We start from the raw sequence: 144,179 nt of genomic DNA, 5'->3' as shown, positions 1-144,179 counted from the left end.
GCCTGCTTCTCCTCTGGCCTGCCTCAACTTAAATAATGCAAGGCTAGTTTATTGTCTTGTCTTAAATATCCAGTGAAAGTGCCCACATGGAGATTTGAATTTGTTCGCATGTAAGATTCGAACTGTTTTAAGTGCTCTTTACTTGATCCGTTGTCATAAAACCGGCATTTCACTGTGGCTGCTGCTGGCTACTGGAGCAATGGTTGAGAGTCCTGAGTCATATAATTCTCATGGGGTGCTGGCAGCAGACCCCCTCCTCCCATTAATTTAGGGCATTGGGGTGAAGGGTGGATCAGATTCAGAACTTTCCAGGTTGTTGCTTTCCAGTCCTTCTGGTGTTGATACCAGATTGCAGAGGGCCCTTTGACACTTTGCCTTGTGGAGGGAGGGACTGGGTGTGTGCATGGGACCCTCAAGATTTCAAGATTTCAGGGGCATTGGGGGAAGGAGAGAGATGGGGAAGTGGCTTCCCTCTTTCTCCCCTGCAGCTTCCCTTGACGCTTTTCCTTACTGCCAGTAGTGTGAGTGAACCAGCTGACGGGGACAGGACAGTTTGTGTGGGCTAGTCCTCCTCTGTGGCCAGACCCCATCTTTCCTCTCCCTGCCAGCCAATTCTATTTGCTGTGCAGAAAGTAAGGTCCCAGGAAAACAGAGTGGGGCAACATACTTATGTGGCTCTCCTGCCCCATTTGGACCCTGGAAAGTTCATGAGTCCTTGGTCAGCACCTTACCACCAACCATCATCTTCCTGGTCATGTTAGATTATCCAGTTTGGCTTCAGAGGTGTCACCCATAAACTACCTTCTTAACTGTCTCCATTAATCTTTTTTTCTCCCAGTGTCTGGCAAAGTGACAGATTACTTTTCAGGGAAAAGGGAGCTAAGCAAGGGTGAAGACTTGAGGCCTTTAAAACCATGCCTGTTGTGGAGAGAAGCTTTCCTCCTTCTTTCGCAACTCTAGAATCTGGGTCACATTAGCAGACGGTTCAGGACTGCTAAAAAGAACACAATTAATCTGTGTAACTCACTGCCACAAGAAGTGGTGTTGGCTTTTAAAAAAGACTGGGCAAATTCATTGAGAATATCAGTGGCTACCAGTCATGATAGCTGTGCGCAGCCTCCAGGTTCAGAGGTAGTCTGTCTGTCTTAGGTGCTTGGGAGGTACATGTGGGAGAGTTGTTGGCCACAGATCCTGTATATGGGCACCTTAATTTTTGGTTGGGGGGGGGGGAAAGAGGAGAGAACGTCACAGGGCAAGCTGTGCAAGAGATGGCCTTTTCTGTTGTGACACTCTGCCTGCCGCACTGAACCTCCTGCTAGGTGGCTGGGCTGCAGTTTCCCTTCTGGGGCAGCACAGATTAGGAATCGCTTTCATAACGTATTGCAGGAGGGAAAGACTGACGGTGGCTTCCTTGGTGAAGGCTACCTAGAAAACTCATGGTGAGGGCAAGATATGAACCAGAGAGGTTTTACCTTATAGTTCAACTTCGTAACTACTGCCTTCCCTTTGTCTCTCGATGCTTGGAGAATCCAGTGAGAGCCCCACCACTACCCAGCATATTTGCCGACGTACATATTTGTTTTCAATACACCGTTACCCAATCAAAGGCTTGTTATCTTAAAATGCAACACATTTTTCCCACCATGAAACCTAGTAGAAACAGCCGTTTTGGTGTGCTCAACAGAGATCCAGTGCTTTTTTTTCTTATACGCCCAGAGGGTATGTCAGCCCGCTGGGTTGACCAGTAACACTGGTTTTTCTGCTTTGAGCTATTGAGGAATGAGCTGGGCTCCCCCCATCAGTCGGCTCAGCAAAATGAACCAGAGCTTCAAAATGTGTGTTAAAAGTAGTACCATCTGCTTGTTGGGAATCTTGAAACCTTTATTTGAAAAAGAAGCAGAGACCTCTCCAAGATTAGAACATCAGAGTAGCATCAGAGGGTCTCCAAGTAGCATCAGAGGGTCCCACTGTCTTTGTCCTGAGGTAGGCCCCCCCCCCGAGCTTCTGGCTGCTACTCTCCCACACCTTATTAACATCTTTTTTTGCTGTAGGCCTAGGAAGGGTGACAGATCACCCGGCAGCAGAGGGAGCAACCTTTGGGCTAAATATCTGTGGCAGGGTTGGGACCCATGCTCACTTCTGTTCTAAAAACCGAGTCCTAAACTTTCCCCTGGTGGGAGTGGTTGAGGAAGACTGACCCAGCCCTCTCCGAGACTAAATAGGCTCACAAATAACAGGGCACATGTTTTTCAGCCGGAGAGATTCTCCTTGCAGTCCTTGGCTTCATCTCCAGGTCCAGCAGGAAAAGACTCCAGTCTGAAGCCCTGGAGCAAGTCTGTGTTGATGCTATTCATCCAGGTGGACCAAAGGTCTTACTTGGGATCAGACAGCTTCTTCGTGGTACTTCCATGGGGAGTTTTTCTTTCATTGGAGCATGTGAAGAGCAAAAGGAGGTTCTCTCTGTAAGGCCTGGCAAGCTGCCCGTTCTATTGCGGCTTATCTCTCAGCATCTTTGTTTATGGGTACATTTCAGAAATCAGGTTTTGACCTTCATAAAGCTTTAAGCGGCCTTGGACCTGAGTAACTGGAAGTGAATTCACTTCACACAGACCTCCACAGTGTTCCCAAAGCCTCCGGGAGGTGTTTAATTTTATTGCGTTCAATTGTCTTCCATTTAATTGCATATCTGTCCCACCTTTCCTCCACAAAGAGCATGTGGATAAACAGTAACCTTACTTTATCCTCTCAACAGCCCTGCGAGGTAGCTTGGATGGCAGGGTTGGACAGGGAGCTTTGTGGCCATGGGGAGACTGGAACACAGGACCCCTCACTTTGAGTCCAGAACTCTAAGCCAGTGGTTCTCAAACTTTTTCAACTGGCAGCTCCCTTGACCTACTGGACCACTGGCCATGGCTCCCCATTAGGGCTACAATCCTGTATGTTGTACAGGATTCTATGGCTCTCTTGACTGGTTTCTATGGCTCACCAGGGAGCCACAGCTCACAGTTTGGGAACCACTACTCTAACCACTACACCCTCCCATTTATCTAGTTCCAAATCTGGGGTGGGTAGATGTATGTGAGATAAACTCCAGACAAAACCAGTTTTATTTTCCCAGAACTCTAGAGATTCCTATGGAGTAACTTTAAAAAGTGTGGCATGCTGTTTTGTTATCCTGCGGCTTGCGTTTCAGTGGTATTTATTGCAGACTGTAAACCACCTTAAACTTTGCATTGAAAGGCTCAGTAGAAGGGTTGGGAAAAGATTAAATGGCTTTGTGGCTTTCAGTATCAATCCTGTGAAATGTGGTTTTACAAAGATTCTGCTCTCCTCTTTTGTTACCAAAAAATTTAAGTTTAAACCAGTTTCATGAGAGTGCAACTGCCTGTCTGCTCTGGTTAGCCATGGTTAGCTAGCCATGGTTAGCCATTCGTCTGGTTAGCCATGGCGTGGGAAGCAGGAAGCTGCACTCGATGGGCACTTGGACTAAGCCAGGACGGCTGTTAACGTCAGGGAGAAGCCTAGCCTAGGACTAGCTTCCCTGGCAGCCTAGTTTTCTGTGTGCAGGGAATTTCATGTGTTTTTATGAAGGGGGTATCACACCTGCAGCCTGGTGCTGCAGAGTCCAGGCCCTGTTTTGCCACCTTGGTGAGAACTAGGCCTGCGACCTACTTTCTCCCCATAATCCCTTTTCTCCTGCCTGGCTTAATATGGATCTTTAGGGGGAAGCCTCAGCGTGCCATAGTAACAAGTCTTGGCTTTGTCATTCAGGGCATCCTGTTTTTGTTTATTAGCTTGGCAGAGTCAGGCAGACCCCTTTCATCGCAGTCCCATGTTGCTTTGGTGCAGTGCCCATGCGCCGGACTCTATTTATAACGGGCTCCAAAGCTCCCTGGACACTCTTCTCTTGCAGAGTCCGGGCTAAGGGGAGGAGGGAATCCTCTGTTGGAACTTGGTTCCCCAGGGCAACAGAGAAGAGAAGCCCCAGTGGCACTTGGACGACAGGATCTCCTGACACGACGTCACTGGGGTGTGTGTTGGATTCATGGGAGATAACGGTTGCTGGCAGGAAGTCCAGCAGAACTTCCACCTTGGCGATTCCAGGTCTGTTGGAGGTCTCTGGTTTTTTTTTTTCCTCCAGTCCTCCCCGTCCAACACTTGTTGCTGTGTCTTTTGCCGCTTGGACTTTCTTGATCACATGCGTTTGTTCCTTAACAAGAGAGGATGCATTCTTTTGGAAAGGCTCCATTCTGATGGGAGCTTCACTTTGTACTTGGGGCACATGGCGTTGTCTGTAGATGCGGGGAATTTGGAGGCTTAAAGCATCTCCTTGAAACCAGAAATCATGGGAAACGGCCTCTTTGCCAGCTGCTGTCAATCTTTTGCTGACCTGCTTTTTTGGGTGCAGGGAGAGGATTCGTCGGGAGAGAGGTCTCCTCTCTTGTCGACATCTTCCGCCGTGGCGCATGACAGCCCTCCCCAGACCCCAGCCAAGATGGGTGTCTCTGAAGCTCTCTGGCTTCTTTATCCAGATATTATCCCCAGTAGTGCACAGCTTGAATACCCGCAGGGTCGAGAAGAAGTTGACCGAGACTTTTCCGGTGGGAATAGGGGTGAGAAAACAAGCAAGTCCTCTCCAGACAGCTGCCAGCTGCTGTCCGTCGCCGGTCTGCTGCGGCCAGCCCTGGGGTCTTGTGCCGCGGCTGTCCTTCTGGCCGACCTTGAGGAGGAGTCGACACCGCCTCTGAACTATTCTCAGCCCCGTCGGGCCTGCCTGGTTTGTGTGACGCCAAAGATTCTGGGCTCAGGCTTTGAAGTGACAGAGCAGGCAGAGATCCCAGGGTCCAATGATAGAGGAGACACAGGAAGTGAATTTCCTGCCAGTTCTTCCCAATGCCAAAAAGGCTTGATGCCGGGCAAAGCAGCAAATCCAGGACCTGCTTTGGAAGATCGCAGGGTTGTCGCTTGTGACAGCCAAGCCAGTTCCGCGTTTGGATTTGGCAACCGAGACGGCAGCAAGTTACCGAACGAGCCCGAATGTGGCCCACCAGGGAAAAGAAGCCAGATTGTTGAGGAAATATCTCTGTATGACGAAGATAAAGGAGCTTGTGGCTTATCGCTGGACCCCAGCACTGGCACAGGTGGAGAGCTCAGGCTTGAACGTCAAAGGGAAGCAGAGCTGAGACTACAGCAGCAGCAAAGGAAGAGAGTCTCTGCCTTGGGTGTTCAGTGGGTGATTTGTATGGCTATGCAGCTGGCCATTGGTTGGTTGGCAACCTTCAGTCTCGAAAGACCGTGGTATAAGCCTACAGCACTTGGTATTCCCAGGCGGTCTCCCATCTAAGTACTAACCAGACCTGACCCTGCTTAGCTTCCCAGATCATGGTATCAGCCTACAGCACCTGGTATTCCCAAGCGGTCTCCCATCCAAGTACTGACCAGGCCTGACCCTGCTTAGCTTCCCAGATCATGGTATCAGCCTACAGCACTCGGTATTCCCAGGCGGTCTCCCATCCAAGTACTAACCAGACCTGACCCTGCTTAGCTTCTGAGATCAGACAAGATCTGATACAGCTATGTATAGCTGGCCATTGAGTAGTAGAACAAGGTGGTAGCGTTCCTGGCATGGTGGCATGTACCACTTCAGGTGGCAGAATCACAATGTTGTTTGAAGATCTGCTTGTAACTGGGATTACTAGCATAGCAGTCTGTGCTGGAACTCCCCCCCCCTTCCTGTGGAAGTTGCTTCTTGCAAGGATTTTTTTGATGTATGGATGAGTGTCTCTGTACCCCTATAGCATGATGTGGTACAGTCCACTCAGCCACCTCATCTGCTTCAAGTGTGGAGCAGGCCCTGGTGCTTTCACACGCTGTTCCCAGGGGTTCGGGGGAGAAACATGCAGAAAATGTATAATAGCTTTTAAAACAAAGAAATCTTACGCCACGAAAACCTGAATTCTGCTTCCCCCCCCACCCCAACGTCATGTCAAAGCATCTTGAGTTAAACAGAAGTCACAACTCAGCAGCAAGATTGACTGTCTAAATCCTGACCCCAGTGCAAGTGCAAATTGGTCTGGTCGGTGGAGGCCAATCTCTCCATCATCCGCAGCCCCAAATTCAGGTCGCCTGGGCTTGGCGCCAGCGATTCATATCATCCCTGGCACCGTCCCCTTCTAGCCACCACGCCCAGGGAGTCCTTGTTGCTCCACGAGGAGCAATTTGCCTCTGAAACAGGTGGGTAGGGTAGTCTTGTAGTAGACATGGCGCGCAGCCCTGCCAGCCTGAGAAGCTGGGCTAGGGCAGTTATTTTCAACGGGTGTGCCGCAGCAGGTCTATAGGTGTGCTGTGGTAGTTTGGAGCACAGCAGTTGAAAACAGCTGAAGAACTCATCCTGGTTCTGTGGTTCTGTTTCTTGGGCATCTATCCGTCTGTAGTAGCGAATTGTCTGTCCCTCTTTCTCTTCCGGCAGAGGAAGAGAAACGGTTTGTTACTACAGACAGTTGTCACAGAACCCAGATGAGTTTCCCGGAAGTGACAAGAGGTGAAGACCGCAGAAGTTCACATGCCATGAGAAGAAAAGAGCTGGTCTAGGGCAGCCGTTTCCCCAATTATTGATGGAGGCAATTGGGAAGCACCTGATCTCCCTATGTGCCCTGTCTGGCTGGTTCTTTGTTGGGTCCCTGCTGTTTCTTACCCCATGTGGGAGGTCACAAAATAATCAGCCTTCTGCATTCTGGGGCAGCCCTACCCCAGTTGTACCCCATATCTAGCCCTCAAGACCGCAGGGGAATCGTTGGCAGCATGTGGGGAAAGCACCCAACAGGAAACCTCTGGTTTCCAAGTGGGTGGCTGACTGAGGGCCAATGTGGTGTAGTGGTTGGCTCGTTGAGCTGGGCCCGAGACGTTACACAGAGGTACGCATGAGCAATGATCTACATACTGTGTTCAGCATCCATACGAGAGTCAACACGATGTGTACTCCACTTTTTTGAGGAGTTTCCAGGTTCCATGTTGATTTATGAATGCAGGTACAGTAGTTTATACAAATGTATGTGCCTATGCTCAATATAATGCTCAAATGGTCCTAGACCAGCAGTTTTTAACCGGTGTGCCGCAAAAGATCTGCAGGGTTGTTGCGGGAGTTTGGAGCACATTGGTTGAAAATCGTTGAAAAAACTCTTCCCGGCTCTATGGCTCGCTTCCTAGGGCAAATGTCTGTAGTAATGAATTGTCTACCCCTCTTCCTCTGCTGGCACCCTAAAACAGAGCCACAGAACCCAGAAGTGACATCACAAGAAGCAAAGACCATAGAGATCAGTGTGCCATGAGAGGGAAAATCACTGCTCCTAGACAGATAGCACTTCCTTGCCTTGAACGAGGGCATTCTCAGCCCAAGGCAGAGGCCTAACCTAGTGAGTCACAGAATACACTCAGTCCTCTTCGGGAACAGAATCATAGGCATGCAGCATTGGTCTTCATGATTGTTGGACTGTATGAAGCCTCTGGATTGGCCAGGGGGAAGTATTATGAACCTGGCATAGTCAGACGAGTAGTATCTTTAGCCTGCCACACTTCTGATTACTGCCCCCCACCCCGCTGCTATGATAGCTGCAACCCAGATATATTTCTCAAAGGAGGTTCCAGGCCCAGTGGGACAGAATGGGTGATGTCTTTGAGGGAGTAGGAGATGCATTCCACCAAGGTGGAAGCATTCCTAGAAATATGTGTCACTCGGGGGACGTGTCCATAGTTTTGAAGTGCCTGCTGTGCATGCAGAAGGTTCCAGGTTCAGCCCCATGAAGCTTCCCAGGTAGGGTTGGGAAGGACCCTGTCCAAAACCCTGGAAAGCTTCTACCAGTTGGGGACATGACATGGGTGGTTCAATCTAAAAGAAACCTCCTTCTGCCTGTTCAGGACCAAGAGACTGTGAATGTAGCCTTAAGGATCCCAAGGGAGAACCATAGATATGAACTAGACCCAAACTTTGCAGTGCCATGGCCCACCTTGTCCTCTGCGGTGGGTGATGCTGAAGGCCTATGCTAACCTGGCAACCCACTCTTCAGGCCTTTGCGGATCTCAGAATGGCCCTCGGAATCCACCTCCGGTTTTCAGAAGCAAACCCATCTTGTGACCCACCATTGGGTTGTGACTCACACTTTGGGAAGCTCTGGACTAGATGCACAGGCCGTCTGAAAATGAAATACGGTCTGAACTTTGAGTGGTATTGTTCTATCCCAGCATTTCTCCCCCGCCGTCCCACTTTGCAGAGTCCACCTATTTAAGTACCACCAGAAGTTACTAGTGGTGACATCATCACCAGTTATTTCTGGGACGAGAAGCCAGATAAGACGTGACAAACACCAGGAAGAGGCTTGGGGTGGACAGGAGGGCTTTTTAAAGCATGTGCTCTAGAGCTCTGCACTCCAAGCCAAGCCTCCTACCAATGCCTGTGCCATCTCGCTGGTCTTGCTGCCAGGTAGCAAATCTCTGGGGTCCCACAAATACCACTGGTGGTGCCCATACCACTGGTTGAGAAATGCTGCTCTATCCCTTACCTCTGTGGTGTAGCATCTGGTATGCATGCTTACCAGTGCTATTTAATTTTTGTGTCATCCACGTTCATGGTGCCTTTTCAAAGAATGAGTGGTCAGGTCCTTGCCCCAAAATGTTTTCAGTCCATAGTTTGCTGCTGGGAAGATGGCAGAGTTGCTGAGTGGGGCCAGAGCTAAGTGCGAAGGAGAAGAGTGGTTCGTTCTGTTGCATATTCTTGGCTTGGTTATAGTCAAATGCTGGGACTAAGGGGTGGAACTTGAATGAACAAGTTCTGTCTTGGCTCAGAAGGGCTACTAATGATGCCTGTCATGTATGATTCTAGTTTTTTTTTCCTTTTTCTGAATGGGTAGAGCACTCGCTCTGCGTTCCAGAAGTCCAAGGTTCAGTCCCCAGGATCTCAGGTTACCGGCCCTGGAATGACCTGGACAACAATGGGGTAGCTGAGTCTGACTCAGTATGAGTCAGCTTTATAGGTTCAAGGTAGTCTTTCAGCCCCAGGACCACACAGGTCCTCTACATGCACACAAAGGACCCCAGCCCTGTTGTATGCACTGAAAACTGGTGGATCTTCCTGTTGCAGCACGATAGGACTGACTTACTATGTATATATATATATACTTGGGCTGTTCTTCGACAGTGTGCATCAGAGTACTGTTTGTTTTTAGTTCTGAAAACATATCAGTCACTGGTAATTCTAGTGTTTGCCTGGAGCTTGCTCCGTGCACCCCGCTCTCCTGCCTTGATCTCCTACGCATACTTCCAGGCAATATGGGTTAATGTTTAATGCGGCAAGTTACCCTGCAAGTCCTATTGCTTTGCAGCACCATTTTGGGAGAGCATGTTTTTTGTGTGTGTGGGAAAGGGTAAAACCTGGCGCTTGGATAACAAGTCATAGGACTTTGGACCCTTGACCGTCTATCCATGAAGCTTAATTTTCCAAGAGGAAAATGTACACATGTGCAGAAATATAGGAGGGGAGCCATACCTGGCCACTGTCACCTGTGCCAAGCCGAGAAGCATGGGCGGTGATTCCCAAACTGTGCACCGTGTTGAACTCACATGGGTGCCATGGGAAGTTCTCAGCGGCCACTTCATCCCGGCTCTCCCAAGTGCAGCCATCTTGGATCATGCAAAATCTTGTGCAATCCAAGATGGCAGCAACCAGGAGAGCCAGGAAGAAGAGCTGCCATGTAAGAAGGGTGCCATGACCATGGTAAGCTTGGGATGCGCTGGGTGGGCATGAAAATCTTGGATGCTGGTCAGTGTAACTGTGATTAGTGGATGTTTAAAAGATGGAGGGACATTTGGCCAAAGCCCTGGTTTGCCTGCTAGCGCATCGTTTTTATTGAAAATATTTATATTTCACTTTATAAGTGTAAGAGGTGCACAGTGGCTTATTGGGGATTGTTGAAAAGAATTGCACTAATGCTAGTACCCAGAAGAGAGAATCTCATGGGACCAGCTTTATTTGTGGTGCCTTGTCCTTCCCCAGTGCTGCCCTCTGGCCACTGCCTTTCAATCTCCAACCTTCACCCTCCCCCACTATTCCCCCACAGCAGTATGCAAAGCTTGCCACTGTTTCCTTCCGCTGACCTGCCGGTGGGGAACGGAGCAGAAGAAAGTATGGAAGAGTAGAGTTGTGGGCAAGAACAGGGACATTCTTGCCCACCACTCTGTTCCTCCACACTTCCTGTTCCACGGACCTTCTCTTTTCCAAGATAGGGCAACTGTGATAGGGTGGTAGCAGATGCTGGCAGAGGGTACGCAGGACTCTGCCAACTGAGGCAGCCACATCTCCACACCTCATAAGTGAACTGGTCCTGGGGAGGTCTTTCAACATGATTCATTTGTGATGACTGATGCATGAGCAGCGGACCAGTAACATTGATGGACTGACTTGTAAAGCTAATTTCTTTGCACACAACCCAAAATTCATGTGTATACATGTATACTTTGTCTCGGTGTTGGTGCTTGACTCTTTTTGTCTCCCTGAGTATTGATGCACCTTGCATCTTGGATTCAGTTGATGCATCTTAAGTGGCAAGATTTGGACTGTATTGGTGGGTGGGTGTGGTACTTTCCCCAAGTACTTGGGGTACATTCCCCACTCCATGCACACACGCAGGAGCTCTCTTCACGTAATGTGTTGGCACACCTGGGAGGGAAAGGGTGGTATGTGAAATGTCATGTTTACCATATTCAGGGAGGTCTTCCCACGGAGCAGCAGTCACAAAAAAAGGTGATATATGCACCCCCTGAGATGGAGTGGTCCGGAATTGCATTCAGCAGAATGCATCAAATTGTAGCATTGAGAAATCTCACACCCGGTGGATACCCCCTGTAGGGAACTATAAGTGGGGCTGGACCCATGGCAGCAGCATCAGCCAGAAAGGGGCTTGGCTATCGCAAGCCCTCAGGGGCTTAATTTGAATCCAGAGGCCTAAGGTTCTCAGCCTTGAATGAGCAGATCTAGAATTCTCAAGTATTCCAAGGTGTGAGGACACAAAGTGGAACAAGAATTTTCCTGCTGGGGCCAGCTTTCTGCTCCAAATGCCAGGGTTCCACTTAAGAGCAGCTGTAGTGGATAGTGTTATAAACAGTGCACTAAACCAGATAATTTAAAATGTAGGCAGAAAATAGCAATGGACAGCAAACAGACTGGTGACATTCTTACTGTAGTTAAAATAGCGCAGAATTGCAGGTTCGTTTCATGATAGACGTCCGTTACCATCTGTCTCCCTCCTGCTTTTTCATCTATGCTTTCTCAAAAGTGCAGCACCTGTCTGCCTGACTAATCTTTTAAACATAAGATAATCCTATCAGGCTTCTGTTCACACCACTCTTGGAAAGAGACTCTGAATTGCTGCTTCTAGATCTGGCATGCAACCATCCTGATTGCAAGGGTGGTATCTGGTTTCCCCTGTGAAATTGCGATTTTGATGTGCATAATGAAGAAGGCCCCTCATAGAATGGTATGGACTAGATCGGCCATTTTCAACCACTGTGCCGTGGCACACTGGTGTGCCGCGAATGGTCCCCAGGTGTGCCGCAGGAGTTTGGTGGAGGGTCATTTATTAATAGGACCATTGGGGATATGAGCCCCCCACCACAACCAGCAAGGTGTGCCTTGTCAATTGTCCAAAAACTGATGGTGTGCCTTGACAATTTTAGTACCTTGTCAGTGTGCCATGAGACAAAAAAGGTTGAAAATCACTGGACTAGATACTGCTTGAGGGCTGGGAGGCAGGAGAGAAACTTCTTAGCAGGATACAACAGTAAAAATGGTCATAAGGACTAGAAACTTGAGTGGGGAAATATACAAATAAAACTCTGAACTCCATAAAAGAGCCCTGCAGAGTAAGACCAAAGTCCTCCTTGTAAGGTATACAATCCTGGTTCTCCCAGTTGCCAATCAGATTCTCTTGGGAGGTATATAAGCTGTAGCTGTCCAGTAACTTGTATTCCCTGTAGGGTAGTATGTAACCATCATGACAAGGAGCTATTGATCAATTTGTCCTCCGTAGGTTTGTCTCATACCCATTTAAACCCCCAACTGTCCTTCCTAAATCTCCCACCAGTCAATCGAATTGGCCAACTCCAGTTTCTAGTGTGGGGGAGGCAGAGAAACTTGGAGCAGACCATGTGTCATGTCCTCAGTCACCAGTCCTGGTCCCCCTTCTTTGTCTCTCTCTCCTCTTGCCTCACCTTGCCTTAAATTCCATGCTCACCTGAGGCTCTGCCCCCCTCTGGCTACAGTGGCTGACTGGGGTCATAGCCTCCCTTTGATTCCTCCAACGCTTGGCTGCTAGAGTTGTCTCCCCACCGCTCCTGGCTTCACTGCGGGAAGCCACAGCCCCCCCACGTCTCTACACCAATGCAGCTTTATTTTTGTACAGCAGGGGTGTCCAAAGTTTTTGGCAGGAGCGCCATCATCTCTCTGACACTGTGTTGGGGGCCAGGGAAAAAAATTTTTTTGAATAAATTTACATAAGTTTACATAAAAGAATATATTAAAGATGGCACTTATGTGAATGAATGGAGGTCTTGCAATAGCTCAAGGCCTATAAAAGGCCTTGCACAAAGCAAGGCCGGCCTTTCCTTTGCTGCTGCTACTGCATCACAGACGTGAAACAACAAGCAGTGGAGGGAAACCTCATCCACAGCTCACGTCAAACAGTCGCCCTCACGTTGAGAGCAGTTGCGTCGGGCCAGTGTGGGCTCCAACAAATCTCCAGAGGGCCAGAGGCTCTCTGGAGACTGTTGACTCCCTAAGGGCCGCATTGAGAGGCCTCGAGGGCCGCAAGTGGCCCCAGGGTCGGGGTTTGGGCACCCCTGTTGTAGAGCATCATGTATATGGATGGTGTGTTGATACTGGTGATAGTGACGGTGATAAACCGACACCACTTAAACAGTGCCCTGCAAATGGTTTGCGCTGATGTATACAACATAGCAAGCTTTATTATAGACATATTTGCAGTTCTGCTCCTGGGAATGGGCCCTGGCTTGATGGCTGAGCTCATGCTTTGAATACAGAAGATCCACAGGTTCAGGATTATACCCTGCTAGATAGATCAGCAGGCTGGTTCGTTACAAAGTGGAATCTTAATGTTTCTGTTGATCGTATTTTAGCGTTCGAAGGCTGATTGACGCTTTCAAACCATAGCACGCTGCATAAGAGCATCAGTTTGGTACAGCAAGGTTTTGGATGTGGGGAAATGAAGCATTGGTGCAGCTGCCAGGCATTCAGCGGGCAGGTTTAAATAAACTCTCTGGACTGGCTGGAGGACGTAAGAAGGATCCTGCTGGATTAGCCCAAGGGGCCAGCCATCCTATTTTCTAGGTTGTGCTGCCAGGCGGAGCATGGAGGTTTAATCTTTAGCATGTCCAGTTAAAGGGTGTCAAACCACAAGGAAACAGGAAAGTCCTTTGCCAGGGGCCTTGGAGAGCTGCGTCTAGTTAGTGCAGACAGGACTGGCCTAGACAGACTCCTGGCCTGACTTGGAGAAGGTGGTTTTGTACATTCACTTGAGTGTTCTTCATATATGGTTTGTGTCCTTCCACTGCCTGCATGTAGGTGGTGCGAGTGTTGTGTAGGGGGTTTGGTTTGAATCTGCTCCAGGGTTGCTTAAGGAACACAAAGGACTTCAAGAGGGCACATTTGAACGAGAGGCAGAGGCCATTAATAGAGGGACCTCTTGGTTTTACACGTTTCGTTCAGACATTTTTGGAAGAACGCACTTGTTGAATACCAAAAACCAATTTACGCTTGCACATTTTTGGAATAATGCAGTTTAAAAATTTTAATTTATGCATTTTGGAGATATGTGCTGCTTTTCAAAAACATCGCCTAGGTGTAAAATGAGAGGTGCCACTAACAGTAAATGGAAGCTGTCCTGGGTTCAGTCTAATCCATTCACACCCAAATGCTATGAGCAAGGCTAACAGCAGTCTGCATAGATGGCTTGCTGCCCGTTGGGTCATTGGCATGTGAAATTGCTTGTGCTGGATAGGGGTAGGTGGAGGCTTTTGCAGTGAATAGCAGGCTCAGTTGGTTTCTTCTCTTCTGCCCCCAGAACCTTCCAGCACAAGTATGGGGCCTTGTTCATATTTCTTGCCCTTTGATCTTGCTCTGTTGCAATTCTGACTGTGTCTTCTGTAGGGAAGAGGCTGCCGGTCTTCATCCAGGCCTTACTGGCTTGCAGTTTTGTTACCCCCCCCCCTTCTCCATTTGAGCGCTGGGAAGTGTGCTGTGAGAGTTGGTAGCTGGCCTGAGGTTGGCCAGTCACCTTTGTGGCTGGCTGGGAATTTGGATCCAGGTCTTTCTGCTCAGAATCTCTAACCATATGCACCACATTCCGCAAAAGGCCCCTTTCCCATCCTTCTCAAAAGCGTCAAGATAAAACTCCCTTGTACTGAGTCAGATCCTCGCTCCATCTAGCTCTGTAGTGTCAGCACTGACTGGCAGCAGCTCTCCAGGGTTTCAGACAGGGCAAAGATCTCTCCCAGAGCTCGCCAGAGTTGCTGTCAGGAACCTCCTGCATGTCGCTCCACTCTGCAAAGCTCCCTTGGCAACCTGCCACAAGCGCATAGCACATGGCACACGGGAGCAGTACTGTGAAGCAGGTAGGCCAAGAAGGCAATCAACCGCCTTCTGTGTACTTCACACATCTCGGTGCCGCCTCAGGGCCATGTCGCTGGGTCCACACCCACTGTGTGTGCTTTTAATTAAAAGCAAACTGCTCTCTTGCTCTCTCTTTTTGCCTGTCTCTCCTTCCATTGGCTGCTTCCTTTCCTTTGAGATGAGCCCCCCCTCCAGCAGAGAAGAGGGCGAGGTGGGGGGGGGAGAAGACGACACACCTATTTCTGGTAAACAGTCTGAAAAAAAGAGAACTTAATTTTGGAGTTGTCACTTTACCTGGTGCAATTCTGGAACTGCTATCTGAGCCCAGCTGATGTCGCAGATACCTGAAGGAGAGACTCAGCAAGCTGAACCCTTTTCCACTTGACCCAAGCTGGACAGGCTTAACTAGAGAGAGCAGTCTCTTTCTCCTTTGGCCTGTTCTTGTGCTGGGTGCGTTGATGTTGAGAGGTAGCGTAGCGAGGCTGGTAGAGTGTTGGATTAGGCACGTTCATGTCCCTACCAGGCCATCAAGCTCCCTGGGTGACTTCGAAGAGGCAGTAGGACCAAGAGGGCAGTAGCTCTCTCGGCCGAACCTCCCTCGCAGGGTGGTTGTGAGGTTAAAATGGGGCAGGAAGAGCATCTTAATGTTGCTGTGAGCAAAGAAAGGGCAGAATTGAACCTGGGATCTTCTACTTGCGGTGCATACACTCCACCACTGACCTGGGGCCACTTTGCTCCCTTGCAGAAATATGTAGCACAAATGTGTGTGCTTTGGGGGGGGAGGGGGCACATATTCATAAATGTAGTCTGCTAATATTTTTAAGTGTGTATTGTGCAGGTTTATTAATCTGGACTAAGGTTTGTGTTTAAATTTGGGCAACAGCTTTTAGACAGTCCTGCCTTGGCATCCACAAGGGTTCCGTTCAAGGGATCCCCTGCGGTTTCTGAAATCCACGGATAATGAAATCCATGGAGTGGCACTTACAGGACCTCTGGATGCAAATGGAGTTGCCCTCCAGCCACATCCAGAGGTGTTCTGATTTGTGGGCAGGCCACACACAGCCTCCCCACATCTCAGTCTCCAGGGCATGACAGGAACACGCTTCCTGCAATGTCCAAGAGGTCAGGTCAGTCCTGCGTCATGGGTTCAGAACCCACAGTTATTCAGAACCACAGGCAAAGAAGTCCTCAGATAAGCAGGCACAACCTGTATATCACTGGCCATATAGCACCATTTGTGTCAATAGTACACCCTAAAAAATGAGATGGTAGGTCTCTGCCTCGAGGAGCTTACACTCTTTATAGTGACACAAGGGAGGCAACAGAGGAAGGGTAGGAAAACAGAGGTGGGTGAAGTGGAGGCAGTGTGTGGTTGTGACAGTGCCTAGGCTTGGCTGCAGTAGAATATGGGGACTAACTAAGGCATGTTAGTGGTGTCATGGAAAAAGCGCATTTTGAGGTGTGATTTCTTAGGAGATCAGGGAGGAAGAAGGTGTTGGAAAGATTTGAGGAGTTTTGGGGTACAGGAGAGCTCTGGACAGCAGAAGATGGGGGGAGCAGGAGGTGTGAAGATCATGGGATAGGAAAGCTGAGCCTTTTAGACTAAACATCGGCTCTGATTTTTTTTGTTCCGGCCAGAAGAACCCCCGTCCAGCATCACTCTGATGAACGGAGACGGCCTGCACGAGGACCACAAGGAAGAGCCACGACAGAATGGCCTTGAGGAACCAGACCATGCGGAGGACGGGAATGACCAGGAGGTCATTGTCATCCAGGACACAGGCTTCACGGTCAAGATCCACGCGCCTACAGTAGAGCCCTTCCCTTTGCAAGTGAGTGTCTCTAGAATAGCCCCTGGTCACACCTATCCACTGTTCAGAGATTCCACCCTCCCCCCCCCAATGCTCAAGGCTTGCTGTTCTTGTTTGCCCTCTGAGTTGTACGTTCAATTGGCAAATAATTTCTGAGGGCAAGGTATCCTCTGCAGTGGTGGTGGTCATTTTGAAGCCATCCTGAAGCTGTTGTATGGCCTCCAGAGTGCCTTGTCACAGCTACCACCCCAGAATGCTTTGGAGCCCCAATCCCTTAACAATTTGCCTCTAAATTCTCACTAACAACATAGAGGTCTTGCTATCTGCTTCCTGTGCAACTGTAACTATAGGGTTCGCTTTTATCCAAGGGGAAAGCAGGAACGTATGCCCTGCGGTTAAGGGGGATCACCTGCATTGAAAGGACCAAGATTGGGCATCTGTCTGGCTGGAGGTGTCCCAGGAGGCAGCCATTCTCCTCCTGGCTGGCGGCCCCTCCAATAAGTCCGCAGAGCCACTGCAACAGGGCCCACAGCCCACGGAGGCTGAGCGTGGTGAAGCAGCCATAGCTGGGGTCGAGGCTTTGGAAGAGAGAGGCTATGTGGGTAGAGTACAAGGAGGATGAGAGGCACCAAGGGGGAGAAGGGGAGCAGGATCCTGTGACACACCTTATCACACCAGGGAGAGAGGAAGGGGCGGGTCCAGAGGGGCCTGGCAAATCCTTTATAAGGCAGGAGGAAGCCAGGGATGAAGGTTAGTGATGGCGAAGAAGCTGGCTGGCTTGTGAGTCGACAAGGAGCCTTGAGCAGGGAGACGGATAAGGGTGAAGCGACCCCCTTCCTCCATAGTCTGCCTATATATCTGGACCTGCAAAAAGAGGAGCCACCCCATTTGCCTGCAGCCATGACCTCTCGTGAACCTTATTGAGCCTGACACCCCTGGAGTGGCAAGTGCCCCTCCTGTGGTCGGACAGAGAGTAAGGAGAAGAGGGAGGAGAGCATAAGAACAGCCCCACTGGATCAGGCCATAGGCCCATCTAGTCCAGCTTCCTGTATCGCGCAGCGGCCCACCAAATGCCCCAGGGAGCACACCAGATAACAAGAGACCTGCAAGGCTTCCTGGGAATTGTAGTTAAGAACATAAGAGCCCCGCTGGATCAGGCCAAAGGCCCATCTAGTCCAGCTTCCTGTATCTCACAGCGGCCCACCAAATGCCCCAGGGAGCACACCAGATAACAAGAGACCTCATCCTGGTGCCCTCCCTTGCATCTGGCATTCTGACGTAACCCATTTCTAAAAACAGGAGGTTGCACATACACATCATGGGTTGTAACCCGTAATGGATTTTTCCTCCAGAAACTTGTCCAATCCCCTTTTAAAGGCATCCAGGCCAGATGCCGTCACCACATCCTGTGGCAAGGAGTTCCACAGACTGACCACACGCTGAGTAAAGAAACATTTTCTTTTGTCTGTCCTAACCCTCCCAACACTCCATTTTAGTGAATGTCCCCCAGTTCTGGTGTTATGTGAGACTGTAAAGAGCATCTCTCTATCCACTCTGTCCACCCCCTGCATAATTTTGTATGTCTCAATCATGTCCCCCCTCAGGCGCCTCTTTTGTAGGCTGAAGAGGCCCAAACGCCGTAGCCTTTCCTCATAAGGAAGGTGCCCCTGCCCCGTAATCATCTTAGTCGCTCTCTTTTGCACCTTTCCATTTCCACTATGCCTTTTTTGAGATCAGTGACCTAGATTGTCTCTAGAGACCCTGTAGTTCTCCATTTTCCCCTCTGCTCCCCATTTCCTTTTCCCCTTTCCTTAAAAAGCAGCACACCGAGGCGGAGAGCAGGTGGGGGGTGTTTGTGCACTGCTGGAGGAAGGCAACAGAAGAGGCTGGGTGGGAGAGGGATCCAGTGCACCACTGCAGGCATCCGAATGTCTTGGCCCACCTCTGCTTTCAAACCCTGATCCAGATGGTTGGTTGGTTGGCAACCTTCAGTCTCGAAAGACTGCAGTATAAGCCTACAGCACCTGGTATTCCCAGGCGGTCTCCCATCCAAGTACTAATCAGGCCTGACCCTGCTTAGCTTCTGAGATCAGACGAGATCGGGCATGTTGAGGATCCAGATGGCACTTTGTACATTTGTGTTGAAGCAAATGTAGTCATTAAGTTGGAGGGTACCACAATACCAGGATCTTATATGGGGCTGTATCCTGCAGTTCTGCATGGACAATATTTTGTAGGGGCCGAAAAGCAGGGAAGATGCCAGTCACTGTGTTTTTAATGAATAAATAAAAGCTCCACTAAATATCCCAAACCCTGTGTGTCATGAATATGTACAGTTTAGGCCTAGTAACATGTAAAGCCTGAACCAAGCTAAAACAGTAACACAGAAATGGCTGCAGTCCTAGCTGCTAGGAATTTACAACTCAATGGAAGGTGATCATGTAGCACCTAGGCAGCCAGAAAGACACCCATCAAGGATGGAATGCAGCTGTAGATTTCCAGGGGGGAGGGAATTGCTGAGAGGGCGAGCTTCCAGCCTCACTTCCGGAAGACAGGGCTTTTGGTCTGGTCTCTTGGTGAGAGAGGTAGTGGGTGCACATCCTGCCCCACCAGGACCATGTTTGCCATAGGTAACTGGCCTGAGGATCTACAAAAGAAGCTGACCCAGGTGAGGGTTAGAGAATAATAGAGTTAGCCAGTTAGCTTTGTTGTTTTGTGCTGATATGTTTCCTAGAAGTTTTTATGCCTCTAGCATTTGCTGCCTTTGTAACTTTTTGTAACCCTATGTACTTAATAAAGTAAAAATCCTTTTACCATGTTGGTTCATTGTCTGTTGGGGACAAAGGTTCAGAATCCTGCCTAGCCGTTCAGCAAGCTACCAGAAATCCTCATTGTGGACTAGTAACCTGAGGACTGAGACTTTAAGTAAAGAAAGTGATCAGTGCCTACAAGGGATATAGTTAAGCCTAGAGGGTCTCAGTTTCCCTGGACTGAGGCACTGGCTCTTACAGGGTGGTGGCAGTACTACCGAACAGGGATCTTTGAGGGCTCTAGGGTTCAGAACCAACAACTCTGAGCACCCAAAACCCTGAAGGGAGTGAGATCAAGTGTACGACAGTGTGCCAAGAAAAACTGACAACACCTGCTTAAAGCTTGTGACATATTCCGCCTCCATAATTGACCAGGAAAAGGCAGGGCCATTGCAGCTTGCCTGAAGGCTCACTGGAAGTCCCTCAGAGTCTTAGCTATGTGTGTTCTTACCTAGTCAAGTTTCTAGACCTTAACACTGTGAACGGTATGGGCACTGCATGATAGACCTTGGGAGTGTGCCCCAAGAACAATCAAAGGCAGGACTTTAGTCTGTTGTAATGCTTTGTGTCTTTCTCCTTGATGAAATGGGGATAAGTTATGTGAATGAAAAAGGTTTGAGGAAGCCACACAGAGCACTGAAACCTCCCTCTCTGTGACCCTTTAGAAATCTTAAGCTGCTTAACCCATAGCTTTCTAGGACTTAGTCGGGCACCATCCTGACTCATCTAGCCCACAAGGGCTAGAAACTTTCTCTGGAGTGTCTAGGATTCTTTGGGTTCCTCTCCAAATACCGTCTGTTGGTGTGTGCTCAGAATACACAGGTGGGCAAAACAACAAGTAACATGCCGGAAAATGGGTTTTTCCATGAGCATCTGTTACAGCTATATCTCTTGCACCTGTGTTGGTGTAAATTAGGGGTGCTCAATAGGTGGATCGCGATCTACCGGTAGATCGCGAGGCAAAATGAGTAGATCGCGGAGTGCCGACCCACCCCCCCTTCAGGTGCCTCTGGGAGGAAACGCCGGGAGTAAGGCCCATTGTACTCAATGGGGCTTACTCCCAGGCAAGTGTGGCTAGGATTGCAGCCTCACAGCCTAATCCTAGGCATGTCTACTCAGGAGTAAGTCCTGTTATACTCAGTGGGGCTCAAGGTACACCAACATACATTGTACACATAAATGTTATATGTTATGATGGTGCGAACATTGTAAAAAAAAAACTCTGGTAGATCTCCGGGCCTTGCTGGGTTTCAAAGTAGCTCTCGAGCCAAAAAAGTGTGAGCACCCCTGGTGTAAATCATCCATAAGAGCAGCGTGTTTGGTGGGTGAACACTGCCTGATATTATACACCACAGAGAGGAGGAGGTCAGTAAATAAGCTCCATGGGAAACTGAGGCATGTAGAGGGAAGAGAATCTTTTTGTCTTAAATGCTTCTGCTGCTAGTACTAGCCTGAAATAGGCTTACGTTTGAAAGCGTCCTGCCTTTTTACAGCTGCTTATTGTAACTTATTTCGGCTCTGGGGAGCTTAAGCTGATCAGTCTGGATGGCCTTGTGTGGCACGAGCAATTGAGAGTTCCTAGCAGGAGTGTTGCTTTAAATTGGGACGGAGGGCACGGTTCGGCGTCATTTGACAGTATGCGCAAATGCCAGTGTGGCCTGGAACCCTTGTAGAGCTGCTGCCAGTCGCTGTGGACAAGACAGTGTTGAAGTGACCAGGGTCTGAAGAGAGATGGCAGCTTCCTGTATTGGAGCCCAAGCACATAACTGTACGGTGTACCCCTCAGTATCCGTGGATCGGGCATCCATGGAGTTGACTGACTGTGGATACCAGGGGAAAGCCATTTTGGTTTGCTCGTGAACCACCCGCAAGTGTCTCTGCCAGATGTTCTGTGGCCTGTGGAGGCCTCTCTAGAGCCTCAGAACACCTGGATGTGACCAGGCACTTCCCAATGTCCAGAGAACCTGAGGGACCTCCTGCTTATCCCCCTATCCATGGGTTCCAAGAGCAGATTCCTGACGGATACTGAGGTCCAGCCTGTACTTTTTTCACTTTTGCTGGTTAATGTGGCTTCTAATTAGTTTGGAGTTGGGGTTTTTACAAAATTGGTATAATGGCATTATATCAGACGGAGCTGCCTTCCTGAAGCTTTTAATTTGAAAAGTGCTTTGTAAATATTTGATGAATGAAAATGTTGGCTTCCCAAGCCCACTTCCAAAAGAATAGTCCCTCCCTGTAGCCTTCTCTTGATGCACTTGTTGGCTAAGCCACAAGCCTTGTCCCTGGGGTGCTAGCTCTTCACCGGCGGGGAGTTGTTTTCTTGGAAGGTTGACCAGCATTGCACAGTTGGATCCCATCGTGGCCTACTTCTGGAGGTGATGTCAAAGTGAAGGAGTTAAAATTGCTGTGTTTCCTCTGCCTCCTCCTGCAAGGTCTCTCCCCAAGAGATGGTCCAGGAGATCCACCAAGTTCTGATGGACCGCGAGGACACCTGCCACCGAACCTGCTTCTCCTTGCAGCTGGACGGGAATGTCCTGGATAACTTTGCTGAGCTGAAAACCATTGAAGGGCTACAAGAAGGTTCCGTCTTAAAAGTAGTTGAAGGTAAAGCTTCAGGCATGATGCCAACCTTGCATGCAACAGGTAGCAGCTTCAGTGCCTGGTGTCTATGGGTAAGACTGGACATAACCCCGGAGGGCACCTGCCAGTCAGCATAGACAATTGAGCTGGTCCAGCTTGATGAAAGACAGTTGCCTCTCCGTCAAGAGTGCCCGTAGCTCAATGGTAGAGATTTGCTTGAAGAAGGTCCCAGGTTCACTCCCTGGCCTATCTAGGTTAAGGGATCTCAAGCAGCAGGGCTAGAAAGAGCCGCTGGGCCTGAGCTGGTGCCCATCGGCCTAGGCTAGATGAATTGGTGTTCTGATTGGATTAATAAGAGAGCTGTGGGTCTGGTGAAGGCTGATAGCTCTGTGGTTGCTTGCAGAAGGTTCCAGTTTCCATCTCCGCTGGAGATGTCCTTTCTTGAAAATCCTGGAGATCCCCTGACAGTCTGAGTAGGCGGCACAGGCCAAAAGTCTGATTCAGCAAGCATCAGCGAGCATGTGTGGCAAACGTGCGGATGGGGGGGGTGCAAGTATGCCCAGTTGCTTCTCTTGCGCCAAGTTGCCCCTGTGCTACTTATAAATGATGGATGTATTTTTTGATCTCTTCTTCCCTCTTCTCCTCTCCCCCCCCCCCCCCAGAGCCTTACACGGTCCGGGAAGCCAGGATACACGTTCGGCACATCCGAGACCTTCTGAAGAGCCTCGATCCCTCGGACGCCTTCAACGGTGTAGACTGCAACTCATTGTCGTTCCTCAGTGTCTTCAATGATGGGGATCTTGGAGGTAGGGCCCTGCACCTGGGGATGTGTGTGTTTGGGAATGGGGCTGCAACGGCGTGGCAGAGCACCTGCGTAGCCTGCAAGTTCCAGGTTCTATCTCTGACTGTGTCTCCAGGGAGTGCTGGGGAAGATCCCTGCTTAAAATCTTGAAGATTCTCTGCTGTCAATGTTGAGCTTGATTGTCCAGGCACCTGCCTGTGTAAACCAAAGGGCTCCATCCGTGGCTCTGAAAGTGTATAGGATGCGGAGATCTAGGCAGTGCATGGTTAATGTGCGCATTTGGTTGCCACAGGCCATTGGAATGGTCGTAGCTGTAAATTCTCAGAGGGGTTGGCCTTAGGGGTAGGTGGTTCTCTTGCGCCAAGAGAACTGAGCTGTTCAGTTCATAGAGGGCTAGAGCTGTTACCCAATTACATCTTAGTTAATTGTGTTAGTTTGGGGCCAGTTGAATTGATCCTGCATGGGGGGGGGGGAGGAAATTATCATTTTATGGGCATGAGGAAGGCAAGTGTTGTAGAAGGTGTCTTTGAAGAGGTACTTCTCCCCGTCACATGGTATAGAATGCCTCTTCCAAGATGTTACTCTTTATGGACAGTACTTATAAGCACATATATATATATTTTTTAAGCTGCCTATCTGATTAGGGCACTTTCATTCATGAAAATGCCTTTTTGTCCAATTTTAAACGCAAGAGGCCTGCCAGGTTCAGAATGTCAATGATCTCTGAATGTCAGGTGCTGGGGGTGAGCAACAGTGGGGGGGGGGGGGATTGGCTGTCATTCCTGGTTTGCAAGCTTCCCCAAAGGCACCTGGCTGTCCACTGTTGAAGACAGAAGGCTGGTCTAGTCAGAGCTTGGACTTGGTCTAACAAACCAATTATTCTGCTTTTTTTATACATGGAAGCACTTTTATGACAAAAGCGCAAGCTGCTGTCAGTTTGTGTATTCGGGTGGCACCCATTCCTCCCCACCCCCGGCAAACTTTGCCATGCAGGATTCTTCCGTACTTACTGATGGTTGCTGGGTACCCTTTTATCCTACTTTGGATATGCTGCCCCCACCCTGCATGTGCCAGTCCTCATCCTTTTTTTTCCTTTTGATCTGCCCTACCCCAAGACAAGCTAAGCAGGGTCAGGCCTGGTTAGTACTTGGATGGGAGACCGCCTGGGAATACCGGGTGCTGTAGGCTTATATCATAGTCTTTCGAGACTGAAGGTTGCCAACCATCTCCCTATACTGAACACTATCTCCTGATCTTGTCTGATCTCAGAAGCTAAGCAGGGTCAGGCCTGGTTAGTATTTGGATAGGAGACCGCCTGGGAATACCGGGTGCTGTAGGCTTATATCATAGTCTTTTGAGACTGAAGGTTGCCAACCATCTCCCTATACTGAACACTATCTCCTGATCTTGTCTGATCTCGGAAGCTAAGCAGGGTCAGGCCTGGTTAGTATTTGGATGGGAGACCGCCTGGGAATACCGGGTGCTGTAGGCTTATATCATAGTCTTTCGAGACTGGAGGTTGCCAACCATCTCCCTATACTGAACACTATCTCCTGATCTTGTCTGATCTCGGAAGCTAAGCAGGGTCAGGCCTGGTTAGTATTTGGATGGGAGACCGCCTGGGAATACCGGGTGCTGTAGGCTTATATCATAGTCTTTTGAGACTGAAGGTTGCCAACCATCTCCCTATACTGAACACTATCTCCTGATCTTGTCTGATCTCGGAAGCTAAGCAGGGTCAGGCCTGGTTAGTATTTGGATGGGAGACCGCCTGGGAATACCGGGTGCTGTAGGCTTATATCATAGTCTTTCGAGACTGGAGGTTGCCAACCATCTCCCTATACTGAACACTATCTCCTGATCTTGTCTGATCTCGGAAGCTAAGCAGGGTCAGGCCTGGTTAGTATTTGGATGGGAGACCGCCTGGGAATACCGGGTGCTGTAGGCTTATATCATAGTCTTTCGAGACTGGAGGTTGCCAACCATCTCCCTATACTGAACACTATCTCCTGATCTTGTCTGATCTCGGAAGCTAAGCAGGGTCAGGCCTGGTTAGTATTTGGATGGGAGACCGCCTGGGAATACCGGGTGCTGTAGGCTTATATCATAGTCTTTCGAGACTGGAGGTTGCCAACCACCCCAAGACAGGGATGAAATGTGGCATGATACCAGTAAGGCCGAACATACTTTTAGGTTGCAAATGAATTCCCTAACAAGGAAGGCCAAGTTCTGTGACCCAGTGAAGTTTTGTAAAGATAATTTGCATACATGAGCTCAGTTTGGCATAATTCCAATTTCTGTAACCCATGCAGAGTACGATGAACGGGGCAGTCGCAAAACCTCAGTCTGCAGTACTAGAAGTGCAGTGTGTACGCTGCTTTCTCTACCCCTGGGCCAGCGCTATAGAATACATTCTTACATTTATTAGGCAGGAAATGGGAGCTGATTGGCCCAGAATGCTCTACTTCAGTCGGCTAGAATAGATGTCAATAGGCTGCTTTCTTTGTTACTCTGTGGCAAAGAGCACTATAAAAAATCAGTGCTCTAGGAAGCATCGTTACAAGAGGTAATATTATATTGTAGTCCTCATCTCCCTGAGATGCTAGTTTTCCAAGTGCAAGGATTGATTTGTTTTATGGAGCAATATCCTGTCATTTGAGCTTCCGCTTGCAGTATGAAGTAGCAGGCCAGGCACAACTTTACAACTTATGTGTAAAGTGTACAGACCCCAGTTTGGACTGCTAGCTTATCTGTTATTCGTGCTGATCCCTATTTTGTCCCCCATGTTTTCTTCTAGACAGTGGCAAACGGAAGAAGAAAGGTATTGAAATGGAGCAGATCGACTGTACCCCTCCGGAACATATCCTGCCAGGTGGCAAGGAGAGGCCCCTCTGCCCCCTTCAGCCCCAGAACAAAGATTGGAAGGTAGAGTCACAGTACGGTGTAGTGAGGAAGGTGCCAGCCCGTCTCATCTAGTCCAACTGTCTGCCCTTAAACTGGGCTGTCTTCCCTTGGTAGACTGTCCTGTGACTCTCCGGGCCTCTGCACACAGAGCAAAAGAGGCCCACAGCAGAGCGTGTGTGATCAACAGCATTGTGTAACCCAGTTGTTGCAACGCATTCCAGTAAGACTGCAGGTGAAAGGACAAATGTCTGAATCCTCTCACATATTTTAAGAAAACTCCTTGCAAGGGGAGCCTGTCCTGGCCTCTCTGTAAAACACCATGCATGTCGCTGGGGCTTCATTAAAAGCCAGCATATCAGGAGGAGGGGAAGAGATTTTCTAGGGTAACTTGCTCCCTGACATGCTAGTTTTCTAGAATGCAAGGATTTTTCATAAATGTGGAAGCATTTGACCGCAGTCTCCCACCTGCAATCTGAAGTACAGGGGGAAAATGGCATAACACAATCTTATGCGTAGATTGTAATGAAATATTTATCACTTTCCAACAACACCACCAAAAGCTCACAAAGTTATCAACGCAGCAAGCAAAATGGAAAGATGGTTCCCTATTGCTAAAAGGGCTCACAGTCTGAGCAGACCTGCTGGGCCGCATCCTGTGTCGGCCGGGATGGGCAGAAAGTGAAGTGGGGTCAGTCCGGATTGCTGGATGATGTTCCGTAGATCTGTATGGGTGTCCAACTCCCACTTCTTTTAACAATGAAAGCAGCAGTCAGTAGCATCTCTGAGCCATAGATATGTCTGCAAATTAGATGTAGCTATGTCCCTGTATATCCAGGTTGCCCCTTGAGTGCAGTAGGGAATTGGCTCTGCCTCTGAGCTGCAGTTTTTCGGCTGGTTGATGGGCAATAGAAAAAGACTTTGTGCCTGATCCAGAGAAAAGAACCCCCCCCCCCAATTCAGTGCTTCTCACCCCAGATTGACCTGGGGAGAGAATTTCTATTGTGCAATAATGGAAATGAGCTACTCCTTCTGCATGAGCCTCTTGAACCCTCCCAGCTTCCAGATCTCCCCCCACCCCAGCCCTTGCCTCCTTTCCCTAGAAAAAAACTCTTAATTTTGTTCTGGGGTGATAAGATCCATCACTGCCTCCTCCGATGCATCCTCGGCATCACCTGGCAGGACAAAGTGCCAAACAACACAGTCCTGGAACGTGCTGGAATCCCTAGCACGTATGCACTGCTGAAACAGAGACGCCTGCGTTGGCTCTGTCATGTCGTGAGAATGGATGATGGCCGGATCTCAGAGGATCTCCTCTATGGAGAACTCATGCAGGGAAAGCGCCCTACAGGTAGACCACAGCTGCGATACAAGGACATCTGCAAGAGGGATCTGAAGGCCTTAGGAGTGGACCTCAACAGGTGGGAAACCCTGGCCTCTGAGCGGCCCGCTTGGAGGCAGGCTGTGCAGCATGGCCTTTCCCAGTTTGAAGAGACACTTGGCCAACAGACTGAGGCAAAGAGGCAAAGAAGGAAGGCCCATAGCCAGGGAGACAGACCAGGGACAGACTGCACTTGCTCCCAGTGCGGAAGGGATTGTCACTCCCGGATTGGCCTTTTCAGCCACACTAGACGCTGTTCCAGAACCACCATTCAGAGCGCGATGCCAGAGTCTTTCAAGACTGAAGGTTGCGAACATGATAAGATCCAAACTCTGCTATGAGATCTGCTAGCGTACCACAAGGACATATATGTGGGTTAATTAGGCAAAGGTTCCCATGAGCAAAGGCGGGTACCTGCTGTAGGTAAAGCACCAAGGTCAATTAAAACACGCTGCATCCAGTGATATGTTTAGCTCTGTATGTAGTGTGGCCCAAAGGGAGTGTGGTGGTTTTCTTAAGGCTGTACATAATGCTTCCTTGTGGAGAGGTTAATTCTGTCTTGTCTCCTCTCAATCCTTCAGCCTCTGCAGTGCCTAAAAGTATTGACCATGAGCGGATGGAACCCTCCGCCTGGCAATCGCAAGATGCATGGCGACCTCATGTACCTTTACGTCATCACAGTGGAGGACCGGCATGTCAGCATCACCGCATCCACCCGAGGATTTTACCTCAATCAGTAAGTGGCTTTATGTAGCTGCATTTATACTCTACCTTTGCGAGATCCCAAGGATACTTACCAACATATCAAGCAAAGCTTTTAACAATAATCCACATTGAATGATTCGTCCTGAGTTTCCCTCCAGCATCATTCCAACTATCCAAGCTGATCCGTCTTGCTTGGCTTCCTGTAAAACTATAGAGCCACGTGTGCTCCCCTAAGCCCAACTTAGAGCTGCCTCCCCGATTGCTTCCTTGTCCCAGAGGCACACAAAAGCTTCCAAGGGGTTGCTGGTCTGTACAAGCAGAAAACCCTCAAGAGCTCTCTGGAAACTAAGCAGATTCGTGAGGCTCTTGTCCCTGTGGTATTTGGTTGTTGCTCTTACAGCCAACATGCTAAAGGAAGGAATCCCTGATTCACCCAACTTGCACCTGGTTCACACACTCATGTTGGTTATGACATGCATGTGTGAGTAAACTCGTAGGAGTCAAACCACTGATGGAACCACGGAGTTAATTTTTTCTGGTTCAGGAACCAATTTGAGTGAATTTCCTGAAGGATACCATCAAACTTCTTTTTTTTTTTTGCTGGTATTGTCACTCTCCAAGATGAAAACAAGCGATGTATTCACTTGAGAAAAATACTTGTTCCTAAAACATTTGTGTTAGTTTTTCTTAAGGTGTTTACAAAAGCATACTGAATTACTAAAAATAAGTAAACTTAAAACATTCCTCTTGCAATAGCGGACAGAGTGCCAATGTTTGAGTCACTTAGTTTTTCAACCAGTCCTGGCTTTTCATATTAAAGGATTCGGTTCCCATTCACCTAATTGGTTTTTGGCTTCAAGTTATGTTGCGTTCTTTAGAGAGAACATTCATATTAGAAGTGGGCACATTCTTTTGGCTGACCTTGGAAGCCTTCCAGAATTGGTGGGGGCGGCGGACAACTCTGCCCCTTCCTCTTAGGGAAGGGAGGAGCTTTACCTGTGGGATCACATTGAGCTTTAGAGGTGCTCCAATCATCTCTGACATCCAGTGTGGCCTTTAGGGGACAAGCCTCATTCCTGCTTCCCCTGGTTCTCAAGCAGAGTAGAAGTGTAGGGGACTTTGAGCAAAAATAAGGTTTGAAAAACTGCCTGATCCACTGTGCTTTTAAAAGGTGCGTTGTGCTGTTTTTTTTGTTGCTCTTTGCTGAAGCAGAGTCTAAACTGATTTGGTTTCATTGATATAAAATTTTGTGCATTACAAAATTCAATAGCCTATAAGCCTCCATGGGGCTATGCAAAGGGAGGATGTGACTTGGCACTTTTCAAAGAGTGAAAAGACAGGCTTCTGCCACAAGAAATTGATGCCTAGATCAATCCTTGTCAACATTTTTCTTATGGCACAGAGACTTCTGTGGTCTTCTGTATGGTCTTAACCTCTTGTGATGTCACTTCTGGGAGACTGTTCCGGGCTCTGCAGCTCTGTTTCTAAGGCAACTGCTGATAGAGGGACAGACAATTCATTGCTACAGAAAGTTGCCCTAGAAACAGAGCCACAGGGCCCAGAAGAGGGTTTCCGCTATTTTCAACCACCATTCTCCAGCGCCACACCTACAGACCTTTCGTGGCACACCAGTTCAAAATCACTGCCCTATCCTCAACATAACCATTCTGATGGCTTCTTCCTCGTTGCAGGTCCACAGCCTACAACTTCAACCCCAAGCCTGCCAGCCCCAGCTTCCTCAGCCATTCTCTAGTGGAGCTTCTCAACCAGATCAGTCCCACTTTCAAGAGGAACTTTGCTGCTTTGCAGAAAAAACGGTAGCTCATATTATCTTCCTTCATTTTTCTTCTTTTGCCTGGATTTGTCTTTAAATATGTGTTTATTTTTTAGGGTGTTTTCTCCTCTTCCTTCAACAGACTTTTAAAAAAAATTGCTACTGGTTCTGGTGTTGTGTGAGAAGGAAAAGAATATCCCTCTAATGCTAACCCTATCCATCCCCTATTGCATTTTTGGAACTCCATGCTGCTGATATTTATTTATTTAAAAGATTTATATATTATTTTTCTGGTACTCAACATAGAAATAAAAACATGCAAAAATAAAGCATCAGAATAAAACCATTAACACAGCTAAAAAAGTTAAAGTTAAGCCGTCTTAAGTAGTCAACCACTGATGTTCTTAAATGTTAAGTTTTTGTTTAGTGTTAGAGGTACCTTGGTGATGTTGACATTTTGTTAGCCATTTTTTTTAGTTTCTCTGAAATAGAAAGCCTGATGAAAAGGCTTCAGATAAAAAAAAAAAGAGCGAACACAATGCCATCAAAAGTGAATGGTAAAAGTCACAGTGTACCTCTTTGGTCTTTTTTTTTTTTTTAAACTCTACAACAGTGTCCAGAGGCACCCGCTGGAACGGATATCCACTCCCTTCCAAGTGTACAGCTGGACGGCGCCACTAGCCGAGCACGTCATGGACTGCGTGAGAGCAGAAGATGCGTATACCTCAAGGCTTGGCTACGAAGAGCACATCCCAGGACAGGTAGTGAAGAGTTGGACTGAAGGAGGGTGATCTGGGTTGGGTTCTACGCTGAACATTTGCACTCGGTTTTACTCACGCTAAAAAAAAAATTAGAAATCAATCAAATTGTGTTAAAATATCTGCAATTAAGGGAGGTCTGCAGGGTAGGGAACCAGGAAAATAATCAGGATAGTTACACTCTCAGTAATGGATTAGAAACATGCACATTTTTATTTGGGAGAGAGACTGGCTGTTGCTTTTCCTGAGTTGGGTGGTAGTTCTGAGTTCTGGGGGTTGGGGGGGCGGAAGGAGGAGCTGACGGAAACCCAATCTTACTTGGAGAAAGAGCAGCAAGTAGAGGCATCAGTTGCAATGCTGGTTTCCACTCTGGTACCCTGAAATCTAGAGCAGAATCCAGCAGAAGCAGGTTCTGTAAGCATCGCCTACGGCTGAGATGGTATGTATGTGCTAGCTTTTGGCCTCGCCTGAAATAAAACCCCAAAGGCCTTGCATCCCAGAGGAGCCCATTGCTGACACTATGCCCCTCTCTCCCACCCCGTTTCAGCTGGTCACTGGTGCCTATTGCTGACAAACTGGTATGCCATTTTCATTCCTCCAGTGTCCACTGCAGTTTGTGTAGCATTGTGCAGTGGTGGGGGTACGCTGACGAGGGACCCCACAACCCGGGAGCCAGCCTTGTGTTTAGCAGTCCTTCTGCTCCAGGAAGATATTTTGCCGATTTTTATACAGCTCTCATACTAAAAGTATTTGCCGGGGCTTGTCCTTGTCTTTTCCATCAATGCTCACCCCATCTCGACTTCCATTCAGACCAGAGACTGGAACGAAGAATTGCAAACTACGAGAGAACTGCCCCGCAAAAATCTGCCCGAGAGGCTGCTGAGAGAACGAGCCATTTTTAAGGTAACGAGTCGTTGCAGAGGAGGCACAACGAAAGAAAGGGCTTGTTCTGAATGGTGGAAAAAGACTGCTCAAGATTCTAGTCCTCACCACAGAAAAGAAAAAACCTAAGTGCAGCCTCAGCCTGCTAGTAACTAGAAATTGGAGAAGTAAAGAGGGGGGGCAATTTGGAGAGGGCTTCCAGGGAACTCTGGGTAGTACATCATTCACAGCAGTGCAACAGGAGCATGGGAAATGTGCCAAGTTAGCAACAGGAAGCCATTATTATCTGCTCTGTGAATGGGCCTCTGTGAGCTGTGGGCTCTTACATTCCCCTTTCCTCCTCTTTTGTGCACAGAAGGGGAGAGGGGGAAATTTTATTTCAAAGCAGAAGTAAACCATGGTTCTGTATTGCAGTTCTGAATTTGGAACTGTGGTTTACCTTGGACCACAACTATTAAAAATCAAACCAGGATTAAACCATTCCCTTCATGCCTTTTGAGCTCCATCCTCCAGTCAGGCTCCTGGAGGCTGATAAGAATGTAAGAGCCCAGCTGGATCAGGACAAAAGCCCTTTAATTTTCCCCAGTGGTCAACCAGATCCTACACAGGAAAGCACAGAGCAGGGCAGGAAGGCAGCAGTCCTCCCCAGCCATCAGGCATTCAGTGGTACGTTGCTTCTGAACATGGAAGTTCCACACAGCCACAGAAGCTAATCCACTATTTTGCCTCAGCCCCTTTTGAAGCCTTCCAAGCTAGTGGCTGTTAGGAATATTTATATACCGCTTTGCAACAGGAGTAGTTCACAAAGCAGATTACATAGTAAAATCAATAAATGGTTCTCTGTTCCTGGTGGGCTCACAATCTGGGGAAAAAATGACACAGAAGAGACACCATACTGGGGCAGAAAGGGACAGTTGCTCTCTCCCTATTAAATATAAGAGGATACCACTTTGAAAGTTGCCTCTTTGCCCAGTTAGCAAGGCTGTCACCATACCTTGTGGCAGCGGTTTCCGTGAATTAATGGGTGTGTGCTGGTGTTCCAGGTTCACAGTGATTTCACCGCGGCTGCTACGAGAGGCGCTATGGCGGTCATCGATGGAAACGTGATGGCCATCAACCCCAGCGAGGAGACAAAGATGCAGATGTTTATCTGGAATAACATCTTCTTTAGCTTGGGCTTTGACGTCCGCGACCACTATAAGGACTTCGGGGGGGATGTGGCTGCCTACGTGGCCCCAACCAATGACCTCAACGGGGTCCGGACATACAACGCGGTTGACGTTGAAGGGCTCTACACGTTGGGTACGGTGGTGGTGGACTACAGGGGGTACCGAGTGACGGCCCAGTCCATCATCCCGGGCATCTTGGAGCGGGAGCAAGAACAGAGTGTCATCTACGGCTCGATAGACTTTGGCAAGACGATTGTCTCCCACCCCAAGTACCTGGAGCTGCTGGAGAAGACCAGCCGGCCCTTGAAGATCCAAAAACACAAGGTGTTGAACGATAAAAATGAGGAGGTGGAGCTGTGCTCCTCTGTGGAGTGCAAAGGCATAATTGGCAATGACGGGCGCCACTACATCCTTGACTTGCTCCGGACCTTCCCTCCTGATCTGAACTTTTTGCCTGTGGAGGGAGAAGAGTTGTTGGAGGAATGTCAGAAAATGGGGCTTCCCAAAGAGCACCGGCATAAGCTGTGTTGTCTCCGGCAAGAGCTGGTTGATGCTTTTGTGGAGCACAGGTGGGTTCCTTCAGGTGTCAGTCGATTTGAATGCAAAGACCAGGTTCCGCCACAGCAGCTGTTGTTTTGAGTCTTGCACACTCCCCTTTCTTATGGGAGAAGGAAGAAAGTGAACACTTCTGTTCCCACTTCGATACAAACCACACTTTCCTGTTTCATTTGGAAACTGTGGTTTGTACAAATCACAGTTAACAAGCCAAGATCTCCAAGCAGGGCCAAAGCGCAGTTGCTGATTGTGACCATCTATCCTGCCACAAAGGATGCCCATGGACTCTCTGGTCCCCAGAAGGCTTTCTGAATTCTCCTGCGGGTCTTCTGGGGTCTCAGAAAGTCTTCTGGGGTTTGGGGCGGTTGTGGGCAGCCTCTCCAGCCCTCAGTAAGCCTTGAAAAGGCCTGGAAAGACTTGTTTTAAAAAGGAAAATGGGCGACGAGGGGAGGGTTGCATTGCCACCACCCTATGTGGTGCCCAGGGGCTGTTGCACTCCTAACCTCCCCAAGTACGCCACTGGTCCCATATCACCTGAGAGGTATCTCCTCCATGACTTCCTTCAAATCCCAGCTTTCCTGTGCCTTTTTGCTCTCTGCAGCTTAGTCCCTGCACCTGCTATAACCCAGCTGAAGTACCTGTAACTGAGAAGAAAAATCACATTTATTCTCCTTTTACGCCTGCCTCTGCTTCCCTGTTTGACTTTGGCTTCCTTTGTGTCCCTGTCTAGATTGTAAGACCCTTGGGGCAGGGATCTTTCTTGTTGTGCTTTGTAATGAGTGGTGCTGTGTAACTAATAGCAGTGAGATAGATGTGCTCATTAACACTTCTCATGCCATTTTTTTTTTAAAGCGAACATCTAATGCTGTAGCTGTACTCTGTGTGGGTAATATTGGTGAGATCCTGGAAGGCAAAAGCGTGACTTGATAAGACTTCAGGTGGCCAGAGGCCAGGGTTTCAGCGCCCTGTTGTTGGGCTGGGAAATGAACTTGTACAAAGGAGGTTATGAATGGAACTTAGGCAGCTTGCAGAATTTGTATTCCCTTAGAGCAGGGGTGTCCAAAGTTTTTGGCAGGAGGGCCACATAATCTCTCTGACACTGTGTCGGGGGCCGGGGAAATAAATAATTAATCTACATTTAAAATTTGAATAAATTTACATAAGTTTACATAAATGAATATATTGAAGATGAACTTATATAAATGAATCAAGGTCTTGCAATAGCTCAATGCCTATAAGAGGCCTTGCAAAAAGCAAGGCTGACCTTTCCTTAGCTGCCGCTGCTGCATCACAGATGTGAAAGAGCAAGCAGTGGAGGGAGCTCTCATCCCACAGCTCACACGAGAGGTCAAACAGTCGCCCTCACACTGAGAGAAGTTGCGTTGGGCCAGTGTGGGCTTCAACAAATCTCCGGAGGGCCAGAGGCTCATTGGAGACTGGGGGCTCCCTGAGGGCCGCATTGAGAGGCCTTGAGGGCCGCAAGTGGCCCCCGGGCCGGGGTTTGGGCACCCCTGCCTTAGAGGAAGCAGTGTTTCTCAGACTGTGGGTTGGGGCCCAGTAGTTGAGTTGTGAGCCAATTTCAGGTGGGTTGCGTAGTGTCAGCTGTGTAATGGAACATGCTGTAGCATTAATGGAACATGTAATGTAGCATGCTTTGTAATGGAACCTTTGGCTGATCGTGGCTTAGGTTTGAAGTCTAAATTGATGGTGTCACTTCCAGCCGTGACATCACTTCCATCTTAGTGACATCACTTCCGGTGGGTCCTGACAGATAGTTCTTCTAAAAAAAGTGGGTCCCTGTGCTGGAAAGTCGGAGAACCACTGACTTAGAACAGATCTGCAGAGCCCACAGCCCTGAAGTTCAAGATGTGTCAAAATCTCAAACTCATTGGGGGTGGGCAGGCTGGTGTTGTATAGCTCTCCTGGACTTCTGCCTCCACACCACCTCATTTTGAGTAAATTATGCAAAGTGAGCAGCCTGCAAATATCCCAGAGCATAGTCTGGAGGCACCTGGAGGAGGGGCAGCAGCTTAGTGGTGTAGATGGAGCATGTGATTTCACCTGCCAGGTCCTGGGTTTGGTCCCTGGCATTTTGCATCAAAAAGAAGCTTTGGTACCAGGGTTGTGGACGACCTGGGAGAGCTGCTACCAGGTCAGGTGAGGGTTAAGAAACCGAGCTTAAAATTGGGACTTTCATGGTTCAAACCTTGTGAATTGATCAGGTGGCCTTAAGCAAGCTTCCTGTATCTCACAGTGTGCTGCTGCTGCGGTCTCTGGGAGCGCTTGGGACAACACAATGCCTGTACCCTCTTCCCACATCTTTGCATCTGCCATTCAGGGATAGGCTACCTCTAAAACCCAGAGGTTACGTACAGTCAAGCTGACTTGAAACTTCTGATGGATATTCCTCCATAAATCTGCCCACTCCCCTTTTAAAGGCGTCTAGGCGAGGAGTTCCACAAGGAGTCCCACAGCTTAATTACTCACTGGTAAATAAATGTTTTCTTGCCATCGGTTCTAAATTCATCAGATTGCCTATGGCCACCTGTTCCCTTGCAACTTTTCCCATCTGCATTTTGCATAGTGCATAGAGGGGAGGCTAAGAGGGAGTGGCCTACCTTGTGGTGTTGATATTGGCAACCTTCAGTCCCGAAAGACTCTGGTATCGCGCTCTGAAAGGTGGTTCTGGAACAGCGTCTAGTGTGGCTGAAAAGGCTGATTTGGGAGTGACAATCCCTTCCACACTGGGAGCAAGTGCAGTCTATCCCAGGTCTGTCTCCCTGGCTGTGGGCCTTCCTTCTTTGCCTCTTAGCCTCAGACTGTTGGCCAAGTGTCTCTTCAAACTGGGAAAGGCCATGCTGCACAGCCTGCCTCCAAGTGGGCCGCTCAGACGCCAGGGTTTCCCACCTGTTGAGGTCCACTCCTAGGGCCTTCAGATCCCTCTTGCAGATGTCCTTGTATCGCAGCTGTGGTCTACCTGTAGGGCGCTTTCCTTGCACGAGTTCTCCATAGAAGAGGTCCTTCGAGATCCGGCCATCATCCATTCTCACAACATGACTGAGCCAATGCAGGCATCTCTGTTTCAGCAGTGCATTCATGCTGAAACAGAGACCTTGTGGTGACATAACCCTTAAATGGCTTACACGGTTTTTGTAACCATGTCATGCATGGTTTTGCATTCTGCTGATTCTGTTTTTTCTCTCTGCCAGGTATCTCATGTTCATGAAATTAGCTGCCTTGCAGTTGATGCAGCAGAAGGCCAGCAAGCAGGGGAGCCCAGCCCCTCTGGGAAACGGCAACAGTGGCAGCCCCACTTCGTCCTTTCCAGAGAACGGGGTGGAGGACAGTGAGACGTTCCCCTTGGAAGACGCCAAGCTGGAGGACGGCCCCTTAGAAGACAACGTCACTGGGTTGGACCAGGTTAAGGAGCTCACAGAGACCATTGCTTCAGATGATGGAGCAGGTATGCTGCCTTCTGGTTTGGAGGAGACAGCTTCCCTCTGCTTGCCTGATCACCTCAAGTGCCCTTTTCTGCTCCTTTTCTAGTTGTGCAACTACCTGTTGAGGTGGGACAACACACCTGTGTTTCAGGTCTGGCCATAGTTTTACGAGGGCATGAATGATATTGACGGTCCTTTGTATGTTCAGTTTACGGCTTGAAGAGTGAACACAGCTGGTACTGGTCAGCCTTCCCAAAATCAATCTGTTCATGCATCCTCCCTCTTTTTTCCCTTGCCCAGTGGATCCCAAAAGCAGAGAGGTAATTCAGAACGCCTGCAAAGCCGTCGGCTCCATCAGCAACACGTCCTTTGATATTCGCTTTAACCCGGACATCTTCTCACCAGGTAGGGGCACACTTCAAGTGGAAGGATCACTTCCCCTCCACCTTCTTCAGCAGGTACTGGTGTCCCGCAAGGAACTTGCCTAAGGTCAAGAGCGGAGCCTTCCACCTAGTAGCCCTCCTCTTTCCCAAAATGGTCAACTAGATTCTCTGGGAAAGCTCACAAGTAGGGATAAAGGCAATAGCCCTTCCCTGTTTGTCCTGATGGTACTTGCAGCTATATTTTGGTTCTACAGAGAGGTTTCATTCCTACCTCTTATGGCTAAGAACGGAGGAAGAGTCCTGCGTGATGAGGTCAAAGGGCACATACAGTCCACCTTCCCGTTTCCTACAGTGGTAAATTAGATGCCTACAAGTAGTCCACAAGCAAGACGTAAAACCCTTCCCTGCTGTTACCACCAGCCCCCTACCCCGCTTAATGTTTCCCCTCTCAAGTAGCTGATGTTCTGTGAAGTCTGTTCTTGAATCTCCCCTACCTAATTTCCATCCTTTCTCAGTTAGTATGGAAGCAGGATATATATTTCCCCCACAATAATTTTTGTTTACCGCAATGAATTAACTGTAGATAATGCTTAGAGCGGTGCTTCCCAACCTAGCAGTCCCAGCCCCCAGGGCATGTATTCCCAACCTTCTTTTGGGATTCTACCCACTTAAGGAGGACCGTGACCCAACCTGGAACCATAGGTGGCATTAGTGCAGAACTTCCAGGTTTAGCTTCCACCACCGAACGCGTAAATAGTTTTATTACTTACATGCTTTTGGTGGCAGTAACAGTGGCATTGAGACCTGGAAGTGCTGTTCTAACAGCACCGCAGTTCCTGGTCAGGTCACTACCCTCCTTAAGGGGATAGCATCCCAAAAGAAATTTGGGAACCACTGGCTTAGAGGCAAATGCAGCAGTCTTGCTTTTCCGGCAGCCCAGATACTAAAACTCAGCAAATAGAGCACTGATGTTGAAACGTCTCCCTCCATCCTCTTCCAGTTGTTGGATCTTCATGTTTTGTGTCCTAGGTGTGCGCTTTCCCGAGTCTAGCAAAGAGCAGATCCAGGACCAGAAGCGGTTACTGAAGGATGCAGCAGCTTTTCTCGTGTCTTACCAAATTCCAGGCTTGGTGAGCAAATTTGGGCAGGATGGGAGACTGTGAGGGGGCCTATAGGATGGGGCTGGGGGCAGGTAGCTTTGGTCAGAATGAATCTGCTCCATGTTGGCAACACTCAGTGCGTGCCAAGCCATCAGAAATGCAATGGCCTGTCTTCCCTTTTTCAAAAAAATTGAATGTTGAGTGTGTATTTTTATATATGAAAACTAATATGTATAGTTTTATGTTTGATTGCATGAAAATGTGTCGCATTTACCTTCCTGCCTTTCTGCCAAGATACTTGAGATGGTTTTGCAATTTAAGATGCTAGGTAACGGTTTAACAGATGATATAGAAGGGGGGGAGAGGAGAGGAGAGCAAATTAGTGCAGTTGGCTCTTTGCATCTATACTTCTTTGCTTTCCACTTTTATTAAAAATATTTTAGATAGCACCACCAATGTATATGGTGTTCTACACAGATTGAAGACAGATCCTACCCTGAGGAGTTTGCAATCTAGATAGTAGCTCAAGGGAGACTAAGGAAGGGGGGGTAAATGGAGCTGGGGTAAATAGAGGAAGAATATGCAGTTGTTTCAGTTACTTGTATATAGGGTCCCTTCCATATCTATGGGGGATACATTCCCAGGGCCCCCATGAATTCAGAAAACACAGATAAGAGGGAATCCTATACAGAGAAGTACAGTCCTTCTCCACTTTCAGCCTCATGCCCATTAACTTTTTCTTCTTTAGTGCAGCGCCAAGCAAGTATTTTTCTCCCTTTTGCAGAATGCTAGAAGGGAACACGACAAGCAAGGTAGGCAGCCTGAGTGCTAGAGGGAGTAAGCGAATACTTCCTGTTGTTGAATGTTGAGTGTTCAGGTTGCCTGCCTTCTTGTCGCATCCCCTTCTAGCATTCTGTAAAAGGGAGAAACATGCTTTCTTGGCACCACGGTACGCTAAGATCATAGGTGTGCAGAAAACGGTGGGTAACTGACTCCGCAGTTACAGGGGGATTCCTATACCTGAGTGCAGTTACATTAGGGATGAGAGGAGGCATCCTGCAGGGAATCTGTGAAGCTGTGCATGGCAGAAGGGGCATCAAGGGAGAAAGGGCAGAGACTGTGAGAGAGCAGGAAATAGTTGGATGGTGGAGCTGGAGGAAAGAGTGTTGGGGGGAGAGGTCAGTGGCTGTTGGTGACAACCAGAGCCAATGGAAATTGCTTGGCTGACTCACTTGCCCTTCAGAAGCAGCACCGTGATGGGACAGCAGCTGGTGACAAAACATCTAGGCCACCCTTCTGCCAAGAGTGAACGTCCAAGGCAGCTTACAGGAGTTCCAATCAAAACAATTGAAATAAGATCCACTACAAAATCAATAACTCATCACCACGGGCCCAAGCCATTTTAACACCACTGCAGAAGCCCTGGCTGGAAAGTCAAATGCAGGATCAAATATAGAAAATAGGTTTGGGAAGGTTCTTGGAATCCATAGTATATGGCTGGACTCTGCTGTCATGGGAAGGCAAGGGAGGAATGAACACTGTTTGGAACAGCCCTGAAAATTGGAGTTGATTTGTAATATACCAGAGTGGATATTTTAACCAGATTGTTGGCTCAAGTGTGCTTTTAAATAGAATTTCCTATGCTTTTCTTTAAGGAATTATCAGAGTGCATGTCCAGAATCTGTATTTTGGTTAATATCGGTATTCAGGCTATCCTGGTGCTTCATTGAATTCCAGTTCAACCTAGTCTGTTAATATTTTTCTCTTTAAAGCTTCTCCTCAAAGATGGCAACAGTCCAGGTTTCCTTGATACTGAATCTTGATCTCTCCTTAGATCGCAAGCAGCGGTTAAAGCCTGTTTCTCTCTTGCAATACCTTGATCTCTAACTCCAGGGCTGTTCAAAGCCTAGGCTGTGTCTCCAACTGTTTTATGATGTCACTTTATTAGTTCTTTGGGCAAATAATGTAGATAAAAATTGCACAGGCGCATTCATTACATAACCAGGATTGCTAAATGACTGAGTCGGCTTCTCCCCCCTTGCAGGTCAAAGACTGTCTGGACCACACCATGCTGCCAATGGATGGTGGCACCTTGACAGAAGCCATGCACCAGCGGGGCATCAACATGCGCTACCTGGGCAAAGTGGTCGACTTCATCACCAAGACCCCTGCCCGAACTCAGCTCGATCACATCTATGTAAGTGAGCCTTGGGGATGGCGTAGCGGTCCGGGAGTTGGACTTGAACCTGAAAGATCCAGCCTCAAATCCCTGCTCAGCAATGAAGTTTCCTGGGTGACCTTGGCCCAGTCACTCCCTCTCACCTACCTCACAGGTTATTGAAGCCAAAAGGAGGGAAGGAACTGCCACCCTGATCTCCTTGGCGGGATGGTGGTACAAAAAGGCGAAGAATGAAACTAATATTAAAAAGGCACTTTAAAAAACCAACCCCGACCCCCAAATATTGATACTCTGTTTTGGAGATAATTTTTTCCCTGGCAGAGTTCCAAGTTGCCTTTCTCAAGCTTGATGTGTGAGCACCTTTGTTAGGACTCCTTTCAGACATTTGCTCTCCACTAAGAGGGAGCATGTGGCCACTTACAGCGGGAAAGCATTGACTCCAATGCGCTTCGAGGCCCAGTCTGCCACTCTTAGTGTTTGTTTACAGCACTTGTAAACAAGGGTGGGGCAGGGCTTCCATGTGCAAAGCTTGGAGGTGTAAACCAGTGGATTCTGTACCTGGGGGCGGCGTCTTCAGGTATCAAACACCTGAGTAGGACTTGGAGGCAGCTATTGGAGACGTCTGGGATTTCTGTAACGGTTTCCAGAAGGGAAACCAGGTTGGTCTGTAGCAGCAAAAATTTAATAAGCTACAAGGCTTCTATCTTGCTTGGTTTTTCATGTAAATGAGCATCTCACCCTTAAGATTTGGAGCAGGTAACAATGACGCTGAAGACGTCTTGTTGAAAGCAAAATAAAACTCAGGCATCCAAAAATATGAGTTGGGATCACAGACAGCTCCCTTACAGCCCCTCCTATGCATGTCTAGTCTGAAGGAAGTCCATCTGCATTCAGTGGGACCTACTCCCAGGCAAGTGTGTGTAGGATTCTACCTTATATTCAGTTAGACCCTTGGTCTGTCTAGCCCAGCGATTTGTTAATCAGAATGCCGCGGCTCATTGGTGTGCCGTGAAAGGTCCACATGGGAGTTTGGAGCATAGCAATTGAAAAGAGCTGGAAAGCACTTCCAGGTTCTGTGGCTCCATTTCTAGGGCAACTGTCCATAGTAATGTATGATCTATCCCCCTTCCTCCTTCGGCTCTGGCAGAGGAAGAGAACAGACCATTCGTTACTACAGACAGTTGTCCTAAAAATGGAGCCACAGAACCTGGAAGAGACTCCCAGAAGTGACATCACGCAAGAGATGAAAACCATAGAGGCCATTAGAAGAAAAATCACTGGTGTTTAGATCAAAATGTAATGTTCTGCTCTTACAATGGGCCCAAGGTGGCAGACCTCAAAATGGTTAAGCTAGTGGTTCCCAAACTTTTTCAGCTGGCAGCAACCTTGAACTACTGGGCCATTGGCTGCGGCTCCAAATTAGGGATACAATTGTCTAGGGCAGTGGGTTTTTCACTAGGATTCCACAGCTCCCCTGGCTGGTTTCTGCAGCTCTCGGCTCACAGTTTGGGAACCACTGGGTTAAACGGACTGCAGGAGTCCGCTAGGAAAACAAAACACACAGCAGCAGAAAAACCACAATCCTCTTTGCAGAAATCAGCAACAGTCTGCTAAACTAGGGAATAATCCATTCAGGGGGAAGGGACAGCAAGGTTAATTGACCCCAGAAGCTGCCTTAGTGGATCATAGCCAAGGAAAGCAAATCCATTGAAATCAAGGGACTTAAGGTAGTAATGACTAACTTGTCGCGATTGATTTCAGCGGTGAATGATCAGGATTCAGTTCCTTTGGCTACATTTGTTGTTTCCATTCTGTAGCACCTTCTGAGCGTGCAACGTTTCACCTGCGTTTTATAATCCCACCAACAGCCCTGAAATTTAAATAAATGATTTTATCCCCATTTTGCAGAGGGGAAGACTGAGAGGGAATGGCTTGACTGACCACCTAGTGAGTTCCTAGCCAAGGCAAGATTCAAGCTAGGAATGTTCTGATTCATAGCTCTGTCTGTTAGGCACTGCGCAGTACCCAAAACTGGCATTTGAGGGCACTCAGTTTGGAAGCCAGTTGGGCCTCCAACCTTTCCATACGATTGGCACCCCTGCTTCAGTTCCCACTGTTCCTTGGGAACAGCTGCTAAGTTTCAAACCCACCTGAAAATATGATGTAGCTATATCGCAGATTTGAGGACATGATCACAACTCTTTTTATGGTCTAGGCCAGGGGTCTCCAAAGCCTGGCCCGGGGGGTCAAATGCAGCCTGTGGCAAGCCTCTATCCAGCCCTCAGCAAGCCTCTGGTCCCCTGAGAGCCTCTGGCCCAGTTGACCAAACACAACCAGAGTTGTTCTTGTGGGGTGGGGGAATGGGGGTCCATTTAAGTGTGTGCTTTATTTCTTGGGCTGTGTTGGCGCTTGGAGAAGTCCTGGATGTTTGAGCCCATTCATTTGTTCATTCATCTAAGTTCCATCTCTAATGAATTTATTTTAAAAAAATTTTTTCCGGCCCTCGACACTGCTAGATATTTGATACGGCCCTTCAGCCATAAAGTTTAGAGACCCCTGGTCTAGGCCACTGGGGTCATAGGTCAGTAGCAGAACACCAAATTTGCATGCAGAAGGTCCCAGGCTTGATCTCCAAGTTAGGACTGGGAGGGGGAGGCGCTGTCTGAACTCCTGGAGAGCTGCTGCCGATCTCGATGGACTAATGAACTGACTTAGGGCTCCATCCTGGTCCAACTTTCCAGTGCTGATGCATCCATGCCAACAGGGTGTGTGCTGCATCCTTTGGTATGGGGGCAGTCACACAGGCCTCCAAGGTAAGGGAACGTTTGTTCCCTTTCCTTGAGGCTGCATCAGCTTTGGAAAGTTGAATAGGATTGGGCCCTACGTCTCAGTCCAGTTCCAATGTGTCTAGGATACTCTAGAGGTGATCCCTTAGTTTCCACTCCCACTGTTAATGGTGCCGGATTGAATTCCTGCAGTGGCTGTGCGGCAGGGTTCTCTGCGACATGTGGGAGAAGATTTTAGGACACCCCCCAGCACATGCCAAACTTGGGCCCTTTGTGTAAACGTCCTAAGGCACAAAAGCTGCACATCTTGCCTCTCTCGACTTGGCTTCTTTTGTGTTCCACCCGCACAGAAAATAGGAATCATGGAACTGATCACACGGTCGGCCAAGCACATCTTCAAGACATACCTGCAGGTACAAATTGGATTATCGAACCCTGAGCACCTTCCCTCGCATGCCCTTTTCCCTTCGCTGAGTGGTGCCTTTTTTTTCCCCCTTTCCCCTCTTCCCCGATCCAGGGAAGCCGCCTCCGATTAGGTCTCCTGTGCCTGTTGCTTAGCAACCGGAGCGACAATCTCATTAAGGCCTTAAAATAGGTGCAGACCTGTGTGCGATGGGAAAATGAGTCCCTTCTCAATGATGGCGGCAGCATGCGAGTCTCTCTCTTTCCAAAGGATAAATCATGAATGTTTTTGTTTTTTTTTTCCCTTTTTGGGCACTTTCACACTGCAATAGGAGCGTATTTTGAAGGGGAAGGGGGCTTGCCCTGCGGATCCTGCCATGCTCAAGCAAGCTCTACCTTTCCAGCTCCTTAGGACAGTTTTGTGGTCTGGTTTGGTGGGAGAGGGGGTCTCCGTGCTCCACCTTGGCCCCGAGGCACTGGGTGGTCGAAGTGGTTTTGTTGCCCTAACAAGGACATTTAAAGTATCTTGCATGCAAAGCAGGTCCTCTTCGGCTCCCTTCAACCCGCGCACATGTGCCGTTCTGTAAGTCGCTGATACATAAGCCACATGTCTGAGCCACTGAGGACAACTTGCAGTGTGGTAGTTCTGTGTTCGCATTTTGAAAAGGCACGGCATAGAAGCGACCAGAGAACACTCTTGCGTATCGATGTTGACCCATACAAGCAGCCCTACTAGGTCTCCCCACAACTCAGAACACCTCCCAGAAGCGACTAGAAGACATTTCCAGTGGTGTCCAGGAGGTCCTTGAGGCCCTCCCTGCTGATATCTGTATCCATGCGGGGGGGGGGGATCTCTGTGAATATAGAGGACCAACTAGAGGAGTGTGCATGCCCCTCTTCTCCTCCGCACAATCCAGTTAACCAGGTTGCAGGAGGTGGAGGAACACACAGGTACAGCCGCGCACCTGTGGATTGACTCCTGTTGTGTCCCCACAGGGTGTGGAGCTCTCAGGCTTGTCAGCGGCCATCAGCCACTTCCTCAACTGCTTCCTAAGCTCCTTCCCCAACCCAGTGGCTCACCTTCCTGCTGACGAGCTGGTCTCCAAGAAGAAGAACAAGCGGCGGAAGAACAGGAACTTGAGCAGTGCTGACAATACAGCCTGGTCCAGCACAAGCCCCCAGGAGCTATGGAAGAACATCTGCTTGGAAGCAAAGAGTTATTTTGATTTCAGCCTGGAATGGTGGGTGTCAACAGCTTGTAGGAATTGCTGTAAGGTAATTTAACAACCCAGGGCAGCTGCTGAGGTGTCAGCATCTGGGGAGGGCACTGCCTGATGCCAGCGCACCCCTTTCCCCAGTCCAAGAAGATTGGACATCGGGCACCTGTCAAAAGCTAGGAGGGTCTTGCTTGCCTTTCCAGGCTATTTTAAAAACATCAGTCACCATGATAGCAAAACCCGAGCATTCTAGCCAACAGGCAACCATTAGCACCTGCCGTTTTGTCCCTTACAAAACCCCCAACCATTGTTGCGTTGTCATGTTGCTAAGTTGGAGGTCTTGCCCAGAAGACTTCCCAGCACTAGACAGACCCGGCTGTGTTTAGCTTCCACAAAATGGCATCCTGGGTCTGATGGCATCAGGAAAGTTCACAATCTCGTCTGATCTCGGAAGCTAAGCAGGGTCAGGCCTGGTTAGTACTTGGATGGGAGACCGCCTGGGAATACCGGGTGCTGTAGGCTTCTACCATGATCTCGGAAGCTAAGCAGGGTCAGGCCTGGTTAGTACTTGGATGGGAGACCGCCTGGGAATACTGGGTGCTGTAGGCTTATACCCTAGTCTTTCGAGACTGAAGGTTGCCAACCACAGGTGATGCTTCTTTTGACAAGTGCCACCCATTTCCATAGTGCTTTCCAAAGAATGAGGGCAAGAGTCTTGTAAGCCTTTCGGGATACAAGCTAGAAAACAAATATAAGGGAGAAGGGGGAAGGAAATGGACGCAAGGGGAATCTGGGAGCAAATATGGAATGGCTTCGGTCATGTGTACTTGGCTGCACCAGAGCCTGGGGACTGGAGGTTGTTGCCTGAATGGCTTGTCCCAAATCCCTCCTGAAACCCCACCTTTTCCCTTGAGAGTAGGAGAGAGATTGGCACCAGCCACAGCTTAAATGTTGGTGTTTGACGAGTGGTGAATGAATTCCAGAAGTCAACCCACCAACCTTGAGTACTGTTTAATAATTCCTTCTCTCATCTTTCTTCCTTTGGCAGTGAGAGTGCTGACCAAGCAGTGGAGGTGTACAGTCTACAGAAGATCACCCTCTTGCGGGAGATCTCCCTCAAAACTGGAATTCAGGTGAGGAACAAGGGCAAGGAAGTGACCTCCCTTGCTCCATCCAGCTCAGTATGGACTAAGCTGCCCATCAGCAACTCTCCAGCCCAGGATTTCAGAGAGAAATTTTTCCCAAACCACCTTGGAAACACTGGAGGTTGACCAAGATGTAGACCAGTGATTTTTCAGTTGGGGGCCATGAAAGACCCCCATACACAGAAGTATTGGGAGATACCACCAGAGTTGCAGCTCCTTTAGCAGAACCCTTGACCAAGCAGAGTGTGAAATGTCATCCTTGCTGCCCTGCATTGCCATTGAGACACCAGAGCTGGTTTTTCTGCTCTCTTGGGGCAGTCATACCTGCCATGGGATGTTGCGATGCCACCTGACCTAGATGTCTTTTAAAAGGGGGTATTGGTCAGATATGTGGAGGGGGGGAAAGCCCTTCATAGGTTGCAATTCATGGTGACTGTATGCCACCTCCTGGGTTTTAGAGAGAGCATAAGAACCTAAAAACAGCCCCACTGGATCAGGCCATAGGCCCATCTAGTCCAGCTTCCTGTATCTCACAGCGGCCCATTCAAGCCTATCCTTGAACGCCAGATACAAGAGAGTGGCAGCAGGTTGCAGGTATGTCTCTTGAATGATCCAGAGACATCTGGTGGGCCACTGTGAGATACAGGAAGCTGGACTAGATGGGCCTGATCCAGCAGGCCTGATCCTGCTTATGTGTCAAATGTCACTGTACAAAATACCATCGGTACTTGCCTATATGGTGAGAAAATTCAGCATTGACCATCACCTCCTCCTATCTGCAGGTCACTCGGGGTCAGGGCAGTTCAGGGATGTTGCAGCAGCCAGGTGAAGCCCAGTGCAAATGTCATACTCAGGCTGGCCATGCTGTGCCTCTCCCAACAGCTCCCTCCTGCAAGGAGACACTTTGCAACTAACCAGCAGGCAGTCTGGCTGCCACTGGGTCTTAAAGCCTGCCAGCTACAAGCTCAGTACAACTGCAGTTTGGAAAAAATCCCCCACACTTCCTCTCTTCTCCCTCCCTCTCTCCTTCCCTCTGGGCTATTCCATCACACAGAAGGGGGAAATGGCGCACAGTACTCCATAAGCACCTTGTTAATGTCTTCAAAGTCAGTGACACTGTTCTGGTTCTTTTCCACCCTTTCAATCAGGGCTCCAGGGGAATCGGGCTGCAGGGCAAGCTGCAGCTCTTCCTCGTAGGCACCTTTCCCTTAAGTTTGTGCTTCCCCCGACTGATCCGAGGGTCATGGAACATTCCATGATTTGGGGCTGAAATCCTGCCCTTGCCATAGCTGTGAGATTGCCTTATAGGTGAGTGTCTGCAGTGTTATTTTAGGTGTGGTGTGTTCTCTTCAGGTCCTGCTGAAGGAGTACAACTTTGATAACCGGCACAAGCCCACCTTTACCGAGGAAGACATCCTGAACATTTTCCCTGTCGTGAAGCACGTCAACCCCAAAGCTTCAGATGCGTTTCACTTCTTCCAGAGCGGGCAGGCCAAAGTACAGCAAGGTACACCCCTAGCAAGGAACCCAGATTCAAACCAAGGGTGGGAAACGTGACTCCATGGAACTTGGCAATTTTTTGTAACCCAGAACTGTGCAGAGCTTTGGTTCTCCATCCCAGACCGACCCCTGCCAACGGGATCAAAAGGCACCTTTTAAAATTGGTGGCTTTCTCACGTTTAGCAATGGGAGTGCAACAGTTACAGCTTAGCATTTTTTTCCCAGTGGCTTTTGCTGGTTGTCTCCCTTGCGTCTCTTTCATTAGACGGTTCAGTTTCCCAAAGGAACTCGCCATTTTTAAAATTCCTTTGCTGTATTTAACCACTTTGGAACCTTCTGTTGTCGAAAAGCTGTTTATAAATATTAAGAGCATTTGCATTTTTGAGGCACTTTCAGCAGACTGTTCTACCAGTGTATCCATGGCAGTTCAGGGCTTAAAATAGCTTAGAACTTCATACACAGTGTTTTTAAAAAAAGGATCGGATTTGGAAAGAAAAACAAGCAAGTTTGGGAAATCCAGACTTTCATACTGTTAATAATCGGCTCAAATGAAGCAACTGGTTCTGAGAGGGAGGGGATTGATTGCCAGCTGGTTCTTTTGCCCATCTCAAGAAGGGGGGCTGGCTGTCTCACCTGTCCCTTAGATGGAGCCAGGTGGAAAAGCCACAGACGGAGGCCATTCTGGGAGGAGAAGCGCCTGGTGACAGTTGGTCTGGCAAATGGAGGGGGCCTCATTGCCTCACCTGTCCCTCTGCTAGAACCAGGTGCTGTTTTGATGCTTACTCCTTGTGTCGGAATTGTTTCTTTTTCAGCTATGGGTAGAACAGTCTCTGACTCTAAAAACCGCCAACACAAATGATGTGTCCTAGTGGAAGGGATTGCAGACTATTTTTTCCCCCTCCCCTTTTGCCTGTTCAGGTTTCTTAAAGGAAGGCTCTGAGCTGATCAGCGAAGCCTTAAACCTTTTCAACAACGTCTACGGCGCAATGCACATGGAAATCGTCGCCTGCCTTCGGCTGCTGGCTCGCCTGAACTACATTATGGGAGACTATTCAGAGGTACCAGAAGCTGGCTGTAGCTTAGTGATGGAGCACTTGATCTCATGTAGGAAGTCCCGGGGTCAATCTCCCAACCCTGCTTGCCAGAAAGGCCCTTCTCTGCCTGAGAGATGCTGCCAGGCAGTGCAGACAGTACAGAGCTAAATGTACTGCCCTGACTCAGGAAAAGGCAGCTTTTCTATAGTGTGGTTTGCCACTGAGAAGGGGGTTGGACTAGATGACCTCCAAATTCCCTTCCATTGCTTCACATTCTGGGTTACTTCCCCAGGTTTTCCACTTACTGTTCTGTGCTCACCTGCATGCTCTCTTCCCCCACCTTTTGTTGTTTTAAGAATCCACTCCTCTTTTGTGGCTGGTCACTCAGGTGGAAATGTTTGCCCGTTGAACACAAATCTTAAGGCCTCTCAGTGCAGCTTCCCTTCAAAGCTAGTGCTCGATTTCAAAATCCCATATTCTAAAGGGTTTAGCAATTCTTTGAAACAGTAGATTAAATACACTTAGCAACAGCAATAGCCCCAGGAGGTGGAGGGTCTGTAGCTCTAGTGTAGCAGTCTTCAAACTGCAGGAACACTGTGCACCAAAAAAATCTTCCCCATCTCACATGGTGCTTACTGGTTCGTGCGGCGGTCTCATAGCTTTGCCTCTGATCTCCCCAGAATCTCGTGTCAGGCAGCCGTGTCTGCCCAGAAATCCAGGCGCAGAGCCTACTGGGGCGACAGGCAGTGGAAGCGGCTGTCCGGCGCAAGGTTCTGGGGAGATTGGAGAGATTGAAGAGATATGAGGATGCTGTGCAGGAAAATGAAGGGCTTTTTGTTGCACCGGCGCTGGCCCACAGGCCATAAATTTACAGCATGATGCCTGAGTGGAAAGAGCATCATCTTTGCAAGCAAAATGTTCTGGATTTGATCTTGGGAGCAGCTCCAGGTGGGACTGGGAAAGACCTTTTCCCTGCGTAAAATTTTGGGGTGCTGCTTTCAGTCAGTCCAGGCAATGCTGAGCTGGGTGGATGAAGGGTCTGATCCAGTATAAGCTTTCTATGATAACCTATGAGACTCCGGCTTGCTAACACAGTGGCAGTTCGTCCAAATGCAAGTGTTTACAGCTTAGCAAAGGCTGTTCATGGGTCAGATGCCCCCTCTGATTCCTTCCCCCCCCCCAATTCCAGAGAAATTGCAACCTCCTGTTCGTGCTTCTTTTTCCAGGCCTTAAGTAATCAACAGAAAGCGGTTCTAATGAGCGAAAGAGTCCTTGGCATCGAGCATCCCAACACAATTCAAGAATATGTGAGTGAAGGAAGGCAACGTGTGGTTCAGTCCAAAGGAAGTGATCTGGGGGTGGGGGAACACCTTGTCTGTAGGAGTTCCTACCACTCAGTCGGCATCATGGAGCATCAGAGTACAGCCTCCGTTGCCTGGGTGGGAAGGGAAAGATTCGGAAAAGGGTGAACGTGGTAGAAACAGGAGCTGTGGTGCTATGAGGGGTCTGTCTCCTTTATCCCCCCCCCGGCAGATGCACCTCGCATTGTACTGCTTTGCAAACAGCCAGCTCTCCACAGCGCTCAATTTGCTGTACCGCGCCCGCTACCTCATGCTGCTGGTCTTTGGGGACGATCACCCAGAAATGGCACTTTTGGATGTAAGTAGTAAACAGCCCTTTGGATCTGGTGCTCTTTGGTTGGTGTCTGCGATCATAGCAGTACACGGGTCTCTGAAATTTGCAGTACAAGGGCCCCCATCAGATGTTTTACACCTATGTTCCAGGGCCAAAAAAAATCGGTTTTATATAAAATAAATAAAATTGAATGAATAAGTTGTATTTGAAACTCGTTTTGAAACCAACAGGTTATGGTTTTATAAACACTGTCCTTTCCAACCCACCCCCATACATACCGCTACCTTCCCAAGCAGGCATGTCAGCAGGTCGCTGGTACTTTGCTCCCAATGTGCTTCATTAACTTTATTGTGAAGTGGAAAATAGAATAAAACAAAACTGTGGGCAGATATCCTGGCATTGTTTTAATTTTAATTTTTTTTGGGGGGGACATATAAGTTGCAGCCCCACACCTTCACCCTCTCCCTCCCTCCCTTCCTTGCTTTGGCTTCCTCCCAGTGCCTACCACTTTAAGAGTAGCCTTTGAGGAGTCCCCACAGTTGCAGAGCCTCCTGGGGTGATCTTCTGCAGAAGCACCTCCCTGGTGCCAAGCTCTGCAGTTTCCAGCCTGCAGCAGCCCGCTGACGATCAGGTGCATTAAGATTTCCCCACCACCGTGCCATGGGCCGGGTAAAATCTTCCAGTGGGCTGGATTTGGCCCCCGGGCCACAGTTTGGAGAGCCCTGTCTAGTAGCAGCAGACTTGTTTTGGAACAGAAATGCAAGACGAATCCACACACATGACTGCTTTAGGACCTGTGTGACTTTCCAGAACCTTTCAGGATGTTCATGGCGTATAGAGATGAGTGTCAAGTCTGGCACGGCAGAGGCGGCTGCCCTGGAGCTTAGTCTTTCCAGAAGATCTGGATATATTCTGTTAGTTTGATTTTTGAGCTTGCTGGGCCTCTAGGGTCCAGCTGCTGGGTTTTGTGGTGTCTGTGTAAAGAATGACCCAGTCCAGGGATATGGCCGAGGCCTTGTCTGACTGGTATGTGACGTGCCTGTCCCTAGAACAATATCGGCTTAGTCCTCCACGGAGTGATGGAGTACGACCTCTCCCTCCGATTCCTGGAGAATGCACTTGTGATCAACTCCAAGTACCACGGCGCCAAGTCCCTGAAAGTCGCACTGAGGTGAGCGACCCGATTCTGTTGTAGTTTTACCGTTTTAACCTTGCTAGGGTTAAAATGAACAAGCCACACATTGGAGGTGGCAATGGCTGCCTGTCTGCCCCGCCTTTTCTCCACTTTTAACATCACTCCAGTGTTGGCTACAGCGATCCAGTGTGTGGTGTGCTTAGCTGAGCTAGGAATGGAGGAGACCATGAGCCTGTCTGCCTCTCTCGGCCTGCCCTACCTCACAGGGTGGTTGTGAGGACCAAATGGAGGAGGGACAGAAACCATGTGTGCCTCCCTAAGGTCCTTGGAGGAAAGGTGGGCTATAATTAAATGCAACGAAGAAATACCAACAAACCTAGGAATCGTCTTATGGAGGGTGATTCTGAACAGGAACGCAGAAAGCTGGATTTGGCCCATCCTTTGTTCTACTGGCAAGTCTTTCAGTAGCAGCAATCATGGGCAATGGAGGGCTGAAGCCCCTCCCTCCAGTGGTGAAGAGGTGTGCGTGTGCTCCCTGAGGCATCTGGTGGGCCAGTGTGAGATGGTCTTTGGCCTGATCCAGTGGGACTTTTCTTATGTTCTTAGGTGACTGTCTCCTGCATCAGCAGGACAGTAGTAATTCTCCTGGGATTGGACCACCTGCTTTTTCTGAACATGAGAGTCAAACACATGGCTGCTTGTGTGCATAGGCGATGTACAGGCTACCAGCTTTGGTTTTACCATTAACAGTCGTATATGCTTGGAGGCGGTGGACTGTAAGGTACCCAAGACATGGCTCCCCACCACTGCCTCCTTCCACTAATCGTGGGTTTCCATGTCTTTCTCCCTTGTTCCTCCTGCAGCCATCACTTGGTCGCCAGGGTTTATGAAAGCAAAGCAGAATTCCGGTCAGCTCTGCAGCAGGAGAAGGAAGGCTACACAATCTACAAGCAGCAGGTCAGGCTTCCCTTTTGTGCCCCTTCCCCACGTCTGTGTATTCTGCGCAGACCCAGACTCTTACTGAGCTTCCTCTTCCTGGCAAGGGTGAGCGGTCAGTCACAGAACGTTCAATCAGTCCAACAGCTCAGAAGGGAGGAGAACATCTGTTGTGTAGGGTACCAGGAATTGAGCCTAAAGATTGACTAGAAATTCAAGCTGTGGCAACGGCTATTAGTTTAAATGACTTTAAATGGGATTAGGCATGTTCGTGGATGGAGATGTCTGTCCATCCCTCTTGCTGTGTGCCTCAATGGAGTTTCCCTACTCGTCTATCCATCTACTTCTGACTTGTCTAAAGTGGAAGCAGTAGGTCTGTTGACTTCATGACCTGCTTCAGGCCTGACTCAGCACAGCTGCACTGAGTACAAAAACAATGCCTCTTTGTGACGCACACATGCACTTTTTTCTGGCCTAGCTTGGCGACCACCACGAGAAGACCAAAGAAAGCTCGGAGTACTTGAAATACCTAACCCAACAGGCCGTTGCTCTGCAGCGCACAATGAACGAGATCTACAAGAACGGCTCCAGTGCCAATATCATGCCTTTGAAAGTAAGTGACCCGAGGCAGAAGCCAGCCACGTTAACCTGATCTTCCCCTTTCCAGTTTACATCTGTTTTGGGAACTGAAAGATGTGGAAGATCCACTTGTAGGTGAGCCGTAGAATGTGCTTCAGTTCATAATATAGTAACATCCAGAGGGTTGCCATGTTGTGGCAAGAACAAGTGTTTGTGGCACCTTAAAAACGAACCTGTCTTTCACTGTGAGGTTTTGTGAACTAAGCCCACTTTATTGGATGCCTGAAGTGTTATCCTTGGTTGGTAGGGGGTGTTGTGTGTGTGTGTTCGCAGGGAGGGGGCGTGAAGAGTGAAGTGTTTGGGATGGAAGAGCTACAGTCAGTGACCATTATATGAAGCTTGTCCTCCTGGCTATCCCAAGTTAATCAGCTAAAGCAGTGGTTCTCAAACGTTGTAGCATTGGGACCTAAAATACAGTGTCATGCTTCTGCGGCTATAATGGTGACTGGGCAGCAGTGCTTCCCCCCTCCCCAAATAGCAGGTTGTTTAACCCTTGATACTCAGAGCCTAATCTGCCCTGTAAGTTTCATGAACCACCAAAAATTGGGTCGTGACCCACTAGTGGGCCACGGACCCACAGTTTGAGAACCACTGAGCTAAAGTACCGAGGCAGGAATAGTGGTTTCCGTATGGTGGTGGTTGCACCATTTGTGTTCATATACTTCTCAAGTAATAAGAGCCCCTGTTCATGTGCTAACAATCTGAAATTAACACAAAGGAGACAGCAGCCTAGGGAGAATAGTGGAAATGGGGCTGAACTGGGGAAGTCTATTCATTTCTAGCTTGATGGTGGTTAGAATTCTTGGAGGGGGTCTGGTGGGAGTGTTCACTGCCTTCCTTCGTGGAGGTCTTCGTGGCTGCTCTTACTGCTCCTGGCACCTAGTTCTTCCCAAGGACAGGCTGTGTAGATGTGTGCTTTTTTCCTCTTTCAAAGGGTGGTCCTAGTTTCTCTCTAGCTTGCTTTGTACTCTCCCTGGGTGATAGGAACAGGCTGGTGACCCTGACTCATCCAAAGGCTAGACTGCCGGCCTCATAGCCAAACAGGGATTTGAACCTGGGCCTCCCTATTCATCATGTTGGTGGTCTTAAATAGTCGGTGGCATTAGAAATAGAAAAGGCAGCCGGGCGAGAAGCACACGACTTCTAACAGATGTTGAAATGTGGTTGGAAAGCTTATGAAGTCCAGAACGAGGAGTGCTCCTTCCTTCCAGCCCTTTCCCTGCACTGCAGGATCCTTTTATAAGTCTGGCCTGGAGGGAACTCTGTGTGGCAGGAGGTGCAACTAAGCCTGTCATCCTGGCTGAACATTTTCCGGGAGCCCTGCACAAACAGGTGATGCTGTCACTAACTCCAGCCCCCCCAAAATCAGCTGGAGCTGGCCCTGCAGTCCTGTGGTGGAGACTGAGCCCAGAATGAGAGGGCAGGTGTTGAGGTTTGGTGCCAGTCTCCTCCTGCCCCTTTTTTCCTGCCCATCCCATCATTCCTTGTCACTAACCCGAGTGTCTGCCCAGGCTGTCTGAACTGCCAAGCCAGATCAGGACCTGTGTGTTTCCATCCCTCATATTGCCGGGGGGGGGGGGTGTCCCACTGAGGTCCCACTGCAGATCCAGCTTCCATTCCCAGACTGTTACCTGCTTAAGTCTTTGATTGCGTTCTTTGGAATGCTTAGCATTTATGGTGAGCTTTCTGAACATGCTTCATAGAAATTGCCTTAATGTGCTTCCCACAACCCTTTCAAGGTAAGTCCAGGAGCCCCTCTTATCTCTGGGTCCATGCCTGCTGTTTCACTTATCCATGGTTCGTGCCCCACACTCATCATTTAACTCTCTTTCTTTTTAGAGCTCTTCATTTGCAGGCCTTCCTGTTATAGAATACTAGAGGAGGAACACAAGGAGCAGTCAGCCGGAGCCTTCGAGGGAGACGACCAGAGTGCAAGCAGGAAGCTCTGTTAGCATCCATGCTGAGAGCTTCTCACGTTCCTCCTCTAGTGTTCTGTATCGGGAAGGGCTGCAAAGGTAGAGACATGAGAAACCATGCTTGGAAACAACAGGGTTCACTTGTATCCACAGTGGGAAGTAGCACTGTATTCCCTGAGGATATGGAGTGACCCCTTTACTAATATTCCAGTATGGCCAGTAGGAAGTCTGGGGCTGAGAGAGATGTTTTCCAAGATGAGTTCATGGCAGAGACTCAAGTGGGGAAAGTTCTGATTCGCAGCTGGGCCACCAGTTTCTGGATGGCCGGGCTGGCTGGTCACTTCTTGTTTTTGTCTCACCTCTTTGAAAAGACACCAAACCTGAATCTCTTCTTGTTGTTTCAATTCCCAGTTCACGGCTCCCAGTATGGCCAGCATCCTGGAGCAGCTGAACATAATCAATGGAATTCTCTTCATTCCATTAAGGTAAGGGAACTCAAAACTCTCCCTGCCTCTGTCACCTGCCCCCTTCCCCTCCCACTCCAATAGTGATGAATTGATGTGATGTTCCAGCGGTTTGCGCATTGCTTTCCTGGAGGCTATTGAAGCAGTCCTGATCAGTGGGATGAGGGGTGATATTGGGTATGGGTTTGAAGGGCAAGTTTCAAAGTCTGATGAGTAGAGGTCCTTTGTTTGCCAGTGCTTTAAGGAGATGTGCAATGACTGAGATTCCACTGCTGTTGGGTTGGTCTGTTCGGGGGAGGCAAATCTCTCTTTTCTCAAGGTTTTCTCTAACAAGTCACTGGGCCTGTGCAATTTTGCAAAAGCTTGTAGTAGCCATCCATGCTAGCTGGCTGGTTTTACTCATACTTGGGGCTCAGACTCGAACTGGGGGGGGGTCTACCCCAGTGATCTTGCTTTAAGAAAACAAGTTGAACGTTTATGTGTTTGACTGTGTCCTGAACTGTTCCATTCCACTTTCCTTCTGTGTTTTGAGCCTTTCATCTACAGCAGGGAACCTGCTGGTGGATTCAGTGTCTGAGATGCATGGACTTGTCGTCTTCTCTCCCTAGCCCAAAAGACCTGGAGAATCTGAAGGCCGAGGTGCAACGCCGACATCAGCTCCAGGAGGCTAAGAGCGGTGATCAGGAGGCGGAAGACAGAGTGGCAGAGGTGGAGCCGAGCCCCCCGCTGGCTGCTGCGCCCTAGCTCTCGCCACTCCGCTTAGTTAGCCGGCCCTCGTGGTTGAATCGGTCCCCAGGGTTGCGCAGCTTCCCTCCCCGGGGTGGCTTCTCCTTGGCGATGTGTTTGTTTTTTTTATTTGCACTGGTACAATGAAATCCACAATGCAGGGAACTTAAATGTTGAAAAATAGAAACCTACCTGTCTATGCCGGCATCCAAAACAGGGTGCAGAGATGACTGTTGCCCCTGGGGCAGGAGACAAAAGGCCATGGTTGCCACGTTGGCGGGGTTAGAAAAGGGGCAGGAGGGGTGTGTGGTGCAAGTGTGTGTATCATGGATCCATTTCTACTGTGTACATAAGAGATTTAATTCCAAGTGAGGTACAATAACATTTCTCAGGTCATTTTTATGTTGACTTTAAGGACATTTAACTCAGCAAAACAAGGTACCCACTCCTGTCTCTCTCTGTCTCTCCCCCACCTCATTTCAAAGTTTTTTTCCCTCCCTCCTTCATTCCTTTGCCCTCCATACTGTTTAGGTGATTTGTTATACATATTATATATTAAATATAAATTCTGCCATATTTTTATCTACAGTGGATTTTGACCTGAACAGAGTTGGAAAGGGAGGGGGGCAAGGTTCTGAAGGAGGTGGGTTGAGCCCCTTGTCTGCAACTGTTAGGAGATAGCCATTGGATTCCTTTCTGGGGGGGGGGGGATCCCACTGTTTTTGTGAGAATTCCAGTTGGTTGGAAAGGGTGGCAGTCTTGGTAACTTCCAGTGTGTGTGAGAGAGAGAGATCTTGTGGCAGGGTGTCCCTCCTGCGGCTTCCTTCTGTGATGCTACAGAAGGGCAATGCACAAGAAATTATGGCCAAAGAATGTTAGGAAATACTGAAACCCAACTGTAATGGAGTCAGTCACTGCCATCTTCACCAACCCTTTATCAAGCCCAGAGTTCCAGTGGAATTGGCTGTAGCCATGGGGTCTATTAGCAGGCTGGATGGGAAGACTTGACCACGTTTCTCCCCCTGAAACATCCCTATAAATGGGTAATTTAACGTTGTTTCCTTCCGATTTTGCAATGGAAAAGCCCCCAGTGCCTATACAGTACTCCCATCCTCCTTGGGGAGTTGTGAATTGCGCACAAGAGCCCCCTCTCTTGAATGTCTGTCTTCAGAAGGGGGGTGGTGGAAAGCCGACAGGGTGAAGTGAGCGTGGCTCCAATAGAAGCAGCTACTTCAGTTTCAGAACTGCCTAAACAATCGCATTAAATCAAAGTTATTTTAAGAATAAAGTTTCTGTGAATGTATCGAAAGAGAATCATGAAACTAAAGAGAAGTTTTTTTCTCCCTTTAATTTTTCTCCTCTTGGTGAAATAAATTCTAATTATAGCACTGAAAAAGATTGTATTGTTTTGGTCTTGCTCCTTTTCTGCTCTGCTTGCATCTTCTCAAAGCTTAGTTTGACATACTTCCTCAATGTGACCTCCATTGCTGGCAATGGATGGACACCTGAATGGCAGGTGTGTCAGTGGGAATCTTAATTCTTTATCCCTTTATTACCTTCTGCTGCAATCACTCCTCTTTCTAACAGAGCTCATCAAGCTGAAAAATCCAAATGTAGTCTAATTTCATTCTTTTGCAGTAGTGACCACTTTCTACTAAATAGCATTGCTATGTGACTTTTACAATAACCATTTCCCAGGCTGCTTCAGAAAATTGAGGCCTACCATGTATTTTGGAAAGGGAAGGAGGAAACATCTAACTGAGTTTGAGTAACCTGTGGAAGGGTCATGTGTGGGTGAAGCTTGCCTTTAGAGGGTGAAGGGAGCTTGGCATGGCAATTTCAGAAAAGAGCCCCAAGTTGCAATCAGGTACAAAGCTGGAGCTTGGAAATAGACTGGTTTGGGAATGAAAAGGAAGGGCAAAATGCATTTTTGAATTGCCTTGGAAGTATTTCAATAAAGACACTGCAGTGAAACTTTCACTTAAACTGTTTGCCACTATTGTCTTTTATCAATGAATCAAAACACCTCTTCAACAAGTAAACTTGAAGTTTCAGGACACTGAAATCCCTTATAGGTACTGAACTTGGGTATGTTCACAAGTTACAGCAGGTGCCAAAACCTTGGCTGTATGAAGCCTTCCCCATAGGTTTCCTGTGATTGCTTATGGTTGGAATCTGACATACTTGCAAATTAGAGTTTTATGCAGCCAGATAGCTGCTTTAAGTGTGCCTTGAGATATTCTCTAGACCAACCATTTTCAACCACTGCGCCCTGGCACACTGGTGTGCCACAGGAATTTGGGGGAAGGTCATTTATTAATAGGGCCAATGGGAGATGTGAGCCCCCCACTGGCAGCATGGTGTGCTTTGTCAAATGTCAAAAACCTGGTGGTGTGCCTTGACCATTTTAGTGCCTTGTAAGTGTGCTGTGAGATGAAAAAGGTTGACAATCACTACTCTAGACACATTCCCAGTCATAGATGATATCAGCTAAGAGCCTAACAGTTTTGCTTGGGGATAAGACAGAGCCTAAGGCTGAGACCATTGGTTCATCTAGCTCAGTGATTTTCAACTTTTTTTATCTCGCAGCACACCGCCAAGGTACTAAAATTGTCAAGGCACACTATATGGTTGTTAGAGGCTCACATCCCCAAACAACACTCCTGCAGACTATTCAGGGCACAGTGGTTGAAAATGGCTGCTTTAGCTCATTGGCAACAGCTCTCCAGTGTTTCAGGAAGGGAATCCTTTCCAGCCCTACCTGGAAATGCTGCAAGGATTGAACCTGGGTCCTGCTGCTGTCCAAACTTGTGCTGTACACTTGAGATACAGCCCCATCCCTGAATTTTCAGCACCCACTTCAATGATAGGCTTTGCATGTCAAAGGTTCCATGTTCAAGCCATTGCAGTAGCTCCACAAAGGGTAGAAATTCCTGCTAGGAGGCCACTGCCAGGCAATGAGGGCTGCACTGTCTAAGCCAGCTTCCGCTGACAGGCATGCCTTGTGCATCTACAAGGCAAGATTGCTTTTCTTCCACAGGCACAGGGCATTGTAGTCTGGGAAGCTTACACATAAGTAGGCACTAGCCCAAAAATATTCCCATATCTTGTGCAACATGGGAACTTTGCAGAAATTGCAACCCGTGGGTGATTGATCTTGGGCCCATCACCCAGATCTTTCCCCAGCACATGCCAGTCCACACTAAGAACAGCCTTCTTTGCATGTTCTTCAGCACTACTTGGAACAAAGTCAAAATCCCCCAATTTCAGACACCCTATTCATGCCTCAACCCTATAAAGCAGTCCTGGAGGATGAAAAAACGTAAGAGGCAACTGTGGGATACCTAGTTGTAAACCCAACCTCATTCATGCATGTTTTTTTAATCATAACTAGCATTGTGCAAAAGACTATGTAGCTAAAATCAGTTCAGTGGAAAGCACAAAATGAGGTTGTCCCACCAAAGGATCAATACTAATTAGGTTAAGAAAAATCCATGTTTGCCCTGTTAACACAGTTGTTCATTCGGGTGTTGGGACAAATGTAGGTCAAATTACAACTCTGTGGCTCCATTTTAATTGCAGTGGGATTTTCTTCTCCATATGGATGTTTATCCACCCAATGCACACACCCCACTTGAAAGTAGACAACCTTTTTGTAGGAATAACATGCTTGCAGCCCAATAAAGAGTTTCCCTTTGCTCAGTCACTACCCTGGTGGAACCGATCAAGAAACCAAAGACTGAAAAGTAACACACACTGGGACAAAAACCAAAACTTCACATGTAGGTTAATGAGTTCTGAGCTGCCTGTGACAAATCAAGAGAGAGATCTTAGGGTGGTGGTAGACAGCTCAATGAAAGTGTCAACCCAGTGTGTGGCAGCAGCAAAGACCAATTCCATGCTTGGGACCATTAAAAAAAAAGGTTGAGACTAAATAGCCAATATAATGCCATTGTACAAATTAATGGTAAGGCTACATCTGGAGTATTGTGTCCTGTCCTGGTCAGCACAGCTCAAAAAGGACATAGTGGAACTAGAAAAAGGTGCAGAAGACAGCAACCAAAATGAATACTGGGCTGGGGCACCTCCCTTATGTAATTAGTCTGTGGAACTTCTTGCCACAGGATGTGATGGCATACTAGATGCCTTTAAAAGGGAACTGGACAGACTTCTAGAAGAAAAGTTCACCACAGGTTACAGGCCATGATGGGTACATGCAACCCCCTGATTTTAGAAGTAGGCAACCGCAGAATGCCAGATGCAAGTCTCTTGTTGTCATGTCTGCTCCCTGAGGCATCTGGTGGGCCACTGAGACACAGAAAGCTGGACCCATCAAACAGAGCCAGGTACCAAATAGCAGTTCAGGGGACAGACACACAGAATTAAAAGTTCCCAAATTTTTGACTTCCAGCTCCCTGGACCTACTGGACCATTGACCATGTCTCCCCATTAGGGCTAGAATCATATACATTGTATAGGACAGCAGGTTTTTTGTGAGGATTCCGCAGCTCCCCTGATTGGTTTCCATGGCTCCCTGGGGAGCCACAGCTTAGTTTGGGAACCTCTGTCCTAAAGGATTGCAACAAACATAACAATGAAGCATGCAGCATCTTAACATTTCTTTCAGCAGAAATATCCATGGAGCTGACTCCACTTAGAATTAAGGCAGAGTGTACAGTATTACCAAATACACTCAGCCCAGAAATTTGTACTAGGTCTGAACATCTGCACAAACTTAGTTTCAGTATCATGCACAACAGTGGGCAGCCCGCTTGCTGATGTTTTTTAAAGCAGTGGTTCTCAAACTCTCAGAGTGAGAGAACAAAGGTAAGTTGTTGCAGGGGAGTGACAAAGGCAGCAGCGTTATTCCCAGGATCACACTTAACCTGGGTTTACACTTATGCTAGTGTGGACCTCCAGGTGGAGTGTACATTGAGCCCTCTGCAAGACTCCAACCTCCAGATGTCGCAAAATCACAATTGAAACCTACTTCCATTTTTGCAATAGAAAACTGGAAGTGGGTTCCGATTGCCATTTTAAGACATCTGGAGGCTCTAAGAGTCCTGCTGAGGGCTCCCTGCCCCCCACCCCCAAGCCAGTGCTGGCTTTAGGTAAGTGTAGAAAAAAAAGTTCCTGGCAATGGCACAATCCTGGGGATGGCACTGCTGCCTTCACCCCTCCCAACCTCTTCAAGGGGCAGAGACAGGGCTGCATAGGCTGGTGGATTGTGCCCACCAGTTTGAGAACCCCCGCTTTAAACAACTGAAGAGTCTAAAACCCTTGCCAGTCTACCAGTATATATGGATTTACCATGCTGCCCAGCCCAGCTCTAGATAACCAATTATTTTCTTCTGGAGATTACCTTAAGAGTGCAGCCAAAAATGAAGATCAAAGGCATGTGATCTTTTTCTGCATGCACACACACACAAAACACATTTAGTTTTATATGCATTTAATAGTTTACCAATTGGTACAATAAGATTTTTGTTTTAATATGCAGAAAACATGAATAAATTTTGTTTTACACAGTCTGAGAGCAACAAATCTTACTGTAAAACACAGAGCAGTATTATATACATTCCTTTACTGATTTTTTTTTTTAATCGTGTGTCAATATCTTCAGTTAACTCCTACAGCCTGGGGGGTGGGGTGGGAGAACTTTCTCCAATGGCAATTTCTACATTGTTCTTATGAGGAAAAAAGATGCTTGCCTTTATATGTCAGTGTCGGGATCAAAAACTCCTAAAAACGTGGAAGATTTTGCTAACTCTCTTCAGAACGCACTTTGGAAAGCTTGAAGGATAATGCTTAGGACAAGAAAAGCAGTTACAGGGACACAGTAGGAAAAAAGTTAAAAGCTGGTTAATGTCCAGTTGCAACTAGTCAAATCTGGTGCAACCTTTTTGCCCAACCCACTGCCCCCTTCTTCCCTCCAACCACCACAACCTCCCAAACCAGTTTCCCCTTTTCCATATTCAGAATTCTGCCACTAATGGAGAGGTTTTGTTTGTTACAGCTCTGGGAATTTTCTTTTAAATGTATAGCTGGGCCGAGAAAATGAAATCATTAAGAGCATTTTCTTTTCCTTCATTCAAAAATTCTGTCATTTTACAAGTGAAAAATCCATCCCAGGGTCATCAAGCCAGTACTGTTCATGAAACCAAAATGTTCCTTTTTATTAGCTTGGATGGGGCTGGGGGGGAGGGGAAGAGCAGGAGAAGTGAGAGCTAAAGAATGATTTAACAGGCAGTTCAATTCACATAAAAATAAAAAAAAAGTAAAAGGAGAAGCAGCAGCAGCCAGGGATTGACAGAGTAAGACCAGGGAGGGGTGGGGGTGGGGGGAGACTGGTGAGGCCATAGCCAAAACTTTCAAAATACTACAGTGCTCCACAGCTCTTGACAATTTGCTAGCAACTAGTAGCTTGTTTTTTGTATTTTATTTTTTTTAATTAGTGCCCTGGGCACATCATTGGTCACACCACACACACAAAAAGCAGGACGGCTTTATTGTTTGTCTCAAAATAAAAAATGGTAAAGTGCAAGATGCTCGGAAACCTTAGCTTTCAGATTGTGTCCAAACCACAGAATTTTTTTTTTTTTTTTTGCACTTGTGGGAAAGGAAAAAAAGAAAGATGCATCTAGAACTTTTTCCTGGGCACACCTCAATTCACTCATCTGTTTCTGGAATGTGTGTGTGTGTGTTTTGCATTAGCAACTGTGAGAGGAAGGGTACTAGGAGCAATCAGTTGTGGGAATGAGAACGTTTTGCACATTTTAAAACCTAGTATGCCAATTTTCACAGGACAGAAAACACACCCAGCAGTGAACTCCTAAACATCCTCTGATAAAAAAACTCTTACAGTCCAAACCAGTAAAACCTCAGCACTTGGGACTCAATGCAGAAAAGGCACAGGGTTCGACAGCCAGAGAAACACAATAGGAAAAGAAACTTCAGGAGCAAAGGACTCGGAGGGCCACTCCGTAGAGCGCACCCCAACAGCCACTTCCTCTTTGATTCATTTTAAACCAGGGCTAGAACCACTGGTCCCTGCGGGACCATCCCTGAGAATTCACTGCTTACTGTAGGCTGCTCAAGAAATGTGTACCATGTAAGTTCAGCAACTGGAAAGCAGCGAGTGCTTTGCTCTTTCAAAGCTAGTAAGAGACTACCAAGGAAATGGAGAACTTCCTGAGTCACTCCTTGAGGTTCCAAGTGGGCAAACTCCCATGTTCATAGGTACCTTTGTGTCACTGATTAGGGTCAATACAGCACTGACTCAAGAATAAAGTCAGAATCCATACCTTGCCAAACAACTGTTTTACAGTTGCTAAGAGGTGTTAAGACTGCACACAAGAGTCAAAAATTCTCCCAAAAAAGGCAAACATAGCAATGAATTTCCTGCCAAAACAACCGTTTAAAAACTAGGATAAGATATCAACATGTGTTAAGATTCACTTGTGAAAAATGGGTACCAATCAGAAGTCACTGGATTTTCCCTCAGTCAGGCTATACCCAAACCTACTCCCATCCCAACACACAAGCTGCCTTTGGTTCCTAGTGCTGTACAAGAAACCGAGCATGAAATATCAGTATGTGTTCATTTTCTTTTTATAAAAAAGGGACAGTTTTTAAAAGCCACATCACAAATGAAACAAAAATACCTGTGTGTTAAAAGGTCTCAGACTGGCAGTTCATTACACATCCAGTAGATTGTTCCTTGGGTGGGGGAAAGGGGTGCATTGGTGAATTAAGGACTCAAATTCTTTGTTATACACAAAGAAAATTTGATCCAACATTTTGATAGGTTTGTACACACTGTTCCTTCATGAGCTCAACATGTCGTTTTCTCTTCAAATTTGGGGTGGGGGCGAGAATGTTTCCTACCAAAAAGGCATACTACAATTTCTTTTAACTTGATAAGGAGACCAGGCTTCTGCATATAAGCTGGCGGCTTTAATAAATATAAATTGTGATTGTGGGGTTTGCTAGAAGCTTGCTATGTGGAACGAAGTCTGCAAGCACAGACAGTGTTTTATTTTTTTGTAGTGTCTGAATATCGCATGCTCCTTTCTCCTAAAGCCTCAACGTTCTGAGATGCAAGCACCATTAGATCCAATCCTCTTCTGGTTCCCTGTTCTGCTTTCAGAAGAGCTTGCACTAACTGGGAAGTAGGGACGTCATCCCACTATTACTCCATTCACTGCACACCCAATTACTACTAGGGGGAAGAGAGTGAGGGGAGGAAGCCTTCCGTATCATTGACATTGCACAAAACTTAAAATCACAACCAAAGCCAACAGAGAGCTGTACCGTCAGGAGTCAACTGGGAGATTTAAGTCTAACTGCCCAAGCAAGAGCTAAGTTCTAACACAAACCCAAGAGCCTCCCTAAGACACGTTTTGCATGGAAAGCAGTAAGCGCCAAGTGTTAGAACGCAATATAACTCCAACGACCAAATTAAAAAAAAATTCACGTCACATCATATCAAGGTTTCTCTTCCTATATTGCAGCTTGTTAGCATATGAATACTAACTTTTTTCTCTTTTAAACGTGATAGGAAGCCAAAAATAAAAATATATCCTATTGATTTGGCAAATATATCATGACAAGAGAAAAAAGAGAGACCCAGAAGTTTTAATTAGTTTCCATTAATTACATAAGATTCTAAATTGCAGCTTCGTTTTAGCTAGTATCCTTAGAGATTTTCTTAAGCACACTTATGTGATGTTACAGAGATACGTGTTTCTGAAAGAGCCCTCCCCCCGCAAAAAAAGTCCCATTTGAGTCACTAGTTATAGGCACTACCCAACAGATGAGAAATGGGTATTCTCAGTTGATCCAGCACAGAGCAATTTTGCTGTCACCTGTTTTAAGTGCCCCCTAAAATTCAACCAACCAGCTTCTGCCTTCTTAAGGTCTGATGTGACCAATGCCAGCCCATGTTCTTAAACCTATGGTACTTCTAGACAACGTATGTAAATTTACAGTATACAATTTGGATTCACCATGCATGAATACTTTGTGTGTAACATTTAATAAGCTCAATCTACATCCAGAATAATTTACATGAAAAGGACAATATTTATTTTAAACAGAGCTCAATGGGTAACCATGGTATCCGAGTGCATCCAGAGGGAGGAGGGGAAGAGGGGGCGAGTCAGATGGGAAGTCAATCAACGGCACTCCCACACTTTTACTGTTTGATCTACGCTGCCAGTGACCACATAGGGTGCTGTCTTGTGGAAGTCTGCAAGAGAGAGAGAGAAAAACCAGAAACTAATTCAGCAAAATTCATAGTACTGTACCTGTTGAAAAGATAGGTCAATAAATACCATCACCCTTCTTCCACTGAGCTCAGGACAGCATCAGTGACCCAGCAAGATTCATCGACAGTTTGTACATGAATATCCGCACTCCTACTCTGACCATCTAACCCTAACACCACACTGTCTTAAATTATGCAGGGGATGGACAGAGTGGATAGGGAGATGCTCTTTACACTCTCACATAATACCAGAACCAGGGGACATCCACTAAAATTGAGTGCTGGGCGGGTTAGGACAGACAAAAGAAAATATTTCTTTACTCAGCGTGTGGTCGGTCTGTGGAACTCCTTGCCACAGGATGTGGTGCTGGCGTCTAACCTAGACGCCTTTAAAAGGGGATTGGACAAGTTTCTGGAGGAAAAATCCATTACGGGGTACAAGCCATGATGTGTATGCGCAACCTCCTGATTTTAGAAATGGATTATGTCAGAATGCCAGATGCAGGGGAGGGCACCAGGACGAGGTCCGTTGTTTTCTGGTGTGCTCCCTGGGGCATTTGGTGGGCCGCTGTGAGATACAGGAAGCTGGACTAGATGGGCCTATGGCCTGATCCAGTGGGGCTATTCTTATGTCTCTCTGTATTAGGGTTGCAACTTAACTGGTTAAGTTAAAGCAAATTTTGACTGACTAAAGCAAGAGAAGGGGGGGTTTCCTTTGGTAAGCAGATTTTTTAAGTTTAATTTTTATAGAATACTAAGTATTTATATAGTGTTTCCTGTGCGTGCAGCATGATTATTTTGAGGTTGTTCTGTGCCAAATGGAAGGAGAGGAGGAGCAGAGTGCTATGGAAACACCATGCATTCAGGTTGGGAGGAGCGAGGGAAGAAGGCAAGGCAGAGTGTCACAACAGAGGTGAAAAGGCATATGGAAGGGAGGCTGAAGAGGCCCACAAAGGACAAGGAAATGTGGCGAAAGCAACCCCTCCAAAACCCCCTGTGGAATTTCTCTTACCTAAGACCCCTAGCCGCACCTACAGTTCAATCTCTGCAAGTCTTTGCCACAGAGAAAATAGCTGCTGCTGCACTGCCATGACCCACCCAAGGTCAGGTTCACAACCCACCTGTTGACCCATGACCTAGAATACATTTGATCACCTAGCCCTCCAAGCATGCCAGAATACTAACTGGTTGAGGAATGGCACATTTGGATCCAGTTCTAGGCATAAGGCACAGGTATCAAGGGAAAGAAAATCCACTCTGCAACACAACATACCACAAGTGCACTACCACAGAGATACATACCCAACGAGGTAACAAAGTGTTCGTGCGCATTGAGAGTTTTCATGCATCTTTTGTTCTTGTAGTCCCAAACACGCAAGGTTTTGTCATCAGCGCAGCTCAAAATAAACTTTCCCCCGGAATGGAACAGGACGCCACGTACCCAGTTGTCATGGCCCACCTGTGAGAAAAGCACACACAGTCACAAGCAACCCCAAAAATAAGAAACCGCAAGCTTATTCCTTGCTTTGGCAGCAAGCAGAATGCCTGCCCTAAACACATACTGCTCACAGAACTGCTTGTATCTCCAATTATCCTCACCCTACTAATTCCATTGTAGCATAGTGGCTAAAGGACTGAGCCGTGAATCAGGACTTCCCTTGTTCAAGTCTTACTCTCTGCCATTAGCTCACTAGGAGCTCCTAGGCAAGCCTTGCCCTTCTGGCTTCAGTCTTTTTAAACTGTAATATGGGGATAACCCTTACAGGGCTGTTAAGGACGCCACCAAGATAATTCATGTGAAGCACTTTGCATGCTTAAAAACAGCTATACAAATACTATGTACTGAAACCATGAAGCTGCCTTATATAGACATCTGATCCATCTAATTCACTCTGACAGTGGTTCTCCGGGGTCCTCCCTAGGACTTCTTAACTGAGGACAACCTACATGCAACATGTGCGCTCTACTGCTGTGCCATTATGGCCCTTTCTGTGTTCCAGTTTGTCTAGCCCAATGACCATGGGCAAGATCACCTGGCACAAGATGTCCACACTCATCCCCCCCCCCCCTCAGAAGCTGTGTAAGTTGGCAGGGCTGATAGAAAAGGACGTGCAGGGAACTTACAAGTGTCATAAGGCACATGCCAATGCTAATGTCCCACATCTTAATGGTCTTGTCTCTCGATCCAGAGAGCAGGAAAGGCCCGGGCTTACCACTCTTCTTAGTCTACAGAAAACAAGTTCATAAACAGTTACTTGGCATGCATAAATCATTTATCTGTACATCATCTGAAGAAAGACATCCTCCAACCAACAAGGCAAAGCTACTCAATTTAACAAGTGGACTACCTAAAATTAAAACCATCAGCTCTGCTAATACAAGGACTCACATGTTTTTCTTTGTTGCTCTTTGACTTACAAATTCAACCACTTGAGATGATTAGTACTAGAGGGAAGCCTTAATCACTGCTGGATTCTATATTTTCAAAGCAAGAACAGCCACTGCTCATTTATCATCATCTTAAGACTGTTACAAACTACAAACCGACTCCTGCCCTTTTTCTTCATATGTCATGTCCAATTCTGACTTGAATTGGACATTCATGGATTGACAGAATTGACATGGAATTGACATGAATTGACAGAAGACAAATTCTGGCGAACTCAAAACCCTACTCATTCCTTTGGCACTTCTTAAGATGACCATAAAAAAAGGTATTGGTATGTTGCTATTTGGATTTTCAGGAATATTTGAAGCAACATCTTCAAATCAGAGGACAGTCTCATCTCCCACTCTGGGTCTGCCTTGCCCAATTGCTTTCACATGCTTTTAATTCTCCACTGATAGTTCCTTGAAAAACACTTCTACCATCACCACCCATCACCCCAGAGGCCAATTTCGATTTTCAAAGGAAGCCACAAAAGTGCTAGTCAAACTGCAGTTTGGAATTCAAGAGATACTGTGTTTGTATGCCCAAGTCCCATCTCTCAACAGGGTGAGGAACAGTGCCCAGGGCACCCATCACAAGATCTGCCATTCTGAGAAGCCCAAGGATTAAGACACCCACAGAACTAAAGTTCACTGCTTAGTCAAAGCATCAGCACCACATCTAAGAGCATGCAAAACAGTTTCTTTTCCCCGCCCTTCCTACAAATGGTTTCCTCCATCAACATCCAGAATGGGCTCAAAATGAAAGATTGCTTAAAATGGAACTCACATCACTTTTTGTCCTAGATTGCAGAACTCCTGGACACTGGAGGCTCGCATCCCCCCACCCCCCACCTGCAGGTTTCTCAGTGTTATGACCTCAATATTTCCTCAGGCATTGCCTGACAGGTGACCTGTCTTTTGTACTGCCATGAATCTCTCAGCTGTGCTTATGTTTTTAAAAATTGTTTTTTCAGTGTTTGTAGTAGTAAGCCAGCCATATCAAAGACCTTCATAGGTGAAGAAGGAGTCTCAAAATACTAGTAAGTTCCACATCAGGCCAGGAGAGGGCAGGAGAGAGGAAACCAGTGCTGCTCAGCAGTCAGCTGACAGAAGCAACCTTAATTACACCTTTGAAAGTCTAATTTTTAAAAACTAAGGCAGCCAGACTCAGACATGCCACAGCAAGGGTCAAGGGGGAGGATACTCTTCCCCCACTGCTGCACCAAAGCATTTTTAAAAGAAACACACACATGGGACAACGCTGAGATTTCTGCAGGCAGACCAAGTTATTATGTGTCCCTCACAAACCCACAGGCAAACCCACAGGCTCTGCAACAGAGCCAAGAAGCCTGTACTCCACTGAGTGTGTGTGTGTGGGGGAACCAATGCACATCATGTTTTCATTTACACCCAACACAACCTGCTTCCCTACAGACCATTACAAGTACCCAAAAGGTCAGCCACAGAATCCCAAGCCAAGCTGCAGGGAATCAACCTTTACTCAGGTAGCCAGCAAGAAGCTGCCACCTGCCTCCATGGTTGGACTCCCCTTCCCAAGCCAACAGCCTGCTGGTCCTCAAGTTTCTATTGTCACAACTGGCCATGGTTAACTTAAAGATCGGACTAGTAACAAGATGCTCTTTGAACCTTTTAAGAGCACCAAAACCTCCAACTAGTCCAGAATGTGTGACAAAAGCCAGGGTATCAACTGTTGTGTGCTTATCTAATTGCATCACTTCAGCTCTCAGAGATCTGCAGTGGTTGCCAGTTGACACAGCCCTAAATGACAGAATTTGAGAAGACCCACCTACTTCCATATTACCCCACCCAAGGACCTCACCCATGCTTCTGCCTCTGGAAGTCAACAGTTAGGAGGGGCAGGGTCTTCTCCAAGTCCACATCTAGTCAATAACCAGATGGAAGGAAACTAAGGCAGCTGTTATCAATCCCCTCCCCTCTGTACTCAGCCCTCTTGTTGCCAGCGGTCCCCGCTTCTTTCACAGGTGGGATGCTGAGCTTTTAAGAGTCCAAGTCTTGCGTGTTTCTACTCAGAAGTAAGCCCCATTATAGTCAATGGGACTTACTCCCAGAGAATTGTGGAGAGGATTGTAGCCTAAATCTCATGCTTTGCTTGCTGGGAAGGCTTGCTTGTGTCAGTGATTGCCTGCACCATGGGGGGGGGGGGGGGTTTGCTTGTGTCAGTGATTGCCTGTACAATGGGGGGAGGGGAGAAATTCGGCAAACAGTCCCTGGGTTTTTTAAAGCAATCCCCTCTATTGCTACCGCACCTGCCCCACCTTTGTGCACTGGCTACAGAGGTTTTCTGACCCCCCCCCTCCCCTCTTCAGCCTTGGCTGGCTCAGGGGCTCCAGGAGTCTGGCTGTTCCTTCCCAAGGGGAACCACTTCCAGGGCTCCAGGGCTATTTCCCTGCCTGTGCCAGGCGAAGCCTTTTTGCAGTGTTTTGGGCTGCCTGGCAATGGAGATGCCAGCGCAGGACAAAGCAGGCAAAGGTGTGTGTGACTGTCAGTTTCCCCCACACCATTCGCATTGAGACAAATCAGCAAACAAAAAAATCCGTGGATAAATAGGCTGCACCTGTATAGGTTTTTTTAAACACACACATTGATGCCCACTTTTTATTTAAGAACATGTGGTGAACCAGTGCAAAGCAACAGGGTCCTATGGGAGGGCAATGAGAAAAGACCAATCATAATAATGGGACAGACAGAACCATGAAGCCCAGTGGAAAGACGTCACAGCCCTGGAACCATGAACGTCCATTTATTCTGCAGTCCTTGTAAATGTGCTATGCCATTTGCAAGCCACTGTGGGCTTGCTTTAACAAGGTAAGACAGGACACAAATTCAGTAGATAAATGTAACCCATCCTAACTTCATGTATTTTCAGGACAGCTTACAAAACAAGAAATTTAAATTTTTAACCATGAAATTCAAAAATTAACATACAAGGCCCTGCTGAGTCTGGTCAAAGAGTGCACTAGCTGCCTCTGAACACCCACAAATAGGAAACAAGCCACAGTGTTGGCTGCTCTGGTAGCAGAATTCAGAGGTAGACTGCCAACAGCAGTTAAACATCTCAAAAAAGTCATCCCCCTTTCAGGGAAGTAAAATGGAAAGGACTTAAGAACTTGTGGTTTGACACAGTTAGAACAGTGCCAAGTTCAGCAGAACATAGTTATCCAAATTAAAAGGGAATGAACATGGCAGAAGGAACAGCTACTGTGGGTAAAGTCAGCAGGTGGCAGCAGTTTTAGACATATTAACAGGCCTATGCAAGTCCCTTCCCCCAAAGGAGGGCACAAGGCACATTACAAGCGGTTGGAAGGAGGGGAATGGGGGCCCCTACCTCCGATCCCGTAGCTTCCGATATGGTGGAGTAGGAGCTTTCGGGAGCCCAAGAAATGCACTCTACCACGTGCTCATGTTCTCTGAGTTCCGCTTTGCATTCCTTTGTTGCTACCACCCAAACACGCACTGTCTGGTCATTAGAACAACTGGCAATCAGCGTGCCATCCTGGTTAGGCCGTACCATACGGACCCATTCTCTATGCCCCGTGAAGGTCTTCACACAGTAACTGAAAGAAAAAAAGAAACCTGGGTTGACTGCAAGTGCAAGCAAGATGGTTTAGGGGCAACAATGGGGATTGCAGCAATTTAGAAAGTTTGTGTATTTTAGTAACTGAGAGATCTGAAGAGGGCCAAGAAAACTGCAGGAAGTTTGAATGAGTGAACAGGAGGATAGGAAGGAAACAGCAACTAAAAATAAAATCAAGCCATAGAACAGAATGAGAAAAGCGTTCAGGGCTACAAAAAAATAGGATCATTTCCTAGAGTTCAGAAGAGACTCACTTTACAAAAAGGTAACAAAATGCATTAGGAAGCAAGGTTGGGAGAATCCTACCAATCAAGGAATTGAACAAGTGGCCTTAACAGCCTAGTGGCATGTTCCTTCAACACTTCCCCTGCATAGAACCATAGCTTCTGGTTCTATGGTACAACAGCATGGCATAGCTACGGGGTGGGAGTACTACAGGTGCCACAATGCACCCTGCAAACAGCTCCTTCCACTTGCTGTCTAGGCAGCAATGGCAACATTCTGGCAACAAAGCCACTGATGCCCAGAATGGCTTCGACCGCAAGTGGGAGGGGCCACTTACACAGCGCTTTGTGGTAACTGCAGTACTTACTGCACTGCCCCCCCCTTGAGCAGATACACCACTGTTACAACATACAGTTTGGAGGAGCAGGATGTTTCCATGGAGGGGACCACGGTTTGTTTGGACTGGGAATACAAGATCTGAAAGACCCACAGTTCCACCTCATTTGTGGCAAGTCCTATATAGCTAGGAAAGAGGATCCCTAAAGGATTGCCTCCCCTTGTCTGGAAGTACCAAGTCCTCATCATCTTCTTGAGAGGGCACTTGCAAATCCGCTCTTTAGCAAGGCTCATCTGGTAGCAACATAAGATACTTCTTTGTGGTGACCTTCCATGAAGTCCAACCTCCAATTAATGGATAATCATATTCCACCCTATCTGCCTATTTTCCAGTATCTATTAAAGACCCAGCTTTTTCAAAAAACCTCAACTTAGTCTTAGGCACTGCTTTATTTTTTAAGTTTCCTGAATTTGCTTTGGATTTTACTTGGGCAATATTTACTTGAATGTATGTTTTTAATCCTTATGTAAAGTACCCTGAGCTACCTTTCAGAGGGAAGAGTATAAATTTGTTAATACAAAGAAACAGTATTTAGGAAAATTCTTTATAGCAACTGACTAGACTTGTGCTCATGAGTAGGGTCTGTGAAACCATCTTACCCTGTCTGAACTTCCCACATTTTGATGGTTTTATCCCTCGAAGCAGATACTATATGATCCCCATTGGGCATGATGGCTACTGAAGAAACATTATGATCGTGACCTAGAAAGAAAGAGGAAAATCAAAGGGGGTGGGGAGGGGGAAGAAACACAAGCTCTCATTAAGTTGTACCATGACTGTATTACATTACAATGTGTGTAGGAGTCTGTACTCCATTCATGCAAACGGCCATTTACAAAGTGCACAGTCCTCTTAGGTAATTCCTCAGTGCACAAGCCAGAAGCCCTTTTGAAAGACGCCCAACATGTCTCTGGAGGTTTGGAGCAACTTAAGAGGAACCAACCCCCCAAAATGCATCCTTACAGACTCCCGAGTGAGAATCCTAAGCACCAAAAGACAGCAGCATCTCCTGACCCTTCAAGGTGAGGAGAGGCTGGTGAATTAGCTGTGCAGTCCTGTCACAAGCAAGGGCAGCTGAGGCAACGAAGAGGGAGAAGGTGACACCATGAACATTACTGCAGGCTCAGGCCAGAGGTCCATCAAGTCCAGTACTATGCTTCCAGTTCCAAACTGTGGAAATGCTGGACAGGAAAAGCTCAGACCAGCTGAACTCTCTCATCCCCCATGTCCAAGTTGGGGCTGACATATTAGAGGAAGGAACTTCTGGTCAGACCTACTGAAGAATCACCCAAGGAACACAGCCTAAAAAAAGAACACAAATTGCCATAGTAGCTCCTTGCTGGAGCTAATGTGTCCATCCTTACTAACCACCTGAATGAACGAACAAGCGAGAGAAAGGGTAGGCCAAAACCTTAATCAGCATCTGCACACAAGTATCAGCTGACACCACCCCCATCTGGGTTCTCAGTTTTACTTAGACATTATTTGTGCTAGTCACTAACCCTCCCCAGGTCTTCTACATATGCCAGGTGATCCAAAGGGTGTTCTGGTGCCACCTCCCACCGTACTGGGCTTTGAAGCAGATGACAGCTGCATGAGCCTCCTCTGGAACATCTGCTGCCCCAAAGCTCCACTATGAAGTGAGGCACAGGCACATACATTGTGCCAACGGCTACCAGTTAATGGCTACTATCCACAGCGGTACATGCTATTCTCCAGACCTCTGAGTAACAGTTGGAATGAAACAGCAGGAGAAGAGCATGCTTCGATGTCCTGCCTGTGGGCTTCGCAGGCACATCTAGCTGGCTACTGGGAAAACAGAATGCTAGACTACATGGAGCTATGCACAATTCAGTAGAGCTCTTCTGCTGTGCCAGAGAACTCTGCAGAGAGTGGGACCAGGAAATCTAATTTTCACTGGGCTTCAGAACAGGCAGAAGCAGCATCACATGCTCGTATTACTTCTGAAGCTCCACACATCACCCTAACTCTCCTCCCAAAGCTCAGTGAGCTGTAAGTCATTTCCTACAAGGTCTCAGAAGCTCATGAGCAGAGATTCATGCCCTGCCTCATCAGGGGCATGTATCCCTTCTGAAAACTGCTTCAGGAGTCCCTTTGAACTGGGGTATTTTATTCAGGGCTTTGAATAAAATAAAGAATGCTGGCAATAAAGAATCCCCTTGCCACACATGCCTCCTCCTTCTAAACAACAATTAAGCATTCTTTCCTATACCAGCAAAGGATGCTGCACCACTACTGCAAATAGAATTTCTGCAACCTCAGGCCTTGACTAGCAGGGTTAGCAACAGTAATGCCTGTAGAACTGTTTTCTGCTGGCTGGGGAGAGAAAGCAGGCAGCTGCTTCTACCTCCAGATGGATGAATGTGGGGGGAAGGGGGGTTGCACACCAAATGCAAAGGGAGAGAACAGATTTCATATTCGCAAAGTCCCTCTCCCCTCACACTGACACTCCTCGCAATCATACGCTCTCTTCACATTAAAATCTCAAGTCCTTCCAGTTGTTGTGAACAGCCCACGGCTGTCATTGTGAGAAACTATTAGTCTGGAATAAAAGAAGCAAGCTTTTGCCTCAAAGGAACTGTGCAGCAAGAAATGATGTCCTCCTTGGGAAATGTCCAGGATGCTTATATTGCTGGCAACAAAATGAACCAAAATGTGATGCTTCCCATGAGTACTCAGTTATAACGGTACTATACAGTAACATGAGATTGCCTGCGCCGTCTCATTTCCCAGCAATGGACGGAAATGGCAAGTATTAAAGCCTTATGGCTCTCACTTCATTGCACTTGCATTATGGGACATAAAGACACTTTTTCAAGCAAAGAAACCAGAGATGAATTCCAACTGGAAAACACAGATCGAAGCCTGCAATGGCATTCAAGGTGCTTAAATAGTTAAACATGCACCTTGGTCTTGTTCTCCCAAACAACAAGCGTCTTGGGCAACTTGTGGTTGGGCTTTACCACTGCAAATAACTGGGGGAGGGGGAGAAGCTAACATGTTATACTCCAGCACAAAAACACACACACACACACATTTTGAGCACAGAAAGCTAGCGTGTCAGGAAAAGGCTTGGCTAGAACACTTCTCCCAGACATAGTTAAAGCCAATTGGTCTAATGTGCGAGTTTTGCCCTTGACTCTACAGATCCTAAGTTCAATTTCCAGGCAAGCAGGGGCCTCACTGTTTAAAGGGTGGCACCATTGCTCAAGCAATAGGGCACATGGGGAGCTGAAAAAGATCCAGTTAGCAATGTGACCTTGTCACTGTCAATAGCTTTGGAAATCCAGTATGATTGAAAAGTGGTATACAAATATCGTGACAAATTCAAGTACACATTTTACATGGAGAAGGTGTCAAGAAGGTGCCAAGTTCATTCCCTGGCAGTCTCTCCAGGCAGGGCTGTGGGAAGACCCTTGTTTGGCATCCTGGAAAGCTGCTGCCTGACAACACAAGAGTTAGATGGACCAACAATCTCAAAAGCAGAAGGCAGATTTCAATGCAACCTACAACATTTTCTGAGTGCAAGGGACTCTTCCGTAGGGAGAAGCATACAATCACGAGAACAGCCCTGCAACTGCTGTTGAAAGTAGTACCGTCGAGACACAGGACGAACTCACCATGTGAAAGAATTAGGTCCACGTTCTGGCAATGCATCCCACCCCCTTTCTGCGATCCGAAGGAATGTGTTGGGATAGCTATTTTTTCATCTCAGAACTGTATCTGAATTTCTTCAGTGCCTTACCATGCATGGTTCTGATGCACTCGAAGCCCTGGAAATCCCATAGCTTAATGGTCATATCTGCAGAGCAGGAAGCCAATAGCTTGCCGGTGTGGTCAAAGGAAATATCTTGCACAGAGTCTGTATGGCCCTTCAGGGTTCGTTCAAAATCACCTGCCTCATAATCCCATACCTAAGAAGTAGAAGGGGTGGGGAGAATGATGAATATCAACCTAGATTCTTCAATATATTCCTTTACTTGTACAGCAGCGGCCCAGCTCCCAGCTCAAAATGAAACCAACAGAAAAGACAGTCTTGCTGGAAAAGGGGCACAGAGAGGATTTTAAGAGGGCTTAATTACTTTGACAAATTACCTTGAGGAAAAGAGCACAGATACTCTCCCCCCATCCCCAAAATAAATCAGTGTTTACTATCTGACACTGCACTCAAGCCAGAAGGGAACAGTCACTTCACCAACCAGTAAAAAGGCTATTTTAACACATTTGGTTTTTGCAGGCACAGAAAAACAATTCCTGCTATCACCAGAATTGCAGCTTTCCCCCCCCCCCCCCCACCAGAAGGCCCAGGTTTTTTTAGGGGAGGAGCAGCAGACAGGGTTGGAAAAAGATGCTTTAGATTGTGAGACTCAATCACCTGGCCCAGCAGAGTTGTATATACTTGCTACATTCCTAGGCACCGCAATCCAGTTGGAAACCACACAGTTGCCAAAGGACTTTGCCAGTGCTGGATTTTGAGCCTATTCTCCAGCTCGTCAGTAGGAAGAGCCAGCAGAGGTGGGATTTTCCTTATCACAAAAAGTGATTGACCCACTCAGGACCAACAGTTATTCTTACAAGGATCACAAGGATTCTTGTGATCCAACAGACACAAGAGGGTTTGTGGCTTTTTTTCCCCCCAAAGATTGTGTACTATCAATCCCAAAAAAAGGAAAGCTAACACACCACTCTAGCACAGGGGTCTCCAAACCCCGGCCTGGGGGCCAGATGCAGCCCACGATCAGTCTCTGATTCCCTGAGAGCCTCTGGTCCAGTTAACCAAACACAAACAGAATTGTGCTTGTGGGGTGGGTGAATGGGGGTCCATTCAAGTGCATGTTTTATTTCTTGGCCTGTGTTCATGGTTGGAGAAGTCCTGGACATTTGAGCCCATTCATTTATTCATTCATCTAAGTTCCAGCTCTAATGTATTTATTTAAATTTTATATTTAATTCTTTTTTCCGTCCCTCAACACAGTGCCAGATATTTGATGCGGCCCTTTGGCCAAAAAGTTTAGAGACCCCTGCTCTAGCACATAAGCCTGAAGTAGCACAAGACAAAGCACTTAAAGCCTACAAAAATCAGACTGCTTCTCTTTAAGAGTCTAAACAGCACCCCATTTCACTGTGCAATGGTCAGGAAACACAAACTGATGAGAACCCGCAATGGAAGCCCACAAGTTCAGATTTTAAAATCTGTAGAAATAAACACTGGGCTTGAGCTGAACAGCTCTCATCCGTCATACTAGCAGCCTACAGAACTCCAGTGATGCACCTCACTGGAACGCTGAGAGCAGCAAGAGAGATACAGCAAGGAGGAGTCCCGGCACTGGTTACAGGAGAGTCTTACCTTTATTGTGGCATCCTCTGAAGCAGAGACCATAACACTGAAAACTGGATGAAAAATTACTCTCGTAACAGGACTCCTGTGTCCACTCAATGCATACTTCTCAGGAGGGCGAGGGATCCATTCCTTAGGGTCTCGTTTCTGGCCAAGTGGCCCACCTGATGTGAATTCTTCCTTAGCTTCATTTAGTTTGGATTCTAATTCCATAACCTGAGTGTTTCAGGGAAGGGAGAGGACAAAAAAAAAAAAAAAAAGACAAGGACAAGGACAACTTGAACTTCTCAAAGAAATCATATGAAACATGAAATCTGCAGCCAACAATTTGCTTAGTTGTTTGGAAATCAATTCAGCCCTCTTAATTTCACCAAAATGTTTTGGATAAATCAGAAGTCTTTCAAAGGTCAATAAAAGCCTGCCAGTTTCAAGAAAAGCTGTCTGCTGCCATCCTTCCTTTACCATAAGGTTTATTTTAGACATTACCATGTAGTCCAAGCCCTGCATAAGGGTTCCTCCAAACCCTGGGACCATGTAATGCAGAGGTGTCAAACATAAGGCCCGGGGGCCAGATTTGGCCCCCGGAAGCTTTTTATCCAGCCCTCAGGCTCTCAAGCTGCTGAGCAGTGCTGAGGTGTTACCACTGAAACAGCGGCCCACATGAAAATTGGACTTTCCCGTATTTTGAAATATGATCAAGATCTGCGTATTTTCTCTTCTGTCATTTGCAGTTAATGAACTTCTACGAGTTATATACTTCTCGTATATACTTCTCATATATACTTCTCAGTTATATACTTCTCATATATATGAGAGCAAGGTGCTGATGCTGCTTAATGATGGCACTTTCTGCTTAAAGACATCGCTTCCAGCCCTCAATAGGCACCCTGAATGCTAACTTCAGCCCTCTGTATGAAACAAGTTTGACACCCCTGATGTAATGCAAGTACCTCCAAAGAGTATCTAAGGAGAATGCATAGAATGAATGTTCAGATGCCACCATCTCTGAACTATTACTCCAAATAAGAGGGCATACCACACAAAGCACACCCTCTACTACGCCAGAGAATACACCCATTTAAACTGAGAGGGGATGATTTGCCTCTGTATTTATCACCACCTACTTTACAGCAGGCCTACAAGGAAGAATAACCTTTACTGAATGTATCTGCTCAACACACTCTTGCTAATGCATTGGAACGAATGACTTGACTATTAAAGGGATGAGCTAAGGCTAACAGGAGTACATCTTCTGCCATCTTGCTGGGACTGAGCAGTTTGGAAAAACTATTCTGTGACAAGGTTAAAACTCTTGAGGGATGTATGGCACTACAGAACCCACCACTACAGCAGCTTTATTTTTCAGTAGTCTACATATTCTTTGAGATATTTGTGGAGGGCACTTTTTTTTTTAAAAACAAGCTCACTCAATTGTCTGAAGTATCAGTATTTGTGCAAATTTTTTTAAAAAATCACCACAGCAGTTTTGGCACTTAAGGTTCCTACTTACCTTCTTTTGTAATCTTATAACTGATGTCCATTTTTTTTCCAAGAGCCCTGCATACTTCTTATCTAACTCTTCATTCTGAAGAAAATCAAGACAATGGACACATTAACCCATCAGTACCATTTAACTGTTCTCTCCCTATACAAGGATGTCCTTGCAAACAAAGAAACCTCTACGCATGCTTTCTGATCAAAATGGAGTCTCCTCTAGAAATTGGAGGTACAGTACTCCAATGGGTGGCTTGCACAGCTAAATCATTAACATTTATAAGACATTTATAACATTATAAGACACAAAACAAGTGGAAAACCTTTCAGATGAAAATCCAAAGCAACAAGCTATTTAGATCATATTTTCTTAGTCTGCTTTTACAAGTGCATTGGCGGTCAAAGAAGAATATCTTAAGAACGTGTGAACGCAATGAATATGGTCACGATGCTTACCCCCTTCAGGGTGTTCAGAGGAATGCTATGCTGAATATTCTTATTCATAAGTCTTATTCAGCTATTCTGTTTAATAGTCAGCAACAGACCCCCTCATCCTCAACAAATGTCTAAACCTATTTTAAAGGCATATGAGCTGGCAGCAATCATCACTTCCTGTGACAATGATTTCCGACGGGGAAAGGGACATAACTGATTAGTTTAGCATCTGCTTTGCAAACAGAAAGCCCCCTAAGTTCAATCCCTGGCATCTCCAACTAGGGCTGTGCAAAACCTCATGTTCAGATGCTGCCAGTCAGCAAAAACACTGGTCTAGATAAACCAATAAACCTTCTATTGAGTCAGAAGGCAGCTTCATATGTTCTTAAACTAAATCTGATAAATAATTTATGCATATTGACAATTGTCAACATATGCACTGAAAATCGCCACAACAAACCAATTCTATTCTGTCTGAAGCATTCAGAGCAAGTTTCCCTTTTTGTATTCTTCTCTGTCTAGGCATTTACTATTTTGTTTAATCCAGAGATTACCAAGGAGATAGTGGCATAGCTAAGGGGGTGCAGAGGGTAGCAGTCACACTGGGCAACAAGCTTTAGGGGGGCAACAAGCTGAGCTTGACACTAGCGGCCAAAATTATGAAAATCTTGGTATGTATGAATAATACCATCTTGTTATATATCATTGGAAAGGTAATTTAATGCAGAATGCAATGAAACAAACCACATTAGAATATCTGTATTCTATCAAAAGTTATGGCCAATTAACCAGAAAATGAAAACACAACTGCGTTAAGGAACAAAAAGTGGATTTCTTCAACTCAAAACTGACCTATGAGACTGATTGTTCTGCGAGCCAATGAGATATTATTATGATACAGCACGGTTGCCCAAACCCCGGCCCTGGGGCCACTTGCAGCCCTCCAGGATTCCCAATGCGGTCCTCAGGGAGCCCCCAGTCTCCAATGAGCCTCTGGCCCTCCAGAGACTTGCTGGAGCTTGTACTGGTCTGACGCAACTGTTCTCAGTGTGAGGACGACTGTTTGACCTCTCACGTGAGCTGTGGGATAAGGGCTCCCTCCACTGTTTGCTGTTTCACATCTGTGATACAGTAGCGGCAGTAAAGGAAAGGCCAGCCTTGCTTTGTGCAAGGCCTTTTATAGGCCTTGAGCTATTCATTCATATGTTTCATCTCTTAATACATTCATTTATGTAAATTTATTCAAATCTGAAATATAAATTAATTCTTTTTTTCCCCAGCCCCCGACACAGTGTCAAAGAGATGGTGTGGCCCTCTTGCCAAAAACTTTGGACACCCCTGTGATACAGCATGGAGCCAATAAGGTGTTAATATGAGTCAGCTCTCATTTCCATGTATCATAAGACAGCTACTCCTGCTAACTGGTAAAGCAGTGCTTCTCTTATGTTTAGCAGGGAGAGAATAACAGTCCCCTTCACCGTAGCACAGTGTCTAACCAATAAGGGGCACACTTTTTATTTATTTAATTAAATTTGATTTTGTTGTGGAGGGGGGCTACAAAATCTTCTTTGATCCCAGGTGGCAGATCAAGTGGCAAGTGGGTGGTGAACTGCTGGGCGAGGAGGCAGGTTTCCCCTCAATTTGCACTTTTTAAAAAGCCCAGGTGTGATGTTACTTCTGGTTGTGACATCACTTCCAGAGCATCTTTTCGAGCTCCGCGCCGGGCTACACGTTCATTAGCTAAGCCACTACAAGGAGTCACAGCCTGGCTAGAGAAAAGGACCAAATCTATATATTATGCACAGTACAATGGCAGCATTCTCAATTATTCCATTTCACACTGCAGGTGTGGGAGGTCAATAATTTTGAGTCCTTTGAATTAACCCCATGCAAAAGCACAAGCCATCCCTGTATGCAGTGAAGAAGCAAATCAGGGAGCAGACTGCACAAAACCTTTCCTTCAATGAGCTTATTTACTACATGTGGGGGGGGGATTACAGGGGGAACCATTCTAAAATAGGACACCCAGTCTGAAAGTTAATGGTGCACAATTGTACAACCTCACTCTGCAAAATGAGTAGATCACACGTGAGTGGCTAATGACTGACATTTCAAATTCTGGAGCCTCAGAGACACCAATAATATTGAAGGTTTTAGACGGGAGCAGCACAACACTAGAACTGGTAATTGGATTATCTTCTTGGGTAAGAGGCCACAATGCAAGCATTACCACCCCTTAGCACCTGGGGGAATTTAGGGTTATTTGTGGAACTAATTTGTGCTGGAGCCAAATGTACCCCCTGAAGCTGTTGCCTGGATAGCATCCAATCCACTGATGCTTGGATTTAAAAAAAAAATTTTTTTTAAAGTCTTTTAATTCATTAAGAGTTCTACCTAATTCAAACTCCCTTTGCTTCCCAAAGCAATTCTCTCAATAAGAAATCAAAACAACCACCCATATAGCCACTGAACAAGATGTTCAGGTCTTCCTTTTTATCTTCTGGGAAAAGAGTAGTAGTAGATTTTTTGTCTTCCTTAAACGTGTAGATGAATATAACAACACTCTTTTCATCAAGCCCTCGATTTTCAATTACACATACAATGAGATTACAACCAGACCTTATTTGAATGAGATTTGGGGAAATGAAATTACAGCCCCAAGTGGGTCTTTTAGTATGGAAGACAAAATTTGAGTCTTTCACAGTCTGATTGGTAGGCCTGAAGGGTACTTTTGGAGATTAGCATATATTTAAATTGTTCACAGCCAGAGTCACTTGTACAATCAGCAGCAATACCTCTGCATTCCCAGATCACAAGATGGTTACTTCTCTAGCAAACTCACATAGTAGGCATTTAAAACTGAAAGAGAATTTGGTCAGTTGTAAGAAGATTTGCAAAGCCTGGTGGATATTTCCTATAATGTTTTCATTAAAAAATACTACTCTACGTAACATTTAGGTAGCATAAACAGCCTCCTTTGTTGCTGCACAGGAATACAGAACTGACACTGTTCTGCAGAGGGCTTACAAACCAAACAAGGTCAGCAGGATAAAAGGTGAAATGAAGACAGAGCAGTACAGGTGAGAGGAGGATAAACTGGGAACAGACAACACAGTTACCAAGGCCCCCAGCAGGCTTTACAAGGAATACAGACACAGAAGCAGTAAACAAGAAGTCAAGGCAGGCAGCATGATCACAGAGAGCTGAAAAAGAACCCTCAATATTGTATTAGCATGGACTGGTTTCACACTTCAGAATAAAGTCTGAAAATAGATAACTGTAGATGGTAAAGTGGCTGTTAGAACTAGTACTCCTAACCTCAATTTTTTCCATTTCACAAGTCACTCAAAACAAAATCTCTGTCAGTAAAGACACAAGAGAAGGGGTCATAGCTCAATGGCTGGGTACTCAAATTTCCATGCAATAAGTCCCGAGCTCAAGCCCTGCCATCTCCAAGCAGGACTAGAAAAGGCTCCTGTCAGATCCCTGCCAGTCAGCTCAGACAATACTGAGCCAGTTGGACTAGTGGTCTGGCAGGATAAAGCAGTTTCTTGCACACTGTTAATCCAAGTCACTGAAGCCATTTAACATTATGCTCAATCTACTCTAAAGTAAAACAGCTGGGTTAGCCAGAGCATCACTTGGCTGAATTTGCTGCTGAGGAAATTTATACTATTTTTAAATCTCTCCCCAACCTAGGTTTTTAACCAAGAGCTGCATACTTTAGTTTAAACTGCACATGTAAGACATGTCCACTTCAGAACAAGTTCTGTACGTCATGTGTCAATAGAACTACTCAAAAGGCATGCTCTGATCAAAGAAGATCAACAGTGTCCTTAGATAGAATAGCTAAACTGTTTACCTGATGATTAAGGAAAGACTGACATTTTCTTTTTACAAAGTGGCAGCCCAATCCTATCAGACCACCCTTGCCAATGCGACCATGTCCCAGGAGCACGTGCTGAATCCTATAGGGGAGTGGGCAGTCCCAGAGAACTCCTCTGCAAAAGGAAACATTTGTTTCCTTACCCGGGGTAAACTGCTGCTGCCTGAATGGGCTTACTTGAACTTAAGAACATAAGAACATAAGAACATAAGAACAGCCCCACTGGATCAGGCCATAGGCCCATCTAGTCCAGCTTCCTGTATCTCACAGCGGCCCACCAAATGCCCCAGGGAGCACACCAGATAACAAGAGACCTCATCCTGGTGCTCTCCCCTACATCTGGCATTCTGACTTAACCCATTCCTAAAATCAGGAGGTTGCGCATACACATCATGGCTTGTACCCCATAATGGATTTTTCCTCCAGAAACTCGTCCAATCCCCTTTTAAAGGTGTCTAGGCTAGACGCCAGCACCACATCCTGTGGCAAGGAGTTCCACAGACCGACCACGCGCTGAGTAAAGAAATATTTTCTTTTGTCTGTCCTAACCCGCCCAACACTCAATTTTAGTGGATGTCCCCTGGTTCTGGTATTATGTGAGAGTGTAAAGAGCATCTCCCTATCCACTCTGTCCATCCCCTGCATAATTTTGTATGTCTCAATCATGTCCCCCCTCAGGCGTCTCTTTTCTAGGCTGAAGAGGCCCAAACGACGTAGCCTTTCCTCATAAGGAAGGTGCCCCAGCCCCGTAATCATCTTAGTCGCTCTCTTTTGCACCTTTTCCATTTCCACTATGTCTTTTTTGAGATGCGGCGACCAGAACTGGACACAATACTCCAGGTGTGGCCTTACCATCGATTTGTACAACGGCATTATAATACTAGCCGTTTTGTTCTCAATACCCTTCCTAATGATCCCAAGCATAGAATTGGCCTTCTTCACTGCCACCGCACATTGGGTCGACACTTTCATCGACCTGTCCACCACCACCCCAAGATCTCTCTCCTGATCTGTCACAGACAGCTCAGAACCCATCAGCCTATATCTAAAGTTTTGATTTTTTGCCCCAATGTGCATGACTTTACACTTACTGACATTGAAGCGCATCTGCCATTTTGCTGCCCATTCTGCCAGTCTGGAGAGATCCTTCTGGAGCTCCTCACAATCACTTCTGGTCTTTACCACTCGGAAAAGTTTGGTGTCGTCTGCAAACTTAGCCACTTCACTGCTCAACCCTGTCTCCAGGTCATTTATGAAGAGGTTGAAAAGCACCGGTCCCAGGACAGATCCTTGGGGCACACCGCTTTTCACCTCTCTCCATTGTGAAAATTGCCCATTGACACCCACTCTCTGCTTCCTGGCCTCCAACCAGTTCTCAATCCACGAGAGGACCTGTCCTCTAATTCCCTGACTGTGGAGTTTTTTCAGTAGCCTTTGGTGAGGGACCGTGTCAAACGCCTTCTGAAAGTCCAGATATATAATGTCCACGGGTTCTCCCGCATCCACATGCCTGTTGACCTTTTCAAAGAATTCTATAAGGTTCGTGAGGCAAGACTTACCCTTACAGAAGCCATGCTGACTCTCCCTCAGCAAGGCCTGTTCGTCTATGTGTTTTGAGATCCTATCTTTGATGAGGCATTCCACCATCTTACCCGGTATGGATGTTAGGCTGACCGGCCTATAGTTTCCCGGGTCCCCCCTCTTTCCCTTTTTAAAAATAGGCGTGACATTTGCTATCCTCCAATCTTCTGGCACCGTGGCCGTTTTGAGGGACAAGTTGCATACCTTAGTCAAGAGATCTGCAACTTCATTCTTCAATTCCTTAATAACCCTTGGGTGTATGCCATCAGGGCCCGGTGACTTATTGATCTTTAATTTATCAATGAGGTCTGAAACATCTTCTCTTTTAACCTCTATCTGACTTAACTCCTCGGTTAGGAGGGTGTGTCAGAGATGTTGCTGGTGAAAGATTAAATGGCCCCAGAAAGGTGGACAAAAGCTGGGAAGGAGGATAGGATATCAACCGCACAGCTGCCACCAATGCCACTCCCTTCCAAGCCTTGAAACCCCCTATCCACCCCAGTCTCTGCCCACCCCCTGCCAATGCTGACTTATTTGCACTGGGGTTCCTCAGAAAGCCACTGATGTGCATCTTTGGCCTAGCTGCATTGAATGACACATTGCCGTGTGTGACTTCTGTAGAGCACACTGTACTGCTGGAATGCAAGTTCTGGCAGAGCAGCATGTCCATAGGATTGGGCCATGTTAGTGTCCATAAAGTGAAATAAAATGGAAATTAAAGTCTCCTTTCAAGGCTTAAAGGGTTTGGGAATAGTCTGAATATGTAGATTCAGCGGTAACTGAAGAACAAAACTGGTGAGCAAAGATCCTCCTCATTCCAGCAGATACTTATTACCCGCTTTTATGAAGAATGCGATGCCATATAGAACTCAGACCACTACCAAGGCCTTCATACACTTGGCTCTTGGTGTTTCCTTAACAGCTGGCTTTAACGTTCCCAAATGAAGGCTGCAAAGGGGGACACCAATGGCCTACACAAGGTTACAAGCAGCATTAAGCAGCTTCCCCCTCCCCTTACACAGTTGAACAAGATCCTTGTGGAGCATTTAATGCCTGTAGGCAACCCCAAATTACTCAGGATGCTGACATCCAAGGCAAATTTTGTTATGCAGCAGGAGATATATAGATGACTAAGCTTAGAAAGTCAGGCACCCATAACCAGTTGTTTGTACTCACCACATCAAGCTCTGCTTCCTTTTTAAACACAGAGTATGCCTCTTCGTAGCCATTAGAACGAAGGTAATCTGCTATTGCTCGATTTCTAAACAAAGAAAGAAAGAAAGAAAGACTTGGATCTCAAAATTCACATGGTACTTCTATGACAACTCTGAAGATACATCTTCCCTGTTCCACCAGAGCCACACGCCAAACATGCTTCAAGAGAACCAACATATGGGAGAATACAGCCTCCCTCGCCACAACTTTGAAAGGAAAATTCTGAGTAATTATGACTAGTTATGACCTGAATACTTACACACTGCCAGTACCAAGAATTATGAAGGAACTTTCTCATCCTTCCCACAACTTCCTCTACATTTGTTATAAAAGGGCAACTGCTCAATTGTTGTAGTATAAAAGAATTATTATTCACCAAGAAGATAGACAGGGAGAGTGTGAGACTGAAGATTTGCCTGGATGTCTCACAGCAGTTTTCGATACCATGATTGGAGTCACTTCTTGGCTGGGAATGGAGGTGCACAATGACTTATGGCTTCATTCCAATCTATTAGGTAGTTTCATGATGTTGGAGGGATCCTGCTCTTGCCCTTAGGAGTTCCCCTGGAGAATTCTTTATGCCTTAACTTCAACATGAGGGGGGAGGATAATTTGAAGGTCAACAATATCAGTATATTGACAATGCTCAATATATTTTCCTCAAATCCCAGCAAAACAGTGGGCGTGGAATTCGTAATGGGCTATGAGGAACAAACATTTGAAACTCAACTGGAGTATGACCTAGGTGATGACAGTAGTCGCGAGTGTCGCAATAGATGAATGGCCTACTGTAGACGGGGATCTCTCTCCTCCCACACACATAAGTAGGCTCACAGATTTGGAGGAACAGGTTCTCCTGGGTGCTCAGAGCACAACTGTGACCAAGAGTGCATCTGTCCAACTTTACATGATTTGCCCTTGCGTTAAGGACCAAGGGTATCATCTACCTTTAGTTCAGTTCACTGCAAGGTGCAACTAAGGTCAACTTGGAAGAGAGTCTGAAAACTTCAGCTACTCAAAAATACAGCAGCCAGAAGCTGCTAAGTCCACACAAAACATTGGTTCTAAAAGATCCCCTTTACCTGCCTGCTCATTTCCAAATTCAGAGCGCGATACCATAGTCTTTCGAGACTGAAGGTTGCCAATACATTCCCAAATTTAATTAAAAGAGTTAGTTTTGACCTCTAAAGATCCATGTGGATTAAGTCCTGCTTATCTGCAAGAACACCTTCTCTCTATACATCCCACCTCTTCTATGCAGCAAGATCATCCAAGTCAACTCCTTCACAAATGCCCTTACTGTCTGCAGCTGACTAGTTAAGTTCTAGGGTTTCCTCAGCAGTGGAAACTCAGTTATAGTACCCCCTGCCCAGGAAGATTTGCTTGACATCCTCACTTTTGCCTTTCAGAAAGTTGGTAGAATTTTCTTGTTTAAAGGAAGTTTTCAGCAGAACTGAGATTTAGCGGTAAAACGGACATCAGCTCCCCTCTAGTGCATAAGAACTATATGGGCAAGAAGAGATCTCAGACAAGCAAAAACAAACCAAATTTGGAACCTGAAATTATTTTACAGAGGAGATAAAACTGGCTATAGGGAAAGAGGTGGAGGTTCTTCCAAGTTCAGACCCTTTCTTCTAAATAGAATCTGCCTTATGTAACAGAAAGGAGGTGACCCCACATCTGGGCTACTAGATAGTGACAACTAGGGAAAATAGAAAACTATTCATGAGATGTTTTGCAAAATTAACTTTGTCTCTGAAAAAGCCAGTGCCTTCCATCTTACAAGTATGCAGACTGCTTATGGGAGGAAGAGAAGGTGTTGACAAGATTACAGCGCACCAACTTAACATAGTCAGATGTTACCTTGTCATGCACTAACAGGATGTTCAAGTTCTTTGGGCTTCCTGTTCTCCCACAACTTCACACCTGTTTGTTTGATGCCACCCCACCCAGCCTGGATGAATTAATGACAATGACAAATTAAGCCAAAGGCACAATGGCAAATAAGGAAACTTGGACAACTGGTGTGAAGGTTTTTTGTTTTTGGTGCTGATGGATGCTCTGGAGGCTCTCCTGTTTGTTAACAATGGCTCTATTACCAAGGTTGCAGCCCTACACATATTTTCTTGAGAGCTCTGTTATGTTGATGTACTGGGACTTACTTTTGAGTAAATGTGCATAAGATTTGACCAAACCCTGCATGCACCTGTTGCTGGTCTGGGCCAATCCGTTTTTACTGCAGGCAGACATTGGTCAGATTTTTATAAATACTCATTTGGAGAGTTCCATTTCACATGTTGAAAGCACTAGTTCAAAGCAGGGCAATGCCATGGTTAGGACCAACAAAAAGAAAGCTTTCAACTCTTACAGAGTGCTTCAACAGACAGAAGATAAGCAATGCATAGAAAGGAGGGGCAGGTTGCGGGAGCCCCAACAGACTGAAGCTTTGAACATAAAAATGGAGATCAGAGGTTTCCATGCAGACTTGAAATTGGTCTCTAAAAAGGTGAGATGTTCACATGGCTACTAACACAAAGGAAGTAAAGGATAGTTGAAACCCACCCTCAACACCATTGCTAAAACTACAAAGTCCAAGTTAATTCAGTCTAGTCTCCAACTGAAAATCTTACAGGTTCCTTCTAAAGCAGATAGCAGGGCAAAACAGAACAAAATCAATTCTACATTCTCAAAGCAGAATATAACTTTATGTTCTCAAAAAATCCTGACAGCCACCCTGATAAGACTGTATTATCTTCTCTTTAAAAAGGGAAGAAGAGAGGAGGCTGACTGACAGTGGCTTGTCTGTGACCATCTAGTGAGCTCACAGTTGAAGCAACATGTAAACTGGGCTCATAACTCACACCAGCTCTAAAATAGGAATTACCAAGACGCAAATTACACATCATGTTAACTACACAATACATAGTTAAGGGCTTGCCCATTCCTTGCACAGAGTAGTTTGCTAGGGTTTCAGCACAGCGCTAAGGTATTTAATCAGTGTCACTGTAGCAAATCACACTTCAAGAGTTAAAACAGTTACTTTGGGGATGCAGTTTTCAGCATGAAAACACAGAGGTAAAGGGTTAAATACTCTTTACTGCCATCATCCCAATCCAAACTGAGGTCTCACGTGGCTGCTAGATTTGAGCAAAAGCAAGACACTAGATTAATGTGGGTGTTATACCCAAATGTCATTTGTTAGGATGAGTTGGGAGAGGGAGAGAAGCAGCACTGTGTGGGGAAGGAGGCTGCAGTTCAGGAAGTGAAGGCATCTTCTGCTGCATGAATCCCAATTCCTCCCACTCACAAGTGGGCAGATTGTCACCTGCTATGCAGAAATAATGGTGGAAACCCTTACTTACATGTAATCAGGCAGGGCTGAAACATGACACCCAAAGCTCAGCGAAAGGCAGTGGCAAAGTGCAAATCTCACTTTTTCCAAAAAACACAAAATTTTGTTTTGGTTACAGCAGAGAGTGAGCAAACCATTTATTACATGTTGATTAAAATTTGGTAAGGCTCAGAGGCTGGTTGATATTGCTGTGCAGGCTGCTAGTGGACTTTCCCTGAATTAGGCAAGCTACTGACAGTACAACCGAGATCGCAGGATGCTGCAGTTTGTAAAAACAGAACAGCCACAGAGTTTAGCTTTTTTGCAATCTTGCTTTTGCAATTTTTTAAATGTTTCTAGTCCTTATGATTGGCAAAGGTACAGACTCTGGCACCATCAAAAAGTTCTCAAAAGGATTTTTCTGTGAAGGGAGCCAGGGTTCTGGCTTCACCCCAGACGCTTAGAAGAAGCAAAGTTATGTAAAACAGCAAACGATGGAGTCATGGAAAACAAATAAGGCATAATTCAGCATTTGTTGCAGAATTTGGGTTACATTTTGCACTGAATTTCCTCCAACTCCCACGGTACAAAAATACACAGCCCTAGTTCCAAACTATCTGCAAGATTCATTCTCACTACGCACTATGACTGAAGCTGGACCTCAAGACTCCAGTAGTTGGCATTACAGCAACCCAAGTAGCAATGCAAGCACAAGCTAAAGAGGTTAGCACCAATATGCACTTCAAGATGGTGACCCCTGCCACAATGAGGACAGAGACAGACCCCTCCTCTAACAGATGGTGCTATGACAGATGAGAGGAGGTGGACAGGCAATGGTCTAAATCGAGAGAGAGAGATAGGCCGGACATTTACTTGGCTTGCTGAAACAGACAGTATTTGACAGCCAACCAATCAGCAGCTAATTGGGTAAGCAACTAACTGCTCAAACACTGCCAGAGTATCACCTTCCCAGCACTACCAGACATACACTTTATCACGTGGCCTTAACATTCCTGCTGTGAGAATATCAGCATCAAAAAATTTTGTACAGCACCCAAGTCATGCCAAGTCATAGACAGATACAAGGATCCTTTGCGAGGAAGTGCTCCTTGTCCCAAAGAATTCAGACCTTGTAAACCTAGTTATGAAGATGTCTACCCCCTTTCATTACAAGCTCTCCATGGATGTCCAAGTCCACTCTTAAATGTACAGAGCTTGCTAGTAAATATTTTATGACAATTGCAAAAAATGTATACTGACTGAAACAGAAAACCTTCTTGCAGGTGTCTATTAAATCTAAAGTACCCATAGAAAGGGTACAAGAAGTCCTTACTGTGTCTGTTCTTCCCAGTAGGGCAAATCAGTATTTATTTGTAAATTAACTGCTTAACTTACACTAGAAACCAAGCTAAGATAAACAAAAGCAGGCTCTAAAAAACATGGGACAAACAAGAGATTTAGAGGGAAAGGTTTTGACTAGTATTTGCAGGCTTGACCTTTGTGCCAGTTACACTACACATGTTCGGATGCAATTCAAGGAGCTGGTTGTTACTTTTAAAGCCCTAAATGGTTTAGGGCAATGGTCTCCAAACTGTGTCCCCAAAAAGCTCCATCCCATGAGTGGTGCTTACCATTCCACCACCACTTATCCTGCAAGCCAATCTGTGCACAGGGATACGGAGATGCTCTGGGTAGACGCATCTATTGCCCAGCATCCCAGCAGGCTGTGCCACAGGATGTCTGGGCACACACAACTGCCCAGAGCATTCCTGTGCACAGATTGGTTTGCACGATAAGCAGCAACGGAACTCCAAGCACCGCTCACAGAGAGGGTTTTTCCAAATACCGGATCTGGCCTGCGAGACAGAGTTAAGAGAGCCCTGGTTTAGAATCAAGGACTGAAGATCACCTCCATTCCCTATGAAGCTGTCTAGTCCTCCCCCAAGGTCAGCTGGTAGGACCTTCATGTGTGCTTCACCATTAACACAGGCTTGGTTGGCAGTGACACACAAGGGTCTTCTCTCTGGTGATACCCTGCACATGGGGATCAGACTGTGCCCCTCACCACCAACATACCAACAGCAGCTGAAGGCCTGCTTATTCCCATTCAGCCTTTGGGGTTTAGTTTGCTCTGATGGTTTAGTTTTGACTGTTGTGCTTTCCCTGCTGCCTTGTGTAGTCTTGTTGCTTTTTATTGCTTAATTTTTTAGTTTTATTGTTTTGCTAGATACTATTCAGTGACTCTTAACTGCCACCTTAATCAGAAAGGGATAAAGTAGGTTACAAATAAAGGGGATTTTATAAAATGCACTCAGATTCCTATCATATGGGTTAGGAACAGGTCTTTCCCATAAACAGAAGTGTTGCAGAGGATATATGTTCCTCGCTATTAATGTCAAGAACTTATACCACACCTTTCTATTCATCAAGGACACTCAGAACAGATTACAATAAAAACCATTATAGATGATATGTCACAATCCCATGAAAGGTATAAATAAAAAATTTCTGCTGTTCTAATTCTATATTTAATGTAGCCCAAAGACTAGACAGTCCAAAAAAAATAAAAATCCTGTGCATAACTGAAATTGGATGATGACTCTTGGAAGGAAATTCCATAACATTGATGCCTGTGCTGAAATAGGCTTGGCTCTGCAGGAGTATGAAACTTATCAAAGGTGGTAGAAAGAATTAAGACTCATCAAATTAACTTAATAAGCAGGAAGAGAAAGATAATGTTCCCACAGAGAAGATGATGCTCTTAGCTATAGATCCTAGTTTCACACCTCATGGCTCAAAACAGCTCCAATACTTGAGGACGCTTGCATTTTTCAATATGGAAATCTCATTAGGAAGAATGTACTGCTGACCCTGTTCAGAACGGCCACTAACCATCCCAATGCACACGGGATGAAGTGCTCATGGTATTCAAGGTGCACCACAATTGCTCAGAGTTTATTTTAATCCGAGAGAGGCATGGAATAATATCTTCCTTCTTTCATGTTTAATATTGCAGCAGGAAAAAATAGCTTAAATAAAAAGCAAAATCACTTGATATTTTTTTTAATATGCACCTCCTAAAGAGGCAGAGAAGCTTGGCAGTTTTACAGATGATAAAGAGGACTTGGGTATTTACAAGTATCATATAAATCAACTCCCATCTGAACATCCTCAAGCTCAGCACCAGAAACTTTTCATCACTCATGAAGATTTCTTCAGATCATAGTGACCAGCAACAATGGGAAAGGTTCAAAAATTTGCATACTTGTTTCACGCAGTGCAATACAACAAGATATGCTGCAGAGCTGTTCTGAGTTGCCTGGAACCTTCTCCATCTGGTTCCCCAGAAAAGAGAGGATGGCAACTCAATTGCCTGTTGTGATCAGTTTGCTAATTATTTCACAAATAAATTGCTTGCATTTGCCACCAATTAGACTCTACATGTGCCCGTGGCATCCACCGGTCCGGTTACTTAGGATTCTTTTTACTTTGTACATCCTGAGGATGTGAGGCCTTTCACCTGCCCCTTGCCCAGTTTGGCTTATCAGATCTGCCCAGGGAAAGGGCTGGAAGAGTGAAGGATCTTAAAGCATTTCTGATGAAAAGGGCATTGCCAATATTAAAATAGGCTGTGTTACAACCCCCTCCTGCAGAATTCCTTCCTGGAATCCACATGCTTGAGGAATTATCAACCAATCACCCATTTCTGGGCAAGCTGAATGAACAGGTGGCAGTTAAAGTTCTCGCACCAGAACTGGTGCTAAGTTCTGAATGAAATAGATTATCTGAGTCCTTTTCAATCTGAAACTGCTCTGGTCCTGGTGGAAAAACTACACAGGGGACTTGGTAGGAGGAGTGATTCTCTGTTGGTCTTGCTGGACCTCTCATAAGCATTTGATCAATCATAGTGTTCCCATGTTGTTCAATGTCTATATAAAATCAATGGGAGAGGTCATCCAAGGATTTGGAGCTGGGTGGCATCAATACGCAGAGGACCTTTCTTTGTCATTTAATGCTGGAAAGCAACTGAAACCATGGACCGCTATCTGGAGGATCTGGATATGAGTTAACAAGTTGAGAATGAAACAAACATCCTCTTGGTTTGGAAATCCACAGTGCAGGTACTAGAATATCAGTCTGTTTTAAACAGGGTTGCATGTCAACTGCAGGAGCAGGTCTACAGCTTGGGGGGGTCCATCCTTGATTCTCTGCTGCTCTTGAATGCCCAAGTAATGGTGGTGGCCAGGGGGGCCTTTGCCCAGCTTATGTACCAGCTACAGCCATACCCAATCAATTGAACCTAAGCACAGTGGCCCATGGCTTTGTGACACTAAGACTTGACTATTACAAAACACTCAGCATGGGGCTGCCCGAGAAATTGCATTTGGGCCACTACGTTCTGCACTATGTTATCCTGTGTGCTAGGCGATGTGACTAAGCCCAATTCAAAGTGCTGATTTTGATCTTTATAGTCCTATATGGCTTGTAACCAAGATATCTGAGGAATCATCTTTCATATGAACCAACTCATCACCTTAAGGTCAGCAGAGGGCTCCGCTGTACATGCTACTTGTGGTAGAGGACTGAATGACAACAACTAAGAAAAAGTTATGCTGTGATGGCATCTTTTATGGAACTCACCATCTATGAGATGGTACCTTTTATGGCACTCCCCACGGTATTAAGAACTTCCCTGTAAGCCAGTGTTTCTAAAACTGTGGGTCGGGACCCACTAGGTGGGGCATGAGCCAATTTAAGGTGGGTCCCCGTTCATTTCAATATTTTTAATATATTAGAGTTGAGGCTACCATAGTATGCGACTGCATTTGTGAAAGTGTTACAGACCTGTACTTTTAACAAGCTACTATGTAGATATTTTAACATTGATAGTACATTGGGACATACTCCTGGGTAAGTGTGGGAAGGACTGCAGCCTAGGATTGTTAAAAATTTTCCTGCTTGATGACTTCCAGTCATGACATCACATCTGGTGGCTCCTGACAGATAAAAAGTGGGTCCTGGTGTTAAATGTGTGAGAACCACTGTTGTAAGCCTTTCAGTAAGTGATGAAGACTTTCCTTTTCCCATCTGGCCTTCCTGTCTTAGGTGCTCTTGGGTTTTATAGTTGTAATGTTTACTGTTTTAAAGTTTTTTATGGAACAATCTCTATATTATAATTATTGAACTTCATATTTTGTTCTTATTTTGTTTTTTGCATTTTACTGTTTGTCTACATAGTACTGGATCTTCAAAGGGAAAGTCAGGATTCACATTTAAATAAATGGAAACTTGTTAACCACTTTGCTGGTCTTGTTATGCAGAAAAGTGGAGTATACATTTACCACTTCTACTACTAATAGGTTCAGGGTTCAGAGGGTGAAAAAGCAAGCAGCTATCATCATCACAAACTACTGTCCCACTCTGAAAAGACTGCCAACTATATACATCAACTTTTGAGGTGTGACACTCCAAGTTACTCACAGTTCATCTCGTTGCCTCTGTGACAGCACCATTGTGGCTGTGATGTCAGGTTAAAGTGATTCAGCTGCTTTCCCCCTTTATCAAGTAGATGCAGGATTCCAGGATCCACAATTCAGTCTGCCACAAAGTGGCTTCAACCTAAAGGACAAGGCGTCTCCACAAGTAAACTCCAGTAAGCAGACCGAATGCATTCAACAAGGAGGATTCATTCCATCTAGAGGAAAAAAGAAAGCAGATTTTTTACTACAATTGCAGAAACCAACCAACAACCATTGCACAAAAGCAACATATAAGATGCTTATTAGACCAACTTTGTTAATGTTCCACTGTTAATGGAAAAAATGCAAACTTGAGTTGTGTCAGTGTACTAAAAAGTGTTAATAATGCCTTGTCAGATGGCCTTGCCAGGGCTTCCAGTGGTTACACCCGAGTGCCCTGCATACTCCTCCCTGTGGTAGACAAAACAGTTTTAGCCGAACAGACAGACACATACGCAACTGGCAGAAGTAAGCCACAAAGCACAGGCCAAACCAAGGTAAATTTGAGCAAGTTGTACAGTTTCAAATTACATGTGGGGGCTCTGCAGTGTTGTCATTTTCTATTTTAACAGATCATATGATTTTTATTTCATGTTACTGTAACAAACATTTCTGAATATCCATGATCTAAATCTCTTGATGGGCTGGGGTAGAACGGTCCTCCACATTAAAAGAACCTTTCCATGTCAGGGAGAAGGTTCATGTCAAGGCTCCTCTCCAATATACTAGTTTTCTATACCCAGGGGTTTTTGCGTGTGTTTTATGGAGAACTATTCAACTACAACTACACCTGCATGCAAGATGAAGCAGTACAGCCCAGTAATAGGTGTCTAGTTCAGTGTAAACCTAAGATTTTTCTTAGGCTGCAAACCTATATACAGATTTCTGGGATATTAATTTTAATGGACTTTTTTTTTTAGGTAGACTCTTGCATAGAGTTGTGCTATTAGTGAACTAGAATTTTTGGAAAAGCCCTCTCTGATCTTCCTTTGGCACAGAGTTTACACACAGCCATAAACAGGACAGCTTAAGAAAGTGTACACATACTTTATAGCATCAAATTTAATTCACAATATTATAATTCACACATATATTGTAAATGGGAAAGGCAGCTCCATTCAATACATTGTGAACATGGGATACAGCATAGGTATCAGTTTTATCAGTGCACACAATAAGCATTCATTTTCCAAAAAATGTGTAGCAGTCAAGCTGACAGACACGAAACACTTCTCCTTGTTCTAGAATTGCATGCAATGAAAGTGATTCAGCTCCTTGGCAGTTTGAATACAGGTTTACAGTTGCCTGCCTTATTCTATTACCATTGTTTTCAAGCACTCCTTTTATCCCCCAAATAGGAGAAACAGTGAATTTTAAGATTTCTAGCTGCAGTGGGAGAAGGGAAAAATGAACCTACTCAGCTCTGAGGCACCCACCTCAAAATTATTCCAAGAGCAAGCCAGGATCATTAATTCTAACACACACAGTCTCATCTCTTTCCTTCACTGACACCATTCAGCTGCTGCAATTCTCCAAGAGGGCAGATGTGCCATTCTGACAAAGAGCTGCCTCTACACCCTTAGAAGGAACCCCAGTACTGCAGGTGCTGCTGCCATACAAACAGTGGTGTCGTCACCATGCACTGTGTGCCAAGAAACCAAGCATTGCGTCACTGCCTGGATGTTCCCGACAAGTAGTTCTCCACACTACTAGGCTCTGGATTTGCATGGGGAACCAGGGTGAGAAGGCAATTTACATAAATCACAGTCCAGAAGAGAGGGCAAAGTGCATACCAAGGCGAAATGCTGTCAGATATCATTTGTAGCCTTCCAGTTAAAAAGTGCAGTTATTTTCTTTCAAACTACAAACAGCCTGGAATTAAGCATTAAAAAATATGAGACAAAGTGTGGAACAGCTCAGGTACATCAGAAAGATTACACATACTTAATTCTGACTTTCTTTTGATAATATGACAGTGTCAAAAAGAGGAAACTGGAATTCAAACCACTATGACTACCTAGTTTCCAATTTAACAGAAATCAGTTTTACATTTTTCTCTGCAAGGTTGAGGACAAGAAGAAGCTGAAAGCTCAGACTGCCACAGTTGCAAGGTAATAAACCAATTCGCTTGTGGACGTATGCAGTTTGGAAGCTAGCCTGCTAGATAGCTTTGCCCCTAGCAGGGGAGGCCCATTCCCTGTCTGTGAGCTGCCCAAAAAAATCTGGAAAGGGAACCACAGTGGGAGACTCAGGATCCTGGGGGGAGACCGACATGGAGCCCTTAGGGGAGACTGACATGGAGCCCTTAAGCCAATGGGAGCCTCTTCCTCCTACTTCCCTCGAGAAAACTCCAGGACTCTGAAAACCTTAGGTGGGAGTTTCTGACAGTATTCTGGAGGAAATAAGCCCTGCTGACCCTTCTCCTTTTCCTCCTCCAATAGCTCTCTCTTTTCCTTGGAAGAGTTATCCTCAAAGTCCTCTGCCTCCAAGTAGGACTTCAGACTCACTATGCTGAGCGGGGCTGCAGCTGCGTTCCTGGTAAACCTACGGGGCCCCTAGAGAGATGGAAGACCAGTGGCAGGGAAATGGAAATGGGGTTGGAGAGGTTCTTGTTCCTTGTCCTTATTCACTTCCCAACATGGGTGGTCATGAAAACATTGCCCTCCTTGTGCTTGCCTCCAAGCTCATGTCCCATACATTAAGGTCTGGACTGGAGTTTCGGAGCAACCGTGAAAGCTTCTGGCTAGGGAGGTCTGCATGTCCCTAGCGATTAACTGATGGAGCCAGTAGTGAAACCATCTGCAACTGGCCCTGAACCCCTGCTATGCCCAGAAACAGTTGGCCTATTCGGAACTCTGAGACCAAAATGGCAAGGGTTTCTGGATAGTCCTGGAGGGCAGCCGACACCCCTGTAAGTCCGAGAAACACAGCCTCTGAACTTGGAGCACTGCATTTCTGGTTGTGAGCAGTAGCCACCAATATACTTATCCTTCCATTAAAAGTCATCAACTTTAATGCCATTTACGCCCCTCAACATTCACTGAATGAATCTCACAAAATAGACCACCATGCAAATTGTCCCATTTGTCTTAAACCTGCTGCTTCTCTCAGAATAGCAACTCCCAGTTCTTATCAGAAAAAGCAAAGCAAGCTGCCTGCATTTTCTCTGAACAACTAAACTTCAGTCCCCTCCCTTGCAGGTCATGTAGAAAATTGCAGGCAGACAAATGGTTACACCAGCGCTTTAATTACCGGGGTGGGGGGGGGGAACACAATCATTCAGCAAAAAGCTATAAGTTGCTTAGATCAAAGGTTTTTATTACTAGATCTTACAAAAGAATATTTGGAGCCTGCTTATACACAATAAGCTGAGCCTATTAATTACAGGTGCTCATTATATTTGTTTAGATCTCTAGACAAAACTCTTGGAAACCTAATGTTTCATGTATGGATGGCCCCGAAATCAATCCTGAAGAAGGGCAATTAATGGAGGGGAGTTGATGGTCATACTGCCATTACAGAGGGGAAACCCCACACACCAGAGGAGATGGAAGGCAATGAAGACATGGCCTTTTGTCTCAAAAGACATAACATAAAGAGTCCTGTTGGATAAGGCTCCACAAGTCCATTTAGTCCAGCATTTTTTTTCTCACATTGGTCTCTGAAATTTAAACAGGAAATGAAGGCCATACCCCTTGCCTGCTGCGATCCCCCTGCAACTGAGGCATATTGCCTCTGAACCTGGAGTGAGCATGCAGTGATCATGTCTAGTGACCACTGACAAACTTATCCATCATGTAAGGCCATCCAAGTTGGTGGCATCATCATATCTCGTGAAGGCAGATTCTAGATTACATGCTGTGTGAAGTACTTCCTTTGGCCATCTCAATCTACTGCCAATCAGCAGACTAGATGACCCCAGTTCTAGTCATGTGACAGAAAGAAGAAAGCTTTTATATGTCAATTCTGCTTCCCCACCACAATCTGCCTTTTTTCTCCTGAACCAGCAGTTCCCAAACTTGCCAGGGCTTGTGATGCCCTCAGAACCAGGAAGTGAATGATAGTGACATGAAATATGTCACATAGTAACATCACCGCCATTCATTTTCTGGTTCAGAGGTCTAATTCGAGCCTCTCTACAGTGGTAAGACAGTCAGAGCAGGTGGGAGGGCTTTCCATGTGCTGCAGCTCTGCCCACTGCATTGAGCCTTCCTGGTGCTGTCTGGAGGCTCATGCAGTAGTGTCATTGCCAGGCAACAGACAGCCTGCAGCACCCTGGAAACACCTCATGATGCCCTAGACTAGGGTGTCACAACAGAGATATTGGGAACTGCTACCCTAAACTAAACCTTTCTAAGTCACAAAAGGAAGGTGTTCCAGCCCCCTAATACTGTTGGTAGCCCTCTTCTGCACCTTTTCTAGTTCATTTCCTTTCTGAAATATGGTGATCTGAACTATACATGGTATTCCAAATGTGGCCACACCATAATTTAAATAAGGACATTATACTTTAACAGAATCCCCCCAAATACCTTTCCTAATGATCCTTAGTATAGAATTTACATTCTTAGCAGCTGCCACACACTGGGTTGACATTTTCACTGAGTATCCACCAAAACATCAAGATCTCATTTCTGATTAGCAGTCATGAAGGGGGACAGAAAACAGAAAGGTTCACATTAAAGGGTCAAGGTTCAAGGTGATCAGGTCAAGGAACCTGGGTACATGCCTGAAAGCTGAGACAGCAGTGGTAAAGAAATACCAGGTGCATGGAGCAATCCTCCCATGTTTCACCATCACAACAAGAGAAAACAGAAGCTCACGCCTATTTTTAAAAAGGGAAAGAGGGGGGACCCGGGAAACTATAGGCCGGTCAGCCTAACATCCATACCGGGTAAGATGGTGGAATGCCTCATCAAAGATAGGATCTCAAAACACATAGACGAACAGGCCTTGCTGAGGGAGAGTCAGCATGGCTTCTGTAAGGGTAGGTCTTGCCTCACAAACCTTATAGAATTCTTTGAAAAGGTCAACAGGCATGTGGATGCGGGAGAACCCGTGGACATTATATATCTGGACTTTCAGAAGGCATTTGACACGGTCCCTCACCAAAGGCTACTGAAAAAACTCCACAGTCAGGGAATTAGAGGACAGGTCCTCTCGTGGATTGAGAACTGGTTGGAGGCCAGGAAGCAGCGAGTGGGTGTCAATGGGCAATTTTCACAATGGAGAGAGGTGAAAAGCGGTGTGCCCCAAGGATCTGTCCTGGGACCGGTGCTTTTCAACCTCTTCATAAATGACCTAGAGACAGGGTTGAGCAGTGAAGTGGCTAAGTTTGCAGACGACACCAAACTTTTCCGAGTGGTAAAGACCAGAAGTGATTGTGAGGAGCTCCAGAAGGATCTCTCCAGACTGGCAGAATGGGCAGCAAAATGGCAGATGCGCTTCAATGTCAGTAAGTGTAAAGTCATGCACATTGGGGCAAAAAATCAAAACTTTAGATATAGGCTGATGGGTTCTGAGCTGTCTGTGACAGATCAGGAGAGAGATCTTGGGGTGGTGGTGGACAGGTCGATGAAAGTGTCGACCCAATGTGCGGCGGCAGTGAAGAAGGCCAATTCTATGCTTGGGATCATTAGGAAGGGTATTGAGAACAAAACGGCTAATATTATAATGCCGTTGTACAAATCGATGGTAAGGCCACACCTGGAGTATTGTGTCCAGTTCTGGTCGCCGCATCTCAAAAAAGACATAGTGGAAATGGAAAAGGTGCAAAAGAGAGCGACTAAGATGATTACGGGGCTGGGGCACCTTCCTTATGAGGAAAGGCTACGGCGTTTGGGCCTCTTCAGCCTAGAAAAGAGACGCTTGAGGGGGGACATGATTGAGACATACAAAATTATGCAGGGGATGGACAGAGTGGATAGGGAGATGCTCTTTACACTCTCACATAATACCAGAACCAGGGGACATCCACTAAAATTGAGTGTTGGGCGGGTTAGGACAGACAAAAGAAAATATTTCTTTACTCAGCGCGTGGTCAGTCTGTGGAACTCCTTGCCACAGGATGTGGTGCTGGCGTCTAGCCTAGACGCCTTTAAAAGGGGATTGGACGAGTTTCTGGAGGAAAAATCCATTATGGGGTACAAGCCATGATGTGTATGCGCAACCTCCTGATTTTAGGAATGGGTTAAGTCAGAATGCCAGATGTAGGGGAGAGCACCAGGACGAGGTCTCTTGTTATCTGGTGTGCTCCCTGGGGCATTTGGTGGGCCGCTGTGAGATACAGGAAGCTGGACTAGATGGGCCTATGGCCTGATCCAGTGGGGCTGTTCTTATGTTCTTATGTTCTTATTAAGAATCTAACTTTTGTCTCCTAAGTTACAGGATGACTATTAACAGACAAATAAATTGCACTTCTCAGAAACGAACCTGAAGAAAAGTCCACTGCTGGAACAAACAATGGCAAATTTTAAAATGGCATTTATGAATACACATATTACTTTGCCTGCTTCAGGTTCACATTTGAGTGGCATCATGCAGAGCAACTGGTGAGAAGCACCATTTCAACAATGCTGAACTGTCAAGAAGGATGCCACTTCTTTGAACAGGAAACCACCCACTTATTGGAAGACAGTTTCAGACTGCAGAATTCTCCCTTGACATAAATGCATTCCATTCTGTTGACTGCAAGGGAAGAAGCAAGCACAAGTGCTCAAAGTAAGCACAACCAGATTTAATTCTCACAATGAAAACAATTTCACCTTTCCTTCTAAAGCATAAAGTCCACAAGACATCTGATTAAATGCTCAGTTGAAACCAGTAATGCCTTTTAAAAAGGCCTTGATCTTCTAGAACAATGTTTCTCAAACTGTGGGTTGAGACCCATCTAGTGGGTGGGTTGCAATAAAATTTCAGGTGATCCCCATTCATTTCAATCTGTATTTTATTTTTTAATATATATAGACTTGATGCTGCCATGCTACATGACCACATCTGGGGAAATGTTACAGATTTGTATTTTTAACAGGCTATTATATATATGCTTTTAACAGTGATAATGCAGTTTATTGCCAGATAACTGTGGATAGGATTGCAGCCTTTGGGATGTTTGGAGAATTTTTAAAAAACAGATCACCAACTGTTCTAGAGTACTGATGGGCTCTGAACTAGATTTGTTCTGAAGCACTTTTCAAGAGCTACATCAGTCGAAACTGACTCACTTACTACCCTGACACTCAGTGGTTTTTCTCACTATGTTGTTTAATACAGTGCAGCGCTGTCCTCATGGCACAGGAACATCCAGTAATCATTCATCTACATACAAAATTGTTAGAAAGATGCCCTTGGGAACAGGTGAAAGTTAAGCCTGTGTGCTGGTGACTCCAGAGTCTTAGATTAAGGCTAACTTACATGTTCCACACTACCATCCATTTATCTTCCCTGTCCATCCCCAGGGTTCAACTGGAGCCACCAGGAATTAGATCCCTCCGAAAGCCTTAATGGTTGAGGCACCCAGGACATACCCCTGACCCAGAAACATCAGTCTTCAGCCAAAGTTCCATCATGGAGTAAAGAACTCTTTTCAGGCAGACTTTTCATCTTTCAGCTACAGATTGTTTTATTTCAGTTTAAATGCTCCCCCCAGTTGTGATGTGTTGTAGTTTGGTTTATTATTGTTTTATGGTATTTAGCTAAATAAACCACCTTGAGATACTTCAGGTGGGGGTAATACTTTATTTTAAATAAGCCAAGACAATCCCAAGTTGCACAAACCACACCCCATCATCATCCCTGGCTGACAATGAATTCCTTGACATAAGAGGAGTGTGCATCTCAGAACCCTCAGAATCCCCCTTCTACCACTTTTACATTATAGTGATAAAAATTATACTGATGAAATTAACTTGCCTGAAAAAGCTAACCTCCTCCCGTCAGGTTCTCACTGATACTCATTTTATACTCTGCGCAAACAGTTAAATAAATCCATGCTCACTCAGCTGAGAAGCACAACAAAAATAAGAGCTGAAAAATTATTTTTGAATCAGAGAGGCATATATCAGGTTTTTATGTCAGATGACAAGGCACTTCTGAATTTTCTAGACTGCCACCAAGAAATCTGATTACAGCACCTACAATTTTGAAGAGTTATAAACCAAGGTACAGCAAACACAGAGTCTGAAATATTCTTTCAGCTCTACGTGCCTATAAGCAGTACAGTTATATCAGGATGCTCAAACACCCTGCTAACTGGGCAAAGAGGCAATTTTTCAAGTGGTGCTCTTCTCATATTTCTATATTGTGTCTTTTCTAGTGGTTGTTTGCTAGTGTTCTGCGGCACCATTTTAAGATATGAGCCCTTTTGGGACAAGGAGCCATCTAGTCATTTGGTTTTCCCCCTAAATCGCTTTGTGAACCTTTTTGTTGAAAAGCAGTATATAAATATTCTTTTAAAATGAAGGCATAGTATATTATGCATGGAAAGATTTTCCTCCGTCCTTCTAAAGCTGTTTTTATAAAGGTCGTTCACAAACCTCATTGTTTACTGGATATTCCTTACATGAATTTGTTTAATCCCACTTGTACAGACTTTACTATGGAAGAGGAGGATTGAACTGTATTAAACAAAGGAGACTGTCTCATGAAGATCCCTTTTAATGCAAATGTTCTTCCTAATAAATAATTACAGAAGCACACACACAGTTGCATCTAAATAGAATTACCATGGTGCATTAGCTGCTATTTACATGCTAATACCACAAGAGCAAGAAAGACTAAGGACCCTGACCTTTTGATCTGGTTAAAGCACATTTACTACACACTGATGGCTGTCCACACATGATTAGTGGGTCACCTGAGTAGATGGACTGCCTTTCTGTTCTGCACATAAGCATAAGGGCAGGACACAATTCCTCTTGCAGATGGCAGCTCTATGATAAAGCTGTGCTAATTCTCTCAGATATGCAATGATAACCATGCCTGTGACTACTTATTTCTAGACCTGCATACTATCATGCACACTCTTCACTGAGAGCAGGCATGTGCCTTGTAGAGCTCATGAAAAACAGCAAGGGGAGTTGTAGAATCCTAGCAAAAAACCTGCCCTATACAATGTATAGGATTGTAACCCTAATGGAGAGCTACAGTCAATGGCTCAGTAGGTCAAGGGAGATGATGTGGCCCTCCTGCCAAAAACTTTGGACACCCCTGCTCTCCAGTGAAAGAGTCTCAAGTAGAAGTGTTGGAAAAGACCTCTGCCTGAAATCCTAGAAAACTGCAGCTAGTCAAAGTAGATAGCACAGAGAAAGATGAACCAGTCTAACTAAAGACAAGGCAGATTTTATGTACCCTTGCTATATGGATGGTTACCATTCAGAAGGGGTTCTTGATTAACTAAAGAAGTCATAATGAGACATCAAGGAGGAAAAGAGACTGTGACAGGCACCCAAAATAGGTTAAATCCATGATGATAGCTGTACTGTATCTTCTACTTGGATAGCAAAGATTTAAAAGGTTTCTAAGAAAATTTTCATCATAGCAGTCAGCAACAATGACATATTTGAACATCTTATTTTTGGAATCAACCTTTTACAAATGGCACTGCAATAGACCTGCAGCACAGGATTGTCTTTATGGTATTACAATGGACCAGTAGCACAGTACGATTGTCTCACTTGCCAATCATAAAAGCTACACATAAGTTCCCAGCATACTCTATATTAGGCCCTGTACTCCTATTCAAAGCATTCTTTCTTCCATTTTCCTCTTTTTACCAGGCAAGACAAGCAAGTTTCCCCAGTGATAAGGCTGCTCAAATTGTTACACTGAAGTAGGCTTTTAACTTTACCAATTGGTTTTATATATCTTGTGCTCCTGCTTACCCCACAAAACCTTTGACCACACTGTTGGCATTCTTTACTGAAGTTTTTATCTATATCCAAGATTAAGCAAACAGTGTGCGCTGCTAATAAATGAATAGAGCAAAAGTGAAGAACAAGTGTAACAAAGGTAACAAACTCCCAGGAATAGATTGTGTGTGCATTTTCATGATGATATTTGAACTGCAGAGATGTACTAGATTAAAGTAATGCAGCACAGGCTATCCTACTATTTAAAGTCTGACTTCTTTAGTGCCATATTGCAAAGCAGCTTGCATTTAAGAAACTATGCAATTGCATTAATTCATTTTTGCGCAGCCCACAAGTGTACACATTTGGTCCCTGTTGTGTATATGGAATGTTGGGCAGAAATTGCTTTAAAATCCACACTAGTAACACAGTAGCAGCAAGCCACAAAAAGAACAGTGAGATGAGTTTTAAAAAGAGTTAGCCAACCCCATTTGCTTATCAGAATAGCCACAATGTGTCTAAAAGAGGGTAAAGTGAGGGACATATGAACCTTCAATAGAAGGGGCCACCACTGAAAACGTCTCACTCCTAAGCAGAGGGGTTTGATGAACATGTGCTCGTCTTCCTGAAGACCTCACAACTTTGAAGTTATTCCAACAGATGAAACTGGGCAGCTTAACAAATATCATGAAGTTCAGAAAAGCAATTATGCAATGTATGGAAGGATAAAATAGCCATTGGCATTTTGGAAATGTCAAAAAGGTCCTCACCACCTTACTATTTCAAGTGGAGAAGCTGAATTTCCATTTAGCCATCAGCTATGGCCGAAAGGGTGGTGCAGGACAGGTAAAACAAAGTTCCAATCCCCACAGACAATAAAGCCCCCCCCCCCCCATACATGTGCTCAGCAACATTACACATGAGCCAATATAACAAGCTGGGAGGGAAGTCTCACAGAACAGGCAAGCTTATTCTGAACTCTCACTTACCATGTAAATAATAAGTCAATTCCAAATGTGAACAGTGGTGAGGAGAGTTCTTCCATTATTATAAACACCACTAAAGGACCATTTTAACAGTTGGCAAAGACCATCTCATTTAGATGGATCTTGAATCAGAATTGAATTTGCATCCTGTTGAATTACTTTTTTTTATCTAGCTCTACTGTCATTTATAATACATGTGATAGTGTTATTTTGTGTACTGAACATGACTATACACTCTGTAGAGGGCTTTGCCAAATTTTTTTTTTAAGTAATAGTATATTATCAGCACTGCAATTACAGTCACAAGGGCAGTAGCTTGGGTGGTAGAGCATATGCTTTTTGTGCAGAATATCCCAGGTTCAAGCCCAGCAGCATCTCCAGTTAGGGCTGGGAAAGGTGCCTGCCTGAACCCCTGGAGTGCTGTTGCCACCACTCAGTGCAAACAATACCAAGTAAGGTGGATCAACAGTCTCTAACTCAACATAAGAAAGCTTCCAAAGTTTCTACTGCTGCAGATATACACAGGACTCAACATTTCCGTTCCTGCTGCTATACTAATCACTAATCCACCTAATCACTGTTCAAAGGACATGATTGAGACATACAAAATTATGCAGGGGGTGGATAGAGTGAATAGAGAGATGTTCTGGTGTTATGTGAGAGGAAACAGAGCAAGGGGACACCTACTAAAATTGGGTATTGGGAGAGTTGGGACAGGCAAAAGAAAATATTTCTTTATCCAGTGTGTAATCAGTCTGTGGAACTCCTTGCCACTTGAAGCGATGATGGTATCTTGCCTAGATGCCTTTAAGAGAGGATTGGACAAATTTCTAGAGCAAAAGTCCATTGCAGGTATACATCCATCATATGTATGTGTAAGCTCCTGATTTTAGAAGTAGACTACCTCGGAATGCCAGATGAAGGGGAGACCTCCAGGACTCAGGTTGTGTCTTGCTGTCTTTTGTGCTCCCTGAAGCATTTGGTGGGCCACTGTGAGGTACAGGAAGATGGATTAGATGGGCCTTTGGCCTGATCCAGCAGGGTTTTTCTTATGTTCTTACTATAGCAAGTTTACTGTGCTTCAAGAGAACGTTCAGTTCTCCAAGATCAATGTTTGTGAATGTATGTGAACCTTATGCACTTGTTTCACATGCAAAATACAGGATAATACAAGGGTATGTCAACACTATTTCCTCAGATGACCACCACACAATAAGGAATGTCACTGAACTTTGTTCATCACAAGCTAGGAGATCAGTAGGACTTGCTCTGAACATTTGTTATAAATACTCCCAAAGCAGTGGTTTCCTAGCAAAGTCCTTACACTTAACATTATTAGTTTACTTTACATATAAAGGCAAACTCTTTTAAAGACATCTAAATCCAGGCATTTATGTTCTTTGTTATTGCAAATGAAGGCCATTGACAAAGCAGTTCAGGGTCAAAGCAATTCCTCAGCACTAAATAGAGTTACTGTGGGTCAATTTATAGCAGCCTTTTTCAGACAATGTGCCACAAGAGAGTTTGGGGCAGGGTCACTTGTTAATAAGGCCAATGGGGATGTGAGCCAGCCCCCACAAACAATTGTCAAAAAGTTGATGGTGTGCCTTGACAATTTTAGTACCTTGTCAGTGTGCCCTGCGATGAATAAGGTTGAAAATCACTGGTCTAGAGCAGAGGTGTCCAAAGTTTTTGGTAGGAGGGCCATATCAGCTCTGACACTGTGTTGGGGGCCGGGGGGGGAATAATTTACATTTAAAATTTGAATAAATTTACATAAGTTTAAATAAATTAATATACTAGAGGTGGAGCTTGTACGAATGAATGAAGGTCTTGCAATAGCTCAAGACCTATAAAAGATCTTGCACAAAGCAAGGCCGGCCTTTCCTTTGCTGCCGCTACTGCATCACAGACGTGAAACAGCAAGTGGTGGAGGAAGCCCTCATCCCACAGCTCACGCGAGAGGTCAAACAGTTGCCCTCATGCTGAGAGCAGTTGCGTCAGGCCAGTGCGGGCTCCAGCGAGTTTCCGGAGGGCCAGAGGCTCATTGGAGGCTGGGGTCTCCCTGAGGGCCGCATTGGAACTCTTCAAGGGCCGCAAGTGGCCCCAGGGCCAGGTTTGGGCACCCCTGGTCTAGAGCAAGGGTGTCCAAACATTTTGGCAGGAGGGCCACATCATCTCTCCGACACTGTGTCAGGGGCCAGGGGAAAAAAAAGGAATTTACATTTAAAATTGGAATAAATTTACATAAATGAATTTATTAGAAATGGAACTTATATGAATGAATGAAGGTCTTGCAGTAGCTCAAGGCCTATAAAAGGCTTTGCACAAAGCTAGGCTGGCCTTTCCTTCACTGCTGCTACATCACAGATATGAAACAGCAAGCAGTGGAGGGAACCCTTGTCCCACAGCTCACACAAGCAGTCAGTCGCCCTCACACTGAGAGCAGCTGTGTCAGACCAGCATGAGCTCCTGCAAGTCTCTGGAGCGCCAGAGGCTCATTGGAGACTGGGGGCCCCCCACGGGCCAGGTTGGGAGCCCCCAAGGGTCACAAGTGGCCCCAGGGCTGGGGTTTGGGCACCCCTGTTCTAGAGGACTGGGACCCAGCAACTGCCTTTTGCTCAAGATCAAGGAATCCTGCGCATCCATGCCCTTTGCCGTTCTGTAGCTTTTAACCATTTGTAACCAGTAACTAGATGGCTGGTACCAGCACTACTGGTAACCACTGATCACATGATTAAAACCAACAGTGCTAAGTAGCAGGACTTCAGCACATTCTTCTCCAAGTGTTCCAGATTTACTCTCCCAGAACATTGTTTCTGCAACAGAAGCATGACCCTCAAACCACAGACTCCTAAAAATATATCTATAAATAGATATATAAAAAGATATATTTTTAAAGACTTGGGTCATCCTGAAGTACTAAGTTCCAGATATTAAAGCAAGCATCTGTAATCTCAAGTATGGACAGATACTGTGGCACAACTAAAACTGGGGATAAAACCCACTGTCTGCCTTGAAGATGAAAGCATTTTTACAAGTGGACCATTAACATACTTCAAACACCTGAGCGAAGAAGTCCACAAAAAAACTGATCATGTTTGACAAAACAGAAAAGCCCCAAGCATGAAGAGAAGCTCTAGAAAGCATCCAACAAGAATCCTGCAGCTTGTTGGAACATTTTTGTTCAAAAGTCACATCTTGTGGTCATCTCCACGCCATTCAATCAACTGTGAGGAAAACCCCAATTGGGGTGCAAAGGTCTTTTTGATCAGGCCCTTCCCACCTTTATCTCTGTGCTTTGTTCTCAAGCTCCTAAAGTTCCATATTAGCACTGGCAGAGGCAACTTAAAGTGTGGATGTTTGTCTTGTTTTTTTTCTGAATGTCATGTCCCCACTATGCAAATATGCCATATGGAAAGGGCACAAGGCTACATTTATTTTCAGAAATGCTAGCCAAAACCAGCCACACATGCATTTTTTTTACTGGTGCAGGATGCAGAAGTGTATGGCTAAAAGCCAGTAGTATGGCATCATGAGCTTCTACGTGTGAAAGCACACCAGGCATGATAATGATCCCCAAATCTTTGTTTCTTGTTCATCTCAAGTAGCAACAAATTCATATAAGACTGAAAAACCTGTTGAACAGCCAACTAGTAATAAGGTCAGGATAATATTCCACAGGAACCGCTTTTGAATTTTTAATTCCATTAAAAAGCAATAAGTTCTGCACAGAGGAAGCCAGGGGAAAACTGAAAAATTTCTGGGGGTGGGGGGAGAATTGGATCCTCTTTGAGATCTAATACAGATGAATCAGAAAGCTAGGAAAATGTTTAACTCTGCGCTAGAAGGCACTTTCAAGTATTACAGAATGTATAATACCAGCTATTGAGGCTAGGAGTGTGATCTGGGAATAGACTGAGCCTTTACAAAAATAGCAGCAAAGTTTTCGTAGCCACCTATTGCTTCCTGCCTGCTTCCAATTCTATTGTCTACATCACATAAAGTAACATTTGAAAAAGCTGAGAAACTTGTTAAATCATGACAATTTTCAACTTCCTAAAGATCATCAAGTTTACAACTAAGTGCTATGAACCTTCTGGGTCTGGACTTCAAAGAAAGAAATCTGAACTGGTATTTTTTATTCTAGTGACATACTAATTCAGGATGATTAGCCTACAGTTCCTGCAATACTGTAGATCTTGATGATATCACTCAAGAGTTCAGTGTTAAAAATGGTTTCACAGTACCCAACTGACTGTTAACCTCAGCACTGTGTGTTGCTAATTATACAGATAACATTTAGAAAAATAATTATATTCTTCTCCTGTGGTTTCAATCTCACAAACACAAAGTACAGTGAAACTTTCAAATAAATACGGAAAGGATCAGGCTGTACATCGCTTTGATTTCAATCCATTTCACAAGCTGTAGCAGCAAATGATTTAATACCATCTGATTTTACAAAGTGGTACCATATGTATTTGTAGCACCCTAGGCTTCTTTAAGAGATGGAAACCAATTGGGAGTTATTCAGAAAGAGTTTCCATGGTGTTTTCAAAAGGAAACGTTTGCCATGAGGTAGAAAATAAAGGCATCCATGGATAATAATCCTTAAAAATGCAAGTAACAAATAGAACCATAGAATAGACATTTACTCTTAAATGTAGTAATAGTTGTCCCCAACTTATGTCCAGGATCCGTTCAGACAGTTGTCAAGAAGTCAGAACAGCATTATTGCACAGGCATCCAGACTGTGCCAGCATGAAAGTGCAGGTGCATATGTCCTAAAGTTGGGGTGGACATTGTAAAGTCAATGATTCCTATATTTCACAGGAATGCCTCATTTCACCATGCAAGGATGGCATTTATAAGTAACCATTACAGTAGTTCCCAAAGTTTTTCAACTGGCGGAGCCACTGATCTATTGAGCCATTGGCTGTAGCTCCCCATTAGAGCTACAATCCTATATATTGCATACAGTGATGAGTTTTTCACAAATATTCTGCCACTCCCCAAAGAGCCTTGGCCCAGTTTGGAAACCACTGAGTTAAAGCATTAGGAGATTTTATTCCTCATGGTGAGAATTCTCATAAAAAGTTAAAATACCCATAAAAAGTTTCTTTCCAGGCCTCACATGCACTTACCGTTCTCTTGGCTTTATATTGTGATCCTCATTAAGGCATTCAGTACACAAGATCATTGCAGGGCATAACATCATATACCTCAAATCAAGACAATAGGCAAAATTCTCAGAGCTTAAGCCAAAGGTTAATCAAGCCATGCAAGCAACTTTATAAAATTAAGAATACAGAAACAATCTTAAGTTCTCCCGGACTACAGGACGATTTTGCTAAGTCTGAGCCACTCCTCCAATGTTTTTGGTGTAGCTCTATTATCAGAACAGCAGCTAAGGATGGATGTTCAGTGCCACTTTCCCTTGGTGGTCATGGTGCAAGTAATTATCCTGTCCCACAAGTCTACAAATTAACACTAGCTCTCTAACACCATCTGCATGTACCCCAGGAAAGTCACAATTCCCTAAGCATCTTTAAGGCAGTTAAGAACTCCTGATGTTACATCTGCAATTTTTAAATATAATGGCACATTACACTTAAAAGAATAGATCAAACCATTTAGAATTCAGAAGGGTAAGCAAGCCTATTCTAGGATGCTGATTGGTTAATCTATTATGCAGATCACATGCTGATCTGCTGATCCTAAGAATTTACAGAAAGAAAGCCAGCTGTGTTTATTCGCATGACCAAAACAAGCAGCTGAATGCTTAAGGTTTTTTCTCTCCCTGTACTGCCTCCTGCCCCCCCTTTCAGCTCCCACCCCTTTTCTCTAACACACACATGTTCAGAGACAGCCAGGTCTGAATGAACATAATTTCTAGTGCAATAATCACTTAAGCGAGAGAGTTTAATATACATTTAAGAATTTCAGTGCAAGCTATTAACCTGAGGCAGGTTGATGCCCATTTGATTAAAAAGAAGCTATTTACAATTCTTCTGTGAGATCTGCACAGTACACCAGGGCATTAGCTGCAGTAAGATATTAAGGGTCACCACAAGACATAAAACTCAAACTTTTAAAATAGAAGATGTCCAAGTTGTAAGTCATGGGCAACAAATTTAATTTTTAGTTCTCTAACAAAGGCTTAAGAGAACTGCTATTTAAATTTTGCACAATCTTTCTGTAGTTCTACAGCTACTTTACCAGTCCCATCTTCCTATGGCTCTCCTAACCATGCTAAGAAATATCACAGATCCCACAGGACTTTAAAAAATAAAAAGAGAATGCTGCTTTGAAAAGGGCACAATCCAATTATTTATTGCAAGGATAGGAAAATATTCCTCTTTTCACTGGGATGCTTGCAACCACTTCAGATTTAGTTGCCACAGCCAGGTATGCATTAAACAGCAACAGAGGACAAATCTTACAGCAGACGTAACACTTCCAGAGTAACCTCTACCTTGAAGCACCATAGGAGAAGCAGACACATAACTCAACAATCCATGATGTATTTTTACATCTAGTTAGCTCTTTAGAACTTGCAAATCCCCTTCCCTATATCTGAGCTACAATCATCTGGGTACAGTTCTATGAAGCATAACAGAATGGAGAAATCCATCAGCTTGAAGGTCATGTGGTAAGTCGGGAGGGACATTTTAAGATACATTTTAAGGCACTAAGAAGAACAAGGTGTTGAAAGTTATTGATAAACTTCATGTAGCTTGGCCAAAAGTCAAGAGACACCCCAAATCAGAGATACTCTACAACTCTTATCTAAGCAATCTACAATTTCATATCTTTCATAGGAAGGCAATGTTCTCTTTACCCACACCCTCAATTCTTCATATCTCTTATTGAACATATCTGAAAAGGAATGCTGCTTCTAGCCCAATTCTGTTTGCTTTCCTGGTGGTCCTCACAAGAATCAAACTAAGGTAATGGTTCCCAAACTGTGAGCAGTGGCTCCCAGAGGAACAGCGGAATCCTCATAAAAAACCCACCACACTACACAATGTACAGTAGCCCTAATGGGGAGCTGCAGCCAGTGGTCCAGTAGGTCAAGAGAGCCACCAGTCAAAAAACTTTGGACACCACTGAACTAAGGCAAGAGAGCCTACAACCACAAGTGGGGTTTTCTCAGTCATATTTCAAGATGATATTCAAATAAAGTAAGCTTCATTAATAACCTTATAATTAAACTGAAATGCTCTCCTTCAAGATAACTATTTCCAGAGAGTCCCACAATGCAAACCAAATGCAAACAAATTTTCAAAGCAGTAAATAAAGCATCAAGACAATTCAGCAAAAGTGTAGAAGCCTGGGAAAATGGGTTTTCACCTGAAACAAAAAAAGTCAGGGAAGACAAAGAAAGCAACTTGAGAGTATTCCACAAATGGGACAACACAATTAAGAAGATTCTCTTCCCAGCCGCCACCGACCTTTCTTTAACTTAACCAAAGCAATGTAGCACTACCACAAGTTTTCTCTCTGCTAGAGAAGTTCAATGCTCAACATGGCCATGGCTCCTCACAAATTGTGCTTTTAATTTGCTCCCACAGTTCTAGTAGCCACCTTGGGTGCCCTTCGGGGAGAAAGGCAGAATACAAATCTAATAAATAAATAGCACTATTATAGTTACAGTAGTTGAAAAGTGATGGTACAGGCCAGCTATCGGAAAGAGACACTAGGCAAAATCCACTAAGAGCCAGTATAGTTATATGCATAAACTGCAGTAAGAGTAGTTTATTGTGACATTTTTTCCCCAATGGCAGCTGGGTCAACAGTGAGAAAATCCTCATCTGAGGATACTAGGTCATGTATTGGGGAAGGACTATAAGTCAGTGGTGTAACACATGCTTTGCCCTCAGAAGATCCCAGATTCAATTACCATCACTTCCAGATAGGACAGAAAAAAAGTGGCCAAGACAGAGAGATGCTGCTCATCAATGCTGACAATATTGAGCTAGATGGACCAAAGGACTTGCTCAGGACAAGGCAGTTTCCTATGACTATCAACATCAGGCTTTGCTGTACTGTTAACATTAATTGTTGAACAATATTTTGGAAAGAATAATTACCACTGTTAATGCTGATGGAAAGAATTTTACTTATTAGTCATACTTAGCATTTGCACAGCATGTTGAGTGCTACACTTGCTGGTTGCCATATAAAGTTGTAAGGATTCTATTAACCCCATATTACATCTAGGGAGGCTGTACTGAGGGAAGATTGGTTTGCCTAAAGCTACCTAGTGAATTCATGGCAAAAGGAAATTTGACCAGGGAAAGTTTGAATTAGCAGCTCAGTCTCAGCCACTCTGTTACAATAGTTCTCTGTCCCAGGATAAGTCTTTGGGATTTATGGTGATTTTTTTTCTATATTTTTAAAGACAAACCATGCTCACCAAGGCTGAAATCCCATGCACACTTCGCTAGGAATAAGCCTTCTTGAACACAGTGGGACTTAATTTTGGGTAACTGCATTAGTCGGTACTGTAAATCTGTTCTATTCAATAACAGGCAACTCATGGTTAATGAGCACCTCAAGAGTAAAATATCATACACAGATTAAAATCTGAGATGTGGCGACAGCTCACCTTTTGAGAACAGCATTTCAATCTCTGTCCCAAAGCATCTGCTTCCCCCCCCCCCAAAGAGCTCTTTTATTCATTACAGATTAAAGAATACTAATCTTCACTTGAGTTGAGCTATACTGAATGGTGTCACACTATCACTGGAAAGTAGAGACAGTAGCTCTCACCTGACATGAAATAACAGGGAAGGAATACTAAAGATCAACATTTTCATGGAAAAGTAGTCAGTACACTTCCCTGTAATTTAGAATGACCACTTCAGCAACTAGAACAGGTTCAGATCTGATTCCTTTCCAAAAACAACAAAAAGCTCTTCCCCCCAATTCAATATCACCTGTGTGTGTGTGTGTGTGTGTGTGTGTGTGTGTGTGTGTGTGTGTGTGTGTGTGTGGAAAGCTTTCCCTTGGGCCAGTAATGACCGATCAAGCATCTGGCATGGAATTCAATGACCAACCAGCAACAACTCCTAAAATGCACTGAAACACAGGATGCAATTACAGGATTCTAAGGTTGAAAGGAGCCTACACTGAAGCAAGATCCTCTGTACTCGCATTCCTACACAATTAGCCATCACAAGGTGTGCTGCAGAGGATATAAACCATGGGAATGTCCTCTCATTTTTCAGACAGGGAGGAAGTCAACATTGCATCTTAAGCTTCTTAGCAACACCCACAGTGCAGCAGCTCTTTGAGGTACAGTGGTCTGAATTTCATCAGCTGATTTGGTTGGGGCAAGATAAGTCTGTACTATACTACCATTCACATGATTTAAACATGTGAACCATCCAAGCTCAGGCAGTCTAACCCTATCAGAATGTGAGGTAGATGAGGCCAACAGGTTATTACTCAATTTGTGGTCTATATAAATCAAGCAAGAACAGTTTAAACTTGCTTCTCTGCTTTTGTCCTCTGTTTATTCAGAGCTCAGCTTCCCAAGTTAACTTTCATTGCTATGACGAAGCAACTCTGGAGGAAGAGCAATAATTTCAGTTATGATTTGGCAGTAAAGACATCATGCCAAACCTTAGTGTTCATACAAACTATGGTTTGAAATCCAAGTACAAATCATGGTTTGCCATCACACTAATCAATGGTTAACCTTCCTTAACCATGGTTTGGCACAACCGTTGAATTGAGCCAGTAACCTACTTAACTATGGCCACCAAACAAATAGCATATCCAATGGAGATGTGAATCCAAATCTCTTACATCCAAGGCCAGCACTATAGTCTGCACTTACATCACTTACATATGTAAGTCAGCACTTACATCCAAGGCCAGCACTTATGATACTTCTCAATATGGAAATGGCCTTGTAGATTGTTCTATATGCATGTTAAGTATTGCTGCTGCCACAGGGACTGTGGAGGCACTACTCTACCTGGTACCAAGGTGTAATCTGTGACAGCCCAGACCATCCTCTTCCAAAAGAAGTGCAGGTGGAGAGAAGAGGATGCAGCATTGAAGAGAGATGAGAGACTAGGAAAGCACTATGACTACATATGTCTCTCCCTTGTCACAAGAATGACTACATGGTGAACTGCCTACTCCCATACACAAAATCCACTCCTGGAAGCAGCGGTACTTAAAAGAACTTTAAAAGGTTGAAAAATTCTGCTACAGTCACACCATCAGTAGCTATCAATGTTATCAATAAGCGCTGGTAATTTCTGTCTTAAGTTCACAGAACGGATATGCCTTCAAGAGCCATTTCAGCACTTGATCAAGAGAATTAACTATTGTTACCCAATCTCTGCCAAATAAACAAACTAGCCTGATTCTTTAAAGAAATATTCTTTTTTTCAAATCAGAAATATGGAAAGTAAGGAATGTTTCACGCAGCTGACAAGAAGTAAGCATTATCCAAGGCAGGAAGGACAACATTTCTACGAAATGTCAAAAAGAAAAGTTAGACATTCCAGAAACAACTGCTTTATAGAACCCTGGAGGCCTAGTGGCTCGTTCAGAGTGAGGCCTTTCAGAGTTCAGAGTGAGGCCTTTTGTCCCTGAAAACCTATCGACAGGCAAGCTAAGCTTAAATAAGTCACGGTTTGTTTAACTGAGAATACACCAACTTTTAGGACTGTCAAAACAACTCTTAATTTAAAATGATCCTAATGAGTTATCAGCCAACACTGAAAGAGTCCAACGCCCCAGATAGCAAAGTCTTCCACTTATCCAATACACTGACATGCTTATTATATGCTTAACACCATATCCTTAATTGCCCCCCCAACACCACTACAGTAATTTAAGAAAACTAATGATATAATTTTAATGGCAGTTTGTTGGGAACCAAGTTTGCAGTCCTGGAACTGATACAACAAGTAGAACTTCTGCTTTAGGACCATAATAAAAACTTAAGAAAAAGGTTAGGGGGAAAAATTCTATTTAAGTTGTCAAATTGATGCATTTGATGAACCGTGCATAGGGAAACCAAGGTTTCAGATTGTGGCAAAATTCACATTCAATTTTCTAAAAAAATTACACTGCTTATTTTTAAAAAGCGACAACCTAGTTCAAAAGATGTCTGAATTCAACACAAACATATTAAAGTCCATGCATCTTAAAACTAAATTATGACCTATCAAACAGACTCAAAGACTACTTTTCTACGTAAAGAAAAACCTTAAAGCTCTAAGCATTAGAAGTGACTTATAATTAGTAATGTATTGTGTTTATTATGGGCTTCTCACTGGACCCAGAGACTAGTAAGGCATCATTTGCACAAAGATCCATCCTCTCTCACCAGAATTGCACACCAATTATGGATGGATGGATCTGTGTCCCTATACTCACCAACTATATTAGCTCTGCAAAGTATTCAGTTCTCAAATGATGAGTACTTATGACTACCAAACATGAATGTGTACTTTCCACCTCATACGCAAAACACCATTTTATTTAGTTCTAAACGCTTCTTGTCTAACGCAATGCATTTTTACTAAGAAATAAAACCCACTTGTTCCAAATACAAGATTGTAGCCTTAGCCTTCAAGTAAGTGATCTTGCTTCAGGATCCCGCATGTTTAAGAGTGCAAAACAAAAACCTACTTTATCCAACTAAATAGAGTGCAAAACACACATGGGCTATATAACCAAAGGCTTTTCCCTGCATTCAAGGCTCTATTTATTGAAAATCAATTTGCTTTAATTGTATAGGAATCAGTCAGCATGCATGCTTATTCAGGAAACATGAAAGTCAAAATAGGAAGCTTGATTTAAAATCAAACCAATTCAGCATCAACCTGAGTTAAGTCAATCCACCCAACATTTTAAATAACCAGATACAAAACACATTTACTACTTGGACAGTATTTACTGTGTTCATTGACTAATCTTGGTTAAGGACAACAAATTCCTAGTTGTGCATTTGTTCTGAAAAGGAGATGCTGCCAGTGAGCAGCCTTACTAGTATCAGCCAAATCTGTTAAACTCCTAGGAAGTCTTTAATTTTCTCTTACATAAATTAGAAGAGACCATTGACAAAGGTTAGATACAGCATGAGCCACACACGATCTCACCCAGAATCCTACCTTAATGAGCAAACACTATACACAAGCCCGCAATGCTTGCCCAGCCCAGATTATAGCACGTTAATAAAACTAGAATTCATACCTCTTGTCCTCATATATGGTTGGTCCATCCAATCCTGAGCTCTTTAGCACAGGCGGTACAGGTTAGGTGTTGCCATAAGCCACCATTTTCAACCACTGTGCTGCGGCACACTGGTATGCTGCGGACAGTCTACAGGTGTGCCATAGGAATTTGTGGAAATATTTGTTAGTAGGGCTTCTGGGAGACGTGAATCACTACTGTCAGTGGGGTGTGCCTTGTCAATTGTCAAAAAAATGATAATGTGCCTTGACAATTTTAGTGTCTCGTCAGTGTGCCATGAGATGAAAAGGTTGAAAAATCACTGCCATAAGGCATGTCTGCAGCACCTGGAGAAGAGGCCCACTGGCACTGTGCCTCAGCACCACTCAGAGGTCCAGCCAGGTGTAACTGATATCAGGGGAGGGGAGGGGAGGGCAGGGCAGACGGGGACAGGACCAGAGGAGCTCTGCTTCGCTGGATCCTGAATTCCTTATTGGGGCAGAAGGCCCAACACAGAGTCTCTCAACTCTGCGTTGGCAAAGTAGCCAGCACAGACTTGAAAAGCCCATTGCGGGGGTTGGGGCAATGGAGCCCTCAGAAGGCCTCTAGTAGCTGCCGCAGGATGCAGCGGTAGCCACTTTGGTGCCACTGCACCCAATGGCAGCATCACCTTTAGGATTGGGTTGCCCAGCCACATTATTTTATGCCAACCACCATCACAACCACCTTTGAGGTCAGTCATTCACTCTTAACCTTAAACAATCCAGAAAACATTATGGCTGAAGAAGAATTTGAGCATGGGTCTCCCTAGCCTAAGTGCAATGCTAACCACTACAACGGCATACAATGTGCTCTGAGAGGTCAGCAGATTAAAAAAGGGAAGGATGCTCTAAAATGTCTAGGTCCCAAGCAGTATAAGAAACAAGTTTCTAAACATCTCAAGAAACCCAAGGCATTTGAAGTAAGAAACCATTTTTTCAATTACATCCATTGAGAGATTATCCACTTTTAAGCAGAGGCAAATAGAAGATTCATGTGCCAGTTGGGTTCCAAGTCATGGGCCATGAAGAGAGAACATGTACATATGATAGTACCCCACAGCAATAAAATAAAAATCACATGCATACAGCCATACAAAAAAGGAGCAATTTTACAAGCCTGCATTTAAATGAAGAAATACAAAATATTTTCTCATTTAAATTCAGGCTTGTATTTAAATACAGTAGCATGCAAGTTCTGCAAGAATTTCAAACAATCATGCATCTAAATCCTACTTACACGGTTCTAGGTAGGTGAACTAAATAGTATCTTTACCCTATTAAAACACAATACAAAAGCTAGAGTAAAGCCAAGACAGTAACTGTTCCAAGAAGAGTAACAGGGGAAGACAACAGGAGTCAGAAAGATAAACTTAAAAAATAGTGACCTGGTTTCCAGTTTCCCAGTATGATCTTACGACATTGACAGAATGAAGTATTATATACTGCTATTAAACTACAATTTACAAGGAAGTGAATGGAAATTGCAGAACAGTACAGTCACCCCAAGCAGCACAAAGATTTACTTTTCATCTCATGGAGAAATCATTTTGCTGAGTACCAGCCTTTGTTTTTTGAAAAGTCAGGGCACTTACAGCCCAATCCAATGCATGTTTATTCAGAAGTATGTCTAGTCAATTGGATTTGAATGTATGCCTGCACGTGGCTGCAATCTTACCAAAGATTAGACCAGGGTTTCCCAAAGGGTGGGTCGTGAGACCATGCCAAGTGGGTCGCAACCTGGGCTCCCTCCCACCCAACCCTACTTCCTTTTGGCTCCAAATCAGAGCCAGTTCAGAGGTACACAAATTCTCCAGAGGCCTCTTCTGGGCTGTGCTGGGCCAGTGACCCATTCTGCAGACCTTCAGAAGCCTCCAAAAGCTACTGCCAGGTTTCATAAGGCAACTTCAGGTTTGCCTCCAAAAACCAGAATTCACTTTCAGAGGCTTCTGCAGGCCATTCTGAGGCCTACAGAGTGGGTCGCTATAACCCAAGGAGGTCTCTGGGGCCTTACCCAGCACAGCCAAGAGAATCGGCCAACTGAGGTTGGCTTCAGGGTGGAAAGATTGGGAATTGCTAAGAATAAAACCTGTCAGTGCACAGTGAACCTGGAAACATATCCATGTTTTAGAAGTAGCCTCTTTCTGAATACCAGATGTAAGGGAACAACAACAGGATAGAAGTACCTTGCTGTCCTATATACTCCCAGAGATGTATGGTGGGTCACTATGAGATACAGGAAAGGTGGACTAGATAGGCCCTCAGCCTGATCCATCAGGGCTCTTCTTATGTTCTTAAGGCTCAACATTACAGAAACCCTTATTTTCACTGTTAAAGTTAACAGTAATTCTATGGAACAGGAGCACATGTGGCCAAGACTAGAATCCTTTGCTCCAAAGCCTTTATGTCTTGTTGAAATGCAGAACACAATCATGGATTATAACATACATAACTATACCTCAAAAGGGTCCACCTTTCTAACACCCTCAATAGAAATGCTACAGTTCCGTAAAAGGTCATTAATACAACTAATCTGGATTATGTGGTTTTAAGTAGACCTTCTCAGCCTATAGTAAGACACTGGCATACAGAGGAACTACTTTTAAGCAAAATCAAGGTGGAAGATATAAACTCACAAAAAGCACCTTCATGTTGAGTCACAATATACAGTAAGATAAGATACCTGGATTATAGTAAAAACACAACATTCACATACTTGAGCTTGTGTTAGAAAGCACCTTGCTATGAATTTCAGAAGAAGGCCAGTTAAATATGTTCTTCAACAAGGCCATAATCAAGACTGTGAAACCAAACAGAAAAACATATAGGCATATAGTCAACTAAAGAAGAAAACATTAGCCAATACATCTTGGGGATGGGTAGAGAAGGTAAATAAGGCGTGTGCTTAAGTAAACATTGATGGTACAGCAGACAGAAAATAAGGAGTCCAAGAAGAAAACCACCTGAAGAGTATCAGCTGGAGTAAAGAAAACTATATGTCAGATATGGAGATGGAAGACTTTTCTGAATGGTTGTATGATTCTATTAGCTTCTATGATTTACATTTTCTTCCTGGGTCAAGCAAAAACATTCAGGTCAATCCAAATCTCAAGGTCATTGTGGTTGGCAGATTTAGAGTTCTGGCGTCTTCTTGTAGGATTCTAGTAAACAACTAAGCCTTCCTTGGTTTGAAGAAATGCAAGATACACATCAAGCAGACTGTTCAAGCAAGCACTGTAGTCATGCTTTAACAGAAATCCTACAAATTAAACACAGAGCAGTTCACACCCTACACTGATAAGAATCAAATGATTGTGCTTTGTCTGATAGATTCCATGTATTTTTCACCCTTGTTAAGAATTGGATTTACCATGGCAAAGATTGAATTTCAATGACAGCATTGCCATCCTTCATTTAATGAGACTAAGGGATCATCACATGTTTACCATCAAAGTATTTCCCATATCCTTTGTCCTGCATTTATCTGTTCTCTTTAAATCTGTGACAGATCATTTGCAAACACTATAATAAAATATTTTACATCACTTAAAAAATGTTATCACACCACTGAATAACCATGCTGAATTTGAACACATGGGGTGGAGAAAGGGCAGGAGAAAACATAGGGTTAACACTCTGCAGTTCTAGAAACCTACCTACAAGCTGTATGAATAAATGAAGGAATTAATTCATAACAAAAAATTAAACATGACTTATTTTTGCAAACATCTTTCAGTGTCATTTCTAGATTTGATTTACTCAAAATAAGATTGACAAGTGAAAATCTACATCAATCTTCGAGAAAGAAAATCAGACAAAAAAAATCCTTGCTTTGCAACAGTGACTGGTCACTTTACTGCTAGACAAATCAAGATCTATCCTGCAGGGGAAAAAGAACAAACACAGAATACTACATTCGCTTGATTTCTTCACCACTAGACTCCTCCCTAAAGAACTGACTTCATTGTTACTGTGATTACTATTCCCTCCACCCCAGCAAAAACACAAGCGAAAAGGGGGGGGGGGGAAATGCTATGAAAAGGGTAATCTAGCCGTTTCACAGCTTCTGCCTTACTCCACCCAGTTTCCACTCTGCTCTGCTCAATGGCTACATGCACCCTCCGTAAACAGGATTCAATCCAAGGAGTACACAAAAAACCATCCCTGACAAAACTAGGTATCCGTGGCAAAAGCTTTTGTTAGAAGTGTTTTCTTTGTTCACAATCTTAATTTGTTTTCAGGGCATTCAGAATCATTGTCGATATACTGAAAAATTGGTTTGGTTTAGCTGTGGGTATTTTTTTAAGCCTCTTCCCTCCCCACCCCCATTTGACAGCCAACAGTGCAGTCATTTAATAATTTTCTGGAAATACAAATCATTCGTTTTCCCCTCCCCCCTTTAGTGTCGCCTATATAAAAGACATTTGCATTGTAGCAAGACGTTAAAGAATTACAGGAAAACAAAAAATGAAATATGCAAACAGGTTATTGTGTCTGAATATATCACTATGGGGGGACAGGGATATTGATATAGCTTCAACAGTCTCTCAGTGACCAAGAAATTCATTGCAAAATAATCTGACCTGCAACAACCAAGCCCTACTGCAGCACTATCAGGACAGAGTTTTTTTTTTTTAAACAAATGCTACAAGGCAGCAGGGAGGGGGCGGGCACTATTGGTATCAATGGCTGCCCAAGTGCAGCATCACCCCCACCGTACTCTCTACCATCTCTCATAAAAGCAATAGAGCCACTACCCCCCTACCCCCGCCCCAAACTTCTTCAGAGGTCAAGAAAAAAAGGTTCCATCCACACACTAAAAGATTACAATCAAAGACTGCATTCTGAACAAGCACCTTAACAGAGAGTGGAGAGGGATTTCTTTACCACCAGCATTCTCTAGCACGGGTGTCTTAACATTGTTATGGTTAAAGACCCTCAATGAATTGCGCAATACAGCCTCATATCCCTTTTGCCAGACTATCGAAATAATCATCACCACCGTCCTGAGAGGTACCAGAATGACTTCAAAAGGTATAAATAGCTGAGTTTACATATGGATAGCTAGGAACAGAACAGCTCAATCCATATCGATAACGGTGATAGGTCAAAAGTGTTATTAAATTAATTGTTCAGAAATTGAGTCTCATACCCCCAAGGGGCATGGATACCCCCCAATAAAGAATCCCTGCTCTAGCATCACACTTTCTTTCTCCATCCCAAGTCTCCCCAAACTGCTTAACAGAGAAAAAAATTTTATCCTTATCTCTGAGCTGGTAGCAATAAGTGCTAACTCCCAACATGTGGAATCTGATCTCCCTACCCTTCACCTTCCACTAAACAGCCGCCTTCCTCCCATTTTTGCGCTGCAGCTCATTTTGAAGGCCTGAGCCACATGCTATCAATGCTTCTCTTAGTCACTGCAGGGAGATGGGTGGGAAAAAGGACTCTTGACAGAAGACCAGACTAGTGCTCCCAAACATCTCTTTATTTTGAAAGCCGTAGGCCTCATTTCAACACCCTAAAACTCAGCTTTCCACCACCCATTGATTTTAAACAGCTACGCCACTCTGCCAACAATCATTCCCCTCCCACCATTGGGGACAGGAAGAAGAGAATATGTTAGGGTCATCATTACTACAATCTCTTTCATTCTCATTCCTTGCTAAGCCACCAGACCAACACACATGGGGGAAGAAAAATGGTCGAGGAAGGGTGACAGTAATAAATATGGAGGAAAAAAATGTTAAAAATAAGCTACCAGGGCTGTGGGCAACAAGACAAGGCTTACAGAAATTTTGGACAGAAAAGTCAACAGCCTGTGCAGAGATGGGAACTAGGGAGGCAAGAGGAAATTCTGAGCTGGCCAAGTACATAGCTGAAGCACTGGGAGTGGAAGATGAGAGAAACTGCAAGGATGGATGCAATTTCAGAAAATAAAGTGGATTATGGACAATTAGGTTTAAGAGACCAGGTTCAAGAAGGAGGGACTGGGAAAGGAGGAATCTAGGCACAGAATAAGGACACCGACTTGGGGCAACAGACTTAAATTTATGGTGGGTTGCACTTAACAGGATGACAAGCACTTGCTGCATATATGTATTGTAGGCCAGAAATTAAGACAGAAAGGCTGAGACAGTGAGAGCTGGTCTCAGAGAGCGAAAGGCCTAGAGCAAGGCAGTAAGTAAGATGAGGTGTTCGGCATGACAAAGCAAATGCAGTAGGAGAAAAAAATGAAAAAGCAAGGAATAAGGATGCAGAGAGACGGGGCTGGGGGGGGTGAGAAGCAAGGGGTACTAACAAATTGGTTCAAAAAAAGAGGGTGAGGGAGAAAGAGCAGAGAGGTAGAACACCAAAGTTACTCATCAAGTAAAACATCTGAAACATTTAAGGAGACAAGGTGCTAGGGAGGAGGAAAAATGCAGTAAAGCAGGGTTATGGTGTGGGGATACTATGGCAGAATTGAAAAACAATGCATCATCGCCATCTGGACAGCAGGGAAAAGAGATGCTGAGAATTCAGTGAGTAGGTGGTACATTAACACAGAGAGGCATAAGGCATTTCCCCATCGAAAATCAACCAAGGCCACTAATGGGGAAGGGGAGATTAGAGATTACTGTCTTACCTACAGTGAGAGAATCTGAGGGATACTAGAAGGAATTGGCACCCCATCATAGTAAGGATTCTTTACACCCATTGGAAGGGCTAGGGAGAAAGAGAGAAGGCCCATTCACATCCACTTAAGAGGCTAAGGAAGGATCACTTACCAGAGGAGAGACATGGGCCAACCCTACTGCCCCTATTTAAAAAGGGCACAGGTGGAAAAGGCACTTCAATAACTGATGGAGGAGGGAGCGAAAAGAGGTCAGTATATCCCATCCCCACAGATGATAAAGGCTGGAGAGAGGCTTGGGGTTGATTGTGGGGGGAAAGATGAGATGGCAAGGGAAAGATGTGCTGGGAGAGGATGCTGAAAAGAAGAGTGGATGGGAAAGGGAGGAAGGAGCCTCTCCAGCAGCCTTCCCCCACCACATTTTCTTGCCTAGTCACCCAAGGATGAGAAGAAAAAACACAACAGAAAAGGCAAAACGCCATACAGTGGAAAAACAAGGAGTGACTGAGTGAGCACGAGTGGGTCTAATTTAATTGTATATGAAAACCTCAACTATATCTTCCTGCATATAAATGTATATTAATTGTAATATAAATTGTATATTAACCTCAAAAGAAACTAAGTAAGGTGCTGCTATCTGATCCCTCACTTTAATCCAGAAACACAAAAAAGAGGGTAATTGATGTACGTAGATACTTACATCAATTACGTACCTGCCCTATCCAGACAGATAAGACAGGAATCTACCCACCTTATGTAGACCAACACCTTTCCCATGTTTGAATGCTTAGATAGCAATGTCTACACACATGATACCTAATAGGCAAGCAGATAAGAGACAGATCCTCTGGTACCTTCCCTACCCATATATAGACTGTTACCAGAGAGGGTGGGGATGTCTCCCTCCTCCCCACACCCCTAAACCACACAATCCAATCCTGGGTATTATCTATTCACATTTCTATACCTAGACTTACCAGATACAAAAGGGGTAGTTGTTTTTTTTTTAACTCTTCCAAGTTGAGCAGCTGTGCCTGCCCAAATTCCCCTCTTCTGTGGCTGAAGGTAGAGGCACTCTGTCTGTCTCCCTTTGTATCTGGTAAGCCTAGGTATAGAAAGCCTAGGTATAGATGTGGGGGGGGGAGAGGAGACACCCCCACCCCAACCATACCCATGATGCAGAGGGGGGAGGCTCCTTCCTCCCTGCCCCCAGGACTGAAGCGTGTGGTGTAGCTGTGGGGGGGGGGAAGAAGACCTTACTCCAGCCCCACACACACCCCTCCCCCATGATGCAGAGAGGGAGACTCCTTCCTCCCAGGACTGGGGTGGGGGAAGGAGACACCACCATCCCCCCATACACACTCCTCCTCCATGATGTGAAGGGAGGAAGCTCCTTCCTCTACCCCCCAGGATTGAAGTGTGTAGTGTAGCTGTGGGGTGAGGGGGAGACACCCTCACCCCTCCCACACACACACACAAAACACACATAACCCTCCTCCATGATGTAGAGGGGGGCTCCTTCCTCTCTGCCCCCCCACAATTGAATTGTGGGGTGTAGTTGTGGGGAAGAGACACCCCCCACACACACAAACACACACAACCCTCCTCCACGATGTGGAGGGGGTTCCTTCCTCTCTGCCCCCCAAGATTGAAGTGTGGGGTGTAGCTGTGGGGAGGAGGAGACACCCCCACACACCACTCCACCATGATGGGGAGGGGGGACGCCTTCCTCCCCCCAGGACTGGAGTGTGGTGCAGCAGTGGGGGGGAAGAGACACCCCCCACACCATGATGCAGAGGAGGGAGGAGAGGCTCCTTCCTCCCCCCCCAGGACTGGAGTGCGGTGCAGCAGTGGGGGGAGAGCCCCCACCTCCCCCTCCCCTGATGCAGAGGGGGAGGGGCGCCTCCCTCCCTCAGCATCAACGGCGCGGCGGCCATTTTGAGAGCGAGCCGAACGGCGCTGAGGGAGGCGGCGGTGGCGGCGCAGGAGCGGCGGCCTCCCTTCAGCGCCGCAGCAGGCGCCCCCACCCTGCGCGGCCCCAGCAACCCGGCCCGCCCGCCCTCACCTGGGCCGCGGCGGCCGCGCCCTTCCCCGGCGCGTCTGAGGCTCCGGCTCCGGGCGGGAGGCGGTGGCGGCGCCGCCGGGGACGGCTCAGGCGCCCCTCCTGTGGCCGGTCTGGGAGGGAGCTGCGGCGGGCGGCGGCGGCGCTGCGTCCCCGAAGCCGGTGCTTGTCCCCCAGCGGCGCCCGCCCGGTCTTGTCAGTGGCGCCCGGCCGCCAGGAAGGAAGGAGGGAGGGAGCAAGGGAGGGAGCAGGCTCGGCCCCGCCGCCGGCACTGCGCATGTGCGGCGGTGGGAGGGGACGGCCGCCCGGAGTCCATCTTGGGGAGGCGGGAGCGCGACCACTCCCGGCATGCACCGCGGTCGCCTCGCAGCGACTGCGGCCGTTGGGGAGCACGGGCTCCCGGCGTGCACCGCGGCAGCCTGAGTGGAGGTAGCGCTTCAGCAGCCGTCGGGGAGCCGCGCTCCCGGCATGCACCGCGGCCGCTCTTTGGTTCTCCTGGCAGTTTGGCCTTCAGCAGCTCTGCCTGTCACGGGGGGGGGGGGCCAGAGGCGTCCTCTCGCTCCACACCCACACAAGGGGGCAGCCACTGAAATGGGGAACTCCTTGCCACTAGATGTGGTGGTGCATACAATGGACAGAGGAATGCCTTTCTCACATCACGCCAGCACCAGCCACAGAAATTGAGTGTCTGTGGAACTCCTTGTCACTGGATGTGGTGATGGATACAGTGGATAGAAGGACATTTTCTTCCCTTTCACACAACACCAGAACCAAGGGACAGCCACTGAAATTGAGACTGTGGGACTCCTTACCACTGGATGTAGTGATGGATACAGCAGAAGAGTGATGTTCTTCTCCCTTTTGCATCACACCAGCACCAGGGGACAGCCACTAAAATGGAGTCTGTAGAACCTCTCGCCACTGGATGTGGTAATGGATACAGCACACAGAGAGATGCTCTTCTCCCTCTCACATGACACCAGAACCAGGGGACAGCCACTAAAATGGAGTTTATGGAACTCCTTACCACTGAATGTGGTGATGGGTACAGTGGATAGAAGAATGTCCTTCTTCTCACATGACACCGCATCAGCCACAGAAATGAGTGTCTGTGGAACTCCTTGCCACTGGATGTTGTGATGGATACAGTGAACAGAAGGACATTTTCTTCCCTCTCACACAACACCAGAACCAAGAGACAGTCACTGAAATTGAGTGTTTGAAACTGCTTGCCACTTGATGTGATAGATACAGAGGTTAGAAGGGTGTTCTTTTCCCTCACACAAGACCAGAACCAAGGGACAGCCACTGAAATTGAGTGTTGGGAGAGTTAGGACAGGCAAAAGAAAATATTTTTTACTCAGCATGTCATGAGACTGTGGAACTCCTTGCCACAGGATGCAGTGAAGGCATCCATTGTCCAGTTATAGTTTGTCTCCCAGTTATAAACCAGAACCAGGGGACATCCACTGAAATTGACCATTTGGAGAGTTAGGGCAGACAAAAGAAAACATTTCTTCACCCAGCATGTAATTGGTCTGTGGAACTCCTTGCCACTGGATGTGGTGATGGCGTCTGAGTTAGATGCCCTTGGACAAAGGGGGCTGGCTGGACAGATTTCTGGAGGAAAATTCCATCACAGGTTACAAGCACAATGGGTACATGCAACCACTACAGTTCATAAGCATCTCCAACATCTGATGCTTCCTCCTCCATGCTGGTATCCCTCAACCTCATCTGTCCTCCTCCTAAGAACATAACAACAGCCCCACTGGATCAGGCCATAGGCCTATCTAGTCCATCTTCCTGTATCTCACTGTGGCCCACCAAATGCCCCAGGGAGCACACCAGTTAACAAGAGACCTGCATCCTGGTGCCCTCAACTTGCATTGGCATTCTGACATATCCCATTTCTAAAATCAGGAGGTTGCACATACACATCATGGCTTGTAACCCATAATGGATTTTTCCTCCAGAAACTTGTCCAATCCCCTTTTAAAGGCATCCAGGCCAGATGCCATCACCACATCCTGTGGCAAGGAGTTCCACAGACCAACCACACGCTGAGTAAAGAAATATTTTCTTTTGTCTGTCCTAACCCTCCCAACACTCAATTTTAGTGGATGTCCCCTGGTTCTGGTGTTATGTGAGAGTGTAAAGAGCATCTCTCTATCCACTTTATCCTTCCCATGCATAATTTTGTATGTCTCAATCATGTCCTCCCTCAGGCGCCTCTTTTCTAGGCTGAAGAGGCCCAAACACTGTAGCCTTTCCTCATAAGGAAGGTGCCCCAGCCCAGTAATCATCTTAGTCGCTCTCTTTTGCACCTTCTCCATTTCGCTATGTCCTTTTTGAGATGTGGCGACCAGAACTGGACACAGTACTCCAGGTGTGGCCTTACCATTGATTTGTACAACGGTATTATAATATTAGCCGTTTTGTTCTCAATACCTTTTCTAATGATCCCAAGCATAGAATTGGCCTTCTTTACTGCCGCCGCACATTGGGTCGACGCTTTCATCGACCTGTCCACCACCACCCCAAGATCTCTCTCCTAATCTGTCACAGACAGCTCAGAACCCATCAGCCTATATGTGAAGTTTTGATTTTTCGCCCCAATGTGCATGACTTTACACTTACTTACATTGAAACGCATCTGCCATTTTGCTGCCCATTCTGCCAGTTTGGAGAGATCCTTCTGGAGCTCCTCACAATCACATCTGGTCTTCACCACTCGGAAAAGTTTGGTGTCGTCAGCAAACTTTGCCACCTCACTGCTCACCCCTGTCTCCAGGTCATTTATGAAGAGGGTGAAAGCACTGGTCCCAGGATAGATCCTTGGGGCACACCACTTTTCACCTCTCTCCATTGTGAAAATTGCCCATTGACACCCACTCTCTGTTTCCTGGTCTTCAACCAGGTCTCAGTCCAGGAGAGGACCTGCCCCCTAATTCCCTGACTGTGGAGTTTTTTCAGTAGCCTGTGGTGAGGGACCGTGTCGAACGCCTTCTGAAAGTCCAGATATATAATGTCCACGGGTTCTCCTGCATGTCTGTTGACCTTTTCAAAGAATTCTAAAAGGTTTGTGAGGCAAGACTTACCCTTACAGAAGCCATGCTGATTCTCCCTCAGCAAGGCCTGTTTCTTGTCTCCTTCTATTGGCTTGCCCCAGCCCCAGAGCAACCCTCAGCTAGCCTTCCAAAGACCACTCACAGATAGCGAATTTGCCTATAAAAAGAACAGACTGTATTTACTTGGGCAATATGGTCTTCCTAAGACTGCAATTCTATGCAATTATATTCTTAACTGGGGGAAAGTCCTACTGAATGCAATGGCATTTACTTCCACTTCCATACATTACATATACAGGATTGCCCTGTAAAGAAAGCAAGCAAGCAAGCCTATGAAGATACTTTCTACTGAGTCAGAATGTTGGCCAGAAGGTCTGGCTCAGTCCTTTCTACTCTGACTAGTAGCACCACTTCAGGGACTCTCCCAGCCTTGCAATCTGCTAACTTGAGATCCCAGTGACTGCGCATAGCCACTAAGCTATAACCTCCTCCCACCAGTCCAGGTAGGAAGACATGACAAGGACTGTCAAGCTCAACTAAGCTTCTTCTGCTATCAGATGTGAACCTTGGTATGCAAAAAAAAAGCAGAAGCTCAGGTAGGGATCAACATGACTAGAGTGTTCAAGATACCCTTGGTAGTGGACCATACACTGTGGAATTTCCTTCCAAGGTAGTCTTGCCTAACTCCTTCATGAACTGAGATTTCTATGATAAGTTAAGACCTTTCTATTCAGAGGACATTCCAAATAATGTAACTGGCCTTCCTGCATTTATTTTATTGCTGCTGATATTCTAAGATCACTAGAGGGGCAGTTTTTTTAATTGCTGTTTTTGTGTGATTGAGCCACCTTGTAGACCTTGAAGGATGGAGAATTGGGGCATTGCTATTTTGAATCAACCAAATAAATAGTGACAAATGAGGAAGATCCACATAATGTAGGCTTAAGATAGTATGCTGTCCTGTGCATATGTGTCTGAATGTAAATCCTACTAAATTCAGTGAAACTGAACAGGCCTCCCGAAATTCAGTGAAACTGAATTTTGAACAAATATGCTTAGTAGGGTTGTCAGGTCATATGGTAAATATTCAAAAATCTTTCTGAGGCAGGTCCTTGTGATTTTTTAAGACTGTCAACCCTTGAAAATGTGGGGGGGGGGAACCTGGTGCTAGGGTGGGGTCCAGCAATAAATAAGTGGAATCCTTTGGCACCCCAAAACTGGTCTGAGATAAGTGCTTGCCATCCATCTGCCTGAGGAAGAAGAAAAAGAAAAAAGCTGGAAGATGGGGTCATTTTGGGCCAACTGGCAATGCTTATGATTGCACTTGTAGAGTAGATATGATTAAATATCAAGTTATATTCTTCTTCCCCTGGGGGCTGGGGATAAGAATAGGCCCTCAGTTTGGCTGTACTTTTCGTAAGAGGCGACTAAACAGCCACCGGGTAGATGGGACTCGTCAGCCTGGGAAGGCAGCTCATCTGAGAAAAGGAAAACTCTGATCCCAAACCTCCACTACCTTGTGGCTACATCCAGTTATGGAAGAGGCTTCAGGAGTCAACCTCGAGGCAAAATCTGGAGCCGGAGTCCCTGAGGCAGTTCATGGCTGAACACAGTCACGTTCTGGCAACTCCTGCGACGCCGCTGGAACCAACCGTATTGGCCTCTGCCTTTCCATTGGACCATTTCAGCGACGTGGAGGGGGGGGATTTGCTGCATGGGTAACAGCCTATCCTCCATACCTACTTTACCCAGGCTTCGCGCACTGGAGAGGACACTCTGTTCCAGAACCACCATTCAGAGCGTGACACCATAGTCTTCCAAGACTGAAGGATGCCAACAACATTCTTCTTGCATTAGAGCCCAATCCTATGCCTGTCTGCTCAGAAGTAAGTCCCATTATAGTCAATGGGGCTTACTCCCAGGTAAGTGTGGATAGGATTGCAGCCTTAGAATTCTGCTCCTGTTCTTATGGCTACATAAACAAGCAGCTATATTACCCAGCAAGTGACCAATCCCTGCCACACGGTCAGCTTTATTTTAATTTAAAGATTTTACACCACAACATAACTTTATATTGGATATTTCCGTACAAGTAGATAATTTTATATAACTCTATATAAATGTATGAGATGATGTTTTGTTTGGATATAATAAAGGTCAAATTAAAAAAAAGATTTAAAAAAAAAATCCATCCTTACACTGAATGTGTTTTCAGACACCCAATGTCAAAAGCAAGGGGAAATCCCAGGAGTTAAATCATTACTCTTATAGCCCAACCACAAGAAGATTTCAATTAGTTTTGTGTGTGATTTGTTTCGATTCTGAGGCAGATTCAGCAGTGTCTTTCATGACTGAGTTTGCCCAAAGAACAGGCAACATGATCTGAGAGAAGCAGCACAATCTTCATTCATGACCCTTTTCTCAGTGTAATCCAAGAGTCAGGACATGGGCAAGTCTCAGCAGGTTCTGCCAAGTTAGCTTTGCAAAAGGAACAGAACAGACCATCACCGACACATCCTATTTTATCCCCTGATCTCCAGCACCTAAATACATTCATCCAGGGTGGAACCTGCATGTTACTTGAATACCACTGAAAATAGCAGCCCCATGTTGAGTTCTTTCCACTGACATGTAGTTACCTGCAACATGACGTCATCATGCAGTGTGTTTGCTCGTCCCTGTCAGCATCAACCAGTAGAGTTGGCAGGTCAGATGCATCCAAAAACATGAAATTTCTTGGGTGGGGCCTGGTGATGTCACAAGACTGGCAACCCTTAATTATGGGGGGAAAAATATGGAAGTGTGACAGAGCACCATGCTGGATGGACAGCAGAACCCAGCAGAAGCGCAAAAATGCCCTGATGTTAACCTTTGCCACTTGTCCGCCCAAGAAAAAAACAAAAGCTGGAGGGTTGTTTTGAGCAATCTGGAAGCCCATGATGCAGTGCTTTACAACGGTGCAACATGATGCCATATGCTAAATATTCCTACATATTATGGAGTGGTGAGAGAAGTGTTTTCTAACATTACACAGGTCTACAAAATTGAGGCTCAGAAAAGTTTTTCCCAAACTTTATGGTGGTTTGATATGAATATGGGGTGCCGATTCCAAAAATGGCACCCATTTTGCCCTATCACATCTAATTTTGGAGATATAGTATAGCCTCATGTGAATGGTTCAAGCAGCTTCCTCATGAGGAAGTTGCTTGAACCATTCACTAAAGAGGCTATGCTGTGTCTCCAAAACTAGACGTGATAGGGCAAAACGGATGCCATTTTTGGAATCAGCACCCCAAATATACCCAGGAACTGGTGTAACGTTTAAGGAAGCAAAATGTGTGTTGGCCTGTGTTATCTGAGATCTTTATTGGGCTACATCACGCTGTACAAGACTTTGTGTACCTTGGCTCAACGATCTACGACACTCATTCTCTCGATGCTGAGCTAAACAGGCGCATCGGTAAAGCAGCTACCACGTTTTCCAGACTCACAAAGAGAGTCTGGTCCAACAAGAAGCTGACGGAACATACCAAGATCCAGGTCTACAGAGCTTGCGTCCTGAGTACACTTCTGTACTGCAGCGAGTCATGGACTCTTCGCCCACAACAGGAGAGGAAACTGAGCGCTTTCCACATGCGCTGCCTCCGACGCATCCTCGGCATCACCTGGCAGGACAAAGTTCCAAACAACACAGTCCTGGAACGTGCTGGAATCCCTAGCATGTATTCACTGCTGAAACAGAGACGCCTGCGTTGGCTTGGTCATGTCGTGAGAATGGATGATGGCCGGATCCCAAAGGATCTCCTCTATGGAGAACTCGTGCAAGGAAAGCGCCCTACAGGTAGACCACAGCTGCGATACAAGGACATCTGCAAGAGGGATCTGAAGGCCTTAGGGATGGACCTCAACAAGTGGGAAACCCTGGCCTCTGAGCGGCCCGCTTGGAGGCAGGCTGTGCAGCATGGCCTTTCCCAGTTTGAAGAGACACTTTGCCAACAGTCTGAGGCTAAGAGGCAAAGAAGGAAGGCCCATAGCCAGGGAGACAGACCAGGGACAGACTGCACTTGCTCCCGGTGTGGAAGGGATTGTCACTCCCGGATTGGCCTTTTCAGCCACACTAGACGCTGTGCCAGAACCACCTTTCAGAGCGCGATACCATAGTCTTTCGAGACTGAAGGTTGCCAATACAATACAATTGGGCTACAAATGTAGCAGATCACAGATGCAAAGTGTCTATATGGCTTGAGACTTGGATACCCAGGCCTGCACCCAAGGACCTGCTCCAGGTGCTCTCAACTATTTGAAGTTAGGCATGTGGTGAGCACGGAAAAGGCCCTTTCTGTGCTGGCGCCCCAATTTGTGGAATGCTGTCTCCAGGGCTGCTCACTGGACACAATCTCAGTAACTTTAGGTTGCAAGCCTTCAGCTGTTCTCCAAGATGTCTTTTCATGGTATGTTTATTGCTTTTGGATTATTTTGCTTGTATTCAGGGCTGGCCCATCCATGAGGCCAACTGAAGTGGTCACTTTAGGTAGCAGCTTGATGAGGGATGACCATCTCTTGCTTGCTTACACTGCTCCTCCTACTTTCACTCCCTGTCTTGGGAAAGGAAAAAGGGGCAGAGGAAGAGGAAATATGGAGGGGAAGGGAGTACTGAGCTAGAACATTGGAAAGTGGGAGGAGCAAAGGCCGCACATCATCGGGTAAGAGGGGCAGCATTCAGTATGCCGTCTCAGGCATCTGGAGGACTTGGGCTGGTCCTGCTTGTATTCATTGTTTTTTGAAAGTTATACTATGTTTTGCTTTTTCATAAGCGGTTTGGAAATGTCTATTGAATATGATTTTTAAAAAATCTAGCAAGTATCTTTTCTTCCTTTGAGATATGGTAGACCCTTTCCTATTATTTGTGCCATAGGCCTATAACTACAATGCAGACAGTGCTGGCCAAGATTTCTGGGGGTTTCAGTGCAAAGCCCTACACTGGACCTCCCATGGTGCCCCCCCATGATGCATTGGATATGTCAGCTGCCACCAGTACTGAGGGTTAAGGGATAAAGCTGTCCAGGTGGGCCATCTGAGGGGCATATACTCCTGGTCAATAGCTGTCCTGTCTGACACCACCCCCAAGCACAGGAGACATCATTAGCAATCCGGAAGAGGAAGTTCACCTGCTGAGTAACACTAGGATTCAGGTTATTCGTATGAATGTTTTTAAAATATATTTCCAGCTGCCTTGAGAACTTACGTTAGTAAGTGGGATACAAATATTTCAAAATCAGAAATAAAATGCTATGCCTTCCACCCAATGGATTCTAGTCCTAGAACCTGTAGTTCTGAGAATTGTCGAGTGGAAATCCCTAGTCCAGTGGTTCCCAAACTTTTTAGCACTGGGACCCACTTTTTAAAATGTCACTCTCTTGGGACCCACCTAGCTTTACAAGACTTTAGAAAAAAGTTTCAGTTCATCACTTGTTCAAGCCTCTGTTTTTATTCTTTTTACTATGGGGTGGGGCATAGAAGACTGCCTGGAGCATTGGTTGAGCTCCAAGTTCATCAGATCGAGACCATTCTGATGGCCTTGCATTCCCCTCAGCCTGCCCTTCGAAGTGGACCAAGGCATGTTTGCCAACTCATGAGTAAATATGCAAATGCTGCTCCATTTCCATAGGGTGCAATACATTTTCCTTGTCAACTATCAGCCTGTCAGTTTCACAACCCACCAAAAATCAGGTCACAACCCTCTGGTGCTTCCTGACCCACAGTTTGGGAACCACTGCCCTTGTCTCTTTATATAGAAGTGTTATTCACTTGATTTGGTCAAGGGGGGGGCACAATGGCACTTGAACTGGTTTAAATATATAATATAGACATGTTCATGGAGTATTAATCAAGCTTGGTGTATGATATCTGACCCCCTAGGATGAGACAGAGCAAAGTGAAAAGGCACTTTCAAATATTCCTCCTTTTATTTTTCATTACGAAACAGGTGAGACCAACCTTAAGCTAGATATGCAAGTCCAGTTTGCTTGATTGCAATTAGCTAAACACCTGACTTCTGGTGACAAATGGCTTCTACTCTATTATGGTACTCTATTAATGGCTCTTAAGTCACAAATCTGGTCTCTCTGCTGTCTTGAGCGTGACAGAAGCATGCTAACAGTATCAAGAACCAATATACACAGGCTTGTCTGGAAGGGTTGTTTACCTTGTTCAGAAGGGAAGACTAGTAAAAGGAATGGATGACTGAAAACATATTTTAAAGCCCACCTGGCACGGTTAAAGACAAGATCAAATGATTTCTGAAGTATGAACAGCACAAAAAGAGAAGTGAAGTCATATCTCTGTAGCAGAAGAATGTCTCTGAAGATGTGGCAGGCAGATATAAGAGCTATGGATATGTATTTAGCAGCTCCAACAGCCCAATCCTACCTAAATCCATGTGAGCCAATGCGGCTTCCACTGTATCCCACGGGATTTTTGGCTGCTGGATGTCTCCTTGGGCAGGGCTGGATTTAGGCCGGCTATGTTGTGACATTGGGCCCCACTTTCTGGGCATCCTGCACTGGGGCTGCGGGCTGATCTCCCACTGCTGCAGCGAGCATCTGACAGCTTGGGAGGGCAGTGTGGTGAGTGGAGTGCGAGCTTGCTTGTCCACCCCAGGACTGTTGGGCTTGAAAAAGGCTTCCCAGAAGTTGCCTGGCACCATGAAGTTTTTGGGCACCATGCTTTGCATGCAGTACCCCAAGTGTCTGGCTTGCTGTAGCTGCCTAGTAAATGGGGGGCCCTGTGCAAGTGCCCTCTATTGAGCCCCCCCCCCAGTCTTGGGATCAGCCCTGTCCTCGGGGTAAAGGGACCTGGGTTCCCTTGCCCTGACATAAGCCTCAGCAGCTGCAACTAGTCCACTCAGACCTGCACCAGCAATATCTCTTTTACTGTGTGTTTTTATCTGCTGACTGCATTTGATCTGGTTTTAATTGTTTTTAATTGTTCTTTTTAATGTTTATTTGTATTTTATCTTGCTTTGTATTTTAATCTTGATTGTTAGCCGCCTTGGGTGGCCTTTGGGGAGAAAGGCAGAATATAAATCCAACAGATAAATAAATAAATAAATAAATAAATAAATAAATAAATAAATAAATAAATAAATAAATCTCTGGCACAGGTCTGAGTTGATCCATGCAGGCAGATCAGGTTTGGAAAGGGGGTTTGAGTACGATGTGTGCCTTCACCGCCAATCGTGTTCCCCCTCTAGGACCTTATCGACTTCCCGTCGCTTCCTTGTTCTGCCCTCCTCGCACCCTGTTAAACCCCTTCCCCACCCTCCCCCCACCCCTGTGCCGACCTGTTCTAGAAGGCCCCCCAACAACTGTTGGCATCAATGGGAAGGCTCCAGCCTTCCCGCTGATGTGCCCGGGGCTTGCACTGTCACAAACCACTTTACGGCACTTTTGTGACAGCACCCGCTGGTGGAACACGCATTCTGCCGGCACAGGCCCTCAAGAGGATTGAGCTGCAAGTCTTCTTTGTGATCATCTGTGAGATTTTTCTTTTCAAAGAAAAGAATACTTTGTAGGAAAAGAAATGACAACACTTGAGATACAGGAAGCTTACATTGTGAGTTTCTTTCCAAAGCATACAAACATTTTATGGCAGCACTAACAATCTAGTCTGCGTTCTTTGGTCAAAGCTCTTAGACTTGTAGCATTATTAGGGCTTCAGTATCATCTGCAAAGTAGAACAATTCTTTCCCCTATTAGTGATATCCTATTTGTCGCAATGATTACTTTATCCCATTGTTAAATCCTATATACCCATTACATTAATTGCAGCCTGTGTCAAAACACTGAGGAAAATAGGTTGAGACTGCAAGTCAATGCTCTAAGGACTCTTTCCCACATGAGAATGTTAAGTTATGGATGTTCCATAAATCACTTTCCTGGCTAAAAATAGAATCTGCACAGGAGTTACAGACTAGTTCGCTTGCAGCAGAGATGCAAGTGTGCCAGGTAGCCTGGAGCAGAAATTGGATGCCACACCTTAAAAGCCCTGAACCCAAAATTGTGTGAGCTCCATGATATAAGGAAGGTAGCCCCCACATTTGTCTACACCAGGGCTGTCATTTCATACAGAGGGCAGAAGTGAGCATTCATGCTGGTGCATGCTGACGGCCAGAAGTGACGTCATTAGGCAGGAAGTGACATCATTCAGCAGATGATGGCCAGAAATAAGCACTTGATTCTCGCATAGAGACCCATTAGCTGCAAATGACAGAAGAGAAAATGCGCAAATCTTGTTCATATTTTCAAGATATGAGAGAGCCCGATTATCACACTGGGAGAGCCCAATTATAACGAGGGGGGGCGGATAAATTGCTTCCAGGGGCCGCATCCGACCCGTGGGCCTTATGTTTGACACCCCTGGTCTAAACGCTCTGTTATTCTGCCAGCCCTGCAGAATAAAAAGATAATGCGCAGAATGAAAAAAAATAAAGGTGTGCAACATGTTACAAGAGGAAATTAAGCATGTGCATAAGAACATAATGAGAGCTTGCTAGATCAGACCAATGGACCAACTAGTTCAGCATCCTGTTTCCCATTGCAGTCAACCAGATGTTTTCAGGAAGCCCAAACATGAGACATGTAAGCAAATATCCCTGTCTTATGTTTGCCTCCCAGCAGCTGATGTTCTGAGGCATGCTGCCCTGAATGTGGATGTACCGTATAGCTGTCGTGACTAGAGTGCTGAACCTAACCCTGCTCTTGTTTTGCCTGCATTAGTTAAAGGTTGCTGTAGGACAGACAACAATGGCCTTGGTGGAAATGAGCTAGTACAAGAGACACAATGCATTTTCTAATACAATATACTGAGGGCCAACCGAACCCCCAAATCAAACCTTGCCTCCTTCACATCACATTTCCTCTGTTCTGTGTCTTTCATACACCAAACAAAGAGAGTCTCTCCTATTGCTCACAATCAAGAGTCCTCAGGAGTTAATTCATCTCTTTCTTCTGCGAATGAGGCCTGTTCAGCTAGGTGATGGGTGACAAAAGAAAGCAATGCAACTTCCATGTAGGGGACTGTACAGTATCTAAGCAGTATTGCCCTTTGAGAAAAGCTTAGGCAGCAACAGTTAACATTTCACGCTACACCTCAATATAATCAAATGGGTCAAGAGAAATAGCATTCAAGAGTTGCTTGTATGAACCTGGCGCAAGAGATTAACACTCACCCTTTCCGTCAATCGGGCATAAATCGGACAATAAAAAATATTGTCATAACTCTCCACCCGTGTATTTACAGAAATAAATTAACCCCTAGCAATAGCTTACCATTCAATTTAATGAGTCAGTGGACATGCCTACCAATGTCTTTATCTCTGTCACCCACATATATCACGCAAACTTATTCCCCAGTGGCAAAAGCCAAAACGACTGAACTCCTTAGATGTCATGGGTAGGTCAGAGCAGCACAAATGAATTATTGCTATTTTTGTCTTTTCCCATTTGAGGATTTTGGCTTACTTGCTTGGGGAACTTTCCTTCCAGATATAAGTAGTGATTCCAAGTTTTTTGTTTCTTGAAAAACAGGTGGGGTAAGTTAGGCACCTTTGACACTAAGGCAGGTGGCTACCAGAGAGAGAGAGAGGGATGTCCAAACTGTGAAATCTCAAGGCTGCAGTCAAGACCATTGGAGGGCTGGCCATAATGATTCCCAGGTTCTGGGCTAACTAATCATTGGGCCTGCCATGTTGCATTGCTCCCACAGCCCCTCTCCCCATGGCACAGGGTGTCCCCAAGCTTCCTGGGTACTTATGATTCTGCCCCTCCTCAGAGGGTGCAAAGAAGGTGAGGTGCCGGAAGCCTCTGGAGGCAAGTCTTTCACCTCACACTGGCCCAAAAGTTTCTTGCATCATTGGACCTGGGAGAAGGCCCATTCTCCAAAGGGGACTGGAAAGGACGGGAGATGAAGGAGCTGCAACACAAGTCTCTTGGCCAAGAAACTCACGTGGTAGCTCCATCTTCTCCCACTCTTCTCATGTCCTCCAGGGCACCTCTGCGAAGCTCATGCCCAACCTGGCTCACCCATAACAGCAGCCCTGTGTGCTACTAAACTCTTTAAATATAGGATAATAGATAATCATGCTTTTCCCCCCACAGTCACCAGGCTCACAGGTGCCAGTATCAGCTAGACATACAAAACACTTATATCTCCTAGGACAGGAAATTGGAAAGTATAAAATGACGATCATGTAGCATTTTATGTTGCTTTGAATGTGACTATCTAGGGAGATGAAAATATTTCCTCATTTCACGAATCAACGTTTCACTTTCCTGAAAAAGACTGAGAAAGTGACATTGTGTGTAAAAGAACTGTGTCATTGACTGCCTTGGGTGGTTGCTTTATGGTCTGGTGCTTCAACAGAACAAGAAAAGGTACTTTAGATTTTCTTTCCCCCATAAGTCCAGCTACTTAAGATACAGGGCTTAGATTTAAGACCCCCCTCTCCTTAGCTGAAGTAAGTCTAAGGGTTGTTTTTTTTCAGAGTAACATTTAGTGCATCACTGGAATGCATCGCTTATAAATGTTGTTAATGCACTAAAAGGCAGACATACTTGTTTTGTCTTTAGTCTTTTTATTGTTGCATCTACCAGCCAACCATTCTCCTATTAGGCTGATTGATTGCTCCTTGTCCAGTCTGGCTGGCTTATGTTTCATCAAAGGGAGCTAATGGTTTGAAGATGATATCTTGTTAGTTGGTGATCTCTCTTGTGTTTTTGAATGAGATACCCATCAGGCTTGGAGAAGGAAGCTAACAGCATTCCAGCTGAGGAGAAGGACAAGATGCAAGGAGTGCATGTGAGTTGAGTAAGTGAGAGACAGAGAGGGGTCAGCAGAGAGATCGGGGAATATAATGTGGAATGAGAAGAGAAAAGCCAGGCAGGGAGAATGTAAGCGAACCCAAGAGCCCTGCTGGATTGGACCAAAGGTTCAATCTAGTCCAGGACTCTGCTTCCCACATGGCTAAGCAGATGCTTCCAGTAGGTACCAAAAGCAGGGCTTGAAGACAATAGCCCTCCCAACTTTGGAACCTAAGAACTGACTTTCATTGGTATACTGCCTGCCTGTCGTCCCCAGGACTAGTGGGACCCATTGTTGGGTGCTTGTGTGGGGCCCCCCACTCACCAGGCAGCCATGGCAACTGCAGCCACAGCGAGCCAGATGCTCGTACTGCTGTGCGCAAAGCATGGCACATGGAAATAGTTGGCGGTGACATAACGTCACCACCAACTACTTCCAGGAGGCCCATTTCAGGCCAAACAGTTCCAGGGGAGGGTGAGTAAGCCCACACTCTGCTTGCCATGCTGCCCTCCCAGGCTGCCAGATGCTAGCTGCAGCAGTGGGAGACCCGCCCACCACTCCAATGCAGGGCCCAATGTCAGGGCAGAGGTCACATTGCCCTAAGGCCAGCCCTGCTGCCTGTGATGCCGGACATTCCATTTAACCATTCTGGCTAACAGCCATTGATGAACTTGTCTAATCTAATTTAAAGGTCACCTGAGTTGGTGACCATCATCATACCTCATGGCAGTGAATTCCTCATGTTTATCATGCCTTGTATGAAGGGGTCTTTTCTTTTGTCTATCCTCAACCAAGAGTCAACCAATTTCATTGGTTGACCCCAAGTTCATGTATTAAGAGAAAGGGGAAGGGGGAAAAAAACCTTCATACACTTTCCTTACACCAGGCATAATTTTAGAAACCACAGTTATATCCATCACCCCCTTTGTCATCCTTTTTCTAAACTAGACATGCTAGCCTTTTCCTACAGGGCTGGTGCTCCAATACTCTAATAATACTCTGATATTCTTTTCTGCTGCCCAACACCTGAAAAAAGGTGAATGTGAGAAGTCACCAAAGGACCTGGATATCCCTAAATGCACACAGGGCAACCAAGGCATTGATTTTTGTAAGAAGGTATGCCGACATCCCTATGAACATCTTTTCAAAATAAATACTGTTGATCATGGTATGTTTTTACGTACTTTATGATACGAGAATGTGCCTCTCTGTCATCTGAAAAGTAGCATGGGAAACAGCTCTACAACTGTTATAATGGCAAGGGGGAAGGGTTCCCTATATAAAGACCCTTGGCTGGCTAAATAACAGCCATTTCTTTTACCATTTGGAGGTGGGGGGAAATCAATTGACAGTCTGCTAACTCTTTCAAAATGAGAAGAGTTTGGTTCATTCAGAGAATAATCCCAGAGGAATTCTCTATGGACCGGCACAATTTTTTTTCCCCTGGCCCCATTTGCAGGTTTTGTCATTTAATCGGCAGCCGCTTCCCTACCATTACCCAGCAGCTCTTTGAGCATTAAGCTGGCTTTGCGAATGCTATATTAAATTAAAACATTCTTGACATTTTATAACACGATAGAATACAAAAAAAAAATAATTTCAACGTCCTTCTGACAGGTTACAAAGCATGAGGCTTGTTGATGTGGAAAGGCATTGATCAATAGAGGTGCAATCAATAGAATGTTTCGAAAATGTTATAGTTATCGAACTGGTCTCTTTTTCTCTTTGTTTTAAGAAATCGCGTGCCCTTTTAAGGAGGCGAACGGGAAGGTTGTTGGGGGAGGAATCAAATAAGGAGAGTTTGCCAAGTCAACAGAATGAAAATTATGTAAATCTGAAGGTGTCTGTCTCCTCTCTGCTGGAGGCAAAGTTATTTCTCCCAATATAGATATGGCAGAGAATTCATAATATAAGGCTCAATTATTTTAAAGATTTTGTCACATTCCGTGGGACACTCTAGAGCAATCATGCAATGATATGAGTCAGGGTGATGCGCTAATGCAGGGGTCTCTCAACTTTTCGGCCAAAGGGCCATATCAAATAACTGGCACAGTGGCGAGAGCCAGAAAAAAAATTAAATATAAAATTTAAATAAATGCATTAGAGATGGAATTTAGATGAATGAATAAATGAATGGGCTCAAATGTCCAGGACTTCTCCAAGCACGAACACAGGCCAAGAAATAAAGCACACACTTAAATGGACCCCCATTCCCCTACCCCAAAAGCACAACTCTGGTTGTGTTTGGTCAACTGGGCCAGAGGCTCTCAGGGGATCAGAGGCTGGCCGCAGGTCAGATAGAGGCTCTCCTCGGCATTTGGTCCCCGGGCCGGGGTTCGAAGACCCCTGCACTAATGCAAAGGCACAATTTCTCTTCTCCCTGTGGCCCATCTCTCACCCCTTACCCAGGTAGCTTTCCAAAGCAGTGCTGAAAATTACTTCTATGGATGCAGGTTCATGAAAACATTTTGTTGGGGTTGGTTTGAAGTCAGTACACAAATGCTGGCTGTGGGTTCTTCTTATATCAAGCTCAAGGGATCACCTTTTGGAGGGGACTTGTCAGGATTCTACCTTCTGGTGAATTTTTATTTTTTTTTTAATGTATAGAACTACAAACTTCAATCAATGTATCAGTTTGATTCAAATCTTTTACATTGCTCAAAATGCTTGCTTGCTTGCTTGCTTGACATTAATTGTTTTCAATATGTTAACTGGAGTGGCAGGGGGCATGCTGCCTCATGTACTGAGAGGATTGGGGCCTGCCTTGCTTATTTGGGGACTTCCCAGATGCAAGCCCTGGGACGCTGGCCAATGTGGGAAACAGGATGCTGGACTAGATGGGCTTTTGACCTGATCCAGCAGAGCTTTTCTTAATACAAGTCTTTATAAAAATCATCTCAAAAGGCATTCCCCCCTTACAGGAGGAATGCCTCTAAGATGGTAGTTGCTGTGATATACACATATGCTAACTACAAACAGAGAAAGCTTTTCTTAAAAGGTATTGCTTTATATGCACATAAATGAAGATTTAATTATTACATTAATGGATTAAAGCTTGTAGTACATGTTTAAGCAAGTGGGCAGTTGCAATTGCGAATGATGCAGATTCTTGATAGAGAGTGAAATTCTCAGTACAAGACTAGAAGGTGGCTCACGCTCTTCTTAAGATTTACCCAAAGCATTAGGTTTCACAGCAAATCACACCTAATCTCCATTGGCCATATGGTTTGGTGTCCCCAAAATAATCCACGAACAGAAAATATACGGATCTGTATGGACAGGAAAAAGATCTGAGCAAATCTCCATTTCTCTTTTTTACTTGTCTAGCACTAGAGCGCAAACAAATATCCAAATTCAGGCCCAGCACTGGCATTTGAGGCAGACCCTGCCTGAGACCTCCTGACACCTGAGGAAGCACACCAAATGCTGTCCTTACTTTCCTTTCCTGTACCTGGTGATATGGCAGCCTCTACTCCTCCTAGAGTAGACACTCTAGTCTACCACTCTCCTCTCCCCCAGACTTCTGCTCAGTTTCCCTCTTTCCTCTCCCTCTTCCAGTCCAGAGAGTGGGAGGAAGAAGAGGAAAAGCAGTGGGGGGTAAGTGGTAGACAGAAGTGGGCACCTCTGCCAAACTGCTGCCTGAGTCCATTGCCTAAGTTAGCCTCATGGATGGGCCAGCCCTGGTTTGGGAGACTCAAAACAAGCAACCTCTGGCAGTGGAGTCACTAGGGTTTGCGTCACCCGGTGCGGGATGCCAGCGCGTCACCCCCATGCAGTGGGCAGGGCAACACCCCAGGTGGTGGGCGTGTTTAATAGAACAAAGATAGAAAACATTCTGCATGAAATTACGCATTGATTGATATTACATGATGGTTTTATTCTTCCAAATTATGTTTTTAGTGATTTTGGTCACTAGCGGTGTCACCCCCCCCCAAGGGTGTCAACTTACTAAAACCTTATTGCAGCATTTCTCAAACTTTTAGCACTGGGACCCACTCTTTAGAATGACAATCTGTCCAAGACTCACCAGAAGTGACGTCATGGTGGAAGTGACATCATCGGGCAAATTAAAATAAGTATAAATAATTAAAGTAAAACAAATAAATAAGCAAAAGCCAGCCCTGTTCCACCAAGTATAGCCTGCCTACAATAACACCCCCCCTTCCAAAACCAGTAAGGTTTTCAGCCCTACCCAGTGCCCAGTTCAATTTAAGAACTTCTGTTTAAACCAGATCACTGTCAGGATCCACCTGGCTTTGCAAGTATAAAAAAGGTTCACCTTATCAGCTGAAGCCTCTG

General features: G+C 45.7%; 2 protein-coding genes across 2 annotated transcripts; one reads left to right on the top strand and one right to left on the bottom strand.

Annotated features, from left to right (window-relative positions):
- The first annotated feature begins 3,915 nt into the window (after positions 1-3,915).
- CLUH (clustered mitochondria homolog) lies at positions 3,916-57,425 on the top strand. Its single transcript, XM_066635126.1, has 26 exons — positions 3,916-5,141; positions 16,313-16,506; positions 21,728-21,899; positions 22,538-22,681; positions 25,475-25,602; positions 27,541-27,695; positions 29,356-29,481; positions 30,052-30,199; positions 31,007-31,099; positions 32,122-32,816; positions 36,012-36,265; positions 36,543-36,647; positions 37,655-37,755; positions 39,770-39,922; positions 43,041-43,103; positions 44,089-44,333; positions 45,358-45,442; positions 46,808-46,961; positions 47,873-48,012; positions 49,215-49,295; positions 49,522-49,647; positions 50,673-50,794; positions 51,622-51,715; positions 52,173-52,307; positions 54,661-54,734; positions 55,322-57,425. Exons 1-26 carry the CDS (start codon positions 4,346-4,348, stop codon positions 55,455-55,457), a joined length of 4,719 nt encoding a protein of 1,572 aa, XP_066491223.1. The 5' UTR covers positions 3,916-4,345; the 3' UTR covers positions 55,458-57,425.
- Positions 57,426-60,874: 3,449 nt separating this feature from the next.
- On the bottom strand, positions 60,875-126,229 carry PAFAH1B1 (platelet activating factor acetylhydrolase 1b regulatory subunit 1). Its single transcript, XM_066635901.1, has 11 exons — positions 125,953-126,229; positions 94,158-94,371; positions 85,307-85,391; positions 78,245-78,319; positions 76,744-76,950; positions 75,142-75,310; positions 71,975-72,077; positions 70,505-70,733; positions 66,832-66,933; positions 66,010-66,166; positions 60,875-64,689 (listed from the first exon to the last, which is right to left on the bottom strand). The coding sequence occupies exons 2-11, from the start codon at positions 94,187-94,189 to the stop codon at positions 64,616-64,618; spliced, it is 1,233 nt and encodes a 410-aa protein (XP_066491998.1). The 5' UTR covers positions 94,190-94,371; positions 125,953-126,229; the 3' UTR covers positions 60,875-64,615.
- Positions 126,230-144,179: the final 17,950 nt, after the last annotated feature.

Source organism: Tiliqua scincoides, chromosome 8, assembly GCF_035046505.1.
Source record: "Tiliqua scincoides isolate rTilSci1 chromosome 8, rTilSci1.hap2, whole genome shotgun sequence".
NCBI lineage: Eukaryota > Metazoa > Chordata > Lepidosauria > Squamata > Scincidae > Tiliqua > Tiliqua scincoides.
The sequence above is the reverse complement of the archived record's forward strand: the minus strand, read 5'-3'. Positions and strand labels throughout refer to the sequence as shown.

What these genes read in the sequence shown, in the direction of transcription:
- PAFAH1B1 (XM_066635901.1), bottom strand. Translation starts at nt 94,189, where the DNA reads ATGGTGCTGTCACAGAGGCAACGAGATGAACT. An exon ending in AGGAAGCAGAGCTTGATGTG is followed by an intron (nt 78,320 to 85,306) that starts GTGAGTACAAAC and finishes GATTTTCTTCAG; the next exon opens with AATGAAGAGTTAGATAAGAA. An exon ending in ATGTGGGAAGTTCAGACAGG is followed by an intron (nt 70,734 to 71,974) that starts GTAAGATGGTTT and finishes TTTTTCTTTCAG; the next exon opens with TTACTGTGTGAAGACCTTCA.
- CLUH (XM_066635126.1), top strand. Translation starts at nt 4,346, where the DNA reads ATGGGAAACGGCCTCTTTGCCAGCTGCTGTCAATCTTTTGCTGACCTG. An exon ending in CAATGATGGGGATCTTGGAG is followed by an intron (nt 22,682 to 25,474) that starts GTAGGGCCCTGC and finishes GTTTTCTTCTAG; the next exon opens with ACAGTGGCAAACGGAAGAAG. An exon ending in CCCTCAAAACTGGAATTCAG is followed by an intron (nt 45,443 to 46,807) that starts GTGAGGAACAAG and finishes TGTTCTCTTCAG; the next exon opens with GTCCTGCTGAAGGAGTACAA.